We start from the raw sequence: 121,896 nt of genomic DNA on the forward strand, positions 1-121,896 counted from the left end.
GCCTTAATCCGATTGTCAAGAGTTGCAGCAGAAGAGAAGTGTCTGTTGAGATCATTAGGTGAGAAATTATCATTACTGAACCCATTAGCAGGTTTTCCCAGACCAAGTGACTTGATAAACTTCCATACATCGGCCATAGACGAGGAGGACACATTGTCATGAATAAACCGTCGCTTCGCTGTACGCACCACCTGGTTGCAGCGATTACGGGCAATCTTAAAAAGTTTCCAGTTCTCGCCAGTACGAGCACGCTTAAAGAGACCAAAAGCTCGGTTCCTCTTCCTCATAGCCAGACGGACACTCTCGGTGATCCAAGGGGCCGGTGGCCGCTTGACTCGCACGGTGTGAACGGGTGCATGTTTATCAAAAAGTTTCAGAGTAGCAGCGTTAAAAAGAGAAACCTTGGCGTCAGCTGTTGAGGCCGAGAGCACAGGTGACCAGTCAATAGACGCGGCGTCCTTTAAAAGAGCAACAGAGTCAACCTTAGCAAAACTTCGTATGTTTATCAGTACAGGTTTACATTTGGGTGGCTTGATTTTATACGAAGCAAATATGAGATCATGGTGTGAAAATCCAGGTGCTAAGAGCTGACCCTGTTTTGCGATAAGACCAGGAGATGAAGTAAGAATGACATCCAACCAGGTGTCAGAAGAGACAGTATGATGGGTAGGAGCTAGGGGTAGTACAGAAAAACTAACTGAATGAAGCATTGATTTCAATTTACGCGATTGTGGAGTGTCTTTGCAAAGGTCAGTGTTTAAATCACCCATGATCAGGTGATGTGTGTAATCTGCGCTCAGGGACTCGAGAATGTGCTCCAGGTCAGAGAAGTAATCAATGGTAGGGGGACAGTAAACTACGCCCAAAACGGCTTTAACCCCTTTGACATTTATCTCTAGAAATATCCATTCCGCTTTGCCAGAGTACAGCGAACGAGTTACAGATAGAATTTTGTACGGAATGGAACTTCTGAGATAAATGGCGACACCACCACCACCCTTGCCAGTCCGGTCATTTCTGATTAAAACATAACCCGGCAGGGCATAAGACGTTGAGTTTAGGGAGGGTTTCAACCAGCTCTCCGAAACAAGAATCGCATGCACACATTCGCTTTGAAAACTGTTTAAAAGCTCATTATAGTGAGAGGGGATACTCTGGGCGTTAATGTGACACACGTTGAAATGACGAGAGTTATGAAATTCGCGAGCCACAAGAGTACCCAGTGTAAAAGAATTATCAGGGGAACATACAGAATGGAACATAGAACTATCATCGCTAGCAGAATAAAAGGATTCGTTTTCGTTATCTGACATATAAATATAAAATAAATGAATATATTAAAAAATACTATTATACGCTATAAATAAAAATATACCTAAATATAAATGCAAGAATAATAAAGCATGAAGTTGTGGCAGCAAAATGGCCACACAATCCCGCTTATCCTGCTGGTTATCCTGTGAGATCACAAACATGGAGAAAGATACAGAAATTAGATTACCTAAAAAAACAAATTAAATTAAATTAAATGGCAGCAATACACTTACACTAAGACAGTAGCTAGAATTAAATATTGTGAGATGATATAACGTAAGAGGTTTAAACGATGTCTCAAACATACTTACTACTAGGTTGACATAACAAATGTCACAAACGTCAAATAATCAAATGAAATACAAAGTAAAATCACAAAAATAAAGTGGGTAAGAACAAATAAATGTTAGCGAGTGGAAGTTACTCAACATGTTATACAAAAAGCGCTTCAAGCGCTTGCTGCCATAGTAAAATGAGAGATATAAATAGCATCAACACGAAGTTAAAAGTAGACATAAACACGTACATAATTATATCAACCGAACATCACGACTTCATCTGCGCTTGGACTTGATGGTTTCACCGCCGAGGGTACCCGGCCCGGCATCCACCGCAGCAGCGGCACCGGGCTCAGGAGTAGAAGTCAACAGCGGTGGCTGTACGCTGCTAATTGGCTGCTTCAGGCGCTCTATGTCCTCTTCGGATCCAACGCGCTCACGCCGGCCAGAGGCCAATTTGACGAAAATGATGCCATCTTGCGACCAGCAGCTTCGCATGCCGAAAGCCTTACGTGCCTGGATGAACAACGCCTGCCTCCGAGGAGTAAGGAACTCGGAAATAGTGTATCCGGATCCTTTGCATGAAGTCTTCTTCCTCCAGACTGCAGTTTTTACATGCATGTCATTGAACCGCACAAGAATAGGCCTAATGTGATCGACTGAACTCTTACCAAGCCTATGGCAAGCCTTAAATGAAGCAGGATCAATGCCAGGTATCTTGAGCTGCTCGGAGATGATGCCTGCAATGCGCGAACCGACAGCTTCAGCGGGATCTTCCGGAACACGGTTAAAGAGGAGATATTTCCTGCGATGATTCATTTCCCAAGCATCTTGTGTGTCACTGAGCACTTGAATTTGGTCCCGAAGAAGTTTTAACATGGACAGAGTCTGCTCCCTGAAGGTGACAAACTCTTCACTCAGGCTTGCTACAGTTACCTTCACTGCTGGTGATTTGTTAAGTTTGGCTTCAAACTCGGTGAACATCCTGTTCACACTGGCCTCCAGTGACTTCTGCGCTGCCGCAATGGCCAAATAGTTTGCCATAATGTTTTGTTGTGCTTGAATAGGCTACAATTTTGACAGTAGGATAACTAACAGGATAGCAAGTGGTAATATCAAAGAACTATTGCATTTACAGTGCTGCAAATAATACTTGTGTACTATTACAAGTCAAACTTTGATTTAAGAGTGTTGGAGGCGTCAAAATGTAAGTAATTTATAATTATTCCAATAAATTATTCTAGACTGATATACCACTTTTTTTACGCCTACCGCCCAAAAAAAAAAAAAGCATTGAGGTTGCAAACCACGCATCAGATGGTAGATATGCAAAGATCCCGCGATAAGATTGCAAACAAAAGTGCAAGAACCTCCAAAACCTACATTTAAATGTGCTACAGTTACCAGCTAAGAGTATGAAGTATCTAGTTTTGGAAGGTGTACCCACTAGGGGTGCATTACATTTTTTATAATTAAGTACTTTTTATATATTATAGTTTGATATATCGTTATTTCGAATAACGTAATGAATGGCATACTACCGTAATAGCTAATTAACGGTACACATAATGTTATTATTGGTATAATGGTCATAAGGTATAACTACTAACTACTACTTCTTCGGTACTTCGTCTAATATACATTGCCATAATTATTACATACTCTAAAGCATATTATTTGTTATAACAAGTGATATCGCATAATTATTTGTGGGTTAGGTTAGGTTGGAACTGCGACTCCGCACAAACGAATAACTAAGTACTCACCTAGCAAAAGGAGGGTTAGGTTAGGTTAGAACTTTGACCCTCCATAGAATGAAATACCTAGCAAAAAAGTGGTTTAGGTTAGGTTTGAACAAAAAAATTATACAATATATGTATTTATACTTGATAAAATTGTATAAAGTATTACGTTATACAAAAATATAATATAACAAATGTCATTATAGCACATGTGTATATATTTAAAATTTATATTACAATAGGCATTATATCAATGACAGTTTAGATGAAATCACAATATAACAAAGGAAATGTATAATAAAAATTACATTATAACATATAATAATACATATATCAAATGGCGTTATAACAAATGTATGATAGTTTATTTATAATTATATTAAGCATTAAGCACCCGGGTACTAGGTATCAACTTTTTAAGTGAAGTGACAGAGCGACGTTTTGGTACTTAATAAGTTCTTTAATCAAATTATCAGTCCCCATGCGGATGTATCTCTTAAACCTAGCTAGGTAAAAGATTTGACTAATCTGATGAAATAAATATATAGGTTACTTCGTGTATTGTGTCAATCAGTTTCATGAGAGATACCTATTCCGGCTATTCCGCTCTGTGTTCCGCTTGGCAATGCCATTGGGTCAATTTCACCAAACGAGCATTTTTGTCTAATTCCCATGGAATTTTGAAATACTAACATTACACAAAAAAAATTATGCTGATAATTTGATAAAAAATATAATAAACATTAATTTTCTTATGGGGTAAAAATATTCATAAAACTATAAAAGTTATTTCAATTTAAAATTTTGGTCAGGGCACGGGAATTAGTGTGTCCATGGGAATTAGATTTTACTAGCACGGAAATTAGAACATGGCACAGGAATTGTTTTCTTAACTTATTTTGGTAGTTAAAACTATTATTTATGTATATTTTAATCTACAATAATGTACTTTAACCATACTGAAGCGGCATCGAACATATAGTCCGTCAACCAAATCTTGTCAGTAGCAATGTAAAGCAAACTAAAGTAGGGCAACACTCAAAGAGCAGTATTGCGCTAAGAAAAGCAGCAATGTACATCGAACCAACAGATTTTTTTTTCCGCTGAGCGCGCCCTGCGTACGTCAATTCAAATTATCACTCGCGGTTTATTGAAAAAAATTGAAACATGGACGGACAATTTAAAAGCGATGTTAAAACAATGTTAATCAAAATGATGAACAAATCTGAAGATATCAAAAACAACTGCTTATATTCTCTTTGTTCCCTATCTATGTCTTCTAAGTTTACTAAAATAAAATCATATCAAAATGCAGATAATTAGATAGTGCATATATTTGTTATTTACAATATAATATGCCACTTGTTAATGTAAATTAGTGTACTGTTCTGGATGAATATGACATACCTGTGTAATTTTTTTGATTGGTATATATTGTACAATATACATATTAAAAATAAAACAACTGATATTTGGGTGTTTATTTAATTTAAAGGTAAATAAGATAAGGGTCACTTTTCGACTTGGTTGCGTTGTACACGTACATAAACCGCCATAGGTAAGTATTGTCTGAAAAGATACTACCTACTACGAACGCCTTATATTGGGCAAGATTTAATCCTGCAACAAACATGTATGGATTAGGTAGATATTGCGAAAGAACGGCGATATAATCAAGGCTCTTAATACTGTTTAAAAGGTTTACCTTTGTAAATAGTCACAACTGATTGCTGAAAATATTAGACATGTGGGCCTATGGACGGTTTCCAGTACACAATTTATGGTCTTGTTGGATAGATTTAGGCATACGTTTTAATTTTATTTATGCCTTTTAACCCTAAAACAAACATAATCTTAAAAGTTCGAAAGAGTTCTTCCAGTACTTGTCATAACCTCAATTTTTAGTAATGTTTACCATCAACGAGCATGATTGTACATTGTAGGCCCCTTAGCTTTGCTTATTCTTATTGAATGTATTGGTATTTAATGGTGACAGCAGAAATATCTCTTGAAACAGAAACGATTCAAAATGAAAACCAAATGAAAACAAATAAGGTGACGGCTGTCATTCACGATCCACATTCCACAGATAAAACACAGATGACACGCGTTTTGGAATTATTTGAACACAGTGTTGCTAAACCGCGATTTTTCAAATTTGCCGCCTTTTACTACTGACAAGATTTGGTTGACGGACTTTATTTACCTTCTTTAATTTTAGTTTCGGACGACAAATCTACGAAAGTATGATACACTAAAAACTACGTATTTGACTAATCGTTTCCTTGATTTTAATGGCAACTAATCTCTCTTTCTTAGTAAAATGTACATATTTCAAAACAATACCTACTTACATACATACATACATACAAAACTATTCATTAAATTAAAAAGTGTCATGATGTATCTGCATGTAGATAGGTACAAGGTGTATGATATGGTATATGGCCGTAAAGGAAATGATACTAAGAAATAAGTAAATAGGGGCACAGTGAGAAGAAGTTATTGTGTAAGTTAATCTGAAGAAATCGAATATGCTGCCTTCATAAATTCATAACACAAAAAATTGTTTGACCACATATGAGGTAAGGTGGGGTAAGACTATCACAGACAGACAGACATGACGAATCCATAAGGGTTCCATTTTTGCCATTTGGCTACGGAACCCTAATAAGGTATCTAATAGTATTACGATTTTAATACCCCCTGGCACTGACTAAAATAACCGACTTGGTTTCCCATTACATCTCAAAACTTTTTTGTAGTAGAAGAACTGCGTTGCGAGACTTGCATCTTTTTACATGTAATGTTTTTGATAGGATCCCATCTCTTTTTGTAGGCTGTCCTTCTTTTCAGGTAATCATACCCATACCATACTGATACTATGTATACACATCTTTATTCATACTCACATCGTACGTCGTAGTGTACCTTTACTTTCCCTACTAATTGTAAGAACTAAAAGGTAACGTTGTTATCGCATATATTTCTATGGGATTACAAACTTATTTATGCAGTTATTAGATCTTTAGAACGTGACTAATATTGCAGTATTATTAGATTTTTATTGGCTTAAAAAGCTAAAACCAAATTACGTTTCAAATTTGGGTATGCTAGAAGTACCTTAAAATAATGATGATCGTGAGTGATTGTGTCAGTGACAAAACTAAGGGATTGTAAAGTGCATTAAATGTTATTTTGATAGAATGTTATTGAGATTTGATGGTACGGCCGTGCCACTTTGTTTTGCTCGACTTGGCGGCGGCACTGCCGTGCCCCCAGATCCTTTGTCCTTCCCCGGGTCTCAAACTATCTCCATGCCAAATATCATCAAGATGATATTGGTTCAGCGGTTTAAGCGTGACGAGATAACAGACAGACAGACAGAGATACTTTCGCATTTATAATATAGTAAGAATAGGATATATATTTATTTTTCTTGTATTAGAAAAGCTAATTTATAACAACTAATCTATTAAACGAGCAATTCTTGTATATATTTCGGGGATCTCGGAAACGGCTCTAACGATTTCGAATGAAATTTGATCATATATGAGGGTTTTTTGGGGTGAAAAATCGATCTAGCTAGGTGTTATCTCTGGGAAAACGCGTATTTTTGAGTTTTTAGGTAGGTATATGTTTTCCAAGAAAAGCTCGGTCTCCCAGATATTTAAACTTTATACGGTATACGCTGTCAGCTGTCAAATTTACAAAAAAAAAACATTGCAAATTTGATTCATTTTGTTTCATGTAACCTTAGGTACAGGTATTATAATATGTAATAATTCCAGAAATAGTTTTATGTTTATATAATATTTTAATTTTATAATATGATCAATGAATAAGGTAAGGTGGGGCAAGACTAACAGTACAAGGATTCCATACAAGTGATAGTCTTACCCCGGTGTCGTCTTACTCCACCTTACCTTACGTATTAAAATTGCCCGGGTTATTCGGGTCCACCCTGTATGTACTATAGTACTTATACTAAAAAACCGTTCACAAATTTTTGTGCATTCTTTAAGATTTCCTTAAATGCAAAATAGAAAGATATACGTCATATTATTATTACATATAATATATATTCAATGCCAATATACATAAATGTAATAATAATATGACGTAAACATTGCCAATTAACTTAAAGTGCCCCCAATAAAAGATTTGTTGACAATAAATGTAATACTTTCTAATTCCCGTGCCACTTAATCAGCTATTTTAGGTAAATTTGCTATGGGAATTAGGGCACGGAAATTAGAATTCGTAATAAAAAAATTCGCCAAAAATTTAAATCGTGTTTGACCAAACTGTTATGTTATCGCTTACATAAAGATACATAAAGGGCTCCTAAATATGACAATTGTTATTGAAAAGCTATGTGGAAAATAAAATTTATAAGGGGCATCGAAATTAGAAAAAAATTGTCGCCCACCCGGATTCCGAAATACTTACGCGATTTGCTCAAACACACCACGGCTTGACGTACATCCGTTTGCTTTGAAAGACAGCCGAATACTGCCAGTACAGGTGAGGCGGGACACGAGGCGGTTCAAATACAGACGTCGGCTGTCAGAGCCCTGTGAGTTTTGCCGACGAAATTGTACTCGCGCGCTCGGACCAAATTTAAACATCGATCACGAGTTATTTACCACAATGAAGTTAATAGTGTATGTGCTCAGTGATAGTAAATATCATCTAGTTTAAGTATTTGACACTAAATTAGTGATACTAATGTAGAATTTTTCGTAGGATTTTTCATTATGCTCAAAAGTAGATTCCGGACAGGGCACGGGAGCAGTAATTTGAGCCTTTATGTATTTTTAAGTGTACTCTAAAAACCAATTAATCAGTGAATTCATATGGAACTCGGTGTGAAAGTGTGACTTCTTTATGTAAAAAAAAATGGTAAGTATTATCTGATGCTAACCCGCGATTTTCATCACGGACAGAAAAAAAATCGTGTTCAGAAATTGACCCCATTGCAGGTCTGATTTCATTGCATGAATAATGAGCCCACTTGTTTATCACAAGTACATATTATAATATCAAGTATTTAACAAAAATACAGAAACAACCTTACATCCTTAAAAAACCTGATCATCATTTTGCTCAGGCGTGCCCCTGTCAGACAGCCCAAGACTTCGAGATTAAAAGTTGAGACCACCTGTTGCATTCCAGGAAGCCCATACAAACACACATAAGTCTTTAAAGACCTTAACACTTTACAATAAGGTCTATAACTGGTCAGTTTATTCGTCAATGGCATTCTGAAGGTATATTTATGCAGTTAGCGTAACGCATCAGAGTAAGACGCGCTGTCTGCAGTATTCAAATTTGTGGACGAAAAATGCGGCGCCTGGGAATTTGAGACACGATCCAAGTGAGCCATTGTGGTTTGACGCGGTTTGACGCCCAGCGGGCTCAGCACGGTTCCATTTTTATCGACTATCACTATGCCCGTCACTTTCGCACTTACATACTTGTTAGAACATGACAGGCATGGTGATAAGCGATAAAAATGCTACCGTGCTACTAGGGCAGATTTAACAAAGTTGTAGAGTCTACAACGGCCAGCAACGACACAATACGGCATTAGTTACCATCATTTTCGTCATATGGGGTTACTACTCCTGTCCGTTTTCAGGACCCGTTCTGTGTCTTTTTTTAGCAGAAAGTGTTCGGCGAAACGATAAATGCCCCAGTGTCCAGGACACAGACAAGATATCCTCTAGACTGAGCATTACTATGCTCACCCCCTCAGGCGCTACCCCCTCTGCCACAAATATACGGGTAGTTTTACTCCATCTTCGAGTCAAAGTGTCTTTGTGTGACGTCCGTGTCTTTGAACGGACCAATCACGGCACGGGACTCGCTCACCTCGTCCCCCGCACCCCAGTATTTTTGGCAGCATCGGTTTCATGAAATAATTGGTCTAAACTCCGTCTAGCTCTAGAGGATTCCTAGTCTATGGCCCAGGACATTTGAGGTTATGATGCCTTATAACTAAACAGAATACTTATTTAGATGGTCTCTGAAATTGTGTACGTTTTGTTTTGACAGTACATCCTGTCATGAATAAAAGCCTTAACTCACTAACATTAGCTAAACTCATTAACTAAATAGTGTTTAGTTTTTTTAAGTTTATATAAAATGCATATATATGTTAGTCTGTAAGGTATTTGTAATATGGGCCTTGTTGCCTGATTTAAAATGTTAAATAAATAAATAAATTAACTTTAATTCACACGGAAGCAAGACATAAGACAGTCCCCCAAATACAAGGAAAACAGCACCGATACACATCTCAATGTGCTAGTTGTAAATCAATCCTTGCCACCGTGGTCACGTCCCGTCGATGCAAATGCAATAACAATAAAACAGGAAAATTTTCTATCGCACTGACGTCAAACATCTTCGATCATACGTTCGTTTATTTGCGTCTCTATCGCTCGAATGAAAAGTGATAGAGAGGCAAGATGTTTGAACGTATGCGTAGATAGTTTAAATTAATTGCATGTACGGCAGACCGTTCCCAGACGGTAGTGTAGGGTCTTCTATTGTCATTAAGCGTGGGACGACAGCCCTTTTTCCTTGTAGATCGATTTGTAAACAATACCATATGCTAATTCTGTCTAGGTTTTAGTCTCTGTTTTAAAGTTTATTTCAACTATGTGTTGTTTACGAAGTGTAGGAGGATAAAAAGTTACGGAGAAAGGACAAAGATATTGATGGCATTAATTTGGTAGGTTGTGAAGTGCAGTTGTTTGTTGGAATATAATAAAGTCTTAAATGATGTAATCTACTATAGGATAATGCAATAACTAGTATTAGAATAAAAATTAAAAAAGAGGAGTTTTTCTAAGAGTACATTGACCTATTTCCTGACGTCACTAGCAATAGGTACCTACACTCAAAAACTTTCATATTCGTCATCTACATTTAAATTATCTTTCAGATATGTATCACATAGCTCAGAGCTCGGACCTATTGTGATCTTTTACGGGCTCACACAATGCAGCCGCCGTCACTTGCCCAAAAAACTGGAGTCTAGACAATCAGTATCAAAGTGCGGCCCGTGAGACTTTTCCGTCCGATTGCTCGAATTGCGTCACATCAGACCATTGTGGCTCTAATGACGCACTTGCATCTAGATACCACCGGGCTACTAAATCATCGATTACTCATGAAACCGACTTATCCAAAACGACGAAGTATAAAAACACGACAAGGCTCATTTTTGTTGGTTGCTACTGCCCGAAGAGCTCATGCTATCCTGGGGCCTTACTATAGGACGGTGTGGGGGGAGGGGGGGGGGGGTTACCAAGGGACGGAGTTATGCGAGTTATATAGCTCCGTCCTTTAGCGATTCAGTTTACGTCCTAAACAGAATCGCAACAAGGACATCATGGTAAGGCCCCTGTTTTCTCCCTTAAGACAATATAAAGCATTGTCAGCTCCCACTGAGGGTGTGAATTATATTTGCCAATGCAAATTAATCTTTATTAGCCTTTGAAGGCCGATGAGCCAGCCAGTGTGTTCGGCCGTTGGAAAAACCTGGACGGAAGCTGTATTAACATTCAGATCAAGCTCACCATATTTAATTTACAACCTTATTGATATTTTGGTTAAAATGCGAGCAGCGTACGCAGTAGCGAATTTTGGCAGATTGTAAATCCTTGCCAAGGACATTGCATAGATATTTAAAAAAATGCTAAGCTCTTTGTTGAGTTTAGGTGATAAATTCTTGCTGAGACAATAGAGCGCAAAATGGCAATTAAAGTAATGTTTCAGCATGTTTTATAGCTACCTAATGAATTTGTTAAGGAGCACCTGCGTTTTAAGTGTTGCGTATTGTCCCGAATGGGTCATGCTTTAAATGCTTAATTTACTTTTTAGGTATTCAGTAACTAAAACTAGAAATATGTAATGCAAATCGAGAAAACGTACGTATATAAGTACCTACTTATAAATTTGCATGTAAGTATATCGGTTGGTAAAAAATGTGTTTAAAACTACGGCTTGTTTTTCTTTTTGTCTCATTTGTTTATAGTTATTGCGTAAAATATGTACCTAAACTCAAAAATACTTATGATTACTTAGCCATTTAAGAAGACATAATATAAGGAAACATATATATATATATATATGTCGGAGCGAGACACCAGAAAGACGTATTGCAGCATTACAGTTCATAGTTAGACGCCTGTATAAAATCGATTAGCAATGTTTGGCGTATTGTTGAACTAAAATGACAGGTAGAAGGCTTTGGAACGTCAAGAGGGGTATCTTGAGTGAACGTAGGCACGAGCAGACATTTTTGTCGTTATGTTGGTAGACTGGTCAGGCAGGTTTACCAACTTGAATTGGAGGCGGGAGCGGTTGGCTCCGCCGCTGGAACTGGCTTCCTTCTTCTTGATCGGACCGCGCTAGAGATCGGACGTTAGCCAAGCTCGTGCCTAATTCGCTACGTTCCTGAAGGCTTACACCTGAAGGATTATTCTGAAAGCTTATAGATTCTCACGTTCTTTAACCGTTTAGCTAAGTGTTTTATTCCAAGTGTTATTTTGATTTCTTATGTGCCATTAGAAGCTTACTTTTGTAAAAATAAAGATTTGAACGGTTTCATGTGATCTTTTTATTTTGATTCAAATAATTTTGGAATAGTGATTGATCGTTTTGATTATGTAGTACTAAAATATAGTAGGCACTAGTATGGGTAACGAGTCTGAATGTTTATTTCATGCGTTGGTAGCATACCTACTATTTTGGCTGTGAAGTAATACATCTAGGTACTACCCCCACGCGCCCACCGCCATCGGGACCATCCGTTCGCCGACATATATATATAAATATATATATATAATATATAATAATATATATCATTTATTGTCAGGCAACTAAGGCCCATAGATACATACCTTACAAACTAACATACATACAATAATAATAACCTTACAAGCTAAAAATTATTTCGGCGACACTGAGGTTTTCTGCTGTGTCGCATGTTCAGGTGTAGGATTTGGCAGATTCCCACGGAACCGCCGAAATACCACACCCTTCGGCCAGAAGTCCGCGCTCGAGATGGTTTCCAGCAGCGGCCGCGGCACGCGCACCACGAACGAGGTGAAGTGCACGTAATGGCGCGATCGCAGCTGGAACACTTTCAGCTCGTACCGGATCTTCTTCTTCTTGATATATAAACTAGGAATAGCATATTCTCTGTTTCCTGCTAATATCAACACGAAAGCTATTTGGGAGGGAAAAACAAAAAATATAAAAACAAAAGCATTAAATTCAGCTTGAGGTATTAGTGAGATCCCATTATTTCATTCCATCTTAACTAATCACAAGAATTATCTACTCGTAGGATAGGATTACACACGCAGCCCGCGTCTTGTTGTCGGTTCGTCTATCGCAGATGAAAAAGTGCTAGATTGGTAATAGTATTAATGTATGCGCACAGCACCGCCACCGACATGACAATGAGTCGCACGCGCACCGCATAACGTGCGACGCAACGCGTACGGGGTGGGTACAGTGCTGGATAATAACTGGGGTGATGGATCTAGTTATATGTAGGTTATGTAGGTACTTTAAAGTATTTTAAAGTTATCCCATTAAAAGCATAAATGTGGATTGAGAGCCAATTTTAACATTAAGAATTATGCGTCGTTGTTGACTTCGCCGGCAAAATAATTGATATCTATATGAGTGTCAATTTCTAGTTCACTTGGACTGTAATTAAAGTTCAGGAATTGACTTGGCTAGTTTTTACGTACAGGCTATATTATATTAAAATGGCTATATTATATAAATTATTAAAAATGCAGACTCGAAGGTACAGGCAAAATAGCCTAATAGCAGTGTCCTCGATTCCATTTTCTGTGTTCAACCAACTTCGTCAAGTCACCTTCAAAAGAAAAAAATCTAAGCTCTTTTCTTGATGAGAAATCATGTATTCGCCATTGTTCACCATGCAGAACCATATATAATGCGAACACGCTGTACATCGCTATATTTGAATACAATCAACCCGCGACCGATCGCCGTTACGCTGCACGCACCACAGCACAATCCTAGACCAAAGGGTCGTAACTACATACAAGCTTCATATAACATACAACTTTTGTTCAAGAAGCAAAATCAATAATTACTTATTTCGGCGCGACATCTGAATACGGTTAGCCATGGTTCTGAGAAGTTAGCCAAATCGCCACACGTCCTGGCTTTGGGAGATTGTATTGTGATAGGATAATCAGTTCGCGGATTAGCCGCAGACTGACTGATCGGTTGCCATATGCAAGACATGACAATTCTGTCGTTTCAGCAGTATCCGATAGGTATACTATATAAAATGGCAGTTTGATCAATCAAGCGATATGTCATTTTCTCCGGGGTCTTCTGACGAAAGCATAATTGTCGCTTAAAAGAAGATCCCAACCTGGGGCCCGTTTCTCAAAAGCTTGTAACTTGTAAGACAAGTAGAAGTGACATCCGCTTGTATTACAAGTTACAATACAAGCTTTTGAGAAACGGGTCGCTGTTCTTTAACAATACTTAGCGCCACTAAAATATTTTTTGTAGGTACATAACGTAATGGACCCTATAATGGACGTGGAACCGGTAATGGGACATAAAACCACAAATCCTCTAAAATAAGTATGTAAAAGTAGTTTATAAACACTGGCAATATTTAACCATAAATAAGAGTCATATTAGAGCTGTTTAAGTTTGACTTTTTATTAATTTCGGTTACTTTTTAAGAAATTGGCGCCAACCCAAAAGTTGCCGTGTCACTGAAAAAATAACCAGTAAGAATTCTTAACAACTTCGCTAAGAGAGGTGAGTTCATATATTAAATTGTAATTAAATATTTCTTGGTGTAAACTAGAATGTGTTTTGTTAATTGCATTTACCATGAGATAAGGTATACAACACACTATGTTGTGACTCTAGATATGTATAAAAAATAGTGGTATTTTGCCCAATCCCATTATAGGAGCTGTAAAACTGCATACCTGCTATGATGGGACAATTTACATAATGATGCTTGCCATGGCGTAATTTCATGTTTAAACAATACAGAAGTATAATGTAGTTACGAACTATGTCAGGAGGTCTCCTCGGACCAGATCTTATGATGGAGACAGGAGGTGGCCATAGGAACTCTGTGATAAACGCAACCTAATTGTGTTTGTGTTTGTTAGAATTGTCTCGATGAGTATTAGTTGGCTGTCGAAAGAAAAATACATTCTTACATAAAAGCTTAAAATACCAAAAATGACTAATAACTAGTTTTTTGCCAAAAACTTATTCCCTTTTCCAATATCTTATACTGATCGGGTATGTCCATTATGGGGGGCCCATTACTGGAGCTTTGCTGTCCATGACTGGAGAAAAAAAACATACTTTTAATGTATTAATTATGTGGAAACTAATTGCAGTATCTTTGATACAACACGCCTTAAACATGAAAGAAGGATAGGATATTCATCTTTTAACAAGCTAAGCGGTAGTACTTTTACATGTATCAGGGAAATATCACAAATACTCCAGATTTCCTCTTAAATGTCCCATGACTGGTGCCGTTACTATATATAATTTTTTCATTCTTCTAACGCCTTGCTTGATATATAACAGGTGTGTTCAGGTATTTGAGGCACCATGGCCGCTCGGATGTATTCGGTGGAGACTGTGCATCTAAGTTGGCGCCACAATCCTTCTCCCATCCGACATCTTGTCCAATAAATCCAGCCCAATCGAATATATTGACTGCATTGATTTCTGAATAATTGTGTTCGGCACGTTCTCGACTGCTTTATGTACTTAAATACCTTTACGCAAAGGAATTGTGCCAATATGGTAATGGAGCAAACACGCACCATTACCATATTGGTAAAACTTAATATGTATACTTAAACTTAAATTTTTTTGGTGCAATAATTTCTCGTTTTACAAAACCATTACTAATACGATTAGTTACTTAAGCGGCGTGGATTTTATCGGTGGTTTAATTTTCGGGACCTGCCCATGGTAGCGATTTTTAATTGATCTTATTTGACTTATATAAATTAACCTTTTGTATACGTGAAGTGGTCAAAGATCGTGTGTTCACACTTCGGTTGAACCTACTCTATAAAGCAGAAAAAATCGTTCTCGAAAAAAATGCAAGAATATGACTAAAAATTCGGTCAGGATCTTAATCATACTCAAACAGGATTTTAAGGGTATTAGGAGAACTTTTCCGACGACAATAAAAGCACTTTAGGTTAGGTTTTATAATATTTAATTATAGAAATAAAAATAAACACTGTTTTCTTTTAAAATTATTAGCATTTGCATTCAAGGTATTTGGTTAATGCGTTACTGCACAAATAATTTAAGTAGTTAATACGGTATGGTATTAAATTCACTACCTTAATTGCGCTACGCGTAGTGAAGAATTGGAGATGGTATGTCGATATGTGGCCGAGCCAAACTCGCAAGGAGCGAGCCACTTGCGAAACTTGTAATTAACTTGCTAATTACTTATAGGTATATTACACAAACAGTTTCGTAGTAATACATGTTTTTTTGCAAAAAAGGTTAATCATTTAGAAGCATAACCTATTAATATATTATGGTGTCTACACATGACCTTTTAAACTTTAGAAATAAAACATGTTTTTTGGAAAATACACGTTCTGTCAAATAGCCGTTCAACAAACGAAACAGCGGACAACATTTTCCAGATTGCGATAGTATAGTCTGTCAAGCCATTTCCGTCAGTAGAAAAAACGGCAAATTTAAAAACAAGCAACAACGGTTGCACTCCGGGAGTGCCGATAGAAGTGAAAACTCACCTCAGTATGTTACCGACGCCCGGTAACACGATACCTACATACGTTTAGCGGAGGTATTCTATTTATTTATTATATATTTATCATTCTCAAATAAGATCACACTTTTTCATTGAGATGTTTATTTACATACTGCCATGACAACGTCAAATTATTTGAACATAGGTAAAGAGTCTTGAAAAGGAGTCCGCAACATAAATGTCAAATAACATTGAGTTTTTCTTTATTGATTTAAATGCCATCTAAATTATGAGTGGCCACCTTACGGGGCTTACGGTCACGTGATCGCCTTACGCCCCTTACGCTGTCTCGAGTTTATTTTTTTTTTCCCCACCTCAAAAAGTGCCCAGCGCCGCTAAAGAAGTTTTTACTTCAAAAATTAGGCGCGAAGGGTTGTCGTCCCATTGAAAATTATAACTTCGCGCCTTTATTTACCTACTGACAAAATTGTTTGGCAGACTAATAATAATAATATAAGTATATTTAATACAGATTTTGCTATAGGTACTTTATAGGTATACTTAATTAGTATAACTTATAGCTAAGCAGTCAGGGCTAGTTTTTCTCGGCCACCTTCGAGCCGTGGGCCAAGTCGGTCTTCGTGTTGGTCCTGGCTTGTCTCCCGGCGGGCGCGCGCACGTTCAGCACCGACTCCACTACCACCTCCTCGATGAAGGGCTGGCTTCCGGTCTCTGAAACAATATTTTAACCAACTTTAACTAATGGACGTGGCCGCGTAGCCAACGTGCCAGTCGCTTACGCTCCGTAGCGATCGAAACGCAACTGTCACTGTCGCACTAATATGGAAGAGTGATAGAGAGACACCAAGCGATTCGATGGCGAAGAGCTTGCAATTGTCACCTTGGCAGGTTCCTGCATGATTCAAGTCTATCAAGTATGTAGAAGTCTGGGTAACCAAGATGACAATCGCACCTAGTCAATGATATTATATAACCATAGATAGGTTATACTCATACTTGAGGAACACAAAAAATACTTCCATATTTATTTCTGTGCCTACGAAGAAATCTGTTATTTTTGATTAATTTTCTCATTCCATCCATCTTTGTCACACCCGTTGTTAAACATAAGGTCGTCTCTTTCTGTTTCGGTGTGCAGGAGCTCGTTAGCACGTGCACATTTCTCGCTTGTCCATCAGCGACTAAAGGTAACTTGTCCAATTTGTCACAAGGTGAGCGCTTCAATTTTGGAACGCCCATAAACTATCTTGAGTTATAATTATAAATCATTGCACCTAGTGTAAATTTCATTACATTCCACGACTCTTCTCTTTCCCTTTCATGCTTTTTACGAATATTTTCCGTGTTACCCTTTCGCAAAATAAGCCGGTTTTATGTAATTTAAAAATACGACAGATTTAAGTATAGACAAAAATCAACAGAAAACCACCGTATTATTGTATGTATGTCAGTTTGTAAGGTACCTATGTATCTATGGGCCGTAGTTGTCTGATAATAAATGATATCTAATTTAATTACCTTAAGTAATAAAAGAGTCCAAATCTCCTCTCCTTTTAAAATGGGACATTATGCGAATGCGACATCTATATGAAAGGATAACTTTGTGAAAGGAAAATTTGCAAATCAGATAGAATTTTAATACGGGTCTTTAGGTATGAAAATGGATTATTTTGTAGAAGGGTCGTTTTATAAAAAGCACAAAGGAATATTTCGCGAGCAGGCAACTTTGATCCGTACCCAAAAGTCGTCTTCTACTTAGTTGCACATTATAAGGAAAATGTTACCATTCGTATTTGATGATTTAATAATATAACTTTACCGAGAAATGATCATAAGTAGGTACCTATTACCAACTATAGGTAAGGTAATATATACACGTTTAAGATAACTGACGAGGTCAGGGACACGTTGGTCTTCCGTCTATACAGATAATTTTAATTATTGTAATGTGTGAGTTCTTCTTATTAGTATTATAAAAACTCTTGTTGTGATTTTTTGTGTGATGTGATGTGAAAAAAACTGATTCGTACGGCCCAGTTACTAGTAATCATTGGTAGTTTAGAGAAAAAAATATGTTTGATTTGATAACAACAACAATAAAATACATGCCTTTACCTAACTTACATGCTAACAATTTTTGTAGCCTTACACACACACACACACACACACACACACACACACACACACACACACACACACACACACACACACACACACACACACACACACACACACACACACACACACACACACACACATACATACACACACACAATTTTTTCTTTCCTTTCTCTTTGAATTGCTTAATTTCTCTAACTATTACATTCATTACCTCTATTCTATTAGATTAGTCTTTAATTCTTTACTTAACCTTCACTTTACTAATTTCAATTCCGGCCACCACGTGACAGGCATAGGGTTACCAGATACAAATTTAGAAATTCCTGACAAAATTCCGGCACCCTATTGAGCCGATAGCCGTGTTTTATTAAATTTATTATTTGTATTGATTTAAGTAAATAAACAGGTACTTTATAAAGAAGTCTATCAATTCAAAAAATTCCTGACATTTTCGTGTTCCGTCCCCATTCCTGACAAAAGGCCAAAATTCCTGACATGTCAGGAAAATTCCTGTCATCTGGTAACCCTAGACAGGCATAGCCTAGTGTGGGGGCCACTGGACATTAGGACTGGACTGGACGTTAGGTATGTATTATTAATAAGGTTTTTTCTTTCAAATAAATATTATTCTTATTCTTATTATTCTTATTCTTATGATTTGATTGCGACTTGGCCATGTTGTATTACTTTACAAGTATTTAATTTCAAACTATGTTAAATGTGTACTTATACTTACTGTCTTAGTAACGCAGTTTTATTAGGTAGTTGATTGTTTTTTAAATCGTTTAATTTTCGGTTCCGATACTTTGAACCTACTGGGCTTTACTTGTTGTCTTGTATACTAGATGCTGAAATATCCGTAACTTATCATGAAACTGTATCAAGTTCAATTTTAACCCCCGACGCCAAAAGAGGGATGCATGAAGATACGAATGTCTTTCTATCTGTCTGTTTGTGGCATCGTAGAGCTCAAACGGAGTTCGGTGGTTCTTGTTTGATAATAATCGACACAGCAGTTTTAAACGTAGGGTTTATTTATTTATTTTTGATTTAATCTATCTATCTAATACCTTTAAACGATCAATTCTTGTTTATTTATTTATATGTATATTTATTTATATATTTATTTCGGGGATCTCGGAAACGGCTCTAAAGATTTCGATGAAATTTTCTATATAGGCGTTTTCGGGGGCGATAAACGCGATAAATCGATCTAGCTAGGTCTTATCTCTTGGAAAACGCGCATTTTTGAGTATTGTTAGGTATGTTTTCCGAGCAAAGCTCGGTTTCCCAGATATTGATTATTATACCTAAATAGATCAGGCACTTGATACACAAAAGACAACCAATATAAATAAAGAAAAATCCTCACCTAATGGTCCTGCTTGCAACGTAGACTTCTGTGGTGCTGCTGCCACCGCCGCCAACACCACCAAAAAAATCAACAAGACTCTCATGGCTCTATGGTTTAACTTTTTAAACTTTGACAACACACTATTTGGCCAGTGCGCTATGTGAATGAGTCAATTATTTTTTAGTGGCCAGTGCGTTTTTATCAAAGTGATAGGTTAGAGTGTCGCTAGCGCACTGCGGGTGAGATGTCACTGAGTCGGTCGTCGACGTCGGTGGTCTATTCTGCAGCGAGACTAATTCGAAAATTATTAAGGTCAGGTCAGGTGGGGTAAAATAAACATACTTTAGTTTTCTACGGGGTAAGAGAAACCGTATGAGTATAGTCCTTCTACGTAAATATGTTTAAGTTAATTTTATTTATGAATTAGCTTTATTTTTAGTATTATAATTTAATTTAGTTTTTAATATCTTTAAGTATCTCTAACTGTTTATTTCCCTACAAGTGTCCACATTTCTCCCATAGTTCCTCTTATCCCCACCTGACCTTAAAAATGTTTACAGGCGATAATTGGTTGTGTAAAGTAAGTATGTACCTAATTGAAATAAATCAAAAAGCCATTCAGTGGGTCGAAAACGACCCAATGGGTATATAAGGGGTAATCTTATGCACTAAGTATTTTGGCATTTTGTGTTTTAATAATATTTGCAGAATGGCCGACACGTTGCATAAGGCACGTGAGTAGGCGATTTCCAATCCACTCCTGCGCAGCCTACCTACACACCGCGTCACCGCGACCCGCCAATATTACACACCGGTCGCATTTTATAACATAATATGGGGCATTATCTATGAAACGGGACCTTATTGTCGATGTGGCGCTTACGCCGCACAGCGTTGCGCGGCATTGTATTTATATCGGAACATCGTTAATAATAGCGTAAGCGCCATCGACAATAAGGTCCCTTTTCATAGATAACGTCACATATGTATACCTACATATAAGCGCTGTGCCTCTCTTTGTGTCAAATAAAAAATGACATAATTTCGTTTTGAATACAAGTTTTTATCGCTGACTGTACTCTTCTTTCAATATTCAACTAATACTCATCGAGACAATTCTAATAACAAACCCAAATACGAGGTTGCGTTGTTTTTTCATAGTTCATATTGCTACCTGCGTTCTTCACCATACCAGACTGAATACTAAATCTGACGGTACTTCACCAGTACCGTCAGATTTAGTGACGTTATGTAATGTACCTAGCAAAACCACACACGTCACCCGACAACCTTCAGAGTTCAAAGATGTGCTAACTATGTTACCATGATTATGTCGTAAATATGTTATTTAAATATAAGTACCTACAGGTCGAATGAGCAAAGACCATAGGTGTGATCATGGAGATTCATTAAGTCTTAAAGTGACAAAAACTTTTATTACAACCATTCATTTAAATTAAATTACTAGTACAAGGATTAGAATGCAAATCACAGTCATGTAACATGTTTTTAGCATCTTTATTTTACAATATTATGCCAAATGATCATAAAATGTAAGACAGATGCTAAAACTCTGTGGAACTGACAATGATTCGCAGACAGAATTTACAATAAAAAGCAGTGCATTTGCTCAAAAATGCGTTTATCTGGCACCAATCACCAAATTGAATGTAGGGCTTACTTATTACGTAAGCTGTCAAAAAATTACTATACTTTTAAATGCAATACCACAGAAATAGATAATACAATGATGTATTACTGTGTAAATGTAACAATCAGGGGGCCCATTTCACTCGAGAAAGTGGCACCGGGGGCCCATTTCTCAAAAGCTTGTAACTTAATTGTAATACAAGCGGATGTCACTTTTTTATGAACACTTGACTTTTGACTAGACTCTACTAGAGTACTTAAAAGGCATTTTGAGGATTAAAATAGCCTTCAGCTGGAATATTTATTTTGATGTATAATCTTTAATTGGAAATACGTAGTGTCATCTGTAGTATAAAAATTTAACTGTACCTAACGTAGTTTATGTCTACTATACTCGTAATACCTAAATAAAACTATAAAAATACAACTCATCAAATTTAATCATCGGCAAATATTTAAAAACGGATTAAAACTAGGATACACGAACTGTCTTATTTTCGTTTGCGGCAACTCCTTCACCCTATCCCATGGATCTCCAAACACATACTGGATCTGCATAGGCCACTGCCATTGTCTTGGTCAGTCCATTGGAAAATACCCTGGGTCAATATAACCCGCTTGAACGGACGAGGAAACGCCTAAAGTGCCTGGGTATATTTGAACGCTGCTTGCTTCATATTTGCTGTTGATTGCTCTGATGAAAGTGGCAGAATTGTAGAACTCTTCGGCTCCGTTGTGGTCTAAGAGGTCTAAGTACAAGTTTTCTTTAATAACATTTAAAACGGTTCTTAATCAATATTGATGGAACGCGTTGGCAGATCAATTTCCTATTCAACCGTGTGATGTGTATAATTTCTCCGTCATTACATTTTAGACGTGAGAGATTAACCAATATAAGAGTGTTTGTAAAAACTATAATGGCGTTACTAATACTAGCAATTGTTTAAAGAAATTATTTGGATTATTGATTGGTGTGAAGATCAATAAATTGAGGTAACTACTTTAAGATTAAAGATAGTGTGGCAAAAGTTGGCCACTTGCATAGTCTTGGTTGCTATGTTGAAATGAGATTATATCTATATTAGGTTGCTTGCTTTTTCTAACTTTGTTTGGCAAGTTGGAATACGATGGAGCTCCAAATCTTCTAATGTAACAAAAATACCATTGATGACTCTTCAGATTTTTTTTATAATGTTTTATGTAAAGGGCTGTCCATAAAAAACGTCATCTATTTTTGACGGATTTTTTACCCCCCTCCCCCCCCCCCCTCTAAAATCATCCAAAAATCATGCTACGTATGACCCCGTTTCCTCCTACGTCTTGCTACCATCATCCGATGTCCAGACCCCCCCCCCCCCTAATTTGAAATGACGTAATTTATGAATAGCCTCTAACATTCTTCACTACACAGTATAAAACAAAGTCGCTTCCCGCTGTCTGTCTGTCTGTCTGTCTGTCTGTATGCTTAGATCTTTAAAACTAGGAAGGTTTATATATAATTTGTTAACCCGTGCGAAGCCGGGGCGGGTCGTTAGTCGTAAATAAAGTGTGTAGGTACCAGAACTGGATAATTTTTAGGATTACAGTTTTTAGCAAGATTTTGCCTGAGGCGCAATAATTAACTCATTTAAAAAAAGGAGGAGGTCCTCAACTCGTCGGCTTTTTTTACACGTTGATATCTTCATCGTATTCTTACTTTTTCCGTCGCTTGTGTTGCTTTGCTCCTATATTTTTGCTCTTGGTAAATAAATATATTTCTATATTTCTTTTCTATTTCCTAGCTAGGTCGTTGTTCTAGCTCTGTACGCAAAACAATACCTTATTCACAATTTCAACTTCAGCTGTCTAATTGCAGTGTAGATTTTTATGGATCTTTACAGTTACGCGCCTACGTTCAGACAATTCATATCATAATAAGTATAATTACAGTATTTGCAGGACTATGGTTTTTTCGGCAGGAGTTACAACGATACGCCATTTCGTATCTTTATGCTTCAGCTTTAAGGTTGGATTTAGGCTGTAATTTGATTTGCTTTTTGTCTATCAAGTATCAAATGTTTTTTAGGGATGTGTTTCAGGGTTCATTGCCTTTCTCAACACATCATTAAGTAATGAATGACGGACATTATATAGCGTTATGTTATAAGGCCTATATAAAAGAAGGTGAAATGAATTACGATCTCATATTAGTACGTGCTAGTGAGGATATAACATTTGAATTATTGCAGCCATGTCTGGATTTAAATTGCTATTGGCTATCGCCAGTTTTTCTGTTGTAACGGCGGTTCCTGTTGTTCTCAAAGGTTTGTTTTTGTTGTCTTGTGTTATGTATTCCGGAGTGAAAAGGAAGGGTTAACTTTTTAATAGTAACAGCATAAAGTAATCATATAACAGTAGCAAACTCTAAGCTTTCTAGAGAAAATAAGCTCCATAGGTACGGTACAGTCAAGGTATTAAATAATGACACATGCAAAGTGCCAAAAATATATAGGTACACTAGTGTGCAAAGGTTTAGTGTATAAAGGTAGTCCATTATGTGTATTTTTTGCACTTTGTTCGGGTGTAGACGCTGCTAAATCTATTGTGATGACAAAGTTATGAATAGATTCCTTTTTGTAGGCTAAAGTTAAAACGGCCGTTTTTGTTTTGAGTTCATAGATTGACGAATCCAGCAACATAGAAACTAGTTTGATTTATTCAAAAAGGTGCTTTAATACAAGACACAGTACGTAGCGGCCCCCTTTTTTAAAATATCTTTCGTTAAATTTAAATAATCACGATTATTTAGCAGTGGCGCTAGTGTGCACGTTGATGGGCTCATAAATTAATTGAGCTCGAGAAAGCAGGACTTATTATTTATAAAAAAATTGTGTGTGTGTATTCTATATTAGTATATATATTTTGTAATAGCCCGTTGTTCTAGTGGCGTAAGCCTAACTTTACAATATTTTAACTTATCAACGTCCCCCTAGCTTTTATTTCATTTGTTGTCTTTTTAAAGATACTCATATTTTCTTCAGCCTGAAGAATATTTTAACAAATTCAAATTATCCTTTCATTTCAGGATCGTCACCATCAGGGGATACGGTAATCGCTATATCATCGTCAGATCCCAACGTCGAGAAGTATTTAACATTCAACTTTCCTAGCCAGGGAGAGAATTCTGAAAGAATTAACACAAACCCTTCAGATTTATTTCAAAAAACCTTTAGTACTGCTTTAGCTGGAACCCATACAACAACTGGAAGAGGTTTTCCATCCTTCAATCCGTTTTTACTCCCATTTTTCAATTTCCCTTTAAATTTTGAGGGTTTGAACTTTGGGCCTTGGTTGAGAGGCGTTGAAAGCCATGATTCTTTTGGGAATGGGGAAGTAAAGACAGTTACAGCTGTCAATGATAATGGACATGTTTATGGTAAAATTAATGGAGTCCGTTTTGACAACGCTAACACCAAACAACAAGGTACCTAAATAGTATTCATAGGTGTTTAATTTAATGTTTGCAAAAAAGTTAGACCTAATTTATTTGGTGATGTTTATATAAATATTAAAGTAATTAACTATCATATCCAGCTAATTGATTTATATGACTATAGATAAAAATATCAAGGAAAAACTGATTAAACACTGAAAACTGTTGTATTTAAGAACTAGACTTTTATTGAGATTCATCACACAATAATTCAAAAGACACCGAGACAAGTTTAACAAGTCGTCTCAGTGTCTTTTTACAATTTCCTTATTTTTAATAGAAGCCGCTGTTAACGGCATGAGATTGGGCAGCTTGGAGTCCTGGCGCATTAATGCTGGAGGCTCCACTGTGTTGGACAGCACCTCCATGGTGTTGCATAGCTTGTGCAGTGCTAGCTCTGTAGTGTCCGTTGTTCTGAGCAGCCGAAACGGCAGACCCATAGTGTCCCAATCCATGATTTTGAGCCGCAGACATAGCTGAACCGTAGTTTCCAGAATGCTCAGAAGAAGCTACCGCTGAACCGAAACCGTTGTTATAACCCAAGCCCCTCACGTTCTGAGCGGACGCCACAGCGGATTGGTAACGAGGGTTGTTCTGGGCGGCTGAAGTGGCTGCTTCATATTGGAGTCCGTTCTGAGTTTGAGCGGAGGATACGGCGGAATTAAGGCCGTTATAGTTTTGAGCTGAGGAGACAGCGGAGTCGTAGTTGTTACGAAGTCCTCCGTAGGCTGGCTGTTGTTGGTAGACGGGGTAGGATGGTCCAGTGCGGGCCATGCCAACGCCGCTGGCATAATTCCCGTTGCCTCCCAAGCCGGCGCCGTAAGCTTGAGCATCCCCACTCTGGAAGGAGGTGCCCATGCCAGTGGAGTGGCTGATGCCGCCGATGTTGCTGCTGAACCCGCTGCCGAAACCGAAGGCGACGTTGGGGGAGCGACCGATGCGCATTACTACTCCGGGAACGTATTCGTCTGGAAGGAAAAACATACACATTACATAACTTAAGACAATCTTTGCCAAGTTAAGAACAGAAAGGTTAAAAGAAACAGTCTTATATGGTTTCGATGTCGATGACCTTGCTTCTATGCAATAGGTTTAGGATTCAATTCCTGGACGTAGAAGTTCCTGTATTTAAGTTTCTTATTTAGTTATTTATGTACTTTCTAAACGGTAAAGATGAAACCTCGTCAACAGTAACCTATGAAAAATTTTACAGGAATAATTATAAGCTCCTATTATAGGAGCTTTAGTTTTGGAAAGATCTACATGGAAAATATGAACATTTTTGGAAAGTTTCCTTGAATACATTAGGGAATGAGTAACAATAATAAAATAAAATTAGACACAATGTCAGCGTGAGATGTATGTGGGTAGAGTGGGGAGCAATGAAACGCACTCGTACCGATGCACAGCTGGTTTATTACTGACTTGTATGATGTGTAGGTATCGGGGTGCGCGCGCGCACACATAGACATGCATACATATCAACTCCTCCCGACTTAATTTGGGAATCTGGGGACAATTACAATAAATTACTTATTTGCTAAACCTTATAATTAATTTTCTTAAGCCTAGGTCTTAAGTTACATCCAGGCTGAGGAGCAGGCGATGAGCCTGACGAGACTTGCTCACTAATGTCTTGCACCGGTTGCTCAGAATGCTCCGATGATTCAAGTACTTGATCATTTTCGCTCGCACTCATAGGAGTCTCTGTCTCAGTCATCTCCCCCTCCGCAATCCTCACCTCTTCCCCCGCGCTGTCCGATTGATCATTAACAGTAATTGGAACATCAAGCGAACAAGGAAGGGGGTCTGATACTACAGGTGTGTAATCGGCAGAACTTGACGTTTGTACGTCAGTTGACGATAACAGATTAGTTCCCACATTCGTATATTTTAATAATTGATCGATATGCCTCTTACATACAATATCATTTTCTAATTTTACCTCGTACATTCTATTGCCAAGTTTCTTACAAATACACGCTTTTTTCCAACATGGTTTACGGTTTTCATAACATCTGGCCCACACTAGGTCACCTATTTCGAACCATCTAAAAAATGTATTGTTACATTTTTCCTTATTATTGTTTCCGCGCGGCGCCGGCGCCGGCGGTCGCAACAAGTCCAGCCGACAGCGCAGCTCGCGCCCCAACATTAACTTAGCCGGGCTGGCACCCGTCGTACAGTGTGCAGTATTACGGTATTCAAATAAAAAATCTTGTAATTTCTCATCTATGACCTGAACACACGAGTGACACTGTAAAATGGACTTTAACTGCGTCTTACACGTACGAACATTTATTTCCGCGAGGCCGTTACTGCACGGGTGATAAATAGGCGACGTAAGGTATTGTATCCCGTTTATTTTGCAAAACTCGACAAATTCCTGAGAAGCTATTTTTGCATCATTATCCGAGACAATAACTCTTGGAAGGCCGAACCTGGCAAACAAACCCTTCAATTTTGTTATTAAATTCCGCGTAGTTAAATTGTTTCCCATATCTAAGCATTCCAGCCATTTACTAAAGGCATCTACTACTATTAAGAACGACCTTTGACCCACCGAGAAATAGTCTATATGTACCCTTTGCCACGCAGAGGTGGGCCGGGCCCATGGCGAAGGAGGGGCGCGCGGGGGCGCGCCGCGCTGATGCACGCATACGGTACATGCATTAATCAGCTGTTCGATATCCTTATCTATGTTAGGCCACCATAAGCGCGCTCGTGCATTACTTTTTGTTTTGACTATTCCCTGGTGCGATTTGTGCATTTCTTGTAGCAATCTAGGCCTATAAATCGCCGGAATAACCACCTTATGCCCTCGTAATAAACAACCTTGTTCTACGTCGAGTTCGTTACGGCATAAAAAGTATGGATAGATATTCTTACATTTAATTTTACGTGGCCAGCCATACTTTATATACCTAAGTACAGTGCGTAAACACTTATCGCTGGCCGTAGCTACCTGAATATCTTTATATGTTAACGGAAGACTGTTCAATTGCATTGAATTTATAGTATGTATTTCCTCATCTTCAACTGCTGACTCCTGCGGATCCTGATTCTGAGTCGGTATACGCGAGAAATAATCCGCAACCTCGTTTTGTTTACTAGTAATATATTTAATTTTGTAATTATATGCTGACAAAATTATACCGAACCGGATTAAACGCGACGCTGTCATTACAGGAATACCGTTGCTCTTGCCAAATATTGCCAAGAGCGGTTTATGATCCGTTTTCAAAACAAAAGGCTCCTGCCGACCATATAAATATTGGTGGAACCGTGTCACACCAAATACAATTGCTGCGGCCTCTTTGTGAAGCTGGCTATAGTTTCGCTCGCCAGCTGTTAGGGATCTTGAACCATAAGCGAGTGGTCGCTCGTTGCCATCGGGGCCGATTTGACCCAGTACTGCCCCAAGGCCGTAAGGACCAGCATCTACCGCTACCGTCAGCTGCGCGCTCGGTTCAAAGTGCGTGAGTACGCGATCTGACGCCAGCTCGCGCTTCATCGCCTCGAACGCCGCCTGCTGCCGCTCTGACCACTCCCATTTCGCGTCAGCGCGCAACAGCTCATGTAAAGGCCCTAGCAAAGATGATGCATTTGGAACGAAATTTCGGTAATAGTTAGATATACCCAGGAATCTTTTCAATTCTGTCACATTATTAGGCCGGGGAGCACTGACAATTGCTTCAACTTTCTTTGGACACTTCAGTAACCCGTCTTTATTAATAATATGACCTAAGTATGTGACGCTTTCCTGGAAAAAAGCACACTTATCCTTACCTAACCTCAACCCCGCATTTTGGAACCGCTTAAAAACTTCCTCTAATCTTTTCAGATGTATTTCTTTAGTCGGCCCCGTTACACACACGTCATCTAAAAACACGGCTACCCCTTCGATACCCGCTAGTACGCTTTCGAGCGCCCGCTGAAAAATCGCGGGTGCACTTGCCAATCCGAATACGAGACGTGTATACATAAACAGCCCCTTAGTCGTATTAATAGTAGTAAGCCTTTGCGAATCTTTCGATAATCGGAACTGATTGTACGCTTGACTACAATCCAACTTGGAAAAATGTTGACCACCACTGAGTTTTGCGAACACTTCTTCGATACGCGGAAGCGGATATTTATCTATATATACATCGTTATTTATAGTTATCGAATAGTCCGCGCATATTCTTACACTACCGTTAGCCTTTCGTACCGGTACTATAGGCGTCGCGTAGTCGGAATGATTTACAGGTACCAATATACCTTTATCAACGAGTTTCATCAACTCCTCCTCTACGGGACCCTTAAGAGCAAAAGGTAGGGGTCGAGCTTTGCAAAATTTCGGTTTGACACCATCTTTAAGCTGTAACTTTACTTCACCATATTTAAAACAACCCAAATCGTCATTAAATAATTCTTTATATTTCTGTAACAACTTGTCGGTATCTATATCGCACGAACAGTTTAAATTGTAATTTTTATTTATAGGCATTATACCTAATCCGAACTCGGCCATAAAATCTCGCCCAAGCAAGGCTGGACCTCCATTTTTTATGACATAAAATGAAATTTGTTTTGTAATACCATTAAATGACACTTGAGTTGAAAAACGACCCAAGGGTAAAATTTTATGACCGTTGTAAAAACATATTCTCATACTACAACTACTTAACTGTGTTTCTGAAAATTCTGTTCGATACATGCTATCTGAAATTACGCTACTGCTCGAACCGGAATCTACTTCCATATCAAACTCTTTACCGTTAATGGCAACAGTCATTAGTATAGGATCATAGTGTACGCACCTTAAACTAAAGACTTTACATTCCTGACAGTCACTGCAGTCCTGGTCATCTGGAGTTACATCTTCAACAGAAATATTGTTCACACGCGCACTACACACCTTTTTCAAGTGGCCTTTATTGTGACACTTTTGGCAGCGATAATTTTTAAAACGGCACTTATCAGACTCATGCCCTTTCAACCCGCATACACTACAACGACGCATAGGCTGGTCTCGGCTGGCCGCTTGGCCCGCCCGGCCCACGCTCGCCTTGTACAGTGGTTCCTCTTTGACGGTCACGGTAGGCAAGGCCTTTACCTTCCTTGCACATTCCGCCTGCTGAGCCACTTCTACGGCTTTTGCGAACGTGAGTGTTGCAGCATCCTGTTCAAAAAGCTTGTCCTTCTCCGGTCCTGCCTTGAACCCCAGCACGAGCCTGTCCCTCAATATCATATCGAGCGAGCTCCCGAACTCACAATGCACCGCGAGTCCTCGAACTCGAGCCGCCCATTGCTCGATACTTTCGCCAATATCCCGTGTCGCCGCGTAAAATTTCGCACGGTCTGCGAAAGTACAGCGCTTCGGTGTAAAATGTTGATTGAGTACCTTCACCAACTCGTCGAACTTGACTTCCTCAATCTTCTTAGGATGAACAAGATTCCTTGCTAATCGGTATGTTTCATCTGACAAATGCGTTAATAGTAACGCACCCTTCTTTTCCTCCCCCACTTGATTTAATTTGACAAACTGCAACAGCCGACTATGAAAAATCTCCCATTCCTGGGTATTGTGGTCGAAAGCAGACAAATTTCCGAAAAAATGCTCCATTTCACTTCCTTTTTTTTTTTTTTTTGTCACGCGCGGGTAAGACACGATTCGTCGCCACTGAGATGTATGTGGGTAGAGTGGGGAGCAATGAAACGCACTCGTACCGATGCACAGCTGGTTTATTACTGACTTGTATGATGTGTAGGTATCGGGGTGCGCGCGCGCACACATAGACATGCATACATATCACAGCGGCAGTGCATTTTATTCCACAAAAAAAAATCGCTTACCATCAATGATGACTGGCACGGCACTGCAGGCCGCCAACGCCGCAACGAAAACAACAACCTTAGCCACCATTATAGATCTCAGCTAATTATAGATCTCAGCTAATTGTTAGTACTAGAGAGTTTGCAGCTTTCTCCGACACTGGATGATGCTCTCTCGCATCCCTGGCCTTTTATACGAAGAAAGTTCCCCACTATCGGACTCTCTATCAAACTACTAACAGCATCACCCTTAACTAATCATCGGTAGACCTTATCTCACTGTAATAAGCTTTACAAGTAGACGATGTATCGTAAATACACGGACCGGTAAAATAAGATGGGTTTGCATTGATTTTTATCGACTATCGTAAATTTTGGGAGCAGCACACTTAGTAATTGCCCGTTTGCGAATCGGGGGTCAGCTGGGTCGGAGATTTGAAAGTTATTTGGAGTGTGCGATTTTTCTGACTGAGTATGATCGTTTAGAGGTGTTTTGAAATATAGGTATTTTTAAAACTGTAAACAGTAGTTTGAGTTTCTGTAGGAAGTAAATTAATGCTTTTTAATCGTACACGATATTTTTTTTATGTACGGTCAGCTGCAGAGATAGTTGACCCCCCAGTTCCCTGCAAACAAATTTCTATTTCAGAAATAAATAAGTAACCTTACCTTACCTACTTGTTTCTCTATGGCAGGGAAGATCAGTTATCTCTGTAGCTGACTGAATTAATAGTGGCCAATTAAAAGAAACGCATATATCTAGATTTATTGAAACAATTTTATTTTATCAACATCATCATCACCATCATCGAGTTATCAATTCATGTCATGGTGAATTATCGTTTATCTTATCACAGATGGGCGCTTAATTACATTTCTTAAAGTAATAAATATTTATCACAAATAATTTGTCTAAAACTTAATTATTTTTGCGACCAGCAAAAGCATATGAACCGGAAACAGCATAATCATGTCCATATTGTCCATGTTCATGAGGACCGTCTGGTCGACCATGATCATCACCGAAAATCGCCTGGTCATTCTGCTCGTGTTGACTCAGACCTTCATCATGAGATCCCTCATCGTGAACCTCATCGTAGTATCCACCTTGTCCAGGGAATCCGAACCCATTGCCGGCTCCTGGGCCGTAGTAATTCCCGTTAAACTGGTTATTAAATCCTCCTTGGCCGTTACTGAAGCCTGGTTTTCCAAAACCTTGAGGACCTCCGAAACCTCCGAAGCCTCCGTGGTAACCGCCGTATCCCGGTTGATGCCCGTTGTACTGATAATTATTAGGATAGTACCCGTTGCTGTAGCCACCGCCTCCAGCGCTTGCTGAGGATTGAGACTGGCTAATACCAATGTTAATCGCCGGCGGATACACCTGTTGGTACCCCTGTTGGTGGTACCCTTGTTGGTACCCCTGGTGCCCTCCAAAACCCTGCTGTCCACAAATCCCGTACTTTTTGCATAACCTCTTTTTATGCCCGCGCGGCTCTCTCACCAAAGCCGCTCCACTTTCAGCCTCTGTAATTTAAAAAGTGTTACAGTAAGGGTTCTATTACGAACAATAAAATAACGGTGCTAATAACGGTGGTATTTTAATTTAATTTAATTTAATCGGTGAGCGAATTTATTGCGAAGTCATGGCAGGTCGATAATATCGAACAAGTTTATTATAGTGGCTAGCCAAAGCCCACAGGCAAAAGTAGAACAAGGGGTAATCATACAACGAATTCGATGTGTCTGAGTTGGCCTTCGCTATTATGCCACAATACAAGCAAACGTTCAAGTGTGATATCATCTTCCTCGCGTTGTCCCGGCATTTTGCCACGGCTCATGGGAGCTTAGGGGTCCGCTTGACAACTGAGATAAACCAAATCAAGAGAGACATACCAGTATAAAATGTGATTTTCAATAGAAATATTACTTTTACAATAGCACTCTGTCACCTCAACGTTGGAACAGATTAAACTTATACTGACACTATGTACCTATACGCGTTAAGCAATATGAATGTAGATTTTTAGGTAACAGCAAGCCAGTGAGTAACCTTGAGTAAGGGCCGGCCCGAAGAAGCCAGCAAGGGCGACGACAAAAAGTACTCTCAGAGCCGCCATTTTCTTCCGATACTTCTTGTTGTTGTGTTAGTTTTTTTGCGGGATCATATAGTTTTTATAGGTCAAAGCGAGGTCACCCCCACGCAAACTCGGAATACGCAAAACCAGACTTATTCACGAATTCTTTTGCATATAACTTGTATATCTTGATCCCGAGATATGTTAACAACTACGGTTAATCTAAACTTGTCTTTAGACTGGTTTTCTGTCTGGGCCTGGTCAGTCGTTTTGATGGTAACAGTGGAGATTCCCACGGATTCGGAAGTAATTATGAACATCGCGAACTTGTAAACAATGCATCGGAAGCTCTTATTTAGGGGCTGGGCTGGGTCAGACAATAGGGGATAGGTGGATCGTATATAAAGACGAGCGAAATGTTATTAATTTAGGAAGTTCTTTGTTTTATTTTAGTAGCCTACCTACCTAAATTCAATAATAACTACTGGACATATGGGGTACGGTCAAGGAATTTAAATTCAGTACCATTCCGTACCTTGTCACAGTATGAAGGTTTCTAGCGACTTTCATATTGATTGTCACTGAAGTGGTAGAGTCTGTGAGGAAAGAGAAGAGTCGTGGAATGTATGTGGCCCAATACATTCCACGACTCTTCTCATTCCGCACAGACTCTACGGAAATGAAATTCTTTGGCTGTACTAGCGTACCAGCCAATACTCAAATGTCAACAAATGTGTACATTTCCTCTATTTAAAGATATGTGTACGTATAGTTCTTCCCTTATTTTTAATTATTACATATTCTTATTTGGCTTAATGCCTATATGGATCTTGTAGTTTTATGGTCATGTCGTACATAGATAGAGATCATACGTATATACCTATTTCTCTCTTCTATATCTATAAAGAGTATAAAGCAACTAAATATGAGTTTGATCATAAAATAAATATTGTGCAAATTATTTAATTTTTACCAAAATAACTTCTTGAAGTGTATAAGTAATATGTTTTTATAAGTCCTACCCTTTTTGAAAACGTCACAATTATCTAATTCCACATTATTGGGGAAAACACCGCAAAATCGCAAGGCCTCTCAATTCCCGAAATAACAATGTTGTCGGTCAGTGTCATCGGACCGGAAGACTCGCTTCCTATTTGCTAATAAGATTTAATTCGTTTATTAGCATAATCCGCGAAATTTACTATAAAAGCGGCGGCAAGGAGAGGCGTGGGTGGTGACGGTGACCCTGTCCGCGAAGCAGTGGCAGATACGCTATAAAGTATAGCGTTGTATTGCCCTGATAGTTGCTTATAGGTTAAAGATGCTAATATGAGTCATTCCCTATTGTCTTTGTGGGGATGAATGTTACAAAAGTCTAAAAAGCGATAACAGATCGCAATTTCTCCACTAAAAACCAAGAAGAATTAATAAAATCGCTTACTTGACTTACACCATGAAACCGCCAATCCCGGCGAAGACCTGGAAACTTAAGGCAAGGTCACCCGTACTCGCTGCGGGGACCTGCCCCAACAAATCAGCAATATGCACCTACTAGACACATCACATATATCCTCTATCCGACAAAGAGCAACCGGCCGCCCGTATTTCTAGCGAGGACCGATTGACTCACACAAGTGATACAATATGAAAAAAAAAACTATAATATTTCTGCAGGGTCGCATTATCCGACCAAGACCCCAATGTCAGTGAATAATTATTGGTCCCATGACGAACTGTGTAAAGATAAACACAAACTTTACTACGTTCAACGTAGTACGTTGTTGGTGCCGTCATCTTCGAGGAATCGGAAAACCAAATCCTCCTTGGAATTTAGAAGTACCTACCAAAAGGAATCGTTTGGAAATCTGAAAGGGTATTCGGATTTTAAAAATATGTTATATTTCTGTAATAATATGTTACTACTGATGTCAAAAATTTAAATCAATTTGATATCAGGGCTTTAATTTGTGAGTTTCGAATTGGCTTCCCAATTCGCGTGAATTGGTGAACAGGCCATACAAACCGTAGCCTTGAACACTCGAGCTTGAACTCGCGCGTGGACCCCAATACGAATAGGTATCAATTACAGACTTCTACCAATAGACACCGCTTTATGAAGTGTTTATTTATTTATTTATTATTCGGAGAACCAACAGCTATCAACCTAGAACCTAGAACCTATAGATACATCCACACCGCTGGCAACTATTTTGAATTATGTATTTATTTATATGTAGGTACAGTGGGCCAAGAAAGTGGTCTACCAGTTTTGACTTTGACAAAAGTTTCTGCGACATCTAACGATCGCTAAGGTTGACAATTGTCACTGACTTAATATTATTGCAAGGGGAAATCGACCTTGTTGTCTCATGACGTTCAAACGAACCTCAACCGTAGGGTGGTAGACCACATTTTTGGCCGACTGTACTAACACCTAGTTTTTAAGTTTCGATGTAAGTAGACTAATACAATATGGATTTTAAAATTTGAAATAAACAATTTTTATTTCATTTTATTTATTTATATTTTAATCTGTGCCGCTGGTCACACGTCGTTGCTACGTAATTTTATACTAACAAACAATTAACAATAACCTACGCACTTGGCGAGGAAGGCCTTGTGTACCTACTAAGCGGACTCGCATAGAGTTAGACCAAGACAAGTCTGCTACGATTTTGAGAGCACACGCAGTGCAAGTATTATTTATAAGTCATAATTTTATAAAAGTTTTACGTTTAAAATAAAACACTTGCGTATTCTATCAAAATCGTTGCAGACTTTTCTTGGTCTACCCAACCAAAGAGAATGTCTAATCTTTTAGCAAACTTATTTATTGACGTACAGATAACGCCTAAAATTATCAATGCGAATTCATTTGGAAAATCACAAATTACTTAACTAGATTAGCGAGGAATCAAATTTTTGGAGACATTATATCCCTCCAACAATTGATGACAATGACAACAGCCCATATAACTACTTATTCGACATACATTGTTATAGGTACCTTGACTGAAATAAGCAGGCATGAGACGGCACGGCCCATAACTGTGGTAATCGTGAGCCATCGTACCTATGCTAGATCTAGTGAGTAATCTGTGATATAGATTTAGATAGAGGGGCGTCGATCGTAAAAATGATTTGCGATCAGCAGGCACCATTAGCGAATAATTTCCAATTGTACTGGTTTTAGAGAGCTTTTTTAGTTTTACGGTACAGCAATTTTTCGTTTCGTCGCAAGGAAAGTGGGCCACTTTGTTGGTTTTGAGTTTTGACGGACTTCTATTTCACCGAACCGTTACAGTAGGTACCATGATGGTACCTAGTAACGGTCTAAAATCTAGGAGACAAGAGCTAATCAGGAAGTAATAAATAATGCCAAGGCGGACTAATAATGAGCTAGGCTAGCGAACGGAACGTTTTGGAGTTCCATTATGGAACTCCTAACGTATCTTTGAATCGGATGAAAGTGATGAGTGATGGTTAACTGACGACCGTAAATGAGGTTGTTTCGATTATTACCACTCATCGGATAGAAACAGTCATATGCAAGATGCAAATGGGTATTTTAAGTAGGTAAGTTGACGGTGTGATCTAACATGGCGTTGTTAACACTATAACGACCGTAGTCACAATCACAATAAATTGACGGTCTATAAATTTATAGAAAAATTACGACAATCCATTTTATGAAAATGCATAGTGCAGCATACACAGTGGAATCATACGAAGCTGATAACACACCTATTAGTTTTAATTGACAATTTAATAAATTTTAGGAAAAAACACTGAAACAATTTGTTTGTTTTGGACATAATGTGAAAAAGTCGGCATTGGAACATAAGCTATTTCTAATATTCAAACCTTTAATAGCTATCAAGATGTTTACGTTTAAAAAGCACATATTTATTTTCTAATGTACGCATTTGTATCTTCTGATACTGATTGTTAGTCGTCATTCGGTTTTATATCAATGTCGAAAAAACAATATGGTATGATGCAACAAACAACAAAAAACAATAAAATATACATAATAATATATTTATTTCCTAAAACTTTATTCATAATTAAAAACTTAACAAAAGAATATCTAGTCACAATTAACGCATGAATTTGTAGGCAGCAGGTACTACTAATTTAGTTAGAACCCTAAATGGCGTAACAATCACGGAGCGTGACTGTACTTAGTTAGATTTAGCCCTAGCGACTGCTTGCCCGGTTTCACTTTGCGCATTACTGATCGCATTGCTTGCTGCCAGCCTGTCCCTTACAAGCGGTACAAAGTTGTGACTGTTGTTCCGGTTGGCTATTCTGTTGATTAGTTTCCGATTGGGAGTAAGCAGGATTCTGTTCGTCTTGTTGGAAATAGACTACATCTTGACGTGTACCTGTATTTCCTATTATGAGTCTCACAGGATTTGTACTTAGTTAGATTTAGCCCGAGCGACAGCGATAGCGACTGCTTGCCCGGTTTCACTCTGCGCATTACTGATCGCATTGCTGCCAGCCTGTCCCTCACAAGTGGTACAAGGTTGACTTGACTCCTGTTGGTGAGATTCCGATTGAGAGTATGCTTGATTCTGTGGCTCCTGGATGTAGACGACATCCTGTCTCGGTGGCGGTGGGGGCGGCCAGTATGGTGGTGGTGGTGGTGGTGGGGGTGGCCAATAAGGGGGTGGGGGTGGGTGGTGGTGTTGGTATTCGGGCGGGCAGTCGGGGTAGTAGTATGGTGAACGTTTCAGGCGCTGTGTGAATAGTACAGCTGACTCGCCATCTGAAAATAAGATGAAGTCTGAAATCTATTGTAGGTTATGTATGAACAAAACCGTATTAGGTAAATATAAACAAAAAAAGCAAAAGCGATCCAACGGATCCTACTTGAATAAAGTTATATTCTAACGCAACAGTCTAACGAAAACAAAGGTACGCTTAACATTTTTAAATGTAAAAGTTAAACGACTGTGCAGTTTATAACGTTTACAGAAGAATGGTTAATGTTACAATAAAACTGCCTAAAACTATGAGTTATATATGACTACTAGCGACCCGCCCCGGCTACGCACGGGTTAACAAATTATACACAAACCTTACTCAAGAATCAGTCTATCGATAGGTGAAAACCGAATGAAAATCCGTTCAGTAGTTTTTGAGTATATCGCGAACATACAAACACACAAACAGACGCTTCGGGGGCCTTTGTTTTGTAAGGTGTATATATATAGTGATAGGTACCTACTCGTAGTTTTTTTTGCTTTTTAAAAACTGGAGGAAAACTGGTCAGTACACTCAGCTGAGACTTTTGGCAAAGGGGAAATAATATGAAAGTCTTTTCAACTATTAACTCTGAGGTTATAATAAATATAAGTGTAAATATATTACGATGTACTTACATTGAACATCAGCCCAACAAACACTGGCAAGTAGAAGCACAGGCACGACACCTCTCCACATGTTGACGGACTAATTTGCGACTTCACCAACATATGGAACATTTTTATACAACGTGAAATATAAACAGCAAATATCGCAAGAAAATTCCCGCCAGTTCCTTGTAATTGCCACAGACATGTGTGACATCGCATGTACCTGGTAGTAACAGAGACTCGCGTTGAATAGTGGCGTATTGTAATCATGATAAATACCTACATTGCAAAGTTTTGATTTGGTTTCTTGAACCCGACTCAAATTTGACGAGTTTTTTATTACACAGTATAAAAATAAGTAAGACAAATGTTTTACCACAACTGAAACAACACAAATAATAACCAAAAAAAACGCCGAAAATTTAAAAATGTGATAAGGTACATTTGCAATATTATTTGTAAAAACATTATAAAAGTTTCAAGTCTCTGTGTATTAATTAACCCACTGACATTGATAGAAATACAGACAATATGCGGCCATTTGGTACTTTTGCGGATTTTTGTTATCTATAAAATAGAGGTAAGTAATATGTATTAATTAGGACAGTACACAACTCACAATAAAGTTGTTAACTTGGAAATATAACATTTTTTTTATAATTTAATAAAAATAAAGAACGTATGAGGGCCGAGGGAAAGAGAGGGACTTGGCACTTCTTCCTATTAGTTTGCGTAAAATACCCAACAGGTGCGAGTATGTGGTATATATCTAGGAATATATCTGTGACTGCTGCTTTGAAAACAACATCAGCGCCAAACGATTGTAGGTTCTAACACCTTTACTTAAAGTCCACACAAGTTGTTATAAAATTCTTCCACCACTTCCACCAGTGCTAATGAGTAAATCACATGTTACCGTATCAACTATGAATTTTCGGCTGAATCAAAAATTTGATACATTTATTTGCTGCCAACCGCAATGATGCAATGTTTTTGATGCCATAACATTTGCTTGTTATATTTGCTAGGCTTTGTTGACTGGGCTAACCGCGATTGCGGATGAGAAATGGGGGTTTCTGTGGTATTTTCCATAAAATGTTATGAACCATAACCGCATACTTTTCTTATCTTAGCTTCCAACTCAAATATAATGTAGGTATTTACTATACAATACGCTATAACCCTTTTCGAGGCATAGTACTCGCGATTTATCGACCACATACGCGCTAGAATTTCAACCTGAGTGGACTTTCGGGAAATGTGACTTATCTTCAAATTAATGTTTAAAGCTGGATTATTTGGAATATTTGGGAAAATCGTGTATATTAATATAATTTATTCAGCAAATTTCGTTAATGGTAACAGGTAACCGTACCACCGTGCCGTGGTATAAGGTAAACGTACTGGTGCTCGACGCGGTCCCAGTACATGTCATCTGGAAACTTAAGTCATTGTCAATAGAGGTGACAGTAGGGTGTCATCTATTGGGCATTCGCATGTCGAGCACTAGTACGTTTACCTTACAGTCATTAAAAAAAATACTTAAAAATATCTAAATTAATTAATAATCGTGTAAATTGGTCCGTACAAAAAGCTGGAAAGCTTATAATCCATCGTCTATCATCATAGACTAGGAATCCTCTAGACGGAGTTTAGAGCAATTATTTCATGAATCCGATGCTCCAAAAAATACTGGGGTGCGGGGGACGAGGTGAGCGAGTCCCGTGCCGTGATTGGTCCGTTCAAAGACACGGACGTCACACAAAGACACTTTGACTCGAAGATGGAGTAAAACTACCGTATATTTGTCGCAGAGGGGGTAGCGTTACTATGCTCAGTCTAGTTATGGGCGAAATGTGTCAGTAGAGGGAGAAGATTGATATATATCTTTTTATCATTGGGATGTGTATCGCTCTTTTATATCTTTATATCCGTGTGTAACAGTCGTCCCGCTCGCAACATCGGCACTTGCTGACTTTGAGTCATGAGAGAGAGAGAGAGAGAGTAGTTATTAGAACGTGGCGACATTGTTTCTTTCATTTTGTATCATGATATAATATTATTCTGTGACAAAACGCAGCCAGTATAATAACAACGCTAATATAATCATGCTATGTCCAAACAACTTTAAGCTTTAAACCTTTATGCAATAGAACTCATTAACCGAATTAACTCATCTTTGCAATTTGCATTGCATCCATATATATCCATATCTACAGTAGGTATCTAGTACTCGTTCTCGCGGAATAGCGAATGACGCGTCCGAATCTGTCCGAACGACCGCTGTCGCTCGTTCGTGTTACTTCGGTCAAAGCGCGACCGAGACTTCGCTTATCGCTTTCATACATCGTTGCCGAGGGAGTGAGAGGTACGGATATACTGATACATTCGGATTCGTAGGGACAAGAAGAGTGATTCATGAAACGGGAAAGATATATATCTTTTTTATCTATCACTCCGGAGTTACCCATGTCTAGCTCAGTCTAGAGGATGTCTTGGCTGTGTCTATCACGAACCACACAGTAGAACAAAAGACATCAACGAGCTTCTAGCGGTTATGCTACACTTATTTTCAACGGGACTTTTAATATACTTAGAATATCTGAGAGATAAGGCCTTGGTTTGGTTGGTTCTTTATAATTTATGTGTGTATTACTACCCTAAGTAAATAATTTCTTCAAGACTAAATGAGCAAAAGCGTTGGTAAATAATTTAACTTTCAGCCCGCTGCGATAAACGAAGTACCTAAGTAAGAAGAAGGCCTCAGATCACATGTAATTGTTGGCCGATTTGGTCGAGGCTAAAAAAGTACATTTCTTATTTTACTGCCTTAATATAAATACTAGCGACCCACCCCGTCTTCGCACGGGTTAACAAATTATACATAAACCTTCCTCTTGAATCACTCTGTCTATTTAAAAAACCGCATCCAAATCCGTTGCGTAGTTTTAAAGATCTAAGCATACATAGAGACAGACAGACAGCGGGAAGCGACTTTGTTTTATACTATGTAGTGATACTACATATTACAGTGAAACCTGGATAATTGAAATCTCAAGGGTCCGGCAATTTTTAGTCAAATAACCAGGTTATTCATTTAACCAGGACGTGCCAATTAACGAGGTTCAAAAAATAATCGTTGTGTCATTTATAAGTTCTCATTTCAAATTCAAAGGTTGCGTTCTGACAAATTTCTTTTATGGAGGTGCAAATAAATAACTATGGAAAGTAGATTCAAAGCTTGAATTAGCGTATCGCCGGTCAGTTTCCTAATTCGTCAATTTTGCTGATTCAACAGTTTAATGATTAGACTGTTTCTTAATTCGCCAATTTCCTTTTTTGCCAGTTTCACTAAATTGTCAGAGCCCCTATTAAGCCAGTTTCTTGAGTCGCAAACTTCCTTATTCCTCAATTATCTTAAGTTGTCAGTTTTGCTATTTCGTCATTTTCCTAATCCGTTACTTTCCTTATACAACAATCCAATATTATAACTTATATCGTAAAAGTAGCAATGTAATCTCTACAAAGGTCAAAAGTTAGTTTGCATGCATAAGTACCTTTATCATTAGAATTACGTTTACAAAATACTCGGTAAGAAATTACACTTCATTGCAATGCCATTAGTTGTTACATTAAAAAAAATTCATACTTAATTATGGTCAACCTATTCATGAGTTTCATGACTCAAACTGTAGTACAGTCACCTGCAAAAGTATCTTCGACAACAAAGCACAAAGGCCACTAAAATATGTGACACGCGTTTATGGCTCTACAAATGAGATTGCTTAAATAAGATACTTTTACAGTATTTGTTCTGGAAGATAATTTCGCAGGTGACTGTACCTACAGGAGAATAGCAGATGACATAACTTTGTATGGTGTCGGATAATAGTTTTAAAATAACATTTAATAAGGTGACTAGAAACATCAATGAACCATCAATAGGTTCATCTTTTGATTCTGCATCAAGCCTTGGTCTCTTGCTAAATGAAATAGTGATGGGTAGGACATCAATTTAAAATGAGTTTGTATGAGTACCTCATTTTCTAAAATGAGGTGTTACAATGTCTTACTTCAAATGAGGTGAGGTACTAGCATATTTTCAGCGTCGATTATTCCATTAATTCCAACGGCGACAAAAATATTTAATGTATATACATATTTATGTATTCATCACTTCCTTTATAAATAAATAAATAGTAACATTTAATTGGAGTGCAATTCTGGAGGTTAAGAATAGAACTTTTAGGAGAAAGATAATTTTAGAATCAAGTAAAATGAATAGAGGAGTGAAGTAAGACATTTTTCGGTACGAAGTACTGCGACAAATGATCAAAATGAGTGGTACAAATGAGGTGCCTCACGAGTGAGCGACTCAACACTAAAATGAAATCACCTTGTATATTTGATACACCGAAACACGACTATAAGACCCTGGCAACTAGTGAAACTGGCGAATATAGAAACCGATTATCTAGGGGAAATGACCATTTGACCAAACTGACGAATAATTAAATTAGCACATAAGGAAACTAGCAAATTTACGAAACTGAAGCCTAGCAAAACTGGCGAAAGAGTAAACTGAAGGTTTAGGAAAATGACCCACTAGCGAAATTGTCAACCTAGTGAAAATGACCAGAAGGTAAACTGTTGAATCAGCAAAATTGACGAATTAGGAAACTGACCGGCGATACGCTAATTCCAAAGCTTACGTAACGTTCTGAGTTTCGGGTCTGTATATTATATAACTTGCAGTTATTACTTACACTATATTAATTACTACTGTATTTTCTTATAATAATCATTAGGGTTTTAAAAAAATCCCTTGAATTGTAGAAGAAAGTTTTATTGGAATGTAAAAAGCTTACTATGTTTTCGATTTAATCAAAACTATTTCACCTAGTACAGTCTGTGATAGATACCCAATAAATAAATTGAATTCTGGTTGAAGATATAAATAAAATTATCGTCGCTATTGTTTTTGCTCTCTACAATCTACATTATTTCAATTGCAGAGGCTTAAATAAGATAGGTAATAAGAAGAGCTAAAATAGCGGAATTCATTTCAAAATTTCAATTATAGAGGCCTTTTGGTCTCAAGGAACCGGGACCGGATCTTTGGTTGCCTGAAAACCTCAATAGGTTTCCCATTTATCCAGGTGACAATTAACCAAGTTTCACTGAATTTCCTTCATCGTCCTTAAATTTCCTATTTTACTTGAAGAAATACTTTGAAACGTATTTTTGTTGCTAACGTTTAAATAAATAAATAAATATAATAAAGTACAATCATTTATTAATTTGATAACCTTTTATATAGAATAACATAAAAACAGGGAAATAGTCAGGTACAGATTTAAAATCATTTAACCACCAATAGACAGTGCAATTGCGTTACCGCTGTGACTCTTGGCATTGCTCAGGGCATAACTGCTCTTTCCACATGTGCTACATCCCTCAGCTGTCTGAAGACCCTGGTGAGCCAGGTTCAACGCTCCATTTAAAGCCGATTGACTCTCGCCGAAACCATTCGAACCAGAAACACCATGGGACCCACCATCTTGCCCTGAGGCATTCCCAGAACTATATCCTTCTTTTTGCCAGTCAGATTGCACTTGTTGCTGATTTCCTGTATACTCGACGTCATGCTTAGCACCATCTTGACCAGAGAATGCACCGCTCTTGGCATTAGAGCTAGATCCAGAGACGTAGTTTGATGATTGTTGCTCTCCGTTGCTTGAGTACTGACCCTGATGTTGTTGATGACCATTTCCAGAGAAACCTTGTTCTAGATTAGCATGCTGTTGTTGGCCGTTGCCTGAGAATCCTTGTCCTTGGCTTGAGAACGAGTTGCTCTGTAATTGGCTTTCTCCGGTTCCATGGAAACCACTACCTAATTGTTGTTGCTGCTCGTTTCCAGAAAACCCTTGGCTAGCAGCGCCTGAACTGGCATACGATCCGCTTTGTCCGTTAGGTTGCGATCCTTGTCCGCCAATATCTCCTCTTTGTCCAGCGAAGTTAGATCCTCCATTTCCATCGGATTTGCTTCCACCTTGGTAAGAGTAATGGGATTCTTTGTATTGACCGGATTGGAAGTGGTTTCCTCCATTGAACCCGTTTGTTTGAGCTTGGCCATTGCTAGCAGATCCTCCATAACCACCTTTAACTCCTGCTCCGGATCCGTAGCCACCTGCGGCTCCTGCTCCAGACCCGTAGCCACCTGCAGCTCCTGCAGTTGCTCCTGCATTTGCTGCTGTATTTGCTCCTGCATTTGCTGCTGTATTTGCTGATGCAATCGAAACAGCCTGACTGCCAACATCGGCACCAAGATCAGCTGAAGCTGCCGCTCCGCTGAAAACTCCTTGTCCACCATCAGATCCCCGAGCATAGCCGCTCCAGTTATGCGTGTGGAACCTTGGTGGTGGTGGCGGTGGCCAGAACGGCGGCGGTGGAGGGCCGTGATGCCTGTCGCATTCGTCACATGGAGAACGCGCTACCCTTTTGAGCAGTGTATCTGAAAATAAAATAAACAACAGAAATGAATTTTAAGAAAGTACGAAAAGACGTTGATGGTCTGCTTTGTGGTAATTAAAGGCAATCTTCTCCCCAAAATTTCAATCAAAATGTAGAGGGGTGGGCAGATATTTTGACTTAGAAGGAAACTTAATAGAGTTTTATTTTGTAAGGGCAGTTAAATTTAGAAGCTAATGGGCCACTTGCACCATCCCACTAACCCGTTAACCCAGTGGCAAATTGTACTATTGGTAACCATGGTAACTCCAGGTTTAACCGGTTAACCCCGAGTTAGTGGGATGGTGCAAGTGGGCGCACAATTATGTAAGTCAAAAAATGTTTTACAATTAATTACCTTCAGTGTTCAGTACGGCGCTTTGTACCGCCAAAGCGGAGAGAGCTAAAAACACAACACTAGACTTTGCCATGTTCAGATTCAGAACTGTTCTGAAGCATCAAGCTATCAGCCTCCTAATATATACTACAATATGTAATCAATGAAAATCAGGTTCTGAGAATAGTACGATAGGCAACTAGGTACTCGTATATAAGCAAATCAGTAAAGTAAATATTGGGCTAGTCACAATTATATCAGGAAATTCACACGGTGGTCATACTTTTAGTGCATTTATAGAAAAGTCTTCATAGATGATGTGGTGATGTCATATTTGTGGGGGATTACGTCGGGGGATTTTGGAACAAAAGATCTTGTCGCATTTCTACGAATCTCATGAAGATTGTAAATAAATGAAAAATAACGTTTGCATCTGAAGGTATGCATACAATTTTTTAATACCGTAAAACGGGGTGAGTAGGTTGCGCGGGGAGAGGTGGGTTATGAATGGGGAGAGAAGGTTTGAGAGGGGGGTGAGAAAGGATTTTAAGGCTACTGCTACCAAAATAATGTATTCCAATTTAAAATGGAGCTATAGTAATACGCATAATAAAAAAAAATCGATGCAACAATCTTCCAGAATCACCTTTGTATGAAAACCCCAAATACGAGGCACTACGGGGTGAGGTGGGTTTTCCTATTTATCGTCAAAGTTATGAAATGGAACTACCCAAAATAAAATAAAAACTAAAATACAAACGTCCGGAACACTTATTATATATTAATAAATATAAGTGTAAATATATTACGATGTACTTACATTGAACATCAGCCCAACAAACACTGGCAAGTAGAAGCACAGGCACGACACCTCTCCACATGTTGACGGACTAATTTGCGACTTCACCAACATATGGAACATTTTTATACAACGTGAAATATAAACAGCAAATATCGCAAGAAAATTCCCGCCAGTTCCTTGTAATTGCCACAGACATGTGTGACATCGCATGTACCTGGTAGTAACAGAGACTCGCGTTGAATAGTGGCGTATTGTAATCATGATAAATACCTACATTGCAAAGTTTTGATTTGGTTTCTTGAACCCGACTCAAATTTGACGAGTTTTTTATTACACAGTATAAAAATAAGTAAGACAAATGTTTTACCACAACTGAAACAACACAAATAATAACCAAAAAAAACGCCGAAAATTTAAAAATGTGATAAGGTACATTTGCAATATTATTTGTAAAAACATTATAAAAGTTTCAAGTCTCTGTGTATTAATTAACCCACTGACATTGATAGAAATACAGACAATATGCGGCCATTTGGTACTTTTGCGGATTTTTGTTATCTAAAAAATAGAGGTAAGTAATATGTATTAATTAGGACAGTACACAACTCACAATAAAGTTGTTAACTTGGAAATATAACATTTTTTTTATAATTTAATAAAAATAAAGAACGTATGAGGGCCGAGGGAAAGAGAGGGACTTGGCACTTCTTCCTATTAGTTTGCGTAAAATACCCAACAGGTGCGAGTATGTGGTATATATCTAGGAATATATCTGTGACTGCTGCTTTGAAAACAACATCAGCGCCAAACGATTGTAGGTTCTAACACCTTTACTTAAAGTCCACACAAGTTGTTATAAAATTCTTCCACCACTTCCACCAGTGCTAATGAGTAAATCACATGTTACCGTATCAACTATGAATTTTCGGCTGAATCAAAAATTTGATACATTTATTTGCTGCCAACCGCAATGATGCAATGTTTTTGATGCCATAACATTTGCTTGTTATATTTGCTAGGCTTTGTTGACTGGGCTAACCGCGATTGCGGATGAGAAATGGGGGTTTCTGTGGTATTTTCCATAAAATGTTATGAACCATAACCGCATACTTTTCTTATCTTAGCTTCCAACTCAAATATAATGTAGGTATTTACTATACAATACGCTATAACCCTTTTCGAGGCATAGTACTCGCGATTTATCGACCACATACGCGCTAGAATTTCAACCTGAGTGGACTTTCGGGAAATGTGACTTATCTTCAAATTAATGTTTAAAGCTGGATTATTTGGAATATTTGGGAAAATCGTGTATATTAATATAATTTATTCAGCAAATTTCGTTAATGGTAACAGGTAACCGTACCACCGTGCCGTGGTATAAGGTAAACGTACTGGTGCTCGACGCGGTCCCAGTACATGTCATCTGGAAACTTAAGTCATTGTCAATAGAGGTGACAGTAGGGTGTCATCTATTGGGCATTCGCATGTCGAGCACTAGTACGTTTACCTTACAGTCATTAAAAAAAATACTTAAAAATATCTAAATTAATTAATAATCGTGTAAATTGGTCCGTACAAAAAGCTGGAAAGCTTATAATCCATCGTCTATCATCATAGACTAGGAATCCTCTAGACGGAGTTTAGAGCAATTATTTCATGAATCCGATGCTCCAAAAAATACTGGGGTGCGGGGGACGAGGTGAGCGAGTCCCGTGCCGTGATTGGTCCGTTCAAAGACACGGACGTCACACAAAGACACTTTGACTCGAAGATGGAGTAAAACTACCGTATATTTGTCGCAGAGGGGGTAGCGTTACTATGCTCAGTCTAGTTATGGGCGAAATGTGTCAGTAGAGGGAGAAGATTGATATATATCTTTTTATCATTGGGATGTGTATCGCTCTTTTATATCTTTATATCCGTGTGTAACAGTCGTCCCGCTCGCAACATCGGCACTTGCTGACTTTGAGTCATGAGAGAGAGAGAGAGAGAGTAGTTATTAGAACGTGGCGACATTGTTTCTTTCATTTTGTATCATGATATAATATTATTCTGTGACAAAACGCAGCCAGTATAATAACAACGCTAATATAATCATGCTATGTCCAAACAACTTTAAGCTTTAAACCTTTATGCAATAGAACTCATTAACCGAATTAACTCATCTTTGCAATTTGCATTGCATCCATATATATCCATATCTACAGTAGGTATCTAGTACTCGTTCTCGCGGAATAGCGAATGACGCGTCCGAATCTGTCCGAACGACCGCTGTCGCTCGTTCGTGTTACTTCGGTCAAAGCGCGACCGAGACTTCGCTTATCGCTTTCATACATCGTTGCCGAGGGAGTGAGAGGTACGGATATACTGATACATTCGGATTCGTAGGGACAAGAAGAGTGATTCATGAAACGGGAAAGATATATATCTTTTTTATCTATCACTCCGGAGTTACCCATGTCTAGCTCAGTCTAGAGGATGTCTTGGCTGTGTCTATCACGAACCACACAGTAGAACAAAAGACATCAACGAGCTTCTAGCGGTTATGCTACACTTATTTTCAACGGGACTTTTAATATACTTAGAATATCTGAGAGATAAGGCCTTGGTTTGGTTGGTTCTTTATAATTTATGTGTGTATTACTACCCTAAGTAAATAATTTCTTCAAGACTAAATGAGCAAAAGCGTTGGTAAATAATTTAACTTTCAGCCCGCTGCGATAAACGAAGTACCTAAGTAAGAAGAAGGCCTCAGATCACATGTAATTGTTGGCCGATTTGGTCGAGGCTAAAAAAGTACATTTCTTATTTTACTGCCTTAATATAAATACTAGCGACCCACCCCGTCTTCGCACGGGTTAACAAATTATACATAAACCTTCCTCTTGAATCACTCTGTCTATTTAAAAAACCGCATCCAAATCCGTTGCGTAGTTTTAAAGATCTAAGCATACATAGAGACAGACAGACAGCGGGAAGCGACTTTGTTTTATACTATGTAGTGATACTACATATTACAGTGAAACCTGGATAATTGAAATCTCAAGGGTCCGGCAATTTTTAGTCAAATAACCAGGTTATTCATTTAACCAGGACGTGCCAATTAACGAGGTTCAAAAAATAATCGTTGTGTCATTTATAAGTTCTCATTTCAAATTCAAAGGTTGCGTTCTGACAAATTTCTTTTATGGAGGTGCAAATAAATAACTATGGAAAGTAGATTCAAAGCTTGAATTAGCGTATCGCCGGTCAGTTTCCTAATTCGTCAATTTTGCTGATTCAACAGTTTAATGATTAGACTGTTTCTTAATTCGCCAATTTCCTTTTTTGCCAGTTTCACTAAATTGTCAGAGCCCCTATTAAGCCAGTTTCTTGAGTCGCAAACTTCCTTATTCCTCAATTATCTTAAGTTGTCAGTTTTGCTATTTCGTCATTTTCCTAATCCGTTACTTTCCTTATACAACAATCCAATATTATAACTTATATCGTAAAAGTAGCAATGTAATCTCTACAAAGGTCAAAAGTTAGTTTGCATGCATAAGTACCTTTATCATTAGAATTACGTTTACAAAATACTCGGTAAGAAATTACACTTCATTGCAATGCCATTAGTTGTTACATTAAAAAAAATTCATACTTAATTATGGTCAACCTATTCATGAGTTTCATGACTCAAACTGTAGTACAGTCACCTGCAAAAGTATCTTCGACAACAAAGCACAAAGGCCACTAAAATATGTGACACGCGTTTATGGCTCTACAAATGAGATTGCTTATAAGATACTTTTACAGTATTTGTTCTGGAAGATAATTTCGCAGGTGACTGTACCTACAGGAGAATAGCAGATGACATAACTTTGTATGGTGTCGGATAATAGTTTTAAAATAACATTTAATAAGGTGACTAGAAACATCAATGAACCATCAATAGGTTCATCTTTTGATTCTGCATCAAGCCTTGGTCTCTTGCTAAATGAAATAGTGATGGGTAGGACATCAATTTAAAATGAGTTTGTATGAGTACCTCATTTTCTAAAATGAGGTGTTACAATGTCTTACTTCAAATGAGGTGAGGTACTAGCATATTTTCAGCGTCGATTATTCCATTAATTCCAACGGCGACAAAAATATTTAATGTATATACATATTTATGTATTCATCACTTCCTTTATAAATAAATAAATAGTAACATTTAATTGGAGTGCAATTCTGGAGGTTAAGAATAGAACTTTTAGGAGAAAGATAATTTTAGAATCAAGTAAAATGAATAGAGGAGTGAAGTAAGACATTTTTCGGTACGAAGTACTGCGACAAATGATCAAAATGAGTGGTACAAATGAGGTGCCTCACGAGTGAGCGACTCAACACTAAAATGAAATCACCTTGTATATTTGATACACCGAAACACGACTATAAGACCCTGGCAACTAGTGAAACTGGCGAATATAGAAACCGATTATCTAGGGGAAATGACCATTTGACCAAACTGACGAATAATTAAATTAGCACATAAGGAAACTAGCAAATTTACGAAACTGAAGCCTAGCAAAACTGGCGAAAGAGTAAACTGAAGGTTTAGGAAAATGACCCACTAGCGAAATTGTCAACCTAGTGAAAATGACCAGAAGGTAAACTGTTGAATCAGCAAAATTGACGAATTAGGAAACTGACCGGCGATACGCTAATTCCAAAGCTTACGTAACGTTCTGAGTTTCGGGTCTGTATATTATATAACTTGCAGTTATTACTTACACTATATTAATTACTACTGTATTTTCTTATAATAATCATTAGGGTTTTAAAAAAATCCCTTGAATTGTAGAAGAAAGTTTTATTGGAATGTAAAAAGCTTACTATGTTTTCGATTTAATCAAAACTATTTCACCTAGTACAGTCTGTGATAGATACCCAATAAATAAATTGAATTCTGGTTGAAGATATAAATAAAATTATCGTCGCTATTGTTTTTGCTCTCTACAATCTACATTATTTCAATTGCAGAGGCTTAAATAAGATAGGTAATAAGAAGAGCTAAAATAGCGGAATTCATTTCAAAATTTCAATTATAGAGGCCTTTTGGTCTCAAGGAACCGGGACCGGATCTTTGGTTGCCTGAAAACCTCAATAGGTTTCCCATTTATCCAGGTGACAATTAACCAAGTTTCACTGAATTTCCTTCATCGTCCTTAAATTTCCTATTTTACTTGAAGAAATACTTTGAAACGTATTTTTGTTGCTAACGTTTAAATAAATAAATAAATATAATAAAGTACAATCATTTATTAATTTGATAACCTTTTATATAGAATAACATAAAAACAGGGAAATAGTCAGGTACAGATTTAAAATCATTTAACCACCAATAGACAGTGCAATTGCGTTACCGCTGTGACTCTTGGCATTGCTCAGGGCATAACTGCTCTTTCCACATGTGCTACATCCCTCAGCTGTCTGAAGACCCTGGTGAGCCAGGTTCAACGCTCCATTTAAAGCCGATTGACTCTCGCCGAAACCATTCGAACCAGAAACACCATGGGACCCACCATCTTGCCCTGAGGCATTCCCAGAACTATATCCTTCTTTTTGCCAGTCAGATTGCACTTGTTGCTGATTTCCTGTATACTCGACGTCATGCTTAGCACCATCTTGACCAGAGAATGCACCGCTCTTGGCATTAGAGCTAGATCCAGAGACGTAGTTTGATGATTGTTGCTCTCCGTTGCTTGAGTACTGACCCTGATGTTGTTGATGACCATTTCCAGAGAAACCTTGTTCTAGATTAGCATGCTGTTGTTGGCCGTTGCCTGAGAATCCTTGTCCTTGGCTTGAGAACGAGTTGCTCTGTAATTGGCTTTCTCCGGTTCCATGGAAACCACTACCTAATTGTTGTTGCTGCTCGTTTCCAGAAAACCCTTGGCTAGCAGCGCCTGAACTGGCATACGATCCGCTTTGTCCGTTAGGTTGCGATCCTTGTCCGCCAATATCTCCTCTTTGTCCAGCGAAGTTAGATCCTCCATTTCCATCGGATTTGCTTCCACCTTGGTAAGAGTAATGGGATTCTTTGTATTGACCGGATTGGAAGTGGTTTCCTCCATTGAACCCGTTTGTTTGAGCTTGGCCATTGCTAGCAGATCCTCCATAACCACCTTTAACTCCTGCTCCGGATCCGTAGCCACCTGCGGCTCCTGCTCCAGACCCGTAGCCACCTGCAGCTCCTGCAGTTGCTCCTGCATTTGCTGCTGTATTTGCTCCTGCATTTGCTGCTGTATTTGCTGATGCAATCGAAACAGCCTGACTGCCAACATCGGCACCAAGATCAGCTGAAGCTGCCGCTCCGCTGAAAACTCCTTGTCCACCATCAGATCCCCGAGCATAGCCGCTCCAGTTATGCGTGTGGAACCTTGGTGGTGGTGGCGGTGGCCAGAACGGCGGCGGTGGAGGGCCGTGATGCCTGTCGCATTCGTCACATGGAGAACGCGCTACCCTTTTGAGCAGTGTATCTGAAAATAAAATAAACAACAGAAATGAATTTTAAGAAAGTACGAAAAGACGTTGATGGTCTGCTTTGTGGTAATTAAAGGCAATCTTCTCCCCAAAATTTCAATCAAAATGTAGAGGGGTGGGCAGATATTTTGACTTAGAAGGAAACTTAATAGAGTTTTATTTTGTAAGGGCAGTTAAATTTAGAAGCTAATGGGCCACTTGCACCATCCCACTAACCCGTTAACCCAGTGGCAAATTGTACTATTGGTAACCATGGTAACTCCAGGTTTAACCGGTTAACCCCGAGTTAGTGGGATGGTGCAAGTGGGCGCACAATTATGTAAGTCAAAAAATGTTTTACAATTAATTACCTTCAGTGTTCAGTACGGCGCTTTGTACCGCCAAAGCGGAGAGAGCTAAAAACACAACACTAGACTTTGCCATGTTCAGATTCAGAACTGTTCTGAAGCATCAAGCTATCAGCCTCCTAATATATACTACAATATGTAATCAATGAAAATCAGGTTCTGAGAATAGTACGATAGGCAACTAGGTACTCGTATATAAGCAAATCAGTAAAGTAAATATTGGGCTAGTCACAATTATATCAGGAAATTCACACGGTGGTCATACTTTTAGTGCATTTATAGAAAAGTCTTCATAGATGATGTGGTGATGTCATATTTGTGGGGGATTACGTCGGGGGATTTTGGAACAAAAGATCTTGTCGCATTTCTACGAATCTCATGAAGATTGTAAATAAATGAAAAATAACGTTTGCATCTGAAGGTATGCATACAATTTTTTAATACCGTAAAACGGGGTGAGTAGGTTGCGCGGGGAGAGGTGGGTTATGAATGGGGAGAGAAGGTTTGAGAGGGGGGTGAGAAAGGATTTTAAGGCTACTGCTACCAAAATAATGTATTCCAATTTAAAATGGAGCTATAGTAATACGCATAATAAAAAAAAATCGATGCAACAATCTTCCAGAATCACCTTTGTATGAAAACCCCAAATACGAGGCACTACGGGGTGAGGTGGGTTTTCCTATTTATCGTCAAAGTTATGAAATGGAACTACCCAAAATAAAATAAAAACTAAAATACAAACGTCCGGAACACTTAATATATATACACCATTCAGTTTTCATATGTAAACATAAAATGTTATCGAGGTTTGAATTTCAGTTTTAACCCTACTCACCCCATTTTATTTTCGCTGGACATATAATTGGTACCTATATAGTTAGTAGGATTAGACCAAGATAAGTTTGCAACGATTTTGATAGCACCCGCAGAGCAAGTGTTATTTATGTCATAATTTCATAGAAGTCTGACGTTTAAAATAACACTTGCACTGCGTGTTCTATCAAAATCGTTGCAGACTTATCTTGGTCCAACTCTATCATTGGCCTTCATTTGATCCGTATATAAAGCGATACCATATGTCTAACACTGAGCAAATACTTCAAATTTTTACTTTTTGTGTTCCATTCATGTACCCTACTAGTCCCTTAATAAATAATAATGTCTGACTGTTGCCTCTTCACGCGTAAGGCCATCATTGATGTAGTAGGGGAGCCTAAGAGGGGATTTTTAGAGTCGGTACCTCCACTTTGTGAGTCGCTTAACTTTAATGTCGGATAAATCTGTCAGATTTTAGAAATTTGGCATTAAGAAAAGGTAGATATTTCCTATAGTGGGGTCCTCACAGCTCATAATAGTCATAATGTATGAGAGCTCTACATGAAATCTCACATCAGAAATGTTTTGAGATGTGATAACCTATGTTGCCAATACTATATTTAAAAATAAATCTCCACAAAATATGTCATATGTTTTTAATAAATCCAAATTATTATTAAAATAGAAAAATATATCAAAACATGAATTCCCACACTCGAGATTTTTTAATATACTGTTCTCAAACATATACTCATTATGTATTTATATTTTCTCCCAGCTTGACATCAATATCGGGTCGGACAATGTGAAAACGCTCTGATAAGGATAGTAAGGATATTCATTTAAGATTGAGAGGAACAGACAGACAACAAAGTGATCCTATAATAAAAGGGGTTCGTTTTGTCGTTTTTGCCGACTGAGGTACGGAACAGGTATCTATCTTGACCAGGATATAAGTTCCTCTATTCAAGTTGTGAATTCTGATATAGGGATCCATTGGGAACCCCTCAAATTTTATACACTTATCTTATTAGTCTTAGCATCTTTTATTTCTTCATTACCGAACTTTGATGAAGAATTCTCAAGAACATGCCACTGGCTCAGGAACACTCGCTATTCGAACATGCCAGAAACAACTTTTCTTTCTTATTGCGCAAGTAACTCTACCTATTGTGTTTCTTATATCATTCATAATATCATATCACACATAAAAGCACAAATTTGTATTTTGGCAATACTCGTGGCTGAAAAGAAAAAAAAAATTATATGTTTCGGTGGCTACCCACTTCTTCAACCCACCAACGGAGCGGCAGCTGATATGACGTCCACGAGAGTTCATCATACATAGCCGTTACCCACTATACTTACGAGTTTTCGTCCGGAAGGTGATTACTGACGAAATTTGCGCCTGGCCCACGGTCTATATATTATTTTTGTAAAATTGATTCTAATTTCGTGCCTGTTCACCTTCAGATACCAATATCTATAGGTACTTACCGCAATACCAACTTGCGACTGAGGTTACAATGTCATCTCTTTGGTTAATCTTAACATGGGTAAAGGCATTATGATCTCAGTCGCCAGTTGGTATTGCGTTAAGTACCTATATACTAAAAGTTTTTCAGTAGACCTACCCCGCAACCACTGCTGGCCTTCCCTAACCATTGTCAAAGTTTGTACGTAAAACCACAAGATCACCAGACCAGAGACCAGGAAGGGAATGATTTTTCCGAAACCGAAGGTTCGGTTTTTCTCTAATTTCTGCCAAAACATGATTTTTTAAATGAAATCTGTCGAAACCCAAAACTTCGGTTGGACACTACCGAAAATACTATCTTGTAAGTTTCGGTGCGGCCGAAAACAAAGCAATTTGGCCGAAACCGAGCCTCCGGAAATCACATTATTCACATTAGAGGTAAAAAAACACTGAACTTTAATTCTTTATTATATATTTTCTATCAAAAGTCGTCTATCATTATTTCCCAAACCCACCGGAACCCGCACTAGATTGCGCACTAGACTGTGCTCCGCCGCCGCCGCCTCCTCTGCTGATACTGATACTCTTCGATATGCTTATATTAGTGTTCCCTCTGTTCCCGAATCTTCTGCCAAAGCCCGGGCCGCCGAAGCCGGCTCCGTAGCCGGGGGGTCCGGGGGGTCCGAAGGGGCCTTGGAAGCCGGAGCTGTAGGGGACGGCGCCGAATGCGCCAGCCTGGGCGTTCGCTTGGCTGAATGATCCGCCGAATTGAGGAGCTGGAAAATATAAATTCTCATTGTTATTCTAACGTTGAACCATTTTCTGAGAGGTAGATTAATTAGGCAGATATAGTTGGTCAAGCAAATCTTGTCAGTAGAAAAATGCGGCAAATTTGAAAAATGTAGGCGCGAAGGGATACCGTCCCATAGAAAATTTGAATTTCGCGCCTTTTTCTACTGACAAGATTTGCTTGACCATCTATATGTAAGTTATGTTTAAAAAGTTTTACTGATATTGTCCTAAAGTAAAATTGTTAGCTTCATCTAAAATTACACACTAGTACTATCAGGTCTATCTCATACTAAAACTATAGGTACAGTGAGCTGCGAAATTATGAAGGAAATCATTGATAAATTCGCCAATCGCCATGCACTTTTGTGGCTGATGGTACGTTAAAATCTCCTGTCGTCATATTGATCGATGCAATCACTTTCAGATAGGTACATACATCATACATACTTATAAGCTGGTGGTGGAAACGGCACCACTTTTCAGCCTGGCAACAACAAGTTTCTTGAAACCTAGGAGACCAACTACGAGTACAACGATCAGAAGTCGAACTAATATAGTGTGTCAAAGGACTGTCTTATTTCAAACATAGACAGAGAGAGACATACTATCTTTGTCTTACACTATTAGGTACTAAAACCCAAAAGAAAAGGATGAGTATAGTTTTTTGTTCCTATCTGACAAATTGCATGGTTTACCATCTATAATTATGCATACGACGACACAGAGTTCTATTAGTGATCCTCGTCTATTGACCGTCAAGTGTGTACAGTTGGCATCAGATATATCGGAGCGGTCAAGGCGCTCACAAATATCTGAACACGCCTCTATTGTCCAGGCGTTAGAGTGCGTGTTCAGATATTTTTGAGAACCTCGTCCGCTCCGATATCTGATTGCGACTGTATACTTGAAACAGTATTCAGCTTCGCTGTAGTTGATTGTTAATTACATCTCTTACGTATACCTATTACCTACAGTAATTTTTATCGGGAACCTACCTGAATATACTCCACCCAAACAGACCAGCAAAGCCACACAAATCACTGCCAATCGAGCCATTGTAAAGGTGTTCAATCACTAACTTAATTCCTAAGCATAATGCCATATATACCAACTCATTCCCACTGAGACGATAAATACGAATTTTAGCACCAATTCCGTGAACATCACGAAGTATCGAAACATTTTCGACCTTAAAAGTAACCACATAAAGTTTTAAGTCACTTGGTTTATTACAGTTTGTTTATGTAGTCAAATGGGGGATTACCTTCTTCGTGATATTTTCATCGCGGTTCTTGTTCAAATATTGGTTTTCCAGCGTTGATTGACCACAAACGCTCGGAGACCATTTACCATTTGTGGAATGACCAAAAAAAGACTTTTGACCATGTTCATATTAGTTATTTTAATCGAATTTAAACTGTTGTGAGACATACTAACATTGAATAATTTTACGGTTTAAACTCACTTGTTTTAAGTCACTCGCGCGACATGTTAGTTATTTTAATATTTGTGTAATCATTGCAAATTCATGTAAGCAGCAGAAGAACCTAAGGGTAACATTCCATTTCTGACCGCAGCTGCACTACTGGTACTGAACGCGTCGCTGTTACTGTCAATTTACATAGTAAAATCAGAGTAAAATAAACAGTAGTGCAGCTGTCTTTGGAAATGGACTGTCACCTTAAGCGGGTGAAGTGGTCAAATTATCCTGCCCCTTACAAAAATTGTGGTCGGTCAAATCATTTGGTAAAACATCGTCAGTTTAACAACTTCTGTTACCGGATTTGGAGAATCTGATTACTCATATACAACAATTATATACACACATAGCTAAATATTTTCAGCCAAAATAATCTTTCTTATATATTTAGGCCGTTAATGATCTCCTACACTATTATCAACCTATATCGGAGTGGCCAAGGTGTTCACAATATCCGAACACGCACTCTAACGCCCTGATAATAGAGGCGTGTTCAGATATTTGTGAGCGCCTTAGCCGCTCGGATGTAACTGATGGCGAGTGTACCTATAGCTTGAGGTTATCTGCGATCAGAACAATAATTATATGTTTGATATTGTCGGCAACAGCAAAGTCAGCAGAATACCTATCTTCGAGACCTAGAGGATGCTCACCTGTCTTATCTTATACTATTATTGCCTATGCAAGCCGGTGGTAATCGAATACTAAGTACTGATGCCTCACCAGGCACTTCTCTTCGCAAAGTCCAGTTCAGAAGATGTTTAATTGTGTGTTGTTTGCATAGAATTGTCAACTGTTTCATGTATAGAATTGTCAACAAATCACTATGAGGAAAAGCGTTCAATGACTCTAGAATTTACGCTGAACATGCGAATATTCTAAGAAGCACTTTTAGTTTAATAAAATAACCTTTGGTTGAGTTTACATTTATATTACACAAAGGTCGTAGCCACGGACCACGGAGGTTTAGCTGTTTTACTACGCCTCGACGGTTTATCCACGGTATGTCAATGTCACAGTCAGTGACAAATGTCATATTTGCAGATTATTGTATACTTTATTGTACGATAGGTATCGAAAGATAAGTACCTAAATTAATGCAAATAATCATCAATGTTTTCCTTTCAGGAAGAAAAGAAGGTTTATCGTGTTAAATTCCTAAAGCACTTGAAATTGTTAATATGGAAAAGCTACCTACAGCGAACGTATGTGCAAATTACCCTGCCCTTATTTTTTACCCTGTTACATGATTGTGATATGTATGAAGTGCTCTTCCCAAAAAACGGGCCAGGAGCATGTCGGGCTATGCACAGTGTAGGGATTCGTAATAGTTAACCGTCCGTTACAACTGGCAGACTAAAAGGGGGCATTTTTAAATACACATCAAACAAAAGGAGTCAATTATAGGGCCGAACAGAAAATGTCAGGGTGGGTATGGGGCCCTATATATTCCACGACTCTTCTCTTTCCGAACAGAATACCTGAATAGCTATAATAAAAGAGGAGACAGAATAGCTCCTTATTGCCCCGGATTCAGGTATTTTACTAAGGGAAGACTTTTTGCGAAAACTCAAAAACGGGTTAACCGTGCACCTGCACGGGAATCAATATATATTTTGCTAAAATTATTTTTAGAAGGCGATGGCAAATACTAGCAGCCCAGACCGTGTTTGCGGGCGGCTTGTTCCTCATGGCGGTGTTCGCGGCGAAGCCTGTGTTCCTCACGCCGCTTCAGGACGCGCCCCATGCGACGCTGACGACCGGCGATATTATGACGACGCTCAGTGCCGGCACACAGGTTACTCGTATTACGACATACAGTTTACAGGATGGCCGTGTTGACCACGCCGGTCCTCATGGCGGTGTTCGCGGCGAAGCCTGTGTTCCTCACGCCGCTGCAGGACGCGCCCCACGCCACGCTGACGTCCAACGATATTATGAACACACTCAGTGCCGGCACACAGGTTACTCGATCGTATCACGACATACAGTTTACAGGATGGATAGAAAGATAAACCACGTTAAATAGGTACGTGTATCCCACAGACCGAGGAACCCTGGCTGAACGGCTGAACGGCTGGCGGCCCTAAACCAATTAGGTACCTACTAAGTACTAGTAGTCCACTCGACATCAATGAATTCACGTCTTTACTCAAATAAGAATGCACGGTGCTACCAACAGTTTAGTTAGTTTAATAGTCTTTGCCAATGCTGGCTGCAGATTAATAATCTTTAACTTCATTTGCGAGCACAAAAATAAATTACGAGTATGTATGTGCCCAAACGCCCAATTGCTTAATTGCGATTGCGAGGTCGTAAGAGTGTATTCGGTATTGTGTACACTTGTAGAGTCGAGTTCATAAATATGTATAAAAAGTATACATATTTATGAAACTCGATTATACTTAACGTTTTGACTGTGTTGTGTTTTGATACAGCTTGGCTATGCACCCGACACGGACCCCTACAAAGCTATCATGGCGAAAGTGGCTGAGAAACTTAATAAAAGTAAGATTTTATCATATTTCAGGAGCACTAGTTTTCCACTAAGTCACTTAAGTACTATTAAGTTACCATAATAGATACCATTATTTTGTCATCATGGCAGGCAGGCAGGTTAACGTGTGCACTGTGCAGTAGTAGTAGCGGTAGCTAACTGTACACGGTCAATTTTCGGGCGGGTACCTGGGGGAAATAATGTGAAGTGTATGTAGTGTATAGTGTAGGTACCTACATACTCTTCACTACATAAAAACAAAGTCGCTTATTCCCGCTGTATGTCTGTCCGTATCTTTAAAACTACGCAACGGATTTTGATGCGGTTTTCAGGGTTCCGTACCCACAGGGTAAAAAACGGGACCCTATTACTAAGACTCCGCTGTCCGTCCGTCCGTCCGTCCTTCTGTCACCAGGCTGTATCTCATGAACCGCGATAGCTAGACAGTTGAAATGTTCACAAATGATGTATCTCTGTTGCCGCTATAACAACAAAAACTAAAAATAAAATAAAATAAATATTTAAGGGGGGCTCCCATACAACAAACACGATTTTTTTCCTCTATTTTTTGTTGATGGTGCGAAACCCTCTGTGCGCGAGTCCGACCCGCACTTGGCCGGTTTTTTTTAAAACATAGAGTTATTCAACAGGAAGGTTTATGTAATAATAATATAATTTGTTAACCCGTGCGAAGCCGGGGCGGGTCGCTAGTATGATCATAAGCATAACGATAAAGTTATGCAACAGTGGCGGGCATGTACAGAACTCGGTTCCCACCAGCTTGCCCGTTCGAGACATTGAGCAGTGTACCTATCCTATACAAGTTTGAAAGGAAAAACTGTTTTGATTTCAGAGTTTTTGACTGGTTCCACTGAACAAGAACTGAATGAAAAATTGTATGAAAAGTCCAAAGGACAGGTGTTGAAACATCACATTATTTGGATCGTGTGGAAAGAAAAGGTACCTAACCTAACCTACGTTAGATTATAAACTAACGGGTTCACAATCTTACGGTGTCATATACATATCTAGATTGGAAATTTTGCGCTGATTCGGCTGATTAGTCAATATTTTCATAGGAATCCTACAGCAGCTTTCTTTAATCATTTAGTATGTTGTGAGTTCAGGTTGTAGGATAGCGCCTTTTGGTTTATAAACAGCAAACTCTTATAAATTGAATTGGTCTAAAACTCTAAATGTTAGATCTACACGCAGGAAGAGAACTATAAAATAATATAGATAACAACTCAAGCGAAAGCCTTAGCTTTAAGAGTCACAAGAACCTAACCTGCCTAATGCATGTTATTACGAGTTAATAAGAAAAAATAGAATCTAAATTACTATAGGGCGGTTTTTGACAGTCGGCTCTTGGGACTCTAAATCACTAAACTACTGTTGGTCACTCTTTTTGTCTTAGGAGAACAATACTTGGAAGTTCAGCATTCGATCCACAGAACTAGCCCACTTGGCTAAAGGGAACTCTACAGTGACAAGAACTCTTCCGCACAACAGACACCTCCTGAGTGGCTTTTTGGCAGTCCAGCTGGCGGTTTCTGAAGAGATTTTGGCTGCGGAAAGCAAAGAAGGACGGAGGCACAAGGTAGGTAGGACAAGGACATTATGGGAGATAAAATATTTAAAACCTTCGCGTTTTAACAAATATAACTCACACGTCAAACAAAGGTGGGTAAATAAAGGTAATAAAACCAATAAAATAAGTTTCACGATAGACCCGCGTCTATAAATGTGAGAGAATATTATGGGATTTATGGGTAGACTAGCTGTTGCCCGCGACTTCGTACGCGTGGATTTGTATATTGGTGGTTATATATTCTACATTAGCTTAGAACATTATGCAGCAAAATATTGCAGTAGGACGGTTAATCATTTGTTAATTATTAATATTATACAACGCATGAGACTTGTCTTTCACAACCTACGAAGTTTCTAGCCCCTAACTGAATAAAATTGTTCTCGACATAATCCCTCTCAAACCCCTTAGAAGATTTTCATGTTCTCTATTTACCTAACTACCTAGTTACGAAGTTTGAAGTAAATAAAATTTGAACCCTATATTTTATTTTATTTATTTATTTTTATTTATATTTTTCCACACTTACAACTATCTTTACAGGTAAACCTAAGACAATAGTGTAACTATTAACCATACATATCTAAAGTAAGCCATTACGTCTATAACATAATATATTTAATGTTGATATTGTGAACTGAATATAAACTTTCAACCCCTTTTAAACCATTTTAGGGGATGAATTTTAAAAAACGCTGAAATTACTTTTCTTGTATTCTAATAATATGCCTCTGTACAAAGATTCAAGCCCGTTCTCACAAAAATGTTTGAACTCCATACAAACTTTCAACCCCTTTTTCACCACCTTGAGATATAAATTTTCAAAAACGCTGAAATTATTTTTTTTCCGTTTTAAAATAATACCTTTTTATGAAGTTTCAAGTTCCTAGCTTAAAATAAAATTTGTACCCAGTACAAATTTTGAACCCCTTTTTAAACCTGTTAGGGGATGAATTTTACAAAACGCTGAAATTACTTGTATTGTCTTCTAATAATATCCCCAAATACAAAGATTCAAGTCCCGCGCTCAAAAAAATTTTTGATATCCATACAAACTTTCAACCCCTTTCTCGTCACCTTAGGGGATGAATTTTCAAAAACGCTGAAATTAGTTTTCTTCTATTTAATTTTAATATCTATTTGCAAAGTTTGAAGTTCCTAGCTTAAAATGAAATTTGCACCCCAAGACGAAGAAAGCATTTGTTATGGATTCAAACTTTCAACCCCTTTTTAACCCTGTTAGGGAATGAATTCTACAAAACGCTGAAATTACTTGTCCTGTCTTTTAATAATATCCCCAAATACAAAGATTCAAGTCCCGCGTTCGAAAAAATGTTTGATATCCATACAAACTTTCAACCCCTTTTTTACCACCTTACGGGATGAATTTTCAAAAACGCAGAAATTAGTTTTCTTGTATTTTAATATTATATCTTTTTACGAACTTTCAATTACCTAGCTTACAATAAAATTTGAACCACATACAAACTTTCAACCTCTTTTTAACCCTGTTAGGGGATGAATTTTACAAAACGCTGAAATTACTTTTCCTGTCTTTTAATAATATCCCCAAATACAAAGATTCAAGTCCCGCGCTCGAAAAAATGTTTGATATCCATACAAACTTTCAACCCTTTTTTCACCATCTTAGGGGATGAATTTTCAAAAACGCTGAAATTAGTTTTCTTCTATTTAATTTTAATATCTATTTGCAAAGTTTGAAGTTCCTAGCTTAAAATGAAATTTGCACCCCAAGACGAACTTTCATCCCCTTTTTAACCCCCTTAGGGGTTGAATTTCCAAAAACGTCGCAATTACTTTATTTTGTAATCGGCTATTATGCCTTTCTAAGAAGTTTCAAAGCATTTGTAATGGATTCAATCTTTCAACCCCTTTTTAACCCTGTTAGGGGATGAATTTTCAAAAACGCTGAAATTACTTTTCTTGTCTTATAATAATATCCCCATATACAAAGTTTCAAGTCCCACACTCACAAAAATATTTGATCTCCATACAAACTTTCAACCCCTTTTTCACCACCTTGGGGGATGAATTTTCAAAAACGCTGAAATTAGTTTTCTTGTTTTTTAATATAATACATTTTTACAAAGTTTCAAATTCCTAGCTTAAAATAAATCTTGTACCCCATACAACCTTTCATCCCCTTTTTAACCCCCTTAGGGGTTGAATTTTTCAAAATCGCTTCTTATCTCTTGTACCCTTTATAAATGCAACCTAGTGTGCAAATTTCAACTTTCTAGCTTTTGTAGTTTCGGCTCTGCGTTGATGAATCAGTCAGTCAGTCAGTCAGTCAGGACACTTGCATTTATATATATAGATAGATAGATAAATTATTATTTCTTGTTGTTATTCTCTCCCTACCATCGGCCAAGGGATAATATTTGTAATGTCTGTTAGAAGAACCGCGTTCTACTAACATGCTTAGGAGATCACTCATTATGGAAAAGATTTTATTAACTACCAGTACTACATTCAAGTTTATTTTATTCATAACCATAAAATTCAGGGAAATCTAATTATGACGAGAATTGAAAGGTTGATTCACCCTGATATTATGGACGAATAACACAAGAACTAAAAAAACGGACAATCTCTATACAAAATCGCACTTCTCCAATATTTAGAGCCATGTATTGAAGGGAGGGAAAGCCCTAGTAGCACGGTCGCATTTTTATCGTTTATCACCATGCCTGTCACGTTCTAACAAGTATGTAAGTGCGAAAGTGACGGGCATAGTGATAGTCGATAAAAATGTAACCGTGCTGAGCCCGCAGGCGGTCTAGCATGAGTTGCGTTCTCGCGCGCGACTCCATACATCTTGCGCGACTTCAAGTATGGAGTCGCGCGCGAGAACGCAACTCATGCTAGACCGCCAGAGGTCTAAAGCCCTTGCTACACGGTCGCCGACAAGCCCCTCAGACCGCGTGGCCTTGGTCTGGACGGACCGTGTAGACAGTTGTTTCCAACAAAATTTGACCAAAACTCACCAAGGTCAGACCAAGGACAGACGGTTAGAAGGCTTGTCGGCGACCGTGTAGCAAGGGCTTAAGCGCCGAATAAAATGGATGAATCTTCAAATAGCTCAAGTTCCATTCAATAGATGGCTCTGCGAAACCCAAACCCGAAATCGGAGGTCTAAGCGTTGAACCCCCTTGGTGCTGGAGTTGGAACGGAGCTGAGATCTGCCGCGGTAGGTATAATAACTAGTAAGGGACACCATTTGGCAATTTATTAAATATTGGAGAAACGCGATTTTGACTCAAAAGTAAATAAATACTGGTATTAAGATTTAAAGTATTTTTTTATTAATTTTAAAACAAATCAAAAAAGTGACATTCGCAAACTTCTGTCCAAACTGAAATCGAGACCTTCGCTTAACTCGGTCAATAAAAAGATTTTTTCTGAAAAAATGAAAGAGACTTCTCTGCACAAATTCAAAGAGTTGCTAATTGTACTTTGGACTTTTCACACGAACACTTCTTGAACCCCTGACCTCCAAATACAGATAACTTAGCTGCAATTTCTCGTACACTGTACTTCGTAGAGGGAACTGCTGCGGTGAATGACGTTGTGGTTGGGTGAAGTGCGTTTCTAGGCAGCCAGTCTTTTATGATGCCGACAGATTTACCGATTTAGTGCAGATTATTTTTAATATTTAAAACAATCCCCGGTACATTACTTCCATCTAATGGACCTCTGTCTACCTAGGGACGTCCACCAACACGCTTGATTTGATTAGCAACTCTTTGAATTTATGCAGAGAAGTCTCTTTCATTTTTTCAGCCGATATTTAAAAAAAAAATCACTTAATAATCGCTTAACTGTAGAGAGTAAACTGTTGTATTCTGTACTTGCTTTCGTCATTTCACTAAACCATTCAGAGATTTAATCAAATCACCATAATTATACCATCTTGCAGTTGAGACTTTATCATTTCACTAAACCTGTTTAGCGAAATGATAAAACTAGTTGACTTTTTGAGTTCGTTTCGTCAACTTACTGTCGTGGTTAGGGATTTTATCAAATCCCTAAACAAATCTAGTGAAATGAAAAAGCGTTTCGCGTTTATTGGCCGATTTTGTCTTTTCACTAAACAGAGTCAGTGATTTGGTCAAACGACTGAATTTTTCTAGGGAAATGATGATATGGATTCGCCGTTTTAACATCCTGCGTGATTTGATCATATCCCTTAGAGATTTGTTCAAATCTCTGTTTTGATCATTTCCCTGCGACATATATACATGATTCATGCCTACGTAAAGAGCATAAAATAATTAAAAATACTGGGCTATTTTGGGTTTTACAAAAAAACCGGTTCCGAGCCCTGAATTAGGATACGATTTCAGTTTCATTAACCTTTTGGACGCCAATGACCGATATATCCGCACCGTAGGTTTAACGCCAAAGACCGATTAAAATCGATCACAGACCACAGAGCAACATCGACCTACGTGCATATACATAAAGTTCAACTTTAGTTTTGACACTTCAATGATTTGGCGTCTGAGTGACAGCTTTTGTGTTTGACACGGCGTGGAAAAGGTTAACATGTCAGAATTTGTCTATTTTCTTTTAAAAAGCCATAACACTTACAGAATAGTGTGAGTAGTATACGCTTTTGTATATAAAAGTTTTTCTTGTAATCTTATATATATTGACTTGTACTTATATATAAGTCTTTCTTCACAAATAAAATGGTTGACTAATTGAAGCAAACAGGATAATCATAACTGCACTGCAGCTTGCTAATCGTACAAATTTGATAAGATATAAAGTAATAATACTACTAATAATATCTAAATACGGCGCACACACACATGACACACAACACATTTTTTATGGTATAGGAGGCAAACGAGCAGACGGATTGCCTGATGGTAAGCGATTACAGCCGCCCATGGACACCCGCAACACCAGAGGGGTTGTAGCAAGTGGGCGTTTTTTTTTGTTGTCCCCTACACTTTTTTTTCAAATTTGGGTTTTTTTATGTTATTTCTATTCAGAATCACGAGCTCTTTCTATCCTAATAGGAGAAAAAAAGTGTCCTAAGGTTTTTATTTCCATTACGTCACCATTTTTCATAGACTTTGTATGGCGGTCGCGGAATGGAAAGATCGAAAAATGTATGGAAATTTTGGGACACTTTTTTAACTTTTTTTCTCCTATTAGGACAGAAAGAGCTCGTGATTCTGAGTAGAAATGACATAAAAAATCCCAAATTTGAAAAAAAAGTGTAGGGGACAACAAAAAAATAACGCCCAACTTGTGCACTGCCTTACGTGCGGGAGTTGCTTTGGCCACAAATAAAAGAAATTGGCGTTGAAATAATCGAATAATTTTTAAGGTTGAATGATGAATGCCTTATGGCATGAAGTCCGTCTTTTGTAATAAGGTTTTTCTTTTGTGCAATAATCTTTCTTGTAAATAAATAAATAAATAAAAATAATTGAATAATACGAAATAAATAAAAAAGATTCAGGTTGCCGAAACCAGGGATTGAACCAGGGACCTTTAGATCTTCAGTCTAACGCTCTCCCAACTGAGCTATTTCGGCCGATGACAACATGTGCGAAATTATCGCTTGCTTCAAGATACCTCTCTACCTCTTACGTCATGGGTGTAATATTTTTATACAGCAGTATGTTTTTGTGTGTGTTTGTCATATCTTATCTTATCTTATACCTTTAAACGAGCAATTCTTGTTTATTTATTTATTTATATATGTATATATTTCGGCGATCTCGGAAACGGCTCAAACGATTTCGATGAAATTTGCTATACGGGGGTTTTCGGGGGCGAAAAATCGATCTAAAGTCAATTTTTGTATTCGGTAGACTAAAATGACATTTCATAGTATGAAATGACACATGATGTTCATACTATGAAATGTCATTTTAGTCTACCGAATAAAAAAATAGACTTTAGCTTAGCTAGGTCTTATCTCTAGGAAAACGCTCATTTTTGAGTTTTGATATGTTTTCCGAACAAAGCTCGGTCTCCCAGATATTACTTAGTTTAATCGCCATCAAATATATCAGGGGGGCCAAGGGCCAAGGTACAAAAATATCTAAACAAAGCTTCTATTATACCTTGAACTGCTTGTTCAGATATTTTTGAGCACCTTGGCTACTCCGTTGTATCTGACGGCGAATTTACAATATTAGCGATAGATTAATCATGAATCGTAATAGCTATATTAAAACTATGTCTCCAGACATGCATTATAGTAAGGGTTGCTGTATGTAGTTATAAAATGTATTTTATTTATTAATGTACCTACTATAGTTCATCATTCACTTCATTTTATATAATAATATCTGGGTGACCGAGCTTCGCTCGGAAAACATATTAATAAGTCGGAAATGCGCGTTTTCCCAGAGATAAGACCTAGTTAGATCGATTTTTCGCCCCCGAAAACCCCTATATACCAAACTTCATCGAAATCGTTAGAGCCGTTTCCGAGATCCCCGAAATAAATAAATAAATAAATAAATAAACAAGAATTGCTCGTTTAAAGGTATTAGATAGATTAAAGTATTACTTATGTTGGGTACATACCTAAATTTAGGTTATTTTATCAGTTATCAGATAAGCTGGAAAATAACTTATTTAGGTAAGTACCTACCTACCTAAAACCGTTTTCTAGCGGTGTGGTTCTTAGATATGTTTATCAAAATCGATTGATTACGTTGGTTTTTAGGGTTTCGTACCCAAAGGGTAAAAACGGGACCCTATTACTAAGACTTCACTGTCCGTCTGTCTGTCTGTCTGCCCGTCTGTCCGTGTGTCCGTTTGTCCAATTGTCCGTTTGTCCGTCTGTCTGTCACCAGACTGTATCTCATGAACCGAGATAGTTGTTCGTAGACAGTTGAAATTTTCACAGACGATGTATTTCTGTTGCCGCTTTAACAATAAATAAAAACAGAATAGGTACCTACACGCTCCGCGATTGTTACGCCATTTAGGGTCCTAGCTAAATTAGTTGTTCCATACTTACGCTTTGGAATGTCCAATTTAGCTAGAACCCTAAATGGCGTAACAATAGCGTTTGGTGTATACATTAAATATTTAAGTGATTGATGTTGACGTGTTTTTTTTACCGTTTGTTGCGAACCCGGAACCCTTAGTGCGCGACTCCGACTCGCACTTGGCCGGTTAAATTTTTTTTTTTTTTTAAGAATAAGATACTTTTATTTACGATAAACAGGGCCCGTACTTTTCATGCCGTTGACATCAATTTGACGTCACGCTGCATATAGGTGATCCCAAATAGTTTTATTAACCGACTTCCAAATCTAAAAGGAGGAGGTTATCAATTCGGTTGTATGTTTTTTTTTATTTTTTTATTTTTTTTTATGTTTGTTACTCCATATCTCCGTCATTGCTGGACCGATTTTGAAATTTTTTTTTTTGATTGCATGTATATGCTTACAGATTGGTCCCGTTTTTGTCAAAACCCAGTTCTGATGATGGGATCCATGAGGAATCGAGGGAACTTCTCAAATCTTAAAGGCATACATATAGTGATTTTTGTATTTTTATCAACAAATCAAGCATATACATTCAAAAAAGTGACATTTGATGAAGTGGAACTGCTGATGATGATCAGAACGGAACTCTTCAACGACGCATAGTACACGTTTGACGATTTGTCCTCTTCGTTATATTTGTTAAGCAAGTTAAGTTTTTAAGCCACATTTTTGTCAAGCTCGAGTTCTAAAGATGGGATCCATGAGGAATCGAGGGAACTCCTCAAATCTTAAAGGCATGCATATAGAGATTTTTGTATTTTCATCAGAAAATCGAGCATTTTCATTAAAAACTGTCGCATTTGATGCAGCGGAACTGCTGATGATGATCAGAACAAAACTCTTCAACGACGCATAGTTCACGTTTGGCGATTTGTCCTCTTCGTTATGTTTGTTAAGCAAGTTACGTTTTTAAGCCACATTTTTGTCAAGCTCGAGTTCTGATGATTCCCATCATGTGGCCACGAGGAATCGAGGGAACTCCTCCAATGTTAAAGGCATGCGTATAGAGATTTTTGTATTTTCATCAGAAAATCGAGCATTTTCATTAAAAACTGTCGCATTTGATGAAGTGGAACTGCTGATGATGATCATAACGGAACTCTTCAACGACGCATAGCTCGCATTTGGCGATTTGTCCTTTTCTTTATGTTTGTTAAGCAAGTTAGGTTTTCAGGCACATTTATGTCAATCTCAAGTCCTGAACATGGGATCCATGAGAAATAGAGGGAACTTCTAAAATCTTAAAGGCATACGTATAGAATTTTATATATTTTCATCAGAAAATCAAGCATTTACATTACAAACTGTGGCATTTGATGAAGTGGAACTGCTGATGATGATCAGAACAGAACTCTTCAACGACGCATAGGGCGCGTTTTGTGATTATGAATTTCGATTTTGACTTGGACTGGGCCCCGGACTCCGGACTCGGACCCGTACTCGGACTCGGACCCGGACTCGGATCCGGACACGGACCCGGACCTTGACCCGGAAAATCACTATGGTACCTAAACTAAATATACCACTATGATTACCATAAAATGTATACATATACTTGGTCAACCAGATCTTGACAGTAGAATAATCTTTAATAGAAAAAAACCGACTTCTCTAACTACTAGCCTAACCCACTTAACGGTGCTTATACTTTATTTGGTAATATGGTCGGTCCGGGTCTGGGTCCGAGTCCGAGTACGGGCCCGAGTCCGGAGTCCGGGGCCCAATCCAAGTTAAAATCGAAATTGAAAATCACAAAACGTGTACTATGCGTCGTTGAGGAGTTCTGTTCTGATCATCATCAGCAGTTCCACTTCATCAAATGCCACAGTTTTTAATGTAAATGCTTGATTTTCTGATGAAAATATATAAAATTCTATACGGATGCCTTTAAGATTTGAGAAGTTCCCTCGATTCCTCATGGATACCATGTTCAGGACTTGAGATTTACATAAATGTGCCTAAAAACCTAACTTGCTTAACAAACATAACGAAAAGGACAAATCGCCAAATGCGAGCTATGCGTCGTTGAAGAGTTCCGTTATGATCATCATCAGCAGTTCCACTTCATCAAATGCGACAGTTTTTAATGAAAATGCTCGATTTTCTGATGAAAATACAAAAGTCTCTATACGCATGCCTTTAAGATTGGAGGAGTTCCCTCGATTCCTCGTGGATCCCATCATCAGAACTCGAGCTTGACAAAATTGTGGCTTAAAAACTTAACTTGCTTAACAAACATAACGAAGAGGACAAATCGCCAAACGTGAACTATGCGTCGTTGAAGAGTTCTGTTCTGATCATCATCAGCAGTTCCACTTCATCAAATGTCACTTTTTTTTATGTATATGCTTGATTTGTTGATGAAAATACAAAAATCTCTATACGCATGCCTTTAAGATTTGAGGAGTTCCCTCGATTCCTCATGGATCCCATCATCAGCACTCGAGCTTGACAAAAATGTAGCTTAAAAACTTAACTTGCTTAACAAACATAACGAAGAGGACAAATCGTCAGACGTGTGCTATGCATCGTTGAAGAGTTCCGTTCTGATCATCATCAGCAGTTCCACTTCATCAAATGTCACTTTTTTGAATGTATATATATATGCTTGATTTGTTGATAAAAATACAAAAATTACTATATGTGTGCCTTTAAGATTTGAGGAGTTCCCTCGATTCCTCATGGATCCCATCATCAGAACTGGGTTTTGACAAAAACGGGACCAATCTGTATGCATATACATACAATCAAAAAAATAATTTTCAAAATCGGTCCAGTAATGACGGAGATATGGAGTAACAAACATAAAAAAATAAATAAAAAAAAATAAAAAAAAACATACAACCGAATTGATAACCTCCTCCTTTTAGATTTGGAAGTCGGTTAAAAAGGCGGCAAATTTGAAAAATGTAGGCGCGAAGGGATATCGTCCTATAGAAAATTTGAATTTCGCGCCTTTTTTTACTGACAAGATTTGGTTGACCAGCTATATTACCAAATAAAGTATAAGCGCCGTTAAGTGGGTCCAGGCTAGTAGTTAGAGAAGTCGGTTTTTTTCTATTAAAGATTATTGTAATTATTATCATTAGTCGTCAATCATTTTAATCATGTACAAATTACTTCAATAGTTTTCGTAATTTACAATTATAAACGGATATCTGTTGCAAAACTCGTGTAAAGATGACATTGTGCCTATTTACATTTTTCCAACAATACCTAACAAATAAATATATATCAATTATTGTGTTATTTTATGTATTATTTTAATCTGACAGCTGCAGTTATTTAGTTGAGTGACAATAAGATAAAAGTCAATTAGACATCGTACTGATTATTTCAAGTATCGATATCGGTTATCTGCAGAGGTTCATTGTCAAAATGATTCTTCTTCTTTATTTGCCATGCCCTAACGGACGTCGGCGACCACCTTTGCCATCTCTCTTCTGCTCTTAGCCATTCTTGCCAGTATGGCTGTGTTATCCACGTTCGTCCATTTTTTAATGTTGTCAAGCCAGGTGACCCTCCTTCTTCCCCTTCCCCTTTTACTATCAATTTTTCCTTCTAATATTAGTTGTAGTATATTATATTTGTCATTTCTGTATATGTGTCCAAAGTATGATATTTTTCTTCTTTTTACCGTGATCAAAACCTCTAATTTTTTCTTCATTCTTTTAAGTACTTCCACATTCGTAACTTTATCGGTCCAGGAGATTTTAAGCATACGCCTATATAGCCACATTTCAAATGCTTCTATTTTCTTTTCCATAATAAAAATGATTAATTATGACAAAATAATAATTGCAATCATACAGATCATACTCTATGCAGCGTGACGTCATTTTTGCGTCAACGGCATTAAAGTACGCGGGCCCTGACGATAAACATTATAATTAATAATTGCCTATAAATTTTATTCCAGATAAAACTGCAAGCGATGCCAATATCCCCTCTAATGCGCAAGGAGGCGGTGCGACAGGCCATGGTCTGGGTCCTTCTGTGCTTCACGGTGGCCTTCATACCACCCGTCATGGAGGTCTCGGAGCTGGTGGTCCATGAGACCTCCAAGGAATATAAAGTACGTACAGGGTCCTAGCCAAGATGGCAATCTCCATGTAAAATTTCAGCTCAATCGAATAATAGGAAGTGGGTCTAATTTACACCATTCCGAATGTAGGCACACATGAATGGATAGCTACCTATTTTACCTATATGTAACTTAATATAACCGCGGCTGCGCCCGCGATGGATTGAAAGCTTCAGTCAATAAATTACTAGTTAACGTATCACACGTGTGTTTCACTATCTCCGAACTCTAATTGCAACCTTCAATATTAGGCCTTGAGACTATTAATATACGTACACAGTACATAGTACGTACATCGAACCTTGTCAATGTGACAATCAACCTGAAAGTCGCTAGAGACCTCATACTGTTGTCATTGTCACTGTGACAAAATGTGTAGTTTTAATTCTTTGACTGTACAATTATTTTCAAATCCCTATTGATCGTCTGCAGCGCGCCTTGTGCATGCGTAACGTAGGCGCCGCGTGCGTCTACCTCGGCTGGCTGTCGTACCTCCACATGACGTGCCTGCCCATCCTCATCCTCGCCACGCTGACGCTCATACTCATCTTCAGATGGGTATGGATATTCACCGCCTTCCTCTTCGTGGCTATCTATATCACTGTGATGGCTATGACGGCGTTCATCATGTGTATGTTTCAGAATAAATGTAAGTTTTCGTTTAGGAAAGTACTTAGTATAATTTATTTTTAAAATCAGTCAGTTATAAAATATTATATATGTTGAAGTCTAGTCAAAGGTTTTTTCACCTCAGCAGCTCGAACAAGGGTACTTTGATTCTTAAAAACAGTGAGCAAAATGCGATTTTGCTCACTGAGTGAGACAAAATGACATTCAAGTGACCTTTATAGTCAAATGTCATTTCAACATGCGGGGTCTAATAAAAGATCGAAATACTTGGGTTCTATTATCTCTGTCCCTTTCACACTGTTAGCAAAAAGAAACAGACAAAAAAAGTTAAAACGACATTCAACAGTATATTCACGGTTTATAATAGACCCCCGAAAAACTTCAGACCGCATCGTTCCAAACCACGTACGAGTATGAATTCTTAATAATTAATAAATAAAAATAAAGTTTAAGATTTGATAAAAACTGATAAAATACGATATTTTAGGTATTTTATTGTGCAATTAAAATAACGAACTCAAAAAATACACAGATCATCACGCAAAATTAATTATTTTACTTTTAAGAATTTCTACCATAGTTGACAAATAGTACGTATCCGCAATTCGGACCGTATCTTACAAAGATTTTTTTTACAAAAAAAAAATGGTCGATTGAAGTGTCAGTTAATGTTTGTTATTTCTATATTATTTTACTGGAATTTATTACTACGTTTTGTTTTTGTGTTCCATTGCGGTAATTAAACTTAATTGTTTGTATATCTTAAGAAAACATGAGTGCAGGTATTAAGTGATGAAGAAGGATTACATTTTTCAAGTTGTCTAATAGGTATGTTCTCACTGCGCTGAGGTGAAAAATGTTGTGTACTACACGAGATCAAAGTTATTTACATCTCGTGCGCTTTTGAGTCCCTTACTACGCTCAAGATTCTAAATTAATTATAGAATCTTTCGCTTGCACGGGACTCAAAATAAGCACTCGAAGAAATATCAAACTTTGATCACTTGTTGTACAAATAACTATTGTCGCTTACCATAAGGACGAGATTTGCTTGTATCTTTATACGAATAACCTGTTACGGCGTTCTTATAATCTTTAATATTTCTCGGTGAGAATAGTAAGCGCAAGATAGGGATAGTTATGGAGAACCAGGGGAGAGGCGTTTGCCCAGCAATGAGACACTCACTACGCTAAGAAAAAAAGAGAATAGTAAAGGGACGAAAGTTACGTCAGAAATCGCACGTTACAAGTATCACTTGGGGACACCCATTGTCACCAAAGAACAACACAAATCTGTTAAATTCACTCATCTCTCGCACTAAAGAAACCCAAAAAACGAATGAAGTAGAATCAGCTTGATCTCTTCTGTATGGCTTTATTAAATTTCTACAGTGACCATAAAAAAAGTTTAAATAATCAAATTGCTCAGTGAGTGCCGGATTCGTATCACCACATCGCAAGGGTTAATTCGATATGTGTTTTGGTCCTCAGCCCACATCGCCGCGATCTGGTCCGCACTATTCACGGTCCTGCAGCTGTTCCTGGCGGACCTGCTGGTCCACCATGGTTTTGACGGCACCACCAGCTTCACCGTGGTGCTGCACATACTGCTGCCGCCGCTGGGTCTAGTGCATGGCTTCCATCGCTTCGCCCTCCTGCAAACTGGACGTGAGCATCTCACATTTTAGCCAGGATCTCTATATCAGCCGGCCTAGCCAAGGTGACAATCGCTATCGCTTCGACAACGAAACGCTTTGTGTCTCTCTATCACTCTTCCATATTAGTGCGACAGTGACAGATTGCGTTTCGATCGTTACGGAGCGTAAGCGATTGGCAGGTTGGCTTTGCGGTCTGGGTTGTATCTTTGGCGTCTCTTTTGGAAACCAGCTACGGAGATCCGCTTTCCTTCTTCACTTCGCATATCCTCATAGCTTACTCAGATGCATCCTCATTGCACTGGAGGGACATTGCATGAGCTGTCTCGTACAAACAAGGTTTTTTTGTGTATATACTTATTGCCTACATTTTTTCAACGTTTGAAACGTCGATGATTAGGTACCTATTTTAAAGAGCATTTTACACATCAATTGTGACAGAAAAAGAAACTTCCATGCCTACAAATCTGCAGTAAATTCGCGTTTGTACGGGATAACGGTAAACGATTACGAACTCACATCTTTGGATTGCCGATCCAAACCAACCAAACCGACCGGCAATCCAAAGATGTGGGTTGGACTCCCACGTTGAAATGACCAGATTTGATCATCGTTGATTTATTCATTGTAAACTCAATTATAAAACTCGTAGATACTCGCTTCTCGCTTACTTTAGGTAAATTGTGCATATGTCATTTACAGGTGAAGGCCTACAACACACCAAAGTATACGAGAACGATACTCTGATCATCTGGATCATCATGATCCTCGCGTATTTCGGGGTGCTGATGCTGCTGCAGCGCACGATCGGGCATGACCGCGCAGTAGGCGGCCAGGTGTCCTGGAGGTCCATCATCTTCAAGCAGGCTGAGGTACCCACAGATGAACAGCTGCCAGAATCACCGCGCCCTGGGCGACCAGGTGTCCTGGAGGTCCATCATCTTCAAGCAGGCTGAGGTACCCACAGATGAACAGCTGCCAGAATCACCGCGCCGTGGGCGGCCAGGTGTCATGGAGGTCCATCATCTTCAAGCAGGCTGATGTACCCACAGATTAACAGCTGCTAGAATCACCGCGCCGTGGGCGGCCAGGTGTCATGGAGGTCCATCATCTTCAAGCAGGTTGAGGTACCCATAGATGAACAGCTGCTAGAACCACCGCGCCGTGGGTTTCCTCACTCTGACCCTTCTATACCTTAAACACAGTATAATAAAGAGTACTAGCGTACAGTATGGACGCTCCCTGCCTCCCGTTGAAAGTGCCGCCCACCCGCTCTCGGTTACCTCACAGTTACCCTACAATGTCTTATCTCACTCACACAAGCATGGTACGCGTTCACCTACACGAGCTTAGGCTATGTGCATAGGAACACTAGGAACGCGTCTGTTTCATACATTTGATCGCCAGTGTACGAGGTGTGCCTTAAGCGATCAATATATGTATTAAAATTTGGATTACTGGCATATAGATCATAAACCGTATTAATTATGTTGGCTGACAAAATTATAATTTTATTAATACTCTTTCAGGATAAGAATAAACTACGCGCCATTAAGAACCCCCTTGGCAATGAGCGGGACGCGCTTCAAGAAGTCGATGAGCTGGTCGCCAAAGCTATCTCTTTCCATAACGTGACTAAGGTACGACTAATAAGGAAGGACCGTGCGCGTTGGAGGATCTGCCATTTTGTGGCCTAAATCGGAAACTTAACCTGACATTGACACTAAACATTAAAGCAGATACTATTACTGAATCGCGATTAGAAAGGGATTGAGATAGCTGTCAATCCATATTGATTTTGACGTAAGTGTATGGAAATCTGTTATTTCTAATCCCTTTCTGATCGCGGCATGATAATACCCCTTACATAGTCCGGGAGCCCAAGAGGGGATTTTTGTAGTTACTCGAGCGCATCAGATTAAGATGTGAGTGCTTGCTACCCCGAGGAGTCTACCTTAACCACTTGAGCCGTTGGTTTGTGGGGGTCGGTAGGGGGGGTCAACAAATGCTAAGCAGATTGTGGATTTGGTTATTTTAGTCCAAATTAATGCTATAATTGTGCTATTACTAAATCTGATAATTATATTTGTACGTATTAATCTGACGGTTTCAATGTCAAAATCGGGCGTCGAACTTGTGATGGTCAGCAAATAAATAATTATCTTATCTTATCAGATTAAGGAAGTGCGTACCTACAAATAATTTTGTCAGATTAAGTTATAGAAAAATTATAGCATTAACTTGGACCAAAATGACCAGATCCACATTTTTTAACCCTCCACCAGCTCCCCGAAATTTTAAAAATTCTGAAGAAGTTATCTGGTTTGATAATACTTTATTTTTTCACTTTATACAGAGTGTTATGGGCATTGGGATACTTCGGAGAGTCACTCTAGACGTGTACCGAGGCGAATACACGCTGTTTTTCGCCGAAAAGATTCAAGAACGTATGCTGCTTAGGATTGAGGATCTAATTACTGGTAAAGTTTTTTTCTTCTAATCAAGAAACAAAAAACAGTTGCGTTGGTAATAGGTGGAACGTCCTCTTTAAACAAATGAATAGTGTCAGTAAATTTATTATTTTGACGACCAATCTGGCCTAGTTGGTAGTGACCCTGCCAAAAAAGCTGTTTACACATTTAATTTACAAAAGATGTGCAAACTAAATATTTGTCGATCATTCGTCAATATGCGAAAAATTGCTGGTAGCGGCATCCGTACCGCGGCCAGGCTGCCAGCACGCGTGCAGCACAGAGGTTGGTAGCTCCGTCGCTTACAGGACTAGTCCCTGTCGAAAAAAATTGTGAATTCCAGGTTTGCAACTCAGCTGAAACGTTGGAATTTAAGGTAAAAACAATGAAGCTATTTCGCGGTAGACCCGTTTGTGTGATTAAATATGTAATTCCGAGTTTAACCCTTTCGGATGACGGTTCAGTGAACATGTTAGGGATCGACCTAAGCAAAGCAGGCAAGCACCTGGCGGTCATACCAGGCTTGCTTGCCTGCTTGGGTAGTGCCATTGCGAGGTTTTCCTGCTTGGTGAGCTGAGCGTGCAGGTCTTACGCTAAATTTAACCATTCCAGGTTTAACCCTACCGGATGACGGTTCGGTGAACATGTTGGGGAACGATATGGCTGCCCTTACAAAGGCGGACAAGCGCGTGGCGGCTATGCAAGGCATGCTGGGGTACTGCCATCGCCTGGGTTTCCTTGTGGCTGAGCTGAGCGTGCAAGAAACTTTGCAGTTCTTTATTCAGGTATTAGCTGTCTCTCTCTATCTTCTTTCACACACATTCTTGCACACAAAACCCACACACATGATTTTGCTCTTTCAAATAAGTAAAGAAAAACTCATTAGACATTTATTGTGACGTCTTCGGTTTCATATTACATACTTATTACACTTAGTAACTAAATTTTTTTATCAAGCATAACTGATGTGACTCGTCAGTAGGTTCACTATTAACAGGAGTCTTGCCAAGTTGCCACCCAAAAAACCTTGGGGGTTTAAAATTTAGAAATTAATTCTGGTTATCATGTCTCACGCGATATCGGGTCAGTCATACTCAGTGGGTATTACAAGAATGGCGTTGCTCAAGCGACATTCTTGTGTGCAATACTCCTTTTTTGAAAATATAGTACTTTATTGATATGTGACCTTTTATTTCCTAATAGCTATGCCTCTGGGACCAAAGCGACGAAGAAATCGAAGGTTACACTCTTATCCACACTCCAAGATTGTACAAAGAATGCGACTTGCAAGAGGTTCGGGACGTGTATGTGCGGAATCTAGGGACCTACTACAAGGCGCAGCTGTGCTGGGCCATCGCCATGATACTGGAACCACGCGTACGTTTCTATGTTAGAATGAGATAGGAATATAAAACGAAATCATTCATATAGTGCGACTTACAAGACGCGCGAACGTCTTGTAAGTCGCACTATATGTATCTATATCTACCTATGTGCGAAATTTATGGGCCTACCACAGGGCACAATTCTGCTGGGCCATTGTTTTAATTATGGAACCACATGTACGTTCCTTCAATAAGGAGTTTTGGCCGAAGGGTGTCAAAAGTACTGACGGTTCCGTTCCGCGGCCGGCTCCCTGACACTGCGAGGTTGCATACATCGCAAACATGATGTGACAGTTGTTTTGCTGTGCTTCAAACGCTTTGCTTAAAACATATGCTGCTTTAAAATTTACTTATTGTCATCTTTCAGATCGTATTTATACAATCTTTTATTGATGGTGCAAAATACATCTCGGTGATCAATGACAAAATAGTGGTAAGTATTCATCAGATTACTCTATAGATATGCAGTAAAGTTCGGATTGGTCCATTGTTATATTTCTTATAACTTTAGTAAGATTTATCTCTGACGTAGAGCCTCGTTTTGATGTGATTTCAGACACAATGATTATGTATTGTTTAAGAATAAAATACACAAATGAATGAATGAAATGTATATTTCTACAAATTGTGTAACTTGACAAATATTCCAGAAATACAGAACGCACCTGACGATAGTAAAGATCTCGTTCACGACATCAGTGCTGGAGCATGCGGATCGTGTGTTCCTGTTTGACCGTAAAGTCCTCGTGTTCGGCGGCTCCCCGGCTTACATGTTCTTTAAATATGGCTAGTATCCCTTTCTACTCATAATGGCCAGTAGGATCAAGGATAAGCGTTGTGTGAGGCCTTTTCACAACCGGTGGCGAGCTCTCCCCATCCAAAGCTGCATCCAGAAGCAAATGGGCCCGCGCTGGCTTATAATATATGTTCTTTAAATATGGCTATAGTATCCCTTTCTATACTCATAATGGCCACTTGGCCGGTAGGATCACAAAGATATGCGTTGTGTGAGGCCTTCTCACAACCGGTGGCGAGTTCTCCCCATCAAAAAAAATAAAAATAAAATAAAATAAATAAATCGTTTATTCAGATGAAATAAACCCTAACATACATATTTTTTTCTTCTGCCAAACTGCAGGACAGTTTGTTGGCAGAATCAAAATTTGCATCCAGAAGCAAATGGGCCGCACTGGCTTACATGTTCTTTAAATATGGCTAGTGGGTCAATTTCTGAACACGATTTTTTTTCTGTCCGTGATGAAAATCGCGGGTTAGCATCAGACAATACTTACCAATTTTTTTTTACATAAAGAAGTCACACTTTCACACCGAGTTCCATATGAATTCACTGATTAGTTGGTTTTTAGAGTACACATAAAAATACCTAAAGGCTCAAATTACTACTCCCGTGCCCTGTCCGGAATCTACTTTTGAGCATAATGAAAAATCCTACGAAAAATTCTACATTAGTATCACTAATTTAGTGTCAAATACTTAAACTAGATGATATTTACTATCACTGAGCACATATACTATTAACTTCATTGTGGTAAATAACTCGTGATCGATGTTTAAATTTTGTCCGAGCGCGCGAGTAAAATTTCGTCGGCAAAACTCAAAGGGCTCTGACAGCCGACGTTTGTATTTGAACCGCCTCGTATCCCGCCTCACCTGTAGTGGCAGTATTCGGCTGTCTCTCAAAGCAAGCGGATGTAAGTCAAGCCGCGGCGTGTTCGAGCAAATCGCGTAAGTATTTCGGAATCCGGGTGGGCGACAATTTTTTTCTAATTTCGATGCCCCTTATAAATTTTATTTTCCACATAGCTTTTCAATAGCAATTGTCATATTTACGAGCCCTTTATGTATCTTTATGTAAGCGATAACATAACAGTTTGGTCAAACACGATTTAAATTTTTGGCGAAGTGTTTTATTACGAATTCTAATTTCCGTGCCCTAATTCCCATAACAAATTTACCTAAAACAGCTGATTAAGTGGCACGGGAATTAGAAAGTATTACATATATTGTCAACAAATCTTTTATTGGGGGCACTGTAAGTTAATTGGCAATGTTTACGTCATATTATTATTACTTATATATATTGGCATTGAATATATATTATATGTAATAATAATACGACGTATATCTTTCTATTTTACATTTAAGGAAATCTTAAAGAATGCACAAAAATCTGTGAATAGTTTTTTAGTATAAGTACTATAGTACTTACATACAGGATCGACCCGAATAACCCGGGCAATTTTAATACGTAAGGTAAGGAGGGGTAAGACGACACCGGGGTAAGACTATCACTTGTATGGAATCCTTGTACTGTTAGTCTTGCCCCACCTTACCTTATTCATTGATCATATTATAACATTAAAATATTATATAAACATAAAACTATTTCTGGAATTATTACATATTATAATACCTGTACCTAAGGTTACATGAAACAAAATGAATCACATTTGCAATGTTTTGTTTTTGTAAATTTGACAGCTGACAGCGTATGCCGTATAAAGTTTAAATATCTGGGAGACCGAGCTTTGCTTGGAAAACATATAGGTACCTACCTACCTAAAAACTCAAAAATGCGCGTTTTTCCAGAGATAACACCTACCTAGATAGATTTTTCATCCCAGAAAACCCTCATATATGATAAAATTTCATCGAAATCGTTAGAGCCGTTTCCGAGATCCCCGAAATATATACAAGAATTGCTCGTTTAATAGATTAGTTGTTATAAATTAGCTTTTCTAATACAAGAAAAATTAAATATATCCTATTCTTACTATATTATAAATGCGAAAGTATCTCTGTCTGTCTGTCTGTTATCTCGTCACGCTTAAACCGCTGAACCAATATCATGTTGATGATATTTGGCATGGAGATAGTTTGAGGCCCGGGGAAGGACAAAGGATCTGGGGACACGGCAGTGCCGCCGCCAAGTCGAGCAAAACAAAGTGGCACGGTCAAAATAACATTTAATTTGAACATGTAATCTAAGAATTAATGCACTTTAAAATCCCTTAGTTTTGTCACTGACACAATCACTCACGATCATCATTATTCTAAGGTACTTCTAGCATACCCACAAGTTCCAAATTTGAAACGTAATTAGGTTTAAGCTTTTTAAGCCAATAAAAATCTAATAATACTGCAATATTAGTCACGTTCTAAAGATCTAATAACTGCATAAATAAGTTTGTAATCCTATAGAAATATATGCGATAACAAATTTTCCTTTTAGTTCTTACAATTAGTAGGGAAAGTAAAGGTACACTACGATGTACGATGTGAGTATGAATAAAGATGTATATGGATGAATCAACTATTTCTTGTTGTTATTCTGTCCGGTCAGCCAAGAGACAATAGTAGCATAGTTTATTAGAAGACATTATACACCACCTTCTTCTGACACGCTTGGTAGACGACCCTCAATGGAAAGGGTTTATAAGTATCACAAAAAAGCGCGTTTGGTGAATTTAAACGCCTAAAAATCAGGTTTTAAATAGTGACCCAGGAGAACGTAACCATGGCAACGAGTGACAAGAAAAAGTTGATTCACCCATATAGTTATGATATGTGTATACATAGTATCAGTATGGTATGGGTATGATTACCTGAAAAGAAGGACAGCCTACAAAAAGAGATGGGATCCTATCAAAAACATTACATGTAAAAAGATGCAAGTCTCGCAACGCAGTTCTTCTACTACAAAAAATGTTTTGAGATGTAATGTGAAACCAAGTCGGTTATTTTAGACAATGCCAGGGGGGTATTAAAACCGTAATACTATTAGATACCTTATTAGGGTTCCGTAGCCAAATGGCAAAAACGGAACCCTTATGGATTCGTCATGTCTGTCTGTCTGTGATAGTCTTACCCCGGTGATAGTCTTACCCCACCTTACCTCATATGTGGTTAAACAATTGTTTGTGTTATGAATTTATGAAGGCAGCATATTCGATTTCTTCAGATTAACTTACACAATAACTTCTTCTCTCTGTGCCCCTATTTATTTCTTAGTATCATTTCCTATACGGCCATAAAGCAGATCATACACCTTGTACCTATCTACATGCAGATACATAATGACACTTTTTAATGAATAGTTTTGTATGTAAGGCGGACATGTTTACGCAACTACTCAAAGTATTGTTTTGAAATATATATATTTTACTAAGAAAGAGAGATTAGTTGCCATTAAAATCAAGGAAACTATTAGTCAAATACGTAGTTTTTAGTGTATCATACTTTCGTAGATTTGTCGTCCGAAACTAAAATTAAAGTAGATAAATATGTTCGATGCCGCTTCAGTATGGTTGAAGTATATTATTGTAGATTAAAATATACATAAATAATAGTTTTAACTACCAAAATAAGCTAAGAAAACAATTCCTGTGCCATTTTCTAATTTCCGTGCTAGTAAAATCTAATTCCCATGGACACACTAATTCCCGTGCCCTGACCAAAATTTTAAATTGAAATAACTTTTATAGTTTTATGAATATTTTTACCCCATAAGAAAATTAATGTTTATTATATTTTTTATCAAATTATCAGCATATTTTTTTTTGTGTAATGTTGGTATTTCAAAATTCCATGGGAATTAGACAAAAATGCTCGTTTGGTGAAATTGACCCTAGTAGTGTCGAGTCGCTCACTCGTGAGGCACCTCATTTGTACCACTCATTTTGTTAATTTGTCGCAGTACTTCGTACCGCAAAAATGTCTTACTTCACTCCTCTATTCATTTTATTTGATTCTAAAATTATCTTTCTCCTAAAAGTTCTATTCTTAACCTCCAGAATTGCACTCCAATTAAATGTTACTATTTATTTATTTATAAAGGAAGTTATGAATACATAAATATGTATATACATTAAATATTTTTATCGCCGTTGGAATTAATGGAATAGTCGACGCTGAAAATATGCTAGTACCTCACCTCATTTGAAGTAAGACATTGTAACACCTCATTTTAGAAAATGAGGTACTCATACAAACTCATTTTAAATTGATATCCTACCCATCACTAATGGCTAGTATCTCTATCAACTCATCATGGCACTCAAAAGTTAATTGCTGGACATAGACATCCTCAAAGGATCTCCACAAGAGGTTTCCTTCTTTATGTATCTTGACAACGACCGTGCACTCTCCTCATCCAAAGTTGCGTCCAGCCGGCCTAGCCAAGCTGACAATCGCTATAGCTTTGACAACGAAACGCTTTGTGTCTCTATCACGCTTCCATAAGCGACAGTGACAGTTGCGGTTCGATCGCTACGGAGCGTGAGCGATTGGCACGTTGGCTACGCGGCCAGATTTCGTGAATACCGCGAATACCCTCGCAATATTACCTATAGGTAAGATAGTAAAGATATGGTTTTTGACACATAGACCGTATCCAACGGACCGTATCGTACATATAAAGCCAGTCACAGAAAAACAATCCCCACTTCTGTATAATTCATGATAAAATGTGCTATAGGTCGGTAGGTAATAAATATGTCGATTCAAATGTAAGTAATCAAAATTTCAGGCCGAGAATACAGAGTGCGTATGACTTTTCGGGTCCGTGGAAGTCTCGACAACGAGAAAGTGGAAGAATTGGTCGACCGAGCCATTGAAATGGGCGGACAGGTGTGCTATCATCAATATACAGTGATGCATGAGTTAGATTAGCTTAGAGATCGACTGGCTCAAAAAAAAGAATGTCCTGGTCGCTGAATGGACTTTTTCCAACATCTGTAAATGCCAATATTGCCAATTGATATTAATTGAGAGAATAGAGATGTAGAAGCACGGGGTCTGATAGCCCTAATACCTATAGTCCTATTTAAAACGAAATCCTGTATAATATTCAGGTTCGCGCATACGTAGGCACGCTTCTCATACTGCGGCTGCCGACCAGCCCCACAGATGCGACCGCAGAATTCATCAAAGAAATCACTGAGAAGGCCAACTATTATGGAATCACTTCGCTAAACATCAGCCTGCCGGATAGCGAGGAGATTCATAAAAGGTAGTCCCTTTTAAGGATGACTCACGTTAGACCGGGCCGTGTCCGGGCCGGAGCTTCCGGAGCTTCTTTTTCTATGGAAAGCATCACGTGATCACCTGTCATCTGTCATAGAAAAGTAAGCGCTGGAAGCTCCGGCCCGGACACGGCCAGGTCGGCCCGGTCTAACGTGAGCCATCCTTTACTTGTTAAGATCGCCTTGCACAACGAAGATACTCGTAAATACAAGGTGTTGTGTAGATGTGCAAGATGCGGAAAGTTTCGGACCCGGGTATGTCCATAAACTACGTCCAAAAGAGAGGTATAGTCCGTTTTCTATTGGGAATGCTTGTATGGAGAGGTATACATTTTTGAGTACAGCAATGCCATTTGGTACGAATGTTATACACATCCACCTAAGCCCAAAACGCCCGGTAGACAAGTTGAGCTCCGCGTCTGGGGGGAGGAGTGGGGACGACGGTCAGAAAAAAAAATCTGGCGGATTAGTTTGGACCTTTCAGTCAAGTTTGGTGTCGTTTTCGGGTAACTAGATAATGCCCAATTCATTCCCCATACCAGTTTTTTAGGGTTCCGTAGCAAAATATGACGCAATCCTTAAAATAATAAACTTTTAGCAGTAACGAAATGCAAACAAACCCTCATATTTTCATATTTTTGTATTAAACTTGGTTTATAAAAAATACGATATACGGTCCGAAAGCGCATTTAATGCACATTATAATAACATTAACATTAAATATACATTTAACTATTTTCAATGCTTAATAAAATGATTATTGCACGTACCTATTTGAAGTTGGCGGGCGTCACTCGGCGGGACAAATGACCTTCGCCAAATCGGCGTGACCTTGAGTGTTATTAATCAGCTATTCTAGCTAGGTATTTGGATTACAATTTGTCTTTTTTGTATAATATATGTTATAGTTGTCAAATATATATCAGTTATTTATTAAATGAAACAGAATAGCCAGTTGCACAAACTGGACACGCGGATTAAAGTAACTGAGTAATCCTCAGTGTTCAACGTCAATAAAGATGAGGGAGCAATGTATGAACTACGATTTTTTCCTGTTAATTGTGTATTTACATTCTAAACTAACTAGGTAGCTAATGTTGCGATCATCATCCTTGCTTGTACTATTGTTGACTGGCTGACAGGAATAACAACAAGAAATACATCCTAATGGCGGCTCTTCTACAGAAAATTCAAGTCCAAAGTTCTAGAGAGGTCTTAAGATCAATCAATCAATATATCATTTGTCATAACATGGGATCCTAATCTATTTAATAGTACCAACCAACTATTCCAATACTAAGGTACGAGCAATGGTAGCAGACGGAGCAAACGTACTCCGAGTTACCGACGCACTCGGTTGGTACGAGTTCTCGTAGTATCAATATTCCAATATGGTACCAAAACGTGGAGCCTCAAAATGTGTGATGTGCAAAGGTTGGCGCTTTTAAGATATGGTGTTGGCGAAGATTTGCTGCTTATACTTAGGACAGCAAGAAGAGCAAACCCCTTAATTCTGAGAGAGCTCCATGCTCAATATCGCCACTTGGCACTCCACAACATATTTCTACAGATATATTATGAGGTTTCAAACGCATGATGTGGAGTAATTGCTTCAAACGCTAGCTCAAATGTACCGAATTATGTAATTGTGGAGTGGGTTGTAAATAAATCGTTAAAAACGTTCTACTATTGTCTTTATTTTTAACAATGTTACCTGACTTCGTTTATAAATTGAAAATGATTAAAAATCACACTAATATTATAAAGGCGAAAGTTTGTGAGTGTTTGTGGAAGTAGCTGACACCCTGGATTACTTTTTATCCGCGAGTAACACCGCGGGACGCAGCTACATAATATTAAGTGGATCTTCTATGGTATTTTTGCCGTCCCCTATACTGCGCTGGCGCACATCGCAGTACTTTCAATATTTTATTTCACATTAAAAATAGTCAAATTTATATTTACTGTTAATGTTTTTATAATCTGCATTAAATGGGCTTTCGAACAGTATTTTTCATAAACCAAGTTTAATAGAAAAATTTGAAAATATGAGGGTTTGTGTGGATTTCGTTACCACTAAAAGTTTATTATTTTAAGGATTGCGTCATATTTTGCTAAGGAACCCTAAAAAACTGGTATGGGGAATGAATTGAGCATTATCTAGTTACCCGAAAACGACACCAAACTTGACTCAAAGGTCCAAACTAATCCGCCAGAATTTTTTTTCTGACCGCCGGGAGCTCTGTACTTTGACCCCCCCTCCCCCCTCCCAGACACAGAGTTCAACTTGTCTACCGGGCGTTTTGGGCTTAGGTGCACGTGTATAATATTCGTACCAAATGGCATTGCTGTACCCCAAAATGTCATACTGTTTCCCAATAGAAAACGGACTAGTATGGGTACTGTGAATATCATCTCGCTTTGAGTGGTAGTAGGGCACAGTACAGCGGATGTCATTCCAGATCTAGAGCAGAGCCCAACTGGGGCAGTACCTCCACCTTACAGAAAACCGCAGCCAAATAACATGCACTAGACCCTACTCATAGTGTTGTGTTCCTGCCGGTGAGTAAGATTGCCAGAGCTCAGCGAGGGTGTGGGTGTGGAGTGTTAGGATCGGCAACGCGCAATGTAACACATCTGGAGTTGCAGGCGTCCATAGGCCACGGAGACTGCTTACCATCAGGCGGGCCGTATGCTTGTTTGCCACCTACGTACATAGTATCAAATAAATGTTTCAAGAAACAGAAAAGTAAGAAAATGTTAGAAATTTAATCTGTTTGTTTTCAGGGCTATAAATGATTCAAGAAGGCAAATTATTAGTTATACTGGTGATGGTGGTTACACTAGCGCCGCTGAGCAAGCCCTAAGAGAATTAACAAGTGAGTGAAATGATAAATTTTCCATCTTAAGACCACGCGCAATGTAGGGTCTGTCACCTTGTGGCCTAGATCAAAAGTAGGTAACACTTGAAATTGTCACTTCATGCCCTAAAACCTACTAGCTAAGTATAAGCGCAGAATATTGTAGTACTGCAGTACCAGTCAAAGGTAATTACATTTGTATCCTTATTTGTGTACAGAACCGAAACTGTGGAAACGTAAGAAATCCCCGTGCCTGACTATAACCCTGCTAAAACAGACTCTGTGGAAATACGTCTCTTTCTACATACATTATAGATTGTTTATTATCATCACGGTAAGTAAGTATATTTCGTTAGATAATAGAGTTGAGATTTCTATTAGTGCACTTATTATAATAGAGTCTCTTAGGTATGTGTAGGAAAACATCGTAGGGGAACTGTGCTTATTCCTAGCTTATTCCAATACGGCTTTGTATCATTTCCGAGTTAGAAGGTCAGATGTAAATCGTTTTAGTGAAACGTGCAATCGAGTATTGCTTCTTAGGATGCAGCTAGGAAGATGGTAAGACGAGAGGATCTAGAAGCTTGTAACATTAATAACAATGAGTACCTACTCGTAACTCTATAGCTCTGGGAGTGTTTTTAGCACTTGGAATATAATATGTGCTGATCAATATCTTAGGTACGTTAAACGCCTTTTAGTTAGATCATATCTCCAGCCAAAATGTTTAACCCTAAATCGATGCTTAACCTTAGACTTAGACAAAGCAGAACAAAATTTGACAGTCTCTTTAGCCCTTTGCAAATCCGGCCCACGGCCTTTTTGGGCTATAACTGTGAAAATCGAAGTCCGCGAATTGCGGGCATCTTTCTCTGTCACTCTTATGCCTTCATTGGAGTAAAAGAAAAAGAACCCTTCATTGGAGTAATTTGCGAATTTCGGTTTTCTCGGTAGATACTCTGTACCTTAGATAAACCAAACCAAAACTTGTCAGTCTCTTTAGCTCTTTCCAAATCCGGCCCACGTCCTTTTCGTGGGTCGGATTTCGAGTGATGCCATGCCATGGTGAATGACAAGTGCTCAAGTGCTCGTGAACCGGAGCTGCTCCACGGGCCGATGTTTAGACACCCCTGAGAAAGAATTTTTGCTTTACAGATACTATCAGCAATAGTGACAGGCGCCATAATCGGCGTGTTCCTCTCATACCAACTGAACGAGATGGAAACTATTATATCCTCGTCTCGTTTGCTCGGTGAGAAGATGACCGTAGAGACCTTGGAGCAAAGCACTACGCTTGTGCTTAAGGTGTACTACACGGATGATGCCATCTCTCTCGCAACCGGGTTAGTTTATAAGCGTCTAGGTCTGACGTATGTAGGATTAACAGTTCCCTTCCCTTTTTAGGGTTCCTTACCTCAAAAGGAAAAAAACGGAACCCTTATAGGATCACTCGTGCGTCTGTCTGTCCGACCATTCTCCCAGTACCGGCCCGAGCCCTTGATCAGGGTAGAGCGAAATCGGGTTTTGGCGCCCTTCGTTGAAGTTTTCAAGCATATTTTCCACCCCCCCCCTCCCCCCTCGCCACACTCGCGTCTTTAATTTGACCGCCGCCGCTCCACTCGCTCTACCCTAGATCCGGCCCTGCATTCTCCCCCCCCCTTTATCTCCGAAACTACTGGGACTAAAACTTTGAACAAAATACGCAAAATAGTTCTTTACCTATAGATCTACAGGAAAACCTATTAGAAATGTGCAGTCAAGCGTGTGTCGGACTTTGGAACGCGAGTCCGACTTGCACTTGGCCGGTTTTTGGTTTTCTTCTCAGTCTTATACTATTTAGGTTGCCTTTCCACTCAGTTGGAGATTAAAGGAGACGTACGGGAATAGCATTGGTTGTAATCCAGCGAAGCGGAGAAATAAATCAATGCTATTGATTGATTAGTACGTCTACTCTCATGACCGCCTCAGTGGAAACTAAGTGTTAAGGCCTGAGTGGACGCTCAAGTTGGGCGTGCAGCGGGGCGGGGCGTGCGGCGTGCATGTTAAACAAATGCAAACGTATAGTAGCGGCACAGAATAACTAATAGTACTACCGTAGTAGCGGCCTTAGTGCACGCTGCTCAAATCACTTGAAAGCCCGACTCTCCGCTGCACGCCCCGCCGAACGCTCCGCTCCGAGCGGCCACTCAGGCCTTACACTAAGTCTTACTTTACTCTTTGCTCAGTGTCGTGTCCGCTTACACGACCTATATTAATAAATGCTAAGGGTCTACCGCGAAAACTGAAATTCGCAAATTGCGGGGATCTTTCGTCTCTTTTACTACAATGAAGGCAGACAAGGAAGGAAGGAGTGACAGAGAAAGATATCCGCAAACTTTGATTTTCGCGGTTATAGCCCAGCATCCGTATTGTACCTTCGATCTTCACATAGCTTCAAATCCAAACATGTAATTTCAGCTATGTCTTGTCCACTACCGGCGCTAGACCTGCGGAGACGCAAAACATGTATTACACCGCCTTACCGTATACTGAGGTGGGTTTGTTATTTTTATTGGGTACTAACTAGGGTTTGCAATCCGGATCCGAAATGTATTAAATTATCCGGATCTGGATCCGGATCCGCGGATCTTCCCATACATTTCGGATCCGTCGTGCAAACCCTAGTACTAACTATAAGGGCTAATTTAGACGGCGCGCGAACTTGCGGAACATTGAAGTTTCAACAATTCAGCCGACCGATCAAATGACGTTGACGCAATGTAATGAATGAAACTCGCATGCGAGTTCTCGCACCGTCTACATGAGCCCTGTCTTTCAGTCCGTTAGTGATTATGCCTCACAACTAATTCGGCATTCGACAGACGTAAAAATACATGAGTTAAACCATTTTATTAAATTCTGTTCGGAAAGAGAAGATTCGTGGAATGTATTGGGCCCCATACATTCCACGACCGACTCTTCTCTTTCCGCACAGACTCTAGCTTAAAAACTGGAGCAATTTACCGCCACCAATCAGAAACTGCAAATCCGTCACCTCTTTAAAGTATTTACTCACAACCCAACCCAAAAAGCTTTAAAAAAACAAATTGTAAAAATTTGTGAACAACGCGATATATTTGTCGACTCTCTCTCTCTCTCTCTCTCTCTCTCTTTCACGTGATATGTCTAATCTGTCTTGTTCTGATTATATCTGTTCTGTTTGTGTATTAGTTTTAAGGTTTAGCTTTTAATTTTGGGTGCCCCGAAAACCAGCGCACTGTCTTAGACACTGCTTATGCTGAGCGGCATATATCCTATTTGGTGTACCTTTCTTTAATTAACTTTCTGTTGTACCTAAATAATGTATGTTTTTTACGCCAAATAAATATTTTATATTTCTATAAAACTAAAAGTTAAATCCTAAAATGGTTGATGCAGAGTTTGACAGAGTACCTGATGCTGCGAGCTATCGACTCCCCTCAGCACTATGTTTACGCCTACGCGTACGGCATGCACGTGAAGGACGAACGGGAAATCCTAGATGTTGGTATAATAATATATTTTCTTGATCTATTTCTTAAATTGAGAAAGGATGAGCTTCACTCCTCTCTACTCTCCTTCGCTCTACCGACCTTCTGTAAGTGTAAGAGTTAACCTTTTCGACGCCGTGTCAAACACAAAAGCTGTCACGCTGACGCTACGTCACCGAAGTGTCAAAACTAAAATTGAGCTTTATGCATATGCACGTAGGTCTATGTTGCTCTGTGGTCTGTGACCGATTAATCGGTCTTTGGCGTTGAACCTACGGTGCGGATATATCGGTCATTGGCGTCCAAAAGGTTAAAAGCCACGAAAGAGCCTGACGGTCTTCCCTACATTGATCTTAACCTACGTTGTTCATCACTGACTACACTGCACTGCACTTCATATCATTTATTCCGAAACCAAATTTACTATAAGGGGCTGTGTTAACAGCGCGATGTAGCCGATAGAACAGCGCCATCTACTGTGAAATTGGGCAACTATAAAAACTAAACATACGTTTTCAGATCCACGTGTTATACAGCCCGATTCATCACGACACCGCTGCAGCGGCGCGGTCCTTGGCCCGAGTGTACATGGCCCTCTTGCGACATTACACCAAGAATCTTGATGCGGATATTGAGGTTACAGATGACCCGCTCGTGCTGGACTCTTCTCCGGTTAGTTATTAAACGCGATTAGAATACGATTGAGCACATAATATATGTAGGTAGTATACTTGACGCGGCGAATTAATCATAATTCACATCACCCTATGCAGTACCTCCAACTCTCTTTTGGATAGACTTCATTGAAGAAACAGGTTTTACCGTATATTTATAAGTAGGTAGCGCCAGCTTCACATATGTATATTTCGAGATCATGAACCTTAATCACCGTTCCTCAAAGATCTCAAAGGAATTGTTACCTACGAATATTGGAAACATCACGATGATCCCTCAAGATATTGATATCGTTTTCACCGTTTGAACGACATCTTCTTCTTCTTCCTGCCCTTATCCCACGTTATGTGGGGTCGGCACAAAATGTTTTTCTCTTACATCCTTCTCTATCTTTCGTCACCCCTCACTCCTTTCACATAATAATCCATCCATCGTTTTTTGAGTCTACCATTCGCTCTCCAGCCATCAACTTCATGCCTCATTCTTTTTCCTATATGGCATTGACCGATAATAATTAATTTTATTTACAGTCCCAGAAGAAAACAAAAGTCCCACCGCTCGTCATACACTTCATGTTGATCATAACCATCGCACACATAACCTTGCTGCCTACCATGGAGCATGGTCTTATAAGGCACATGCAGGTAAACTACTCCAATTCATAATACGGTGTCTGCATGTGTAGACTGTCTGGAAGACCTAGATGCTAAGCGACATATCCGAAAGACGCGAGGACGTGACCTAAGCCCTCCTACACGTACACCCGACACGCTACTCGACTGGACTGGCATCTTCAAGAGAAAGTTTGGTTTTGCGAACCACAGAGCAGAGAGGTGTGTAGAGCATCTCATAATCCGGACAAGAACTGTTGATGGAGTCGCCATTGCCGGATAGGTACGGGAAGGAAGGTCTGAACTGTCAGTGTAAGGCCTGAGTGGACGCTGGAAGCGGAGCGTTCGGCGGGGCGTGCAGCGTGGCGTCGAGCTCCCAAGTGATTTGAGCAGCGTGCACTAAGGCCGCTCCTATACGCTTGCATTTGTTTAACATGCACGCTGCACGCCCCGCCCCGCTGCACGCCCTACTCGAGCGTCCACTCAGGCCTTACACTAAGTCTGTCAGTATTATACATACTGACCCAGAGCTATCCAATCCTACAATAGGACTAACTAAACAAGGCCTTGTTGGAATGTCTAGATGATCCCCATCCCATCACCGAAAAAACCTAAACCTATTCCCATTAGTTATTTACCTTCCAGGTGCACGCAATGAATTTCTCCCCAGCTCGCTACTGGTTCTCTCTGTTCTGCTGCGACATCACCCTCTATTGGACCCTGGTGTTCATCATCACGACGGTTCTGTTCTGCGTCATGTACTGGGTGGCGCCGGTGCATTTCATGCACAGGGATTTGAGTAAGTACCATCGCTCACACTGTCAACCGAGAGTTCGTAAACCTTATTACAATAGGCATTAGGTCCACCGAAGGACAGTTAAGAGTGTTGATGTCTGTACAACGGCACGGTTACTATAGTCGGAGCGGAGCTAGTAGGTCTTATAAGCTTCGTAAATATAAGAGTCAATTCATAATTGTCAAAATTTACTTTTTAACTTAGACCGACTACCTATAGTCAAGTATTCAAGTATCCATCGGGATTACAGGAATGGTAAGTTGTGAAAAGTTTTCAAAAAGTTAGAGTAGTTCTCAAATTTGTGGAAACTTCATTTTCACAAATGAAGAGAATACTTAATAGCAGGAAATGCTGCAGTTGCTATTTTAACAATTTTCTTAATTTTCAGTCGTGATCCCATTCATGCTCATAATGTATGGCTTTAGTTGCGTGCCGCAAGCATACCTCTTCAGTTTGGGACCCAGTGGAGCTTTAAATTCTATGTCCTTCGTCATATTCAACATCATATTCGGTGAGCTTACTGGATTTACGGAAAACAATGAGTAGGTACATTTAGGGTCTCATTTAGGCAAAGAGTCTCAACTCCTTAATTCACACTACACTTTCATTTCAACTGGAAGGAGAATACTCTATAAGTACGTTACGTCAAGAGCATTATTGCAAACACTTCAGTAGTTTACTTCTCATGTTAATTATAACTAAAACATTTCCAGTTTAATTTAATGCAATTGCGTTTCAGGTGAAGCCTCAGTAATAAGCCAGTTTATACAAGGCGACGCGTTCACCTACGCCGAGAGGGCGCTCAGCCTCTCCCCGCAGTATAACGTGGCCAACGCTTTCGTTCAGATTACCAAGATCTTTGTCTACAACAGCGAGTGCGTCATCTTTAATAACAAGAAGCTCTGCAAATCGAATGTACTGCATAAATGTTGCAGTGAGTAGTCTATCCTTTTTTCATCATAATTTTGTCCTCCTCTTGCCCAACCTGCTTTTGCTCTGCCTGGCAACATCCTTTAGCATTGGGAAAAGGTCTGAAAATATGCATATTAGGTACCATCTGGTTGCGGGGATTTCAGTCTAAGACCACTAGCAAAAGCAATGGCGAGCAAAGATTTAACCGAATGCGCTCCGGTGGAATTCACCCTGCCTGGTAGCAGAGTACCTATATAAACCAATATTTACAAGAGAAGGAAGTCCATCTTCAAACAAAAGTAGACGATATAAACTTCAAACGCACCACTAACCTAAAGTAGAAAATAGTGACTAAAAGTCGAATTTGATGTACCTATCTTGAGTTCGTCATTGTTCCGATACCAGGATATCCTATACACTTCTTGCTTTTCAGAAAAGTGTGGAATAATGCAAGGCTGTTTCGAGCGCATATCCTATCTGTCAAAAGCCGGCATCCTCGACGAGATTCTCTGGACCGTCTACCACTCCATCATCTTCAGCAGTCTCCTCATCATCTGGGAGTACAAGGTGCTCCAGCGGTTATGGTACTGCGCTCGGGAACGCTGGTTTTCTCGGGAAGAACCTCCTATAATGATGGAGGCGTCGGGAGGTTCGCAGGAGCGGTGGGACGTCGACGCGAAAAGTAGGCAGATGAAGCAAAAAAGAATTAGAAGGGGTATGTTGTGGTAACGCGTAAACACAGACAAGACGTAAATAACTACTAAACTACTCTATGTAATGATACCTATTAAGACATAACTTTCTTGCGATAATCTTCGATAAAGCTTTGTAATCATCGGTATATGGTGGCAGCTCTATGTAGGTACTTAAATTATGTAGTCTACATCAGTTAACACCTCATTGTCAATTTCTGTTTTCAGATATAAAAACAGACACATTCGGTGAAAACCTCTTAGTGAACAATCTATCAAAGAGAGTCGACGGAGCTTATAAACTCTCCCGCATATCCTTCGGGATTGGGAAGGGCGAGGCTCTGTCCCTCGTGGGGCAGTCTATGGGAGGTCGGCTGGAGCTCTGTGAAATATTAGCTGGGTTTAAGATGCCGAGTTCTGGGTCGATCAGTGCTATGTCGAGGTGGTCTCTCACGACCGATCCACATATGGTAAGCTCGCCTATTATACTTAGTTTGTAGTAGGTATATACTTTGTAGTTTAGCGTCGATAATGGACCAATTTTTATTTTGTTCTGTTTTTTTTCCGTCTAATTTCGATGAAATATGATGGATAGATCCTACGAGTTCTACGTTTATTTAAAAAAAATCTTCCACTTAGTTACTAAAACTTTTTGTCCCAAATTGGGATGTCTTATTTAGTTATTCCGCCCAGAAAAAGGATACCTCTTCACACCGAACTAATTGTATCCAAATTTAACGTGAAAAACTACTTAATAATAAATATCAGCTCTAATTATCATAGTCATTTCAATGGCTAACCGAAATGTTATTAAATGCATTACTTAGCCCGGTTACAGGTCAACAGCTGGCGACTGATGAATACCTTCTCACTGTGATTGGAACCGCCATGTAGTAGGTAGTTTAACCAACTCATATCAATGTGTCATTCACAGTATTCTCGCAACGTCGCGTTCAGCTGCTTCGAGTACTGCCCCATGCCTCCGTGGATGACGGTGTATGATTCCTTGTGGATGATGGCGGTGTTGCGCGGAATCCCGCGGCATTACGTCCACGAGGAAGTCTCCAATCTCCTTGATGCTTTAGGTTAACCTTCCTCAATCGAAAACTATCTAAGTAATATAACATAAGGATAATTCTTCGGGCGAGAAACCCACAAATTCGGCAAAAACCCGCTCATGCTGGACTTATCAAACAATTCCCTTCTATCTTGACAAGATCATGGGCAAGAAAAAAACCCCAACAATGTATTTGGGGGGTTTCTGTTGCGGCGTCCTTATTTTAGCAGTTGCCCTCAGTTCCATATTTGCGGAGGTATTTCTTTCCGGAAATAAGGACCAAACATCAATTACATCATGCTTCCAACCTCCGTGGTGACCTGACGTAGACCAAAACTGACTGACTGGCTGATTGACATACATATTTGGAGGGTCCATATTGGGTCGCATAATAATTGATTGTCCTAATGTAATGTTACGCATAAAACTCATTTCGCATAATTGTTATTGTGCTGAAACTATTAACATTTCTGAAAAATTATAAAAGAAACCTAACCTAAAGTCTATTTTTTTATTCGGTAGACTAAAATGACATTTCATAGTATGAACATCATGTGTCATTTCATACTATGAAATGTCATTTTAGTCTACCGAATAAAAAAATATACTTTAACCTACCTTGTTCTACACAACCTATGCAAAATACTTTCTGTTTCAGCTGGAGAAAAATTATGCGAAAAGAGTTTTATGCGTAACATTACATTATGACAATCAATTATTATGCGACGAGATACGACCCAATAAATATTTAGAAACTACGGACATATTAAATTCAAAATTAGACATGACAACCACACGACAAAATACCGTCTGTTCTCGACGGTCAGCCAACCAGACTGTTCACATGTTACTAATCCTAAGTCCTCTTCCAAATTTGCAGAACTCGATGAGGTGTCAAACGTGAACGTATTCCGCCTGCACCAAAATGAGAAGACGCGGCTAAACTTCGCCGTGGCCGTGATCGGAGCGCCGCCTGTTCTCATCCTGGACGAGTTCACGGCGTACCAGCAGTACTCCGTCGACCGCGCCATGGTCTACATACTCTACCATCTGAGGAAGCAGGGACAGGCGCTACTAGTTAGTTCAGCTAGGTAAGTAAAGAGTGACAAAGATATTTAGCAAGCTTGTGCTAAGCATATCAGACGTAATTTCAATGACTTGTAGTATTCAAAACCTGTCTAGTCAAGCGAACTTGCAGACGTTAATTTTTCTGGCGCAAATTCGAAGGGGATCGGAATGATTCCGTTTCTTGGAAAAAGTAGGTGTTCAACCTTGATGCCCTTCCAGATTTGAACTGACTAATATACACACATGCTCCTTTCATGTTACCTATTGTAGGTATCTGTTTGCGTGCCTATTTAACACATTACATATACTTACTCGTATGCATATTAAAGCTAATAAGTTACACAGCGTTATCTACGCGCGTTTAGTTCTAGGGCACAGGACGCACGCTATCTAAGGTATAGTTGCCATCAGATATATCGGAGCGGCCAAGGTGTTCACAATATCTGACCACGCACTCTAACGCCCTGACAATAGAGGCGTGTTCGGATATTTGTGAGCGCCTTAGCCGCTCCGATATATCTGATGGCGACTGTACTCCGTAACTCCTCTCTGTGTACAGCATCGAGAACCACATGGCGGTGACGAACCGTCTAGGGATCCTGATCAACGGGCAGCTAGTCGACGTGGACCACATAGACGCCCTGGTGGCGCGCTACAGCTCCAAAGGGTACACGGTGGTGGTACATCTGAAGGACGAGGTCGATATACAAGCCATATTTAGTCGGCATTTCGAGAGTTTCAGCGTCAACGATGTGTCTGGTGTGAGTTAGAAAGATTGGCAGTTGGTAGCTGGTTGGTAGTGTTGTCGAGGTTTTGTATCTTACTTACTTACTGCTTTATAGTACAGTGGGCCAAGAAAGTGGTCTACCACGCTACGGTTGAGGTTCGTTTGAACGTCATGAGACAACAAGGTCGATTTACTTTAAACTCCGTTAGAAAAATCAACGTTAGCGATCGTTAGATCTCGCAGAAACTTTTGTCAAAACTGGTAGACCACTTTCTTAACCCACTGTAGCTATATTTTCCATTGCCTTATGTATAATGATTTTTGTAATACCTTTTATCTTAGGTATACATGTATTGCTTTCTGCATCTTAAATAGTCTTAATAATATATTTTCTTTTGCCTTATTTATGAATGTCGTACATACTGCTTTTTTATGTCCGCTGCTTTGCCTCCTACTGGCAACGCCTTTGGCTCCAACTAAGCTTTTAATATCATAAAACCACCCACAGTATATAGATAGCCCATCATCGTCCAAGGGTGAATACTTATTATTTGAATTTCGCATCCAAGGCAAAATATTTTCACCAAAGGAATAAATAACTCGGGCAAAACCTGTATTGTCTGCTAGGTATTTTAATGTGATACTTAATTACGTATTGAACGTGTGGACCATAGTTGTAATATAGTTGGGTGGTACCACAGAACATATTAAAGAGGTTAGAACGGCTATCGCGCGCAGTTAGTATCGGAACCGGAACAATTCGTCCGGAGTCATTCAGAGCGATAGCACGCGTGTATTATCTCCGTCTAAACAGTTTAAATAAAAATTAAGTGCATTATTTCGGCAACAACACAGAGTGAACCTAAAGTGCAGTGTTAAACGTCTGTTTTGGCGTAACGATCTCAGTGCAAAACATTTTAAGATTCGCATCTGTGCGCGGCTATTTGTTTCACATCGACATTCAACCCAAGCTCTCGCTCACGCGCAGCGCTAATGAGCGGAATGCACGATAATACACACCACGACGAAACCGATATAGAATCGAACGAGGCTCTTGCGCCTACCGCCAGCGTTATGCTTAGATCACCGCCGCACAAATATTCATCAAACCCAGATCTTTCCTTGGAAAATCGGAAGCGTAAGTTTGACAACATGCGAGCCTCAAATTTACCTGAAGAAATCGGAGAAGTCATTGATCGCAAGTTCTCGGACATACAGACCAATATAACCGCGACTATAAACACGGCGTTGGCTGCTTGCTTGACAACAGAGGTCTCAAAAATTACGGCGACATTAACTGAAATCAAATCGGACATAAACAAACTTAATCGAGATAACACTACCATCAGTCAAACACTTGTGGAGGTCGAAAGTCGAGTAAACGACATTGATAATTCCTTGCAGTTTACCAGCTCGCGTCAGGACTCGCAAGAAACCCGACTCAAGGCCATAGAATCGAATGTGTCAACATACAAGGAACAGGCCAGCCGTATACACATGCTCGAATGTACTATAGACAAAATGGAACAACAGGCAAGGACGAGCAACCTGGAAATATGTAACATACCGGAGAAACGGGGCGAAAATTTAGTTACAATTTTTAACAACATCGGAACCGCCATCAGGATCACATTTACGCCAGGTGACATCGTGTCAATTCACCGGGTTCCGCACGCTAACCCTAACTCAACTCTGCCAAAAAACATAATAGTGCGTCTCACATCAGTTATGTTACGTGACAACATTTTAGCTGCATTCCGCACCGCGAAGGGAATAAATACGACTCAATTGGCGCTAAGCGGCCCCTCACAAAAAATATACCTTAATGAGCACCTAACGCTTAAAAATAAATTACTGCTAAAACAGACACGTGAGGCCGCCTCGAAACACAACTACAAGTACGTCTGGGTGAGGCATGCATCCATCTTAGTGCGGAAAGAAGACACATCTCCAGTACTCGCCATACGAAACGACCTTGACCTACTTAAGTTATCAGCGACGAGCTCCTGACACAATAAGATGCGCACACGTTTATTATTTTTATGGAAATGTAATGCAAATTTCTATTTGTGATTGCCGTTTAATTACTAAATTCTCATGTCTACTGATGATTATGTTATATGTATTTTCTACTAACTATCTGCCTATGCCTACAACAGTACCAAAATATCAGAGCGGTCTATTATATAAGTACCTGTACCTAAACGATGCGAGACACAACATGTACTTGTACTCGTATATTGTGAATATTAAGTTACCTTTAAGTTTAATGCATAATAAGAACATTTATAGCCTATCGCAATTTAATAATGGACAGTGAATACTCTGTATATTATCAGAATTGTCGGGGCCTTCGTACAAAATTAAATACCTTATATATGAATATTCTTTCTCATGACTATGACGTAATTATTTTAACGGAAACCTGGTTATGCCCAGATATAGCTAATAACGAGTTCATGGATTCACGTTATGCAGTGTTCCGTTGTGATCGGGATTACGCGGGCAGTGGGCGCGGCATCGGTGGCGGCGTGCTTGTGGCCGTGCTGCGCCAGCACCGCGCGGCCGCGCGCGCACCGCTACCGGCGCCGCCCGGTCGACCCGCGCTTCCACCTCTTGTGGATCACATAATCGTCGAAATATCGATTGGTCATCATAGGAAACACGTCATTAGTGCGGTGTATATTCCACCGCAGCAACCGACCTTAACGTACGAAATACATTTTGAACAGTTACAGGAGCTACTTTCAGAGGCTGAAATAAATAGTTACTGGATTGTTGGAGACTATAATTACTCCTCGCTCGTATGGCAATATCAAGGAAACCATTCAAGTGTAATATCATGCGAAAATATATCCCTTCGTGAAAAGTGCCTTATTGATTTTATCGAGCTACATAACCTTACTCAGTATAATATATTTCACAACAGAGGGGGAAAGATTTTAGACTTATTCCTCACCGACGATTCTAACTGTACCTGCTTTCAAGCTCCCATCACTCTTGTACCTCCTGATGACCATCACCCTCCGTTTTACGTTTTAGTACCATTTAAGAATCAAAATAAAACCATTTCCCCACCGCCAAAATATAAACATTGTTTTGACAAAGCTGACTATACAGTTATTATTAAAGAACTTGAGTCAACTCCATGGGCCGACCTCCTCAACAACTTATCAGCTGATTGTGCGGTAACTGTATTTTACGAACGTATTTACACAATAGTAAAAAAATATATTCCGTATAAAAAAACCTATTCTGGTAAATTTCCCCGTTGGTTTTCCCCTGCATTAATACACATATACAAAAATAAAAAGCAAGCGTGGGTAAAATGGAAAAAATACACAAATTTAGTCGATTATGAGACCTTTTCCAAGCTAAGGAGTCGATTTAAATCAGAATCAGTTAAATGTTATAATAAACACTTAAATACAGTGGAAAACAGCATACAAGGCAATGTAAAATACTTTTGGACTTACATTTCAAATCGTAACCACTCTTCAGAGATACCTAACACTATGTCGTATCAAAATGTACAATCCAATGACTTGGTAGAAATTTGCAATATGTTCTCGAATTTCTTTCTTTCCGTCTTCGAACCTTCGACAGTAAGTGACGATTTTGACATCCCCGAAAATAATCCGACTTCTCATATAAACATACACAATATACATATATCTACAAGTAATATTACCCATGAACTAAACCAACTTGACGTATCTAAAGGTAAAGGCCCCGACAATATCCCTCCTATATTCCTTAAAAAAGTTTCAGAAACAATAAGTGTACCACTAACTATTTTATATAATAAATGTCTAAATGAAGGCGTTTTTCCAACTATATGGAAAACAGCAAACATTGTGCCAGTACATAAGGGAGGTTCCAAACACCTGGTTGAGAATTACAGACCAATATCTATCTTGTCCACTTTGTCAAAGGTTTTCGAAAAAATAGTCCATAAAAAAATTTACCCAACTATACATAATCAAATAATTTCATATCAGCATGGTTTCGTTCAACGTCGTTCAACAACTACGAATCTTCTTGTCTATACTACGTATCTATTCGAAAGCCTAGACAATAACATACAGGTAGACAGTGTTTACACTGACTTCAGGAAGGCCTTTGACAGGGTGGACCACCAACTGCTTCTTGAAAAGTTAGCTTTTAATGGCATACGTGGAAACTTATGGCGTTGGTTCAAGTCTTACATTACAAACCGCACTCAAAAAATCACCATAAAAGGGTACGAGTCACATGCTACTACAATTAGTTCCGGAGTTCCACAGGGATCCATTTTGGGTCCACTGCTGTTCGCAATATTTATAAACGATATAAGTTCCTGCTTTAACTATTGTAATATCTTACTCTATGCAGATGACCTCAAAATATATCATACTGTTAGTAATTACAACGACTGTGAGAAATTTCAGCAGGACTTAAATCGCTTCACGGACTATTGTCATGCCAATAAACTTAGCCTCAATATGGACAAATGTAAACTTATCAAATTTACAAAAAAAAGATTAACCCTAGATGACTCATATTATTTATGTAACACCAAACTAGCCATTGTCCATTCAATAAGAGATCTTGGAATTACATTAGATTCAAAGTTACACCTTGATCAACATGTTAATAACGTAACCAGCAAAGCTTTCAAGATGTATGGTTTTGTAATGCGCTCTAGTATCGATTTTCGTCTCCCAGGCACATATCTGCACCTTTTCAAATCACTAATTCGCCCCCAACTGGAACACAATGTAGCTGTTTGGAACCCTTATTATAGTAAATATAACGAGGCCCTCGAGACCGTTCAAAAAAAATTTCTCAATACTATGTACTATCGTTGTAATCGCAGTAGATTATCTTATCCAGAGTTACTAAAAAAATATTGTATGTTAGATCTTAGTTCCAGACGCTCGTTACTTGAAGCAAAAGTATTATATGGCATCTGTAATAATCAGTTTGACTGTATTGCTCTTAACAACAAACTCAGTTATAGAGTACCCAGTCGCAGTAGGCAGCGAGAGGCGCGCCCGCACCAGCTGTTTGTAACCGGCCGCTGCCGCACGCACGCTGGTGAGCGCGCTCCTCTACGCAGACTTGTCTATACTTACAATAAAAAATTTAATCACGTAGATATTTTTGGTTGTAGTTTAAGTGTTTATAAAAAACGTATTATTGATGTTTTAACAAACCCTACAATTTAAGTAGGTACTTCTTACAGTTTCTTACTTATAATGTATTTCCAGTACCTACCAAATATATAAATATAACTAACCATTCTATGTTGTTGTTGACACCGGGAGCCCTTAAGACTAACGGTGATTAGTTTAGCTCTGAATGAACATTATTCATAGTAATTAGTGGTAAGCGCCGTGGGCCACACATATGGTAGATATTATGGTAATTAGTGTAATAAGTATAACTTGTAGTGGCTGTTTGTTTACCTAAATAAATGGAAAAAAAAAAAAAAAAAAACCGGTGTCGCCGCTCGTTCCTCTCCACATTTCCACATTTCTCGCGCAACGGTAGTAAAAACTTGTGTGCGTGGTGAATGGATACGCCTCCTTTAGACAGATTTGATGTCTGGCTTCTTAATCTGAATGTTATTGTGGCGCAAAAGGCATGTTTACGTTTTTCGGTCAGCGCGGGCGAGTAGCATGCGAGCGTTTGCTCATAACCGGCGGCGACACGTACCCTGCTCGCATCGCCATTCTACTTGTTCTGTGGGTGGTACCTAACTACTAGAATTGGTCTAACTTATAATGTCATAAGTTCGACGTTTATAATAGCACTTGCACAGTCTGTGCTATAAAAATCGCTGCCCAGTTAGCTTGGTCTGACTCTATCACCGAACTATGTTTCCTAAAAAGTTTTTCTCGTCAGGTTTTAGCAAACGTGCAAGTGAAAGACTCACTAAACTACGCCGAGATATTCAGTAAAATGGAGGAGTTGGTACAAGCAAACCAGACGGTATATTCCTACGTCATCACAGTCACTGCCATGGACTACGTTTACAACGACATATCAGAAGGCTATAAGATCCACATCGATCCTGACGAGTACTTTTGGCCTTGTCTAAAGCTCTTAGCAAGGAAGAAGAAGAAAGTACATTTACAGAAGTTATTGGAATTGGAGAAGTTCCGGAAGAAGTATGATATTACTTCGTTGAAGGGCTTGCCGTGGTCTGTGATCTTTCGGAGATAATTCTAGAGCTTATCTTTCAGTAGTGGCCTAACCAAGTGCTTTAAGTAAGTACCTATTAATGGTGGGTGGCTTTTGACGTTGCTTTTTACGCTAAGATCCGATTCCCTCAAGCAAGTCAGCAAGCAGTTCAGCTATCACTAGATTGATAAATATTATTTCGTTGTAGGTGCAGTCGCCATCAGATATATCGGACCGGCCGAGGTGCTCAGAAATATCTGAACACTCACTCTTACGCCTTGACAATAGAGGCGTGTTCAGATATTTGTGAACATCTTGGCCGCTCCGATATATCTGATGGCGACTGTACTTACTTATTTAAAGTCATTCCCACCACAGCCTCCATCACAGTGTGGTGTGACTTATTTTAATTCGAAAATTCTAACTGTACCTAGGCGAATTCTTGACAAGCTACGGAAAGTCAGATGCATCATTCAACAACACATAAGTAACTCTCTCTTGAAGATTTACCGTAGCTGAAAACTTTAACCTGATAGACGAGGTCAATGACCTTTTCCGTCTTAATCTATTTGCGTGAGTATATTGCGCAAACGACAAAGACCGTTTTTTTCTGGCGATGGCCCTATTTATTTAGATAGTTGCGTTGTTAAGAATAAGACTATAATTTTAAGTTTCTGTTAGAGTGCAATTGTTTTGTTAAGTTTTTAAATAATTTCAATTCACGAAGATGCTCCATTCTATCCATCAGCCCATGATTCATTTGTTTTTCTTATTTGTAGAAATACTAAGCTATGTTTTTATGTGCCAGATACGAAAATGACGGATCGAGTGATCAAATTGGGGCAATCGTACTGTCATTTCAGTAGGTACACTGGAAAATAAAAAGGTTTATATGGTATGTTAGTGCATGCAAATAAAAGCGTTTTTGTGTTACATTGTTTACTTTCCCTTAGACAAGTTGTTAGCATATACAAAATCAACAGCATTAGAAGATTTAGAAGCACATCAATAAATTGTGTTTGTAATCAGGGACACAGAATAAATAATAGTACTAGGTACAGAAGACTCACTCTCTAACAAAACGCGTCTGTTACGATCAGCACAGATATGGCCGCTAGGTGGCGACAGCGCCACGCGCGGCTTATGGCTAGCCACCAAAATTGGTGTGGAATGGATGTACTTTTAGCTAAAGTCAATTTTTTTATTCGGTAGACTAAAATGACATTTCATAGTATGAACATCATGTGTCATTTCATACTATGAAATGTCATTCTAGTCTACCGAATAAAAAAATAAACTTTACCTGTAGCAAAGCGACGAAATCGCGGAGTGAGCCACGCCTTCCAGGGACCAAATTGACATAGGAAAAGCCTTTTACAAACATTTTACTAATAGGTACCATACCAATGGCTGCGCGTAAGATTAGTTTAATTTTTTAAATTAAGTATTTAAATATTATATTGGATAAGTTTGATTTATGTAAAAAGAAATACGAAACGAGTTTTATGAACACACCGCCACCACGCAATAGAAGGGCGAAAATGTATTTAACTCGGATCCATAATGGATCCTACCAAATGGATCCTAGTGGACGGAGGGTATTAACCTCGCCCATATTGCTAAAGTATGGACCCTAAGCACGAAGAATTTCTTACATTGATTCGCCATTTCCTATCTCTATCGTACGCGCATAATTATATTGCTGTCCCGCCCATGATGCCGGCGGTCGCGGTCGATGCCACTGTGCGAGCGGAACTAGCTATAGAGATAGGAAATGGGGAGTTATTGGACGAAATTCTTCGTACTTAGCGTCTTTACTATACAGACCGAGAGCCGGTGTACGATTTACCAATGAGTTAAAAGTATTACAAAACACAAGCTTTCATGACAGTTTTGAATGATTAACGGTTAGTTTCACTAGACTTATATCGACCGGTATATGAACCGCGTGATTACCTTTTGTATTGTTCTCGAGGTCCCGATATTTCTACGCAGTTACATGCATCTTGTTCACTGGTAACTGAAGATAGCGGGTGGGTGTCAAAGTTGTGTAGACCCCGATCGGTCTACCCTCATATGTGCGCGTCGGCCATATTATAGTGACAAGCTTTCATGGCATAGCTCCTAGATGAATTTTTCGTGAATAATTATGTATAAATTATTCTGTACCTAAGTACCCTAACACTATAAATACCATCCACTAGATTCACATTAACTTTTTACTACTTCTCTACCACTGAATATGACAGACTGTGGGTTTTCTTAGGCCCTGTTTCTCTAGTCCTCGAACCCTATCCTTCAGGCGATATTGTTACAATCGTTCCTACATACGGCACTTCTAGCATGTGTCCTATTTTCAATGAGTAAGACTGACATTCCATTGTCATTTTTGAAATATCAGCCTGTTAAAGGGGTGGCCTGCCAGGTAATCCTGCTACATTACTTTGACTTCCGAACATCACCTTTAAGCAAATTGATCTTGCCTGAGGCTACAAGGCAAAACCATCCTTGTGACCCTGATAAAAAAAAGGTTAAGTATAGCTGATCTACACCATAATTCAATGCAATGTAGTATGAGACCTATGCAACTCAGCCGAGGATCCCCTGGCGTGCGCCATCATATTTTCTATCCGGTTAGTGGTCTCCCTAACCATCGAGAACTCTGAAAGATCGGGTAAGTCTAAAACAATGTGTGCGGAGAGACGTTTGTAAACGGAACTGGAATCTTTTTTATTTCTCCTACCCTCCTCGTATTTCAGTTGTTGTTTTAGAAATATGGATTGTTTGAGCATTTCCTGTATGTTTGTGAAGCTGGTTGCTGCGCTGTCCATTGATTTTACTGCACTGAAATAGAAAATAATGGAAATAAATATAGATATTAACTAAATTTAAGAATCCACAACATTCCACCGTCATAATCTTGGGGCTGACCTATGGTGTGTTGACCTATTCAAGAAACAGATTACCATGATATCAATGACTACCTACAATGTAATGTATTTCAGGATTTCTCAAAGTGAAGTCTGGTCAATGTAAACCTTATTTGTTAGACTGAAGGTTAGTGATAGTGTAAGCCATAACATAAAACTTATAAGCATCCTTAGTGCTGCGAGCATGACTCGCGACGTTTTAGGTGTTCATAACTTCTAAATGGTTAAAATATTAATGAACATTTGAGCAACTGGACAAATAGTTTATATTCTAGAACTAGATAATTACCTCAATGCATACTCCACGTCATAGCACCGCCCCTGAAGCTCATGCTGTAGCTTCGTGACTTCGACTCTGCGCTCCACCATGGGCGGCAGGGCCTTCCTCACATGCTCTTGTAGCCTGTACAAGGCTAGGGAAGGCTCGTTGGCTACGATATGCATGTTTTCTGAGATCCGTTCAGCAGCTGAAACAGTTGTCTTGTCAATAAAGAGATTGTAAGGCTGGTTCTTATTCTTGCGAAGGCGTGGTCTGAGTAGGCATGAGATATTCTACGTTTAGTTAAGAGATTTGTGATACCTTTTTTAGCTTTAGCCTCTAAATCGGTATCTCCTTGATAAACAAACGTCATTTTACTGAGATGTGATTTTTTACAACTAGTTTTATAGTCGTGATTGTCTATGTCTTCGTATTGCCTATTTGATTTCGTTTTTTACAATAAATTGATTAGTATTATTTGCCCATTTGTTGTATATGTATTCTGTCCGAGTTTTGACTTTTTGAAAGTTCATTGACCTTTAATTTGACGTTTGTTGTTTTTATTGATGTTGCTATATGAAAAAAATATATGGGTATGTTCATAAATAATAACGTTGTGTCAAAGATATAGTTGGTCAAACCAAACTGTCAGTACATAAGATAAAAAAAAACTATAGAGTCTGTGCGGAAAGAGAAGAGTCGTGAAATGTATGGGATCCAATACATTCTACGACTCTTCTCTTTCCGCACAGACTATACTCATACTTTTCTTTTGGGTGCTAGTACTACTTAGTGTAAGACAAAGATAGTATTATTTTCTCTGTCTATGTTTGAAATGAGACAGTCCTTTGACAAACTATAAATATAACAACACTTGGTCAAACACGGCTGAGTGTGTCGCAATATTTAGCATTAGGGCTATGCTACTTTTGGAACATTGCCTATATTGTCAAAGTCACTTATTTGTCAACCTTAATCAAAATACAATGTCTACAATGATCTTGAACAACTTTTAACTTTTATCAGACCTTTCTGTTATCAAGTTTGTTTATTATCAAATTATAAATGAGTAAGTTCAGTTCCGTTTCGCAACAAGGTGACCAAATTCTGTGTCTGATGACGATTCATTTCGTCGATCATACAAATTCTGGAATACGTTACATTAATAACTTTCAGTAATATTTATTATACAGATTTTTATGTAGTTCATATCCTCTAGCAAAATGGTAAGTCGTCGTTAATATTCTGTTTCCTCAATTTCACTCTAATTCCATCCAGTTGTTTTTTTCTCTTTTTTTTCTATGAATTTAAAATACCTACCTTCATTTTTTTTCAGGAGAACCGTCAACTGGATACAATATTCGGCTTCATCCTAAACATAATGTTTCCAATCAAGTTGTTACTCCGTGTCTACTCACTAGGCATCCTGATGATAGACTTCATGTGGGTGTGGGTGAATGCAGCCTTGGCCATTATGCAGGCTATGTATGAGCTGTTCTGGCCACCTCCCATGAAGTCCTTGAATATGGAGACGGCTTTAGTAAGTTTTGTCTGTGTAATTTCAGGGGCAAAAAAAGACCTTGACATTTTAAATTTAGAATGTCATTTTGCTTCTGTGGCAAAATAAAATAAAGACAAATGTGGAGGATCAATGTATCCAAATTCAAACAATTATCATATTTTTTCTGTTTTTAGCATAATTATAATTATTTTTTTTCCTGTTGTAGTGATAGCACCAACTACAACCTCTCTGCTTTGCCTTAATGACCAGTAGAGAATGCCTTGTGGCATTAAGTTCCACCTTTTGTCTCAAAGATTTTTCATTTGTGCAATAATGATGAAATAAATAGTTAATAAAAGAGCAAAATTTTATTGTATCTTTAAGACTGCGGCTATGAAAAATACACATGATATGAACAAAAAAAAAACTATTTCTCAATTTACAGGTCATAGGCTCCGGCAGAGGAGTAGGCCGGGAGCTAGCCATCCAGCTCTCTGATCTAGGTGCCATTGTACTCTGTGTAGACAAGAACAGCGCCAACAACAAGGGTACCCTGGACGCGATCAAGCGGCGCGGCGGCTCGGCACTTAGCTTCACTTGTGATATTACAAAGAAGCAGAATGTTGAGGAGTTGGCGACACAAGTGCGGAAGGAGATAGGTTTTGTTAGGTTAGTTTCCTAGGTTCTATTTTAAAATTGATAAATGAATCATAAGTATGATATGAGTAGATGTACCATATTTGGGGAGTTTCAACCACTCTGAATAGGAATTATTTGAATATACAGCAACAAATATATAGCGACTTCTGTCTTACTTACTAAATAGACACAGAATAAATAATAAATAATAGTACTAGGTACAGAAGATTCACTCCCTAACAAAACGCGTCTGTTACGATTAGGACAGATATGACCGCTAGGTGGCGCAAGCGCCACGCGCGGCTTATGGCTAGCCACCAAAATTGGTGTGGGACTACTTTTAGGTACATGTTGCGACGCGACGAAATTGCGGAGTGAGCCACGCCTGCTTACTGTTACAACGGGTGGCAAACAGCAATTTTACAGGATGCGCTTAAGAGTTTTTTAATTGATACAGATGAATGTATATTTTATATTATTGTACAATGTTTTTTTACTTTATTTGTAAATAAAATCTTAAATTTGTATTTCAGCATGCTGTTATATTATTGTACAATGTTTTTTTACAATATTTGTAAATAAAATCTTAAATTTGTGTTTCAGCATGCTGTTCAACTGCTGCGGCATTCCCAGTCCGCGATCTCTGCTCACGCAACCTCCGCAAGACATACATGAAACTTTGGATCTCACACTTACATCGTTTTTCTGGGTAAGAGTGGATTTTGTCTATTATTTATTTTGATTCACTATGATTCACTAGCAGCTCTTGGAGCTGATGCGTGTATGTATATCGAAGCATTTGTATCTTATTTTGCACTTTTTAAAGCAAAAATAAAATCCACTTTATTCTAGGCATCGTTTTGCAGACGTTTCTGCTTGTTAAAAATTAAAGATTTCTTTTATATACTAATTTCAGCTCATAGACCAGTTCATCCCAGCCATGAAAGCGAAGAACCGCGGCCACATAGTAGCGCTGACTTCAGTAGCCGGTCTCAGCTACATCAAGGATCAGATGCCATTGAGTGTCGCCCAGTTTGCTGTCCAAGGTAACTAACTAGAACCATAGAACTGAGTCTAACTGACAACTTTATATAACGGCGAAGAACCGCGGCCACATAGTAGCGCTGACTTCAGTAGCCGGTCTCAGCTACATCAAGGATCAGATGCCATTGAGTGTCGCCCAGTTTGCTGTCCAAGGTAACTAACTATACCTAGAACCATAGAACTGAGTCTAACTGACAACTTTATATAACGGCGAAGAACCGCGGCCACATAGTAGCGCTGACTTCAGTAGCCGGTCTCAGCTACATCAAGGATCAGATGCCATTGAGTGTCGCCCAGTTTGCTGTCCAAGGTAACTAACTATACCTAGAACCATAGAACTGAGTCTAACTGACAACTTTATATAACGGCGAAGAACCGCGGCCACATAGTAGCGCTGACTTCAGTAGCCGGTCTCAGCTACATCAAGGATCAGATGCCATTAAGTGTCGCCCAGTTTGCTGTCCAAGGTAACTAACTATACCTAGAACCATAGAACTGAGTCTAACTGACAACTTTATATAACGGCGAAGAACCGCGGCCACATAGTAGCGCTGACTTCAGTAGCCGGTCTCAGCTACATCAAGGATCAGATGCCATTAAGTGTCGCCCAGTTTGCTGTCCAAGGTAACTAACTATAACTAGAACCATAGAACTGAGTCTAACTGGTAACCAGTGGCGTAACTAGGGGGGGGCTGGGGGGGGCACGTGCCCCGGGCGCCGTCCAAGGGGGGGCGCCAAAATGGGCAAAAGACCTCCCATAGAAAATGGACCAGCCAAAATGTAGGAAACAGTCAAATTTTTTTTTCGCGACTTAGGGGTTGGTCTCATAGTAAAAATTGCTCAGTATAATCCCAAAACCTCCCTGGTAACGGAAATGCAGTTATTTTTTAGCCACCCTGTATACAGGGTGGTCCAAACCTTGACGTCCAAAAAATTTTTTTAGAATCCTCGTCGTTGGTTATCAGAATATACCCCATGTATTAGCCGATTTTTCGTAGTTTTCGAGTTTAACTTTTAACTTTTGTTAAAAATTCCGGGGTGAAGCTTTGCGTTGCTTTTATGCCTTCTAATAATTGTTCGTGGTATTTGCACTGATAACATGAAATAGCGATGGGGAAGTGACCCCATAAAATAATAGTAGAAATAACAAAAGAGGATTTTTGTAATGAATTACTAATTTGGAAGCTTTGCACCTCAGTTCCTTTGACGGCGACTCTGACAAATTATGACTATTAAGTATCACTTTTTTGACCTTTTAAAAAAACGTAGGGTCTAGCAGTTTCTAAAATGACCAAAAGTCCTTGAAATCGCTTGTATTTTTTATTGACCGAAGCGTAAGCGAAGGTCTACGTTTTGACTCGGGCATTTTGCTTTTGTATGTCCGGATGTTCTCCTCCACAGGTCACAATTCTCAACCGATTCTTGTGAAATTTTGTGACCAGATTCTATGAGTAAATAAAAATTTTTTGTCGATCCCGTTTTTGGAATTTTTTAAAAATGGAGTAGTTGTGATACCTCGCGCTTAAACAAATAGTCGTATCGATATCACAAGAGTATTTTCTTTTTGAGACATATTTACATAGTAAATGGAAAAAAATGCAGAAAAATTGTATTGCTGGTTTAGGCGGTATTTAGATATTTAGTTTGTACTCGAGAATGAGTAGCCGAATTTCGTCAGCTTAGCAAAGAACTATCATGGCGCATTTTGTAAACAGTCGCTTTTTTGTTTGCACACAGAAAGTCTGGGTTCGATCCCCAGTAAGACATAACTTTTTGTATTTTTTTTTTCACTAAAACTTCGTATTTTTTGAAATAAATTAAAATCTTTGTATTGTTGATTGATCAAACCACTGTGTGGCGCTGTCATCGTGCACGGTTCCAATAAGCTATGCTCGCGAGGTCTACAGCTCACAGAGCCCCTAGTTTATTTAGGTAAGGGCAACATCTAAGCTTGACATGCTTGAACGTAAAAGTTTGTCTTTTTTCCCAACTCAGCCAAGTGAGGATGCTGATTTTTTTTAGCAACTGCGCCGGTTGTGAAAGATTATGTTACAAAAAAAATATTCAAAAAAGTTCAATATTTTTTTTAATAAATAATTGCTTCACCCCGACTGATTTCTCAACAAAAGTTAAAAGTAATAAAAATAAAAACCATAATTCGAAAACTACGAAAAGTCGGCTAACATACATATTCTGATAGCCCACAGCGTGAGAAATCTAAAAAAATTTTTGGACGGCAAGGTTTGGACCAACCTGTATAACACATGCCGTGCCAACATCGCTCGTTCTGTGATACTAGAATGCCGTGAAAAACCTGTGTCAGGTACTTAATGATAGCATTCTATCCAGAGTTTCGATGTAGGATCGGGAGAATTTAGTCCAATTCAATCCCACCAAGGCTCAATTTTGCGCGTTTACCGCTAAGAAAACCTCATTTTTCAAGGCACAACCCTTCCCATGTCATGGAGTATTGGGAGCCTCGGTGTTGACATCTCCATCAGTGACGTCCAATCATTTCGTAGCCACCTTGCTGGGTAGGCTGCGCTCGTATCCAAAAAATTCGGTGTGCTCAATAAAGGGAGGCGATACTTTACTCTGGGGCAGACAGATCCATAGGCGTACCCACGGTGGGGCAAGGTGGGGCAGTTGTCCCACCCTGATCTCTGACCATAAGCTAAGAATCTCTGTTTCAACCGTACCCTGTTACAACGTCCCCAGCCTCCCCTACTTCTGCCCCACCCCTTAAAAAATGCTGCGTACGACCATGGACAGATCCCATATAATGAGTACTGCTGTCACCTTTGGGCAGGAGCACCTAGATGCCACCTTGGTCCCTTCAAATCAGTCCAAAGGCGCGCTATGAATAGTCTACGATCCCAAACTTACAAGCGATATTGAATCTTCAAGTCTAAGGAGATCTCCAAAAAAGAAGTGTATAAGTTTTAAAATGGTCGGCAACGCGCATGTAACGCCCCTGGAGTGTAGACGTCCGTAGGATGCGGTGACCGCTTACCATCAGGTGAGTCGTACGCTTGTTAGCCACCGATGGACTAAAAAAACACTTCTTTGTCTAAATCAAAAGTAAACTTTAATAAGTAATAAAAAGTAACCCTTTCGTTAGTTCACTTCGTTTGGGGGGGGGGGGGCGCAAATTTGGTACCTGCCCCGGGCGCCATATCCTCTAGCTACGCCACTGCTGGTAACTTTATATAACGGCGAAGAACCGCGGCCCTACATAGTAGCGCTGACTTCAGTAGCTGGTCTCAGCTACATCAAGGATCAGATGCCATTGAGTGTCGCCCAGTTTGCTGTCCAAGGTAACTAACTATAACTAGAACCATAGAACTGAGTCTAACTGACAACTTCATATAACGGCGAAGAACCGCGGCCACATAGTAGCGCTGACTTCAGTAGCCGGTCTCAGCTACATCAAGGATCAGATGCCATTGAGTGTCGCCCAGTTTGCTGTCCAAGGTAACTAATTATAACTAGAACCATAGAACTGAGTCTAACTGACAACTTCATGTAACGGCGAAGAACCGCGGCCACGTTGTAGCTAATATCAGCTACATCAAGCTCAGAGCTTTGACTCCTGTAAAAGGCACCCTGACTGACGTCGATAAAGCGATATATTATACTTTATATTACGTATACTATTATACGTTTCATTCTAGGGCTGGCAGAATCCCTCATGGAGGACCTGAGAATAAACAGGATAGACGGGGTCCACGTGACCCTGACCCACATCTATCCGTTCATCGTAGGGGAAGACAGCTCGGAATTGAGGTTAAGGTGCGTAAACTGTTTTTCAGGGTAAAGCGGGACCCTATTACTAAGACTCCACTGTCCGTCTGTCACCAGTCAGTCATAAAAACTGATTAAACATTTCAAAAATCGTGAATATTAAAATTAAAAGCACAATTTTGCTTTTTAATGTACATACCAATAAAGTGCTAAGTAGTTAATATAAAATGCATATTGCATTTGTATGATAGTTATCATTGTTGTTTTTTAATTAATTAGTTTCATTAATTCGCAATAATGTTATCATCAAGCCATGGATTTCGTTTTCAAGGTAATATCCGGGTCAAGGATTATTGGTATTACGTATTTGCTTATCTAATGACCGCTTTGTGTTTGTAGTTGTGTTGTGCATGTTGTGATAGTTATATCTCTGTCTTTAAACTTGTATAAAATCAGCCCTACAAGTTCAAATGGTCGTTGGACCGTTTAATCAAAGTTGTTATTATTTACTAGCTTTTGCCCGCGACTTCGTCTGCGTGGAATTAGTACCTACCAGCAGTTAGAGTACTTACCTAAGTACAGCGCCTGGATAACATCAAATAGCAATAATGTTGAGCATAATATGCTTATTACCAATTAACAGGCAATTCATTAATTTTCTCGTTTCCACCCTCTTTAGGGATGACTTCCGACATAAAATAGTATTTTATACAATCGTGATTATAAGCTTGATTATATCACTATTGTATACAATACTTTTTCTACGAGTCAACAAAAAAAAATACTTAAAACTAGTAGAAGAATCATATATGTAGGTAAAAAAATCAAAAGTATACAGCTAAGATGCGCGAGCAGCCGCGATACCTTCATACTCGTACGCGACCCGGCCCCGCGCCCCGCGCCCCCGGCCGGTTGGTCAACGACACCTTCTCGTAACTCATGAGGCCCTGGTACTTGCTCCGCGCTTTCGATTGGTCAATTTCATTATAGTTGACTAAACTGTATCGAATTGAATATTATAGTTGACTAAACTGTATCGAAATGAATATTATAGTTGAGTTGGGGTCCCATAGTGAAAAAGTATGCGATATCACTTTGGTATACGAAGTCTTAATTCAAGCATTGCAGTCGACGAGTAGAAAAACTATCCTATGTCCTTCCCCGGGACTCAAACTATGCCAAATTTCAACTCAATCGGTTCAGCGTTTTAAGCGTGAAGAGGCAACAGACAGACACACTTTCGCATTTATAATATTACTAGCGACCCGGCTTCGCACGGGTTAACAAATTATACATAAACCTTCCTCTTGAATCACTCTTATCTATTAAAAAAACCGCATCAAAATCCATTGCGGAGGTTTAAAGACCTAAGCATACAGACAGACAGACAGCGGGAAGCGACTTTGTTTTATACTATGTGGTGATTAGTATGGATTTCCTCATGTTTCAGGATACCAAGCTACTTTGGTACTATAACCCCGCAAGTGGCAGCCTCCAGTATACTAGAGAGCGTCCGTCGGAATTACCCCGAAGCGTCAGTGCCTAAACACCTTCTCTTCCTAGGCCACCTGCTCCGGATACTACCCAGGAAGGCCACAGTACTGATACGGGACCTATTAGACACGGGTGTGGATTTTGCGTGATACTAGTACTAATATTGTAATGTCTGGCTAATAAGATTCCTATGTTATGATTTTGCCAACTATAGCTGGTCAAGCAGATCTTGTCAGTAGAAAAAGGCGGCAAATTTGAAAAATGTAGGCGCGAAGGGATATCGTCCCATAGAAAATATGAATTTCGCGCCTTTTTCTACTGACAAGATTTGGTTGACCGTCTATATTTAATAGTTATTTGTTTTACAAGGGGGCAAAGTTTTTGTTTAACCGCTCGTGCTAATATTGATACCCGAGCAAGCGAAAGATTCCGAAATTGAACCACGAGCGTAGCGAGTGGTTCGAAAAATGGAATCTTGAGCGTTGCGAGGGTTTCAAAGCACGAGGGTTAAACAAAATTTGCCAACCTGAAGCAAATATTAAATGTAAAATATCAAACAAAATCAAACCAAATTAATCCAAATGAATGTTATTAAATATTTATCATCCAAAATCATCATTTAAAAGTCAAAGTAAGCCTTTCCGAGCTGGTGTGGTGAAAATATGTTTCTTACTAAGCCAAGCAAACTAAGAAGTTTATCAGTGTTTGTATGTGTATATCAAGCTATAATTAAGGTTTACTGTAAGAAAACTACAATTGATTACCGAAGCCTTCTGGAATGAATATCTAATCTTCCTAGCTTGCTCCGGATTTTACCCAGGATACGTGAACCACAGTACTCATCTACTCATACGTGATCTATTAGACACATGCGTGGATTTTGCGTAATTCGAGTATCAAAAATGTTATTTAAGTATAAATTTTATAATGTAAATATGTTGCCAACTAATTTAGATATATTTGTTATTAAGTAAAGCGCACCATGAAGGTCAATCAGAGTTTATATTTATAAATCAAGCTATAAGTTATTTGTACTATCATCTTTGTTACCAGGACATAGAATAGAGGTTTTATTAATTTCATGTTGTTCAAATTTCGGGAATTGCAAATGTCGAAAATGTCGTTTATATAGTGAAGAAATTGCACTGTGGGTATGGAGGTGCCGTAACTGACCCACCGAGCAATTTTACCATAGTTATATTTGGTACATTTATTTCAGTAATATAAAAAAAAAAGCGCTGGTGGCCTAGCGGTAAGAGCGTGCGACTTGCAATCCGGAGGTCGCGGGTTCAAACCCCGGCTCGTACCAATGAGTTTTTCGGAACTTACGAACGAAATATCATTTGATATTTACCAGTCGCTTTTCGGTGAAGGAAAACATCGTGAGGAAACCGGACTAATCCCAATAAGGCTTAGTTTACCCTCTGGGTTGGAAGGTCAGATGGCAGTCGCTTTCGTAAAAACTAGTGCCTATGCCAATTCCTGGGATTAGTGGACCCCAGGCTCCCATGAGCCGTGGCAAAATGCCGGGACAACGCGAGGAAGATGATTTCAGTAATATAAATACGTTCAAAATTTAAGAACTAAAACCCGTTCTGAGCCATGCCGGGTCCAAAGGTCCCCATCACACTTGCAGCGTTACCCCGCTGTATGGCGATGGAGACCTGTTGAACAAGCCATGACCATAGAGAAATATAGTAAGACAAGAGTGCTCACTCCATACATCCGTTCAGACTACTAATTTCAGTGTCTACATCTAGCATCGAGTAGCGGAACTATCAGTACTGCTACTTGACAATAGATGTAGCACCGACCGGAAAGTCTTATCCCAACAGCATAAGACTTTCCGGTCGATGCTACATCTATTGTCAAGTAGCAGTACTGATAGTTCCGCTACTCGATGCTAGATGTTAATAGTCTTTTTGCTACTAAAACTGATGTATGGAGTGAGCACTCTATGTATTTTTTTTCTCTATGCCATGACTCAGAACGGGGGTCATTCCCCTTCTCCCTTAGGCGCTTGCCGAGCTGTCTGAAGAGCTCACGCGCCTCCCGTCTCCATAGTTATATTGGAGGAAATTCCATCAAAAGTTATGCCGATGACGTCACAATTTGCATCACTTAATAAATCCAGGCATGTTTTGAGCAATCTCGCTTTTTCTGAGGCCGTAAAGCTTTTTGCAGGGAAAAAACTAACAGGCAACTTCCAATGGCCATTTACAGCTGTCACCAAGAAAAAAGAATTAAAATTATGTGCACAGTTCAACATGGTTAAAAATAATTAAATTTAAATTTCAGCCTTATACTACAAACTAGCTTTTGCCCATGCCATGAGTTTTTTTTTATTTTGAACCCCCATTTCACCCCTTTAGGGGATGAATTTTGAAAAATCCTTTCTTAGTGGACCCCTAGACCTTATAAGACCTACTTGCCAAATTTGGACTTCCTAGTCCCAGCGGTTTGGGCTGTGTGTTGATTTAAGTCAGTCGGTCAGGTCTTTCACGTTTATATATATTTATTAAAATTAAAATAAAAAGTCAGCCATTTCTTCATTCATCCATTTCTTTCATCATCATCATTATCTCTTTGCCAGCTCTGATATGGTGTTAAAAGATTCTTTAGTAAAACCAGGCTCACAGTCCAAACGAGAATACCACTTTCTTAATGTGCTAACGAGTGGTAAACAAAGGTCAATATATTATTGTCTCTAAAAGTAACTCCTTGGGCTGTAAAATTGTAAGGTCAAGGCCAGTTTTTTTCTCATCGTCATAATCATCTGTATGACTGAGGGCACCCGTTGCTCTACCATTTACCCTCTCTATTACTTCCACACTTGCTTCCACTTCGTTTAGATGATTTTGTAGCCCTGGTCTCCTTTTTAACTGCCGAATAACTTCTTTTAAAGTCACAACCCGTTTAACCATACGTTTGGTTTGAGCTCTTAAGCCCTTTATAATTTTATTTTTCTTTTCTATCTTTTCCTCAAGGTTTTTACATTTGTCTTTTAGTCTTGTCTTTGTTGGCGATCTAGGTGCGGTGGCAGAAGGTCCAGGGTTCGGCTCAATAGGAAACGATTTATGTGTAGGTGTTTTCCTATGTATATAAGAAGATGGCATTCTTTCTGTTATTACAACCTGAAAAATCCAACAAATAGTGTTAGCTGCAATATTTATAACATGTGTGGCTTGGCTTTTTATTTTCCATAATGTCAATCCAGAGAGGAAAATGGGGACTATGTATGGAGTAGCGGCTGGCAGTCCCCTTTCTTCTTAATGTAAGGAATATTATAGTAAGTGCGGAATACTTTTACATGACTGCCCAAAAGGAGTGTATTGTTTTTCGACATTATTAGATAAATATTTTTTTATAATTATTTTATGGACCTCATACGAGATTAAAAATTATTAGGTATATGAGTCGGCATACTTACAGGTACAAACAAAGTTGGGATCGAGCCGATCTTGAGATTTATTTTCACTATTCCCCTGAAACATTTTGGTTCAAAATGTTTGCCACAAACAACAGAATATTTATGTGGAGTCCAAGTTCTCCTGTTAATGGCACGCAACCATTTCCGACGTAAGTCAGGGTCACTGGGATATCTGCAAAGGAAAGGGCAGGGATATCAATCATATTATTACTGGAATGAAACTGGATTTGTTGCCAAACTTACAAAATTTTGTCCAGCCCTAGCGTAAAGTAAGTTTATGTTTTTACACAAAATATTCTTAATTATTGACTAATATGACAAAATATTAGCACACAACGGAAGAAAAACGAATAATGAACTGTATAAACCGGCTTCTTACACTTTTTATGCTGTTAATTTGACAAAATATCGATAAGAAAATTTCGCTCGGAATATCATAATTACCTGTGAAATGAGTATTTGCTTGGATTATTTGGCCCTGTGACACTGCAATCCGGCACACTACAAGACACCATTTTCACTGTGGTACTTTATTTAATAGTTTTCTTCCAGTTTTGTGTCTATATTTCAAAAATAAAATTCGGTAGTACGCTCTAGGCCGTACGCGCAGTGTTGCCAGAGCGCTCCCAGCTTTTGTACGTAGGTACGTCAAAAAAGGTACGATTTGGGTAAAAAAAGTACGGATTTTTTTTTAGGATAAATTTCTTACATCTGGGGGTCTACCGCGAATTCCTAAATTCGCAAAATGCGGGGATCTTTCTCTTTTACTCCAATGAAGGCGTAATTAGAGTGACAGAGACAGATGCCCGCAATTTGTGAACATCTATTTTCGCGGTTATAGCCCTGTTTGGAAAAAAAATAACTTGAATAGTCCAGAGGGCCTACCGCGAACCGCCTTCGACGTGTTGCCTGCCTCCCTGTCACACTTACGTACGAATTCATAAGTGAGACAGAGAGGCCACAACCACAAGTCAAAAGTGGTTCGCGGTTGACCCTCAGGGCTATAACCGCGAAAACCAAAGTTCGCAAATTGCGGGCATCTTTGTCTGTCACTCTAATTACGCCTTCATTGGAGTAAAAAAGAAAGAACCCCGCAATTTGCTTATTTCGGTTTTCGCGGGAGGCCCTCAGATTCAAAAAGGTTATTATATTATAAGACAGCATCAGCGTTTGCCTACATTTTGCTATCATTTTGCGATTGCAATTAAAAAAAGAACTAAGTATTTTAAAGTACACAATACAACTCATTTGTTTTAAGTATTTCTCTCAGTTAATACATTTTAACATAAACAAAGTTAAATTGATATACATGAAAAATTATGGCCGACCGAATTTTGACTATCAGAGTTTTGTTAAGACACAACTGCCGACTGCAACTGCTATTTGTAATTACGTAAGTACATTGTTTGGACATATATTGTCCATAATTTTAATTTCCTTATAGTACCTACATGTACATGGACACATGGTACTTTTTTATGTTGGCCATTATTTTCAAATTAGAAATTTTGCCCTGAATTAACCAACATACCGATTTTTTTTTTTTTAAACTATCGTACTTCAAAAGGTACGAATTTAGTACGATGTACGCTGCGTACAAAAAAGGTACGCAAGGATCCAAAATAGTACGCAAAACCGTACTAAAAGGTACGATCTGGCAACACTGCGTACGCGGCTGTTGTCAAAGTGTCAAAGTCAAAAATGGTCACGTTTTATTTTTTTCTCATTTCATTTCATTTGTAGTCTGACTCTTTCGCACTCATGGGATGTTCATATATACGTGATGTCTTGAATGCATAGATATAATATTTCTAAAGATGGACCCTAAGCGAGCTGTCACTGTTGCCACATTGTTTTTATGTACGATTAACAATATGTAACCACCTTGCTGTAGCCATGTCGATAAAGTCATATCGATAAACTATCGACATTTCTTGCGATTTGAATTTTACTTGAAAAGTTTACCGCTACCTAAAATGAACAAAAAATGCTTTTACTCTTTATCATAGTCATCAGATCACGATTTTATTATTTATACGCCACAGCAGGGAACGAAGGGAAAGTTCAGATTTTTAATTACAATACATAAATACGTACTAAAATATGTGTTCCGCAATAATTGAATCATTTTATTATATTATAATATATTCATAATCCATTAGCATTTCAATTTTGTTTATTTTTAACGAAGAAATTGAAGCTTTAATTAATCGCTTTTCCGTTCCGCTGTGTAGCGTTTATCGATATATAACATGATTAAAATCGACTTTTACGTCCCTAAAAGTGCACACATAAACGTTTTTACGCACACATACACAGCTTTGTAACCACCAAAACGGCAACAACTGGATTTGAAGTTCGTTTTGTCAACAGTATAGTTGTCCTTTTTTGGCAAGTGGCATTTTCACAAGAGGGAGGAAAGAAAAGTAATACAAGTTCCTGCGCCGTCAAAGAGAACGGATACGTTGGGGCCTTGCTTGAATGGCTTCCCTTTCGCACACCAGCTGTCTATCAAGCGTCAGCGATGACAATGACATGTCTGTGGTTATATAGTTGGAGTTGGTCAAACCAAATTGTCACTAAATAACATAGAAGGTAGCATCCTATAGAAGTGGTCTACGCGTGCCTCCGTGAGGGACAAAACATATAAATTCGACCAATCATAGCGTCGCGTTATGGTGGGCAACAAATGAATTCGACCAATCATGGTGGTCAATTTACGGTGGGGAATAAAACAAGATGTGAGACAGTGACAAGGACAAACAATAATAGCGCTTTCGCTGCTACTCCTACTGAAAGATACATAAGACAGTCTTATGTATACGGGATAGTCTTATTAAGACTATCCCGTTCTGTCAGTTATCCCCACCACTCATGCCCAATCCAGTTATACTAGATTCATGCTAAATAAGAACAGAAAAAACTATACTCATCCTTTTCTTTTGGGTGCTAGTACTAGTGTAAAATAAAGAGATAGTATGACTCTCTGTCTATGTTTGAGATGAGACAGTCCCTGGCCAAACTATTTTCCTAGGTTGTGTGACATTACATAGTGACGTCAAAGTCAACTTACCTACTTTTTTTTATATTAAAAGTTGTGTTTTAAAATAACTGCTACAGCAAAGAGTAGTATAATATTGTATAGCTGGTCAAGCAAACCTTGTCAGTAAAAAAGCCGCGAAATTCAAATTTTCTATGAACGATATCCCTTCGTGCCTACATTTTTCAAATTTGCCGCCTTTTTCTACTGACAAGATCTGCTTGACCAGGTATACCAACTTCTATTTAAC

At 38.9% G+C, this 121,896-nt stretch overlaps 9 protein-coding genes and 1 non-coding gene across 10 annotated transcripts; 2 read left to right on the plus strand and 8 right to left on the minus strand.

The window, feature by feature from the left end:
• Positions 1-1,676: 1,676 nt before the first annotated feature.
• LOC134647672 (uncharacterized) lies at positions 1,677-2,665 on the minus strand. The gene has a single exon (XM_063502026.1). It carries the CDS (start codon positions 2,634-2,636, stop codon positions 1,869-1,871), a length of 768 nt encoding a protein of 255 aa, XP_063358096.1. The 5' UTR covers positions 2,637-2,665; the 3' UTR covers positions 1,677-1,868.
• Positions 2,666-16,708: 14,043 nt separating this feature from the next.
• LOC134647673 (uncharacterized) lies at positions 16,709-19,807 on the minus strand. Its single transcript, XM_063502027.1, has 2 exons — positions 19,648-19,807; positions 16,709-16,865 (listed from the first exon to the last, which is right to left on the minus strand). The coding sequence occupies exons 1-2, from the start codon at positions 19,730-19,732 to the stop codon at positions 16,729-16,731; spliced, it is 222 nt and encodes a 73-aa protein (XP_063358097.1). The 5' UTR covers positions 19,733-19,807; the 3' UTR covers positions 16,709-16,728.
• A 5,036-nt stretch (positions 19,808-24,843) lies between these two features.
• LOC134647362 (hornerin-like) lies at positions 24,844-30,674 on the minus strand. The gene is made up of 2 exons (XM_063501697.1): positions 30,593-30,674; positions 24,844-25,719 (listed from the first exon to the last, which is right to left on the minus strand). Exons 1-2 carry the CDS (start codon positions 30,660-30,662, stop codon positions 25,025-25,027), a joined length of 765 nt encoding a protein of 254 aa, XP_063357767.1. The 5' UTR covers positions 30,663-30,674; the 3' UTR covers positions 24,844-25,024.
• Positions 30,675-31,490: 816 nt separating this feature from the next.
• Positions 31,491-38,100, minus strand: LOC134647544 (heterogeneous nuclear ribonucleoprotein A1-like). The gene is made up of 3 exons (XM_063501897.1): positions 38,040-38,100; positions 37,139-37,423; positions 31,491-32,098 (listed from the first exon to the last, which is right to left on the minus strand). The coding sequence occupies exons 1-3, from the start codon at positions 38,098-38,100 to the stop codon at positions 31,491-31,493; spliced, it is 954 nt and encodes a 317-aa protein (XP_063357967.1).
• A 5,253-nt stretch (positions 38,101-43,353) lies between these two features.
• LOC134647545 (fibroin heavy chain-like) lies at positions 43,354-52,654 on the minus strand. Its single transcript, XM_063501898.1, has 3 exons — positions 52,519-52,654; positions 51,022-52,164; positions 43,354-44,526 (listed from the first exon to the last, which is right to left on the minus strand). The coding sequence occupies exons 1-3, from the start codon at positions 52,589-52,591 to the stop codon at positions 43,379-43,381; spliced, it is 2,364 nt and encodes a 787-aa protein (XP_063357968.1). The 5' UTR covers positions 52,592-52,654; the 3' UTR covers positions 43,354-43,378.
• A 2,651-nt stretch (positions 52,655-55,305) lies between these two features.
• LOC134647674 (keratin, type I cytoskeletal 10-like) lies at positions 55,306-56,765 on the minus strand. The gene is made up of 2 exons (XM_063502028.1): positions 56,596-56,765; positions 55,306-55,584 (listed from the first exon to the last, which is right to left on the minus strand). Exons 1-2 carry the CDS (start codon positions 56,654-56,656, stop codon positions 55,307-55,309), a joined length of 339 nt encoding a protein of 112 aa, XP_063358098.1. The 5' UTR covers positions 56,657-56,765; the 3' UTR covers position 55,306.
• A 1,945-nt stretch (positions 56,766-58,710) lies between these two features.
• Positions 58,711-103,639, plus strand: LOC134647546 (ABC transporter A family member 4-like; the record flags this gene model as incomplete). Its single annotated transcript, XM_063501899.1, has 33 exons — positions 58,711-58,878; positions 58,958-59,044; positions 59,519-59,588; positions 60,383-60,537; positions 60,995-61,177; positions 72,140-72,295; positions 72,737-72,953; positions 74,426-74,602; positions 75,292-75,461; positions 76,119-76,229; positions 76,946-77,069; positions 77,673-77,854; positions 78,264-78,437; positions 78,813-78,878; positions 79,096-79,231; positions 83,994-84,094; positions 84,319-84,476; positions 87,277-87,368; positions 87,569-87,684; positions 88,506-88,720; positions 89,808-89,883; positions 90,768-90,872; positions 91,379-91,531; positions 92,065-92,178; positions 92,791-92,944; positions 93,330-93,452; positions 93,681-93,875; positions 94,287-94,568; positions 94,774-95,015; positions 95,480-95,630; positions 96,483-96,693; positions 97,230-97,431; positions 103,287-103,639. Coding segments are annotated over 33 exons (5,187 nt in total), but the record flags the coding sequence as incomplete, so codon positions are not given.
• Trnaf-gaa (transfer RNA phenylalanine (anticodon GAA)) lies at positions 66,671-66,743 on the minus strand. Its single transcript has one exon. It is a non-coding gene; the product is annotated as a tRNA-Phe (tRNA).
• Positions 103,640-106,094: 2,455 nt separating the features above from the next.
• On the minus strand, positions 106,095-107,143 carry LOC134647675 (BLOC-1-related complex subunit 8 homolog). The gene is made up of 3 exons (XM_063502030.1): positions 107,076-107,143; positions 106,785-106,962; positions 106,095-106,409 (listed from the first exon to the last, which is right to left on the minus strand). The coding sequence occupies exons 1-3, from the start codon at positions 107,125-107,127 to the stop codon at positions 106,124-106,126; spliced, it is 516 nt and encodes a 171-aa protein (XP_063358100.1). The 5' UTR covers positions 107,128-107,143; the 3' UTR covers positions 106,095-106,123.
• A 785-nt stretch (positions 107,144-107,928) lies between these two features.
• LOC134647424 (epidermal retinol dehydrogenase 2-like) lies at positions 107,929-115,333 on the plus strand. Its single transcript, XM_063501778.1, has 7 exons — positions 107,929-107,980; positions 108,091-108,294; positions 108,701-108,924; positions 109,498-109,603; positions 109,811-109,940; positions 113,613-113,730; positions 115,133-115,333. Exons 1-7 carry the CDS (start codon positions 107,978-107,980, stop codon positions 115,323-115,325), a joined length of 978 nt encoding a protein of 325 aa, XP_063357848.1. The 5' UTR covers positions 107,929-107,977; the 3' UTR covers positions 115,326-115,333.
• The last annotated feature ends 6,563 nt before the right edge of the window (positions 115,334-121,896 follow it).

Source organism: Cydia amplana, chromosome 4 (assembly GCF_948474715.1).
Source record: "Cydia amplana chromosome 4, ilCydAmpl1.1, whole genome shotgun sequence".
Taxonomy (NCBI): domain Eukaryota; kingdom Metazoa; phylum Arthropoda; class Insecta; order Lepidoptera; family Tortricidae; genus Cydia; species Cydia amplana.

Excerpts from the sequence above, each read along its gene's own strand:
- LOC134647362 (XM_063501697.1), bottom strand. The coding sequence starts at position 30,662 with ATGGTGGCTAAGGTTGTTGTTTTCGTTGCGGCGTTGGCGGCCTGCAGT. Across the intron at positions 25,720-30,592 it reads CGTGCCAGTCATCATTGATG|ACGAATACGTTCCCGGAGTA; the intron begins GTAAGCGATTTT and ends TTTTCCTTCCAG.
- LOC134647675 (XM_063502030.1), bottom strand. The coding sequence starts at position 107,127 with ATGACGTTTGTTTATCAAGGAGATACCGATTTAGAGGCTAAAGCTAAA. Across the intron at positions 106,963-107,075 it reads AGAGGCTAAAGCTAAAAAAG|CTGCTGAACGGATCTCAGAA; the intron begins GTATCACAAATC and ends CAACTGTTTCAG. Across the intron at positions 106,410-106,784 it reads GACGTGGAGTATGCATTGAG|TGCAGTAAAATCAATGGACA; the intron begins GTAATTATCTAG and ends TTTCTATTTCAG.
- LOC134647673 (XM_063502027.1), bottom strand. The coding sequence starts at position 19,732 with ATGAGAGTCTTGTTGATTTTTTTGGTGGTGTTGGCGGCGGTGGCAGCA. Across the intron at positions 16,866-19,647 it reads GTTGCAAGCAGGACCATTAG|AGACCGGAAGCCAGCCCTTC; the intron begins GTGAGGATTTTT and ends ATATTGTTTCAG.
- LOC134647545 (XM_063501898.1), bottom strand. The coding sequence starts at position 52,591 with ATGGCAAAGTCTAGTGTTGTGTTTTTAGCTCTCTCCGCTTTGGCGGTA. Across the intron at positions 52,165-52,518 it reads CGCCGTACTGAACACTGAAG|ATACACTGCTCAAAAGGGTA; the intron begins GTAATTAATTGT and ends TTTTATTTTCAG. Across the intron at positions 44,527-51,021 it reads AATTGCACTGTCTATTGGTG|ATACACTGCTCAAAAGGGTA; the intron begins GTTAAATGATTT and ends TTTTATTTTCAG.
- LOC134647674 (XM_063502028.1), bottom strand. The coding sequence starts at position 56,656 with ATGGCTCGATTGGCAGTGATTTGTGTGGCTTTGCTGGTCTGTTTGGGT. Across the intron at positions 55,585-56,595 it reads TTTGGGTGGAGTATATTCAG|CTCCTCAATTCGGCGGATCA; the intron begins GTAGGTTCCCGA and ends TATATTTTCCAG.
- LOC134647424 (XM_063501778.1), top strand. Across the intron at positions 108,295-108,700 it reads TGAATATGGAGACGGCTTTA|GTCATAGGCTCCGGCAGAGG; the intron begins GTAAGTTTTGTC and ends CTCAATTTACAG. Across the intron at positions 109,941-113,612 it reads CGCCCAGTTTGCTGTCCAAG|GGCTGGCAGAATCCCTCATG; the intron begins GTAACTAACTAG and ends GTTTCATTCTAG.
- LOC134647544 (XM_063501897.1), bottom strand. The coding sequence starts at position 38,100 with ATGTGGAGAGGTGTCGTGCCTGTGCTTCTACTTGCCAGTGTTTGTTGG. Across the intron at positions 37,424-38,039 it reads TTGTTGGGCTGATGTTCAAT|ATGGCGAGTCAGCTGTACTA; the intron begins GTAAGTACATCG and ends TCTTATTTTCAG. Across the intron at positions 32,099-37,138 it reads GGCTGGCAGCAATGCGATCA|AGGCTGAAAGTGGAGCGGCT; the intron begins GTAATGCGCAGA and ends TTTAAATTACAG.
- LOC134647672 (XM_063502026.1), bottom strand. The coding sequence starts at position 2,636 with ATGGCAAACTATTTGGCCATTGCGGCAGCGCAGAAGTCACTGGAGGCC.